Source organism: Indicator indicator, chromosome 14 (genome assembly GCF_027791375.1).
Source record: "Indicator indicator isolate 239-I01 chromosome 14, UM_Iind_1.1, whole genome shotgun sequence".
NCBI lineage: Eukaryota > Metazoa > Chordata > Aves > Piciformes > Indicatoridae > Indicator > Indicator indicator.
In genome coordinates this window covers 8,124,982-8,245,809 of record NC_072023.1, presented here as the reverse complement: position 1 = coordinate 8,245,809, position 120,828 = coordinate 8,124,982, and the positions used below count along the sequence as shown (strand labels likewise).

Below are 120,828 nucleotides of genomic sequence, written 5' to 3'. Positions count from 1 at the left end.
GGAGAAGTGGTATTGGGGGGGAGGGGGGTAGGGAAGGAGGAAGATTTACAGGTACAGTCAAAAATCACAGGCACATCAGTACATTACAGCAGGAGACTCAGGAGAGCAGAGGGACGGTGCCATGAGAGTCACTCCTTCCTCAGCACCCTTGGATTGAGATGGAGGTGGTCCCTCTCACTTGTACATCCTGCTCACCACTCTTCTCAGACTAGTGTTTGGTGAGGCAGGAAAGGAGCCATGGCCAGTCCCTGGCCCCCAGGAACTGTGCCTGTAGGAAGAAACATGGAGGAGGTGGGCTCCTAGAGGGCCCTGACAGCCCTCGTCCCCAGCTGGGCTGGGCCAAGGGGGAGAAGAGAGCTTTCCCATTTCACCCTGCAGGAGGAGAAGAAAGCCAGTTTTGCTCCTCAGGTCCTGCTGAACCCTCCTCCGTTCCTCTGCTACCACAGTGTAAAGTCTCTTGCTGACACCATCTTTGTGGCACACAGGAATGGAGCAGGACTCCTCCAGGAAAGAAATACTGCTGGAACAGCCAGCAGTCATCTGGCTCTTGCCCAAGGAAGCAACCAAGCAGGGAAGGATCCTGCCCTGTGTGGCTGCGCTTCACCTCCTGCTCAGACAAGGAGGAGGTCTTTGTGTGTAGAGAACTGGTTGAAGCCAGACTGAGCTCTCTGAAAACGGTACTTGCCATAGAATATACCTTAGTGCATCTTTTGCAGCGCCTCAGACCCTGGCTGTCTTTAAAGTCTCACCTAGGTGGCAGTAGTGACTCTTAGATGGAGCTCATTTCACAAGCCTCATGAGTTTGCTTTCCACAACTCTGGAAATACACTCTTGATTCCAGGATAGAACCAATGTCTATGTGTCAAGACAGTCCCTAAAGGGAAATAATTCAGCAATAGCCACCTGGACAATTCTCCCCAGCACAGGAATCTCTGAGAGCACAAGAAGCAGGGTATGCCTTGAAGCAATGAGGACCTTCAGCCCTCCAGCAGGCAGCCACCCTGCTCCACACCACACTGGCCCCAGGAGCAGAAATCAGGAGCAGATCCTAAATACATTGGTGCTCCACCTGAGCATCCAGCACCCTTAGGAGTCAGAAGAATGGGGGTCTGGCCTGTGGTTGTTTAGACATCTGATCTGGAGGACACCAAGGTTACCAGTCCTTCTCCTAGTGTGATCCCTCTCCAGCTGCCCCACAGTGATGGAGAAGGGGTAGAAACTATAGAGCTGCAGCCCACAAGAGAAGTGGGGCAGTTGTTCTCTGCTGTATATAGGCACCATTTCTACCTGTCCTACCAGCAGACTTGTGCTGTCAGTGGCTGTCCCATCAATTGTCCTCCTCATGGCTTGCCCCACCTTGCTGGTGGCTAACCTCTGGTAGGACCAGGCACACATTCCTTGCTCTGTGGCTGTGGATGAAAGCAATACTGTAAATAGGAGAGGTATTTTTTGGAGGGAAGCCCCTCAGGCTTCTTTTTCTGTGGGTTCAGCCTAATATTTAGGCTTGGGAGGGGATTACTTTATTGAGAAAGGTTTGTTATGACTGTGGCTATGGGGGGATCTTCCTCCAGGGCAGCACTCCTGCTGGGGAAGAGGCAAGAATGAATGACAAGGTGGAGGAGGAGAAATACTAGTACTCAACCAGACTCATCTGTGTCATCCTTCATGCTTTCGTTTTGGGTGTATGGGGGGGACTAAGAGGAGGAGGAAGCTATAAACAACCAGCACAAAAATATGTTGTATTTTATGGGAGGAACTGCACATCACCTATCTCCTCTCCTTCGTACAGGGATGAGAGACCACCATATGTAGGTGGTCTGCCTGGGACTATGTTTTGGAGTGCAGCACAGGAGCATCTTGCATGCCTCTTCTCCCACCTGAGTTACTATGGATGGCTAAACACCATTTGGGGTTGACTAATGAGCAAGCTTTTCTTTATCCCCTGTGGCTTGCTTCTCTCATGTAAACAGCGGATGGTTTCCAGCAGGCTTGATGTAGCAATGATCCTCTCAGAGCTGCACTGGGGTGTCACAGGGGACACTACAAGAGTAGATACTTGGGCAGCTTCTTGCTCATGGCAGGACACATGTTCTTGGGCTGACATGCTTTCAGGCTTTGAAGTGGAGGGTTGGCGGTGACAAACCTGGGGATGGGACTCTGCTTGTTTGCATGTAGCTCTTTAAGATGCAATTTCCAGTGTCATGTTGCTGCTTCTGCAGCTGATGAGTGATATAGCCGTATTCAAAGGGTTGGTTATCTTATCTTAGGCACTTCTGATAAGGTGCTGCCTATTTCTGGTGGTCAGACCCGAGCAGCTGGCTGGAACCTGTCCCTTTTAGATCCTAAACATGAGTGAGATCAGCCCCTCTAGGGATTAGGAGATCAGAGGGAAGGCTGTATAAGCAAAACGATAAGGCAGCTTTCTTCCCCCTCTGCCGTTTGTCCAGATTACAGAGGATTACACATCCCCTGCTGGGAGCAGTGGCCCCTTAGTGTGTTCTTATCTTATGAAGCCCCCAAGTAAGGGACTGTTTGTGAAGCAGGGGCTGTAAAGGGCAAAGGGGTGATGAAACCTTGCCCCAGTTCTACCTGTGGCTTCAGTCTCCCTGTGTGTCCCCATCCCACTGTTCATCACCTCATCACACACCCTTCCCCTCCACAGTATTCCTGGCAGTTCCCTCAGGGGAGGAGGCATCTTTGTCCCTGTGCCCTTGCAAGCACTTGGGAGGACCTGGGAAGGCAGCCTTGTGGGGTGGTTTTCACAGCTTGGGGCCCCAGAGCAGGTACAAGGCGAGAAGCCTGGCAAGGCCACCTCACGCAGCGAGTCCAAAACCATCCATTCAGACAACTCCCTGCTGCCTGTGCGGCATCTGTAACACCACCTGGGCTGCCCTGCCCCTTCCCCGTGCCGCATTACTGCCTGTGTATAGTATATATATTATATATATATATTTTAAAGGGTGTATAATATAAAGCTATACATATATCCGTATATCCAATGACTCACGGATGGCCTGCCGCACACAGGATCCCCGAGTGGTCTTGTCTCAGCTCGAGTGTCCCTTCACCCCTCCTCCCCCCTCCAGTCCTTCCCCCCCTGTCTGTTCCAAAATCCAACTGCAGCGAACCCCGCCACCTCGGCACCTGTGTTTACAATGTCCTATATATTTGTGGTTAACAAAGTGAAGGTGGTAACTACTGGTGTCTCAATAAAGTTATGACATTCAAAATAACCAAACTATATGGAAAAAAACCAAAGTGGTCTGGATTTTCTTCTTTGGGGAGGGATGGGGTTTTTTTTGTTTGTTTGTTTGTTTTTAAGCTTGGTTTGTTACAACAGTCTCAAGCTGTGCAGGGGGAACTTTAGGCTTGAGCTTAGAAAGAAGTTCTTCACAGAAAGAGAGATTGGCCATTGGAATGGGCTGCCCAGGGAGGTGGTGGGATTGATGTCCCTGGAGGTGTTTAAGAAAAGACTGGATGAGGTCTAGTTGATTAGTTAGGGTTGGGTGATTGGTTGGACTTGATCATCTTGGATGTCTCTTCCAACCTGGTTGATACTGTGTGATTCTGTGAGAGCACAGCTCCTGTGCTCCTGCATGGCTGGGTGGCAAGTTCAGTGACAATTGGTGTGGATGGCATGGAGGAGAGACCTAAAGAACTGCCCTTACAGAGAGGTATTTCAGGGTTGGAAGGGACCTCAGGGATGGGATCATTTAGTTCCAACCCCCCTGCCATGGGCAGGGACACCTCACACTAGATCAGGTTGCCCAGAGCCCCATCCAGCCTGGCTTTCAAAAATTCCCAGGGATGGAGCTTCTACTACCTCCTTGGGCAACCTGTTCCAGTGGCTCACCAGCCTCATGGTGAAGAATTTCTTCCTAACATCCAACCTGAATATACCCACTTCTAGTTTTGCTCCATTCCCCCTATACTTCTCACTACCTGACACCCTAAAAAGTCCCTTACCAGCTTTCTTGTAGGTCCCCTTAAGATACTGGAAGGCCACCATAAGGTCTCCTCAGAGCCTTCTCCTCTCCAGACTGAATAGCCCCAACTCTCACAGTCTGTTTCCAGAGGAGGGGAGCTCCAGCCTCTGGTCATCCTTGTGGCTCTTCTATGGACACGTTCCAGCACATTCATATCCTTCTTGTAGTAGGGGCTCCAGAATAAGATGCTAACCTATAGGAAAACAAACAGCTGTGTTTCCACACCTGGGGAATCAGATCTGTTTATTCCTTTGATGTGTGTGTGCTCAGGTGCCCAGCATGGCACACATCTTCAGATCCTGGGAAACGAGCTCTGAGGGTGCTGCCAGCAATGGGTGTCAGTCATTGGTATCCCACCAATATAAGGGATCTCATTTCAGTGGGGTGGTCTGCAATAAAAGTCAAAATCCCACCTGGTGCTGAAGCTTAGGTAAAGATTCCTTCTTTTTAATAGCTTCCTTTTTTCTTAATCAGCCTGTCACTTGAGTACCTGAGCATCACATTTCCTGACTCGTGCAGTTTGAGGGCAACAGGCAGAAGCACATGATGGCGAACAGGCTCTGTTCAGTCATCCAAACTGTCTCCCCTCTTGGAGACACAACAGAACACTGTCGCTGTAGCTTCACATCAGATGATACACAAAAGTGTTGAGAGACTCATCTGCTTCTTGATTAATCTGTTTGTACAAAAACCCTTCCTACAATACCAGCTTTTGGGGTGGAAGTGTTGTGAAGATACCATGCCCACAGAGAGACAAATGTCTGTGCTCATGACAGGTGGAGTTAAAAACTGGTGAGACAAGATGTTGCCAAAAGCAAACATTTAAGATGAATAAGGCTCCAATATTACTAGTTTGAGTCTTCTGATAATTTGAAATCTCTTTAATTTTGCTTTCTGGTATTTCAAGCTCTTATGAGTCATGTTTTGAGGCTTCTTCGTGCAGCCATGACCTCTAGAAACATAATTCTCTTATAAAGTTGTTGTTGTTTTGTTGTGTTGTTTTTTTTTTTTTTAAGAAGTTCACATAACCCCAGGACTCAAGGAGAAGAGACTATGTTTAGTGTATCAAGGAATTCAATAAAATCATGTTTTGGCACAACTGATACAACCCTCTCAAAAATCCAGCTGGCCTAAAGCTCTCTACGAACTCTCTTTTGCAGTGATATTTGGCTCTGTCTCAGAGGGATCAGCCCTCTCTCACTGTTCCCCCTTCCCCTGGCAGGAGCTCTCCACATTGGGTCTCCAACTTTCTGGAGGGTGCTGAGGGAAGGAAGCTGCTGTTTCCAGCTTTCCTTCCTTATTGCTTCTTCTCCCTGTTGTTTCACCTCTGTTTCTTTGCTGTTTCAGCCTGCCTGGAAACAGTGACCTGCAGGTGAGTGAGGAGCATTATGGCATCTGTGCCTGTGGGAAGCAGCAGGCTGAAGTTGGTAGAGGTAGCTTGGGAGGGTAGAGCTGTGCAAAGCCTTGCAATGTCACCCCCTCCACCATCCTTTTCTGTCATGGTCTGCAGTGGGAGCAGAGAAGTATGGCAAGATGGCTGTGTCACAGAGACCTTTATTTTTTTCCGTATCACTCCCCTGCAAGCCTTGCCAAAAATCATGACTTTCCTTTCTAGCCCCAGGCTCCATTATCATCAAAACAAGGCAGAAAAAAATCTCACACATATCTCACGTGATGGGTAGAGAGAAATGATGTGATGGCTTCTGCCAGTGAGCCTGTATGTGCCTCCCATTTTGTGTGGTTCTGAGGAACTACAAGAGCACTGCTCTATGGTCCCTGCTCCCCACAGCACGTTCAATCCAGCAGTGACCATGCTTCTTCCTTTTCCACAGAGAAAACACTACTGATAACAACAAGGCAGTGATACAGCTTGGCACCAGAAATACCATGTGTATAATCCCTAGCACTGAGGACAGAGAAGCCATGAGGAAAAAAAATTATAAAAAGAGAGGGAGGGAGGGAGAGAGAGGAGGAGGAATGAGAAATCTGGGAGCTTAACATGAGAGAAGGAGCTGTGGATCTGGTAGTCATTGAATCATACAATCCATTTATTGATGCATGGATGATGAGGTTCAGTGGCTGATATCCTGTATTCTTGGGAGATTTTGGCTGCATGAGAATACAGGATGGCAATTTCTGAGAGGATTTACAGAAGGTAAGAAGCATAAACAAAACAAAGGATAAAAGAAGCTTGACCTATGTAGCCAGCAAAAACTCTTGGTGCAGTATTTCATCTTGCAGGTGCTGCATAAAGCTACTGGTCTCAGTGAGGAGATATTTATGAAGCAGCACACCAGTTTCAGTAGCACTTTCCTTTGGAGGACTGTGGAATGCTGGACAGATAAATATACATTTAGCACTGCAAGCAGTCTCATTTGGTAAATTTTATTCTTCACTTTTTGCAGGCCAAGTAGTTTATTGCCTTAGTCAGGGTCAGGGCAGAAGCTCAGTGATGGAATGTCAGGAATATCCAGACAGAATCTCTTGTATATTTTCACCAAGAAATGTTTTGCACCAGATCTGTGTTCCAGCCTGAACAGGCAGGAAAAAAAACCAAACCAGGATGACAAAGATTAGTGACTATGTGCTGACACTAGGCATTTAAATTAGGAACAGGGCACACTTTTATCTGCAAGAGGTGACTAGTCATTGCACAGACAAGGAACGGGGCATCTTTTCTATCTTGTATCTTTAGGAAAGTTGTTTTGCTCTCTCATTAAGATCACATTCAGCCCTCGCACACACAGTCTTTGCTCTTGTCTCAGCACTCACTTACATGTAGAAAAGACAGAAATTACTCCTAAATTCCCAGTCCTGCAGCGTGGTACATGCTGGCAGTCTCTGAGCACAGCCAAAGCCTTGCTGATTTCAGCTCTGAGCAAGGACGGGGTCTGCCTGTGCTCATCAAGGTGCATGACTGCAACCTTGAATGTCATTAAATAATCATAAGCTTCTGCTGCAATGCTGAAAAAGTGACATGGTGTTTTAAAGCAGAGAAACTCGCCTGTTGCTTTTTAATGACACAGACAATGCTGTTCTACACATAGTTCTGCAGCACTAGGAATTCTTCTTGATGCTGGTAAGAAAACAAATCCTTGTCAGTACTTAATCTGTCTGTTTAATTTTAATGCAAACTCAAGAGCTATTCTTATAACTATTTGTACCCACTCACAGATTTACCCACAAGAATACTCCAAATGACATCAGTGAGACCAAGCTTATACAGAGAGCTAAACATGCAGGGGAAAAAAGCCTCTCTGAGTTAGTCCCCAGTATCCCACTGGGGCATCTAGAGAGAATCTAGAGAAGAGGAGGCCCAAGGAAGACCTCATACCAGCCTTTCAATAGCTAAATAGGACCTACAAGAAGCTTTGAGAGGGACTTTTTGCAAGGGCATGTAGTCATAGGGCAAGGCGTGATGGTCTTAAATTGAAAGAGGGACTAGATATAAGGAAAAAAATCTTTACTATGAGGATGATGACACATTGGAAGAGATTTCCCAGACAGGCTATGGATGCTCCATCCCTGAAAGTGTTTAAGGCCACATTGGATAAGGCTTTGAGCAACCTGGTGAAGTGAAAGGTGTCCCTGCCTAAAGCAGAAGGGTTGGAACTAGATGACCTTTAAGGTCCCTTCCAACCTTAACCATTCTATGATTTGTAGACTGAGGCTCTAAATATAGCATTTTCTTCTACCTTTGGCTAATATAACTCGTTAAAAAAGTAATTCTGCCCACGTATGTAAGTCTGCTTGAATACTGAGTATTTGTGAGCCCTGCATGAAGGGGAGGGATCTGTAAACTTTGTGTATTCGGAAGAAAGAGTTGTAGCAAAACAATAGACAAAGGATTTATTGGAAAAGAAGCTGGAATCCTCTGTCAGGATTCCCTGCAGCAAAAATCATCGTTCCATAGAATGAGGTTAATTGACTGACAATTATTTCTGAAGCGCATCTGAATCTAATATATTTGCCACAAAGATGCCATTAAAAGAGTATCAAGAGACTGCTGGAAGTCAAGACTACTTAACAGTCCCACCCTTACCACAACTGCACTGCTACACATGACTGAAACTGCCTGTATCTTATATTGGAGCCTCTTCAGCCTCAATTCACACAGGGAAATGTGCTCGTCCCCAAGCCCTCTGCTGGGGACGAGCTCACTTCAAGATATGCCACTTACACAACCTAGACGGCCCTTCCACCGACATGAGATTAAGGACCACCACTGCTACAAGGACAGGCTGAAGGAGCTGTAGTTATACAGCCTGGAGAAGAAGAGGCTCCGGGGAGACCTGATAGCATCCCCGCAGCAGCCGAAGGAGGCCTACAGGCAGGCTGCGGACGGACTGTTTACAAGCGCCTGCGCTCGAGCGCCCTCCGCCGCCCTGGCCCTCATTGGGCAGGGCGGGGATAGGGGCGTGGTTACCCTGCCAAGTGGGTGGAGCCAATCCCCGCCGCGCTGGGGAGGCAGGCCCCTGGCGAGCGGCCGCTCTGGCTGGCGGACTCGGCTGCTCTGGAGGAGAAGGGCGGGCGGGGAGGGAGGGAGAGGAGGTCGCTCCTGCTTCAAGATGGCGGCGCAGAGGAGGAGTCTGCTGCAGAGTGTGAGTGGCACCTTCTTCCCCTCCGTGCACACGCACCCCCCCAGGTGGGTGCGAGGGGGGTACCCGGGCCTCCTCCTCTCCCGCCTCCCGCAGTGCTGTGTGGGAAGGGGGAGGCCTGGCGAGGGCGGGGAGCTTCACCCCCTCGGTGGGGAGGTGGGCTGCTGCCCTCCCGCCCCCAGGGCCGTCTGAGGGCAGGAGGTCCCAGCTTGCAGGGATGGGAACTACGTCGTCACCAAGCCCTACTCTAGGTTCGCCTGCCGCTTCGCAACGCTGTGGGACACGGCGGGGAGGGCAGGTGGCTGAGGGGGCCGTGCCTGTGCTGCGGGCTTCTGGTCTCTCAGCTGTGTGAGGGCACGGCTGGCGTTTGCAGGCCGTGTGTGTGAACTGGCGGTGTGCGCCAGGGAGATGGTGGCCCCAGGAACGGCCCTCTAGTTGCAGGCAGCAGCCGGGCCCCAGGCCCCTTGTCCTGGGTGAGTGTAGTCCAGTGGGGAGCCGAAGCCATCCCTGTATTCCTGTGCCACCGATGCCTTAGGGTCCGATTCACCAAACGGATAGCTAGGGTAGTGCTGTGGTGTATCGAGTGTAAAACTCGCATGAGGATTTCAGCTCTTGTTAGCAAGAGCCAGAGGTGCAACCAGAGCTCAGATTCAGAGGGAAAAGAATTGGTCGGTGATAGTTTTGCAGCAGGGAATAGGAAGTTATTGGCTGGGATGGTGTGCTACCCTGTAGTGAAGAGAGAAGGGTTGAGAAGAGGGTGCAGATTGACTCCCAAGGGCTTGTAACCTGTGTTCACCAGGACCTGCACTTCAGGTTGCTAGGAATTTATGTTCTCTTTCCTTTTTCTGACTCCTAGGAACAGCAGCCCAGTTGGACAGATGACTTACCATCCTGTCACCTCTCTGGGGTGGGCTCAGCTCCAAACCGTTCCTACAGTGCAGATGGCAAGGGGACAGAGGGTCACCCCTTGGAAGATAACTGGTTAAAATTCAGGTAAGTGGGTTGCACCTGGATACAGACTTCTACAGACACAAGGGCATGTAAAAGTTGTACTTACTTTGTCACACAGGACTCAGAAGAAGAGGGTGGGTTCCAAGCATGCAGGAGGTGTCTGGAGGAACTTGTTACGTATGTCTGTGTGTCACAGACTTCTCTACCTCTTTCTTCTGTACCATCTTTGACAGGAGTGAGAACAACTGCTACCTCTATGGTGTCTTCAATGGCTATGATGGCAACCGAGTCACCAATTTTGTTGGTCAGAGGCTCTCTGCAGAATTGCTGCTAGGGCAGCTCCATGCAGATCACAGTGATGCTGATGTGCGTCGAGTTCTGCTGCAGGTAAAGAAACTTTGGCTGGGAGCAGCTCCTACTTTTCACACTACCCACTTCCTCTTTGCCACTAGGGGAGCAGCATCTGGTTTCTGTGGGGGTTGGAAACATCTGCCAATGGTTGCAATTGCACTCATACTAAGCAGCTTTGTTTCTCTCCCACCTCGTCCCCATCTGTCCCCCTGGCTCTGTCAGCACAGTGCTGAGAGTTCTCCAGGAAGCTGCAGCTAGTCTTCACTGGGCATGTAGGAACAAGTCAGCCTATAAAGGAGATGATAGTGAGTGAAAGGGGGAAGTTAATGTGTGGGGAGATGGATTTGTGACTTCTCTTTATCGAGTGGTAAGCAAGTTCTTACAATCAAGACAGAATCAGATAGGTTTCTGATGTTGCTGTGAATGTCATTTGTATGTTTTTATCTCTTGTTTTGAGTTGGTGCAGATTGTTTTTACAAGATGTTAACTAATTGTGCTGAGATAGTTGCATTTCAGTGTGATGTAGTGATCCTTGAATGTCTTGTATGTATAGTGATCACCCACTCTCAGGAGCCAGTCATGGAGAGGCAGGGGTGGGTAGCCTTAAAGGACTGTAGGCAGTGGATAAGAGCTTGCTTTCTCTTTGTGGTTTTTTTTTTTGTTTGTTTGGTTTTGTTTTTTTTTTTAGGCATTTGATGTGGTAGAAAGAAGTTTTCTGGAGTCCATTGATGATGCCTTGGCAGAGAAGGCCAGCCTGCAGTCCCAGCTACCAGAGGTAATGTAGCCCTATGAACAGAGATTGCTGGAGCTCCCATGTTCCAGATTGCTGGATGAGGTTTGGGCATATTAGTCACCTTGGTTCAAAGGAGGCTGTAATTGACATTTACTTATCTGTGGTTCTCTTCTGTGAGTTGTGTGAAGTGAAATGAGCATCTTGGTCCATTTCCCAGAGTTCCCACTATTCATACTGGCACTACTTAGACCTGTCATTGGTTGTCTTGGGAGGGAATTGAGCATACCATGGAGGGAAGTTCAGCCTGTGTATGTGGCTCTTCCAGGAGAAAGCCATATGATGCTGGTGAGAGGCAGGGCCTCAAATTTGCATGGCGTCTGGGCAGATGCAGATTCTGTAAGTCAGGTGAACTGGACTGTCCTCTCCAGAACCTTATCCAGAGCCATGCCATTTGTTAGGTTTGAACAAACAGCTGTATGTCTTGCACAGTCTTGGTATGAGGCTAAGACATGCCATCATGGGTCCCCTTCCTACAGAATTTTTATCCCAGCTCTGCTTTCTGTGTGGTGAACTGTGTGTTTTAATTTTCTTCCTCGTTTTCGGTTCCAGGGTGTCCCTCATCACCAATTGCCTCCTCAGTACCAGAAGATTGTGGAGAGATTGAAGGTTGTAGAGCAGGAGATCTCTGGAGGAGCCATGGCTATTGTGGCTGTTGTTCTCAACAACAAGCTCTATATCGCCAATGTGGGTGAGTTGGGTTTTGTCAGCAACTTCAGTCTGGGTGTTTATGATTTCTCACTGCTGTTCTAGGAAGTGAAAGGAAGTGGAATGTGGGGAACAGTTTCTTTAGTCTGTGGCCAAGGAGTGATAATCAGGAAGAAATCAGCCTGGCTCTTTATCTCTGCATATATTGGCTGATGCACTGTGTATGACCAAGGAACAGAGAGGAAAATGGGCTGAGAGGCAGTACTGTGGCTTCACTGAGAGCTTTCTTGTGAGGTCCCAGCTCAGGCCTGGCTGAAGAGCTGCCTAGCAGGTCTCTACTATGCTGCTAGCAAGGCTACTTTTTTGGAGATCATGCTGAGACAGTACATGAGCCTTTCTCTTATTTTCTGTCTTTGTTCCCCTGTCCTGTTCCCTTTCCATTTGGATATGTGTTCCCTCTTAATGGCAGAGCTATCTGGTGCCTCATCTCGCTGCTCCCACTGCAGGTACCAATCGGGCACTGTTATGCAAGTCCACGGTGGATGGGCTGCAGGTGACTCAGCTCAACGTGGACCATACGACAGAGAACGAGGATGAACTCTTCCGCTTCTCCCAGCTGGGTGAGTATTGGGTTTCGTGTTCTTACCTGAGAACATCTCATGCCTCCGTTTATCTGGGGCACCAGGAACGACTCAAGCCACTGGAAACAACAAATGACCACAAAAAGAAGCTTACTCTGGTTTCAAATGACAAATTCAGTGCCTTCTTTTTCTGCCATTGAGAGGCTACAGAATTGAGTAAGATGAGCTCACTGAACCAGCAGAAAAACTGCCTTCTTTCCCCCCCTCCCCAAATTTTGAGTGTTAGTTTTGTGTCTGACTGCCAAGCTGACATTGATTTGCCCTCCAGCTGTGTGATTGCTGGAATGGGTAGGAAGGCAGAAGTGGAAATGTGCAGCCAGTGGGTAAGAAGCAGGACAAGACAGTTTGTGATTGCTCCTTTAGAGGCAAACCACAGTTGTGCTGGGTTGGGTTCTCTGTCATGCCACACCCTTGGGATGGTGTGTTTCAATATGCCTCTCTGCAAGCTGCTGCAAAAAAAGCAGCTATGCTTCAGAGAGAGTCAGGCCAAGTACTGGCATCTACTGCTCTCACATCAGTGACTACTGAACTCTAATGCTGACATTTTGCTGCAGGCAGTTTCCCTTTTTTCCTCACTGTGTCTGACATGTTTTCTTCCTTGGTCTAGACCTAGCCCAGACCACTCGTGTAATTGCTAGTGCTGAATTCTTCTCACTGAAATACTCTGTACCTTTGTTTAGGTAGGTCTAACTAGGTTCACCTGGTAGATAGATTCTTCCCTGGTAAGGCTGTTAATGTGGTAATTTGCTGCAGGTGAATCTTGTTTTATTCTATTTCTCTTTCATTTCTTCTTTTACTCGTACTTCTGCAGTAGGAGTATGTGCTACAAGGCAGAAGACTGAATACAAGAATCCGGGGAAATAGATCCTTTTGCTGCCTTTTTGTGGCCAAAACCACAGAATTTAGCTGAAGTCAGCACCGGAAGAGGGATCTGCTAGAAATGCCAACCTTAACTTGATGCAGCAGTGGCTGTCCTGGCAGTACCAGCAGAAAGGGGAGCCTGTGGAACAAGCCAGTATGCACAGGCTGTGTTGGAGGCCCAAAGAAGGTCGTTGCAGGGCTAGGTTGAAACAGTGGCAAGAGGTAGTGGGGACAGGATTTGTCACGATGGAGTCTGGGTCACATCTCTCCAGGAAGAAGGGAGGAAGGGGTCTTAAGCCTTTGTGGCTCTTCAGCTAGCACATTGTAGCTTGTTGAGTGCTCCAAGATAGTTGCTATAGTGTAGACATAGCCCCTCTGGCATGCTGTGAGCCTCCCTGTGTTTGTGTCTGTCAATAGTGTGTATGCCCCTGCCAGGAGCTGGCAAATGAGGCAGGCCATGTTGATGAGTCAGCTTTGGTCTGTAGCAGATGGCAGAGTTGTGTCTTACTGCTGGGGTAGGTGTAGAGCCATCTGTGCAGGGAGTCATGGTTTGACTCAGAGGGAGAGTTTCGCTTGGACCCCTGCCTTCACCTTGTATTGAGGACAGTCATCCCTGAATAAAATCTCAAAATAACATTTTCTGCCTGTTAGTTGCAGGTATAGCCAGGAAAGGGGAATTGCCAGAACAGGCCAAGTAAGTGGCTTGTCTGCTCTGAGTCCAGCCTCAAATAGAGGCCACACCCAGATGGTCCCTGTTAGAACCTTCAGGATAGGATTTGTTCCTTCCTAGCCCCTGCTAGAGGTATATCCCCTTAAATTTATTCAAATAAATATCTGTTTGATCATTGTCTTTATTTTAGGGTTAGTCCACATCAGTTTGAGCACTTGGAACAAATTCAGTGCCTCTTGTAGATCTTTTTTTATTCTCTCTGGAATCAAGTCTATTGTCATGTGGGGTTTAGGAGCAAGGTGGAATCAAAAGCAGAACCCTTCACATAGGGTTTTCCTCCTTCCTGCCTTCTCCTCCCATCACACAGTCCAGGGCTGATAGGGGCAGGTGTTTCCCTGCCTTTCAATTGAATACCTGTGTGCCTAGACCAGCTGCCACCAGTCCAGTGGCTCTGGACCAGGATGTGGGCTTTGTCTTGGGGCCAGCCATTGCATTCAGAGTGTGCCTGCCAGGACTATGTGCATCACTTTCCTTCTCTCTCCTTCCCAGATCACAACTAATGAAAAGGTGTCCCTTAGAACACAGCAAACTGCTTTTCCTTTTCTCCCTGTTGGGTCCTGTTGGTAATTCTTTGGTGCCTTGTTTTACCTTGTAGGTTAGGTAGGTTACAGGAATGCAGTCTGCACCTGCAGGTGTAACCAGAGAACGTTCTGCAAGTTTCCCAGAGTTGGTTGAACTTCTTTGTTTTTCAATCTGACAGGCTTGGATGCAGGGAAAATAAAACAAGTGGGAACTATCCGTGGGCAGGAAAGCACTCGGCGCATTGGGGATTACAAAGTCAAATATGGCTACACTGATATTGAACTGCTCAGGTCAGAAAAGCTCACCTCTGTGGTTTCAAGCCCTCTTTTTCCTTTGTGACCCCTCCATTTTCACCTACTGTGTCACCATTAAATACTAAATAACACTGTCTCTTTCCAGTGCTGCTAAATCTAAGCCCATCATAGCAGAGCCTGAAATCCACGGAGGGCACTCGCTGGACGGGGTGACTGGGTTCTTGGTGCTCATGTCTGAAGGGCTCTACAAAGCACTGGAGGCAGCTCATGGACCTGGGCAGGCCAACCAGGTGAGCCTGCTCACATGGGAAACATTCCTTTGGCTGTTGCCTAACTTTCGTGGTGTCACACAGACCTTCCTCCTCATCTGTCCTGTGGATGCTGGGCCACCCCATTCAAGTCTGTAATAATAGAGGAGCTACTTTGCCAAGCCAGTTCTTCCAGGCAGCTGCCTGTCCCTTAGGAGTAGCCCATTAGAGGGCATGGGATGATTGAAGGCACAAGGGCAGGTATCAGCAGGTGAGACTGGCAGGCATCAGAGTCTGATGAGTTATTGCAAAACTCTTAGATCAGATAGCAGAAAGAGGTTTCCTCTAAAATCTCCTAAGCATCCTTTCTCCTCTTTTTTTTTTTAATTTTTTTACTTCTCTGCTCAGGAAATTGCAGCCATGATTGCCACGGAGTTTGCCAAGCAGACGTCGCTGGATGCCGTGGCACAAGCAGTCGTGGACCGCGTGAAGCGCATCCACTGTGACACTTTTGCCAGTGGTGGGGAGCGGTCCAAGTTCTGTCCCCGGCATGAAGATATGACGCTGCTGGTGAGGAATTTTGGGTACCCGCTGGGGGAGATGAGCCAGCCCACGCTGACACCAACACAAGGTATGTTGGGGGAAGAGTTAAACAAAGCAGAGGGTGGAAGATAACATCTCTTGATCGATTCAGCACTGACCCAACATCAGGAGAGGAGATAGGCTCTGCAGAAGGAATTTTCTTACTAAAGGGATTATTGGCTTCTGAGGTGTAGTGTATGACAGTTTGACAGAATACAGGACAGCATCTGAGAAAGGCAGTTTAATATAAATTCTTGGGTTCTTTTGCCCTTTCTTTGGCCTTTTTTGGCCCTGTGCACCCGCAGTCACTCATGTCTCACCTGCATTTTGCACCTCTTGTTTTCTCCCTTCTCAGGAGGCCGTGTCTACCCAGTCTCTGTGCCATATTCCAGCTCCCAAAGCACAAGCAAGACAAGCGTCACGCTGTCTCTCGTCATGCCTTCCCAAGGCCAGATGGTCAATGGTGCCCACAGCAGCTCAACTCTGGATGAAGCCACCCCCACCCTCACTAAGTAAAAGCCCTGCTTTCTTGCTACCCCCAGTTTTTCCTGTACCTCACACTGTGTAAACTAGTTGAAAGGCAGAGAGACATCTGTCAGTTACCAGTCAGTCATTCCCTTATCTGGCATGTGGCCCTCCTGACTGCAGTGCTGACAGCCAGTGTAAGGTGTTAGCTGAAAGTGATTCTGTGAGGAGTGAGAATGAGTGAAGCAAGCAGCTCTGAAGCCGGCACTGGGAACACCTCTTGGGAGCAGCATCTGCTGCTCTTTGCAGAGGACACTCTGGCAGCAAGCAACCCTTCTCTTTGGGTCTTGTGTGCCAAGCTCATGCTGTGCATAAAAGGAGTGTGGGCGCCTGTCGTTTTGATAAGGAAGAGGGGCTGGAGATGCTATGCTGCATAAGTTGGCTTGCTCGTGGGGCAGAGCCTAGGACAGAAAAAAGTTAGAAGTGGACTCTATTTGGATCCACTTTGCAGGATCATATTAGTGGGTCTGGTTTAGGTTCAACCTTTGGCACAGGGTGGTGTGTGTACACACTGTAAAGTGAAGAAGCTTTTTGGTTATTGTGTGCTTGTAGCTCCAGAAACAATGAGGCTGATGCACTGAAGCTGCTTTGGCTGCAACACGGGTCACACAAGAATAGCTTTCCTTGCTGCCAGGCTCTTCCTGTAAAGCTGTATGGGGAGGCCAGCACAGTGCATGCACTTTTTTTTTCTTTCTTTTTAATTTTTATATATATTTTGTATTCCTTTTTCCTTCCTCTCCTCTGTCCTTCAGATGCCTAGTTGTACTTAAGGCTGTCCAGTTAAATGTGAATCAGATATCTTTTGCCTTCCTCAGTTCCAAGCAGTTCTCCACACTCATGCTCTGACAGAGCAGGAGTCTGTAACGTTTACCTGTTCAACAAGGATAGTTTGAAGAAGCTGGCACTTGTTCAGCTGTTTTTTCTTGTCCAAAGCATCAGATGGGGAAAACTGAAGATGTTTGTGCTCTCTTTCTCTTTTCCTGTCCGCAGCCAAAGCCCAACTGTGACGCTCCAGTCGACTAACACTCACACACAGAGCAGCAGCTCAAGTTCAGACGGGGGTCTTTTCCGCTCCCGACCCACCCACTCACTCCAGCCAGATGAAGATGGGCGTGTGGAGCCCTATGTGGATTTTGCAGAGTTTTACCGGCTTTGGAACATGGACCATGGCGAGCAGGGAGCACTGACTGTGTCCTAACATGGAAATCCATCTCCTCCAGACACCCTGTTCTCAGCTGCATGAGCAAAGACTGAGGCAAGAATGAGAGCACTCCACCGAAGGCTGCGTCCTGCTGAGAGTTGCCTCCTATCCAGGCTGTGCTGAACGCTGGGCTGGGCAGTGTGTGCAGCGCTCTACACACGTGTGGCTTGTGCCATGTGCCCAGTCCTGCTCATCCTGGTTCCCTGTTTATAGGGGAAGGGGTCTTGAATGCAACCCTTGCTGCAGGTTCTTGCAGCTAAAGATGCAGAGAGAGGGCTCCCTCTGGATTATGCAGGAGTAGGGACCTGTACCAAGGCTGTGTGCGCGCGTGTGTAGGTGTACGTGTGTGTGCCTGCGTGTGTGTGTGCTGTCACAATGTTTCCACAACTCAACTCATAATGCTGTGATTCCAGTGTTCAACTCCATAGAAGATACCTCTATTTTGCAGAATAAATAACTTATAGCTACACTCATTGGCACCTCTGTGGCTTAGTCTCTTTACAGTGTCGTGTGTGGGTGTGACAGCTCTTTGGTGAAACCCTCAGATCCTCCAAGAACAGGGGGTTGCACCTTGCAGCAGGCAAGCTTCTGTTGTAAAAGTGTCCCAAGCCCTTGCAGGTGACTAAAAGTGTAAGTTCTTTGTCCCATGCTGGTCTCTTTGCTGAGCTTTGGCACTGGGTTATAGTTTGGAGTTAAACTGTCAGATGGTTGGTTTCCTGAGGCTAAACACACATTGTTCCCTTGGCCATCTGGAAAGCTGCAGAGGGCAGGTGGGGTTTGTAACAGTTTTCCTGCACAGGCTTCTGGTCGTGCACAGCAGGAAGTCACGTGGATAGAACCAGAGGTATGTGGTGATGCAGCTGCCTTGAAGATGCAGAGGTGCACCACTTTGTTGGCACGGAGAGATGGGCAGCTAGGAGAAGGGGGGGTCCTGCTGGTCTGTTGGCTGTGCATCAGGGTCAGCCTGGACTAGCTGGCAGAGATTTCAGGATCATGGCAGCCTTCTTCAGTTCAGGTTTCTGACAGCAGGCGGCAAGCGAGCCCCTTCCCTCCCTGTTCTAGCCTGCCCCCTCAGCTTCCCTCGCTGCCTCCCTGGAGAAGCCTTTCCCCAGCAAACACGGGGAGCCTTTGGGGGTGACCGCTGTGCCTCAGTGCCTCCGTGGGGAGTTGTAATAAGGCACCAGGCAAGCTCGAGAGGACTAGAGGCGATTACAGAAGAAAGGGCAAGCAAGGGAACCAGCATGGGTTCCTTCCCAGATACTTCTTTTTCCAAGCTGGTGATCTTAGGAAGGAGAAGGAGATTGGGAAGGGATGAGGATGGAGTAGGAAAGGATGCTACAGTGAAGGCCAGTGTGTAGTCAGGCCTTGGTGTGTGCTGGTTAAAGGCACTTGTGATGTGTCAGCTTAGAAAGGAACAGAGGGGGATTTATCCCTTTGGATAAATCAAACGGTGCTGAGTGCCCTGAGGCAAGATCTGAGTTCACTGAGAAAGACGTGGGCAGGATCAGAGTGTGAGAAATGCCCCTGCCCTTGGAAGGCAGAGCAGCAATCCCTTGCACGTAGGTGTGTGGCTCTTGGCCATTTCCCTCTTGGGTCCCACTGGTATGACTTTTCCCTGAGGGGTTTTGTGTGAATTGAGTGGGGCTCTCTGCTGCCTCCAGAAGCTGATGTTTCCCTGCCCTCCTGTAGTTCCTAGGAAGGATGGGTGTGTTGAACCTGTCAGCACAGGCACCTACTGTTGAGACCCTTCCAACCCAGCCAGGGAAGTGGAGGGAAAAGGAGCCTGTGAGGTGTGGTGCCTGGTCCCTGAGGCTGAACAAGGCAGGGGCTGGCAGTCCCTCACCCAAGTCCTGTGCCTTGAGAGGAGGAGGAGGAGGGAGTTCGAATACTGAGTCCAGTGTGGCCTTGTCGTCCAGGACCACTCTGAAATGTTTGGCTTGGGGATCCTGTCCTTTCCTCCAGGCTGTTGTGTGGCTCTTTAATAGGATCGTGTGATCTTGGTACAGACTGAAGTGGAGTTGAAGAGGTTTTTTGTCCTATTCTGTGTTCCCTAACCTGGCACGGGTTTCAATAGCTGTATAAACAAGTCTTTCTTGCTTATTCTCCCTCCCATTTATCTATGGTATTTGCTAACTTCTACCAAGAACAGTTCCGGTGGGAACTATTCCAGCATATGGATTCTCCAGATAAAAGTTTCAGAATTGCCAAATGCACTTATATAAAGCAGATCACACAAGCCTAGCTTATCCTTTGGCATAAGTGCCAGTTTATGAAGTACAACAAAATAAAATGGGTAGGTGCAAGTGGCTCACACTAAGCTGTGTCTGTGCAGCCACTGGAAAAGAGACGAGGAAAATGAGATTTTTCTCTCCATACTATGTAAGCCATGGCTTAGGAGTCTGGGTCAAAGAACCAAACTGAACGTCGTGTACAGCGGAAGGAGGCTTGTGAGTGAATGCTGGGGTTTCATACTGTCCTTAGGGAGTGATGGGAAGATGCAGGCTGCAACAACAGTGGAAAAATCCTTTCTCCCCTGCCCCTTTAAAATGGAGTGGATGGAAGAGAACAGAACCAGAGTGATCTGGGGAAACAAGAGCAGGGGCCTTTTTGCAGTGTAGTGAAATTCAAAACCACTAGAAACATGAAGTCCTAGGCAGGAAGAGAGAAAAACAGTGCAGCTATGCACCACAAAACTGCTGGAGAGCTGGCAAATTAAGATCTGAATATGCAGAATAAGTCTGCTGTGAAGGATCTTATTTTTCAGTAGCTGTCCCCTGCAAGACAAAGGTAGAAATGAGAAACCCTGTGTCTGGAACTAGAGCAGTGTGAGCAGTGGGGCTATTCTGCATGTCCCCAAGCCACAGGTGCTGGTTGAGGGCTGTCAGAGGTGCTCAGGCTGTGGCTGGTGAGACAGGCTGGGAGAAGGTCTGGTCCCAGTTCTCATGTGTAGGCAGCTGAGCTGAAGCAGTGTGCTGTGGATGAGGTGAAGACGTTAGATGCTCTTGGGGAGGACTGAAGCCATATGCACCTTGCTACATGGCAGCGGTGTGGAGAAAACCCAGCAAAGACTGGAAAGGGCTTTGCAGGCTCCTTGCTGCCTTTGGGGACCTCCAGAAAGAGCTGATGGAAAGAGGAGGCCATGTTGGGTATGGTTTCAGTACAAAGATGGGGTTTGTGTTGCTCTGCAGTCAACGTGATGCCTCTGTCCTTAGCCATCCCCAAAAGCTTTCTCTTGGCTTGCATTTTCGCTCCTCCCCAAACCACCATTACATCACCAGGTGGAGGTGCCTATGTGGGAGACAGGAGATGTTCCATTGTCCCTCTCATTCCTCATTTTCTGGCCCTCCTTGCTGCTTCTACCCTGAGAAACATTTCCAGCAGCCCAGTGAGGAGCACTCAGCATTGGTGGAAGGGACTTGGCAGGGTGTTGGTGAGACACCCTTGCTGGCAGCTCTCTGCACCACCTGTCCTCCCTGTTCTCACTGTCCCAATACATCTCACTGTCCTAAGACAAGCAGGGGGGCCTCTGCAGTACTGGGAAAGGGTGGATTCCACAAGCTGCTTGGCAGGGTTGTGTCCATTTCAGCATGAGGTGGAAATAAGCCATCAGAGGGAGACACAGAAAGTCTAAGTCTGCCTTGGGGTATGGGGCTCTGCAGTCAAGAGGGGCTCTTTGATGCCACCCAAAACTGAGGTCCTCAACATCTCTGCTGCTGAAGGATCACCAGGGACTTTTTTATTTTAAGCTCTCCATTAGCTAAGCAGTACATCCATTTATAACAAAATCTTTAAATAGCAGAAGAATAGCCAGGCAGGGTCATGGCTGGCAGCACTCAGCTCCGGTCCATGGTCTGTGGGCAAGTCACACAGGGCTTGAGTTTTCTTCAGCAGCCTTGGCATCAGCTGAAACCAACAGAGGCTGGTTTGTTTCCATTCTCCTCTTCACAGTTGGCTGCTTTTGGCACACCTGGACTTTCCAACAGGGAAAAGGCACAGAGTGAATGAGTGTACATGGACTGTGTGAGGGAAATGCAGCATCCTTGAGCAGAGTCTGCTCCCTCAGCTTTCATACTCTGAAAAGGACCCACAGGAAGGTTTTGAGAGAGTCACAGAAATCACAGAAACATTCAGGTTGGAAAAAACCCTCACGATCACCAAGTCAGGTGATACCAGAAGGGTTTGTTGTGCCACTGAAAAAAAAATGCTACAATTGGCAGATAGCTATAGCTCAAGGGTGAAGTTGCCCAAAATATATACTGTTTTGTTTTTTTTTTTAATTTAGTCACTAATAATTGTTTACGTTTAATAGTCTGGTGTTCCCCTTCCCTAGAAATCCTGAGGAAGGGCTTTAGAGTAATCCTGGAGAGCTGCTTACTCAAGTGAGTTGCCTTTCTCTGGTTAAGAGCATTGCTGGCATCCTAAAGCATCTGTGCTGTTAATGTGAATAAACCACTGGGGATGGGTTAGGTATTTTAAATCCTATAGCTCTTTCTGTAAGCATAGGAATGCCGTTTGGAGTATTCTGGCTAAAATTCAGAATGAATACTTCCATTCTGCCAACCCCAATCCCCTCCTGGGAGTTTCAAGTTGAGATGATATTTATCTTCACTTCTCTTCTTAACTATTGTATGTTGTCACTGTGGGTTGCTAAACAACTGCTGCCTCAACGGTGGCCGTGAACAAAGTCAGCCCCATGTGCATATGAACCATGAAGCTATTTGGAGTCCTTGTATAGGAACCCCAAGATACATGTAAGCTCCTAATATTTATTATATGGAGCTGAGAACATCACTGAAGATGGAGGGATTAGAGTAACTGAGTTCAGGCTGTTGAACAGCCAGACAGAATGGAAGAGAAAACAGATGCCCTGGAGGAGTAAAGGCAGAAAGCATGAGGAATTTTCTGCATGCAGGATTAGACTTCAGTGGAGCATGGAAAGAAAAAGCCTGGGAATGCTCCAGAGAGCCAGACTGTAGTAGGATAGATGCAGTGTTACAGCTTCTTGCTTGGAGGTGAATCTTCCTCTCTCCACTTCCCCCAAACAAGCAGCTTAACCATGGACTTGCTGGACTGCAAACTGCAAGAGCCCTTCAAGCTCTCCCCTCAGAGGGAGGCAGGTCAGATGGGATGTTTCCAAGGCACATAAGAAGATGCTTATCTTCTTGGCTGTGCAATGCTTGGGCTTGGCCTTCTCTCTGCTAGGTGTTTTGAGAGTCTTACCTGTTTTCTCTTTTTGCCTCATCTCTCAAGAACAGTGTGACCTAGAAACTCTGCATTTCTTCTGCTGGTTTTGTGTGAGCTGGGCAAGGAGCTTTTCTCTGCCTTACAAAAAACAAGTGGTGGTGGGGAGGAACACCACCCCTTTTCTGTGCAGCAAGATCCTCAGCAAACTAGCTGCTTTGATATCCAAAGGTAGCAAGGAAGGGCAAGACTTAGAGAGCTGGAGGCTCTGGAAAGGCAGCCAACCCTACACCACTCTGCTTGGGAGCTACAGAAATGTTTCTGGACAACCCCCCTCTGGTTACTGTGGCACTAAGGCAGCCAACAGCCACCAAAACTTCTCGGGAAGCCACTGGGGTTAGTTTCCAAAGCAGCCACAGCTCCACTCGTTCAAACCAGGTTCCTAGAGGTAGTTGGGCATTTCCAAACATGCAGCTGGGCAAATGCTGCTGCCTCCAACCTCTGATGAGAGTTGGTTGCTTTGGGAAAATTCAGGACTCCTTTCAAAGCACAGGGATCAAAGCTGAGCTGTTAGTGGTTTCATACATCAGTGATTTGGAAAGTCCCTTGCTCCAGCCAAAGGCAACTGGCAGTTGAAGCAAAAGAGGTAGCCACTCTCATTTGTCTGTGTGCTGTGGGCTCCTCCTGTTCTCCTTGGTGCCTGAGCTACTTGAACGCTGTCCTGGCTGCAAACCCACTCAGTGAAACAGACCAAAAAACCCCATAAAATGGTTCATTCCTCATCTTTGAGGCAGCTGGGAAGGGTTCCTCTCCCACAGCTGGGGGAGGCTGGTTTCACATCACCATCATGCACGTGGTGACTGTATGAGGGAGAGTCCCAGTGCCTTGTCTTGACCAAGTCTCCACCCCAGACCTGCTGTGCAATCCACATACAAGGGGCACCAGCCATCTGTGTCAGGAAAGGGCTGCCTCTGCCTCTAGTTTTAGGCAAAGCAGAGCAAACTGGCCAGGTCCTGCTCTGTTTAGCCTTAGTTCAAGGTTTGCTGTGGGTGCCTGCCCTGGCACAGCTGTAAGGAAGGAAAACTCATCTCTGAATGGGCTCACCAGGTGTGGCCCATCGGTTCAGCATGGAGGCTGGCCCCCACTGGCCCTCCTGTGACCCACAGCATTTTTCACTTGCAACCATGTGCTGTACAAAAAGGGAAGAGGCTCTTCCCTGTTTGAAGCAGGAAATATGCAGAGAAGGAGCTTCAGAGCTCACTCCTAAAACACAGCTCTTAAATGTAAATGAGAGCCAGGCAGCAAGGTGAAAATAGCTTTTGGATATGAATTCTTCATCCAGGTAGTTCAATAATTTACTGAACTCCCTTAATCTCAACACCTTCTGGAGCCAGCTCTGCCTTTCCTTGTTGTTCCTGTCATTAGCTCTTCCAGGAGTTCTCTGTTGCTGCAGTGAGAAATATCCAGAATAACTCCACAAGGGACTTCTCAGAGATCTGAAGCCTTGAAACAACAGGGGAAAAAAAGGCTAGATGGGAAATGGAAAAGGTGAGGAGACAAAACCAACATGCAGTCAATAAAAGCTTTCAGAGAAGAGATAAGAGCAGCAAAATGCAGTATGGCTTGCTGCTTGCTAAAGGTGTGATGGGAATGAAAAGAGCTTTTGCAAATGTCTGGAGGGGGAAAGAAATTAGAAGAGAAGTGTAGCCATTAGTAAATGAGCGTGTGAGTGTATTATTCATGGCTGCAAATATCTCAGCTGCAAAAGTGGGACACTTTTATTTCTATCTGCCTGTAGTGGCAAATTTAAGAATTTTGGATAGCAAGGAAGTAATTAAGACCTAATAAAGCAGCTTGTGCCTGCTGCTGCAAGCGAGGAATGTGGCAGCATCTCTCCCAAACTCCACAGGGCTGTTCACCTGGATGAAGTTACTCTGTGTTTGCAGAACTGCAGTTTGAGTCAGCATGAAAAACCCCAAACAGATACACCAGATACTTTACAGAAATAAGATGCAATATTCTATGACTTAGCAGAGATGATTATCAGCTGGTGCCCTTCACCATGAGAACTTCATTTTCAGTAAGTCACTGAAGTCCTACATCCATTTCACACCAAAGGATGCTCACTGTCATCAACTTGACCCCTGGCAGCACCCCTTGGAGGGGTGCAAGAGGACTATGTTGTGCCTGGAAGCAAGGTGGGCAGCTGAATCACAGGGTGCCTGTGATTTGCAGCTGCCATTGCCGATCCCACCACAAAGTGGCTGTTAATTGTTATGCTTGGCACCTCCAGGCCACCTGGCTTCATCTGCTTGGCTGCCAGCCAAGCCTGCGAGCAAATGCGTAGTTCTGGGGAGACAAAGTTGTGCTAATGGTCCTGTGTGGAGCTTTAAGTAAGCTGGGGACCTGCAGCTCTCTAGGCAGGAGAAACATTTCACTTTACTCTAATTAAACCAGTTTCTCAAACCAGGGCATTGGAGCAGGGCTGCGATTCCTGGAGAAAGAGATGGCTCCATGGGCCATCTGCCAAACCCACCGTGGGTGAGGGAGGGATGTTGTGGTGGGTTGAAATTACCCCCCAAAATAAAACTGCCAGACCAGCTCAGTGGAAGCAAATGAAGCTATATTTACAAGCAGACCAAAATCTAGAAATATGAAATGCAACGAATAGGTACAAAATAAACAGTATTTACATGTATTTATAAACAACACAAGAACCACACCCCTGGACAAAACCAGGGAGTTACCAACAGCTTCCCCCTCTCTGCTACCTTCCCCCTTCCTACCCTGTGCAAGGGAAAAGAGAGAGAAAAGAGCAGGGAGCAGCTTGTTAGTACTTAGCCACAACAAAGAAATGCAGCCAAGGTCAGCAAGCCAGCAGAAGCTACCAGCCAGTATCTGCTAGAGCAAAGAAGCTGAAAAGAGAGAAAGTTACTTAATACAACTAACTTTATGTTAGTTGTCAGACCAATGGGATTATTTAGGCCTTATCAGTATTTTTTTTCTTTTGCATCCAATGGTAATTTATTTACAGTCAACCAGTTTGTACGAAATCCATGGAAAATTTCCTAGGCATCAGCCTAAAAGTGCCCCAGACGTGACTTAGAAGGACGCCCCCTGCAGGGGGGCACACTGCTGCACAGAGCCTTTTGCTGCAGCCTCTCCCACTCCCCATGGCTGGCCATATGCCCATCTGGTGATTCTCAGGGCAGCCAATACCCTGTGACACCAACCAAGACATGGCACATGGGAGAGAAGTGATGTCTCTCACAGAGATGTGTGAGGCAGGCTCTGCATTGGGAAAGCCAGTCCCTGCCAGTAGCAGAGAAATGAGGGAAGTTTCACAGTCTCACAGTGTATCAGAGGTTGGAAGGGATCTCAAGAGATCATCAGGTCCAACCCCCCTGCCAGAGCAGCATCACTTAGGGTAGTCTACAAAGGAACACATCCAGGTGGGTTTTGAAAGTCTCCAGAGAAGGAGACTCCACAACCCCCCTGGGCAGCCTGTTCCAGTGCTTTGTCACCCTCACTGGAAAGAAGTTTCTCCTCATGTTGAGCTGAAATCTTCTATGTTCAAGTTTGAACCCATTGTTCCTTGTCCTATCACTGTGAACCACCAAAAAGAGCCTGGCCCCCTCCTCCTGACACCCACCCCTAAGATATTGATAGACAGTGATCAGATCCCCTCTCAGTCTTCTCTTCTCCAGACCAAACAGCCCCAGGGCTCTCAGTCTCTCTTCACAGGGGAGATGCTCAAGTCCCCTAATCATCCTCATGGCTCTCTGTTGGACTCTCTCCAGCAGGTCTCTGTCTCTCTTGAACTGGGGAGCCCAAAACTGGACACAGTATTGCAGGTGTGGTCTCAGCAGGGCAGAGTAGAGAGGTAGAAGAACTTCCCTAGCCCTGCTGGACACACACCTTTCTTGATACATCCCAGGATCCCATTGGCTCTCTTGGCCACAAGAGCTCATTGGTGTTCCATGGAGAACTTGCTGTCCACCAGCACTCCAAGGTCTTTCTCTGTGGAGCTGCTTTCCAGCAGGGCAGCCCCTACCCTGTACTGGTGCCTGTTGTTATTTCTCCCCAGATGCAGGACCTTGCACTTGTCCTTATTAAACTTCATGAGGTTTCCATAAGAAGAGCTGCCACAGCTGGCAGAGATCAAGGGAGGATGGAAGAATATGTTGTGAAAAACTTATTCTGAGAGGTGGTTGATGTTTATTGAACCACAGGAGCATGGCAGCTTCACTAGGAAATTTCAGCAGATAATACCTCTGCATTTCTGGGGAATAAAAAAAAAAAGGGAAAATTGGCATGGCTATAAATACAACCATATGAAAGTATGCTGTCTGGAGGACCTGGACTGCAATGATAAATGACTGCTGAGTGCTATTAAGGGTACAGAGGCCTAAGGAAGTGCCAGCAAACTAAATGTCTAGTCAAGTCTTGGCATCTTCACTAATGAGTTCAAAGGAGGATGGCAAAGGGAGCTGCTCCATGCTTCCTACTTATCTGGGGCTGGTGAAGTCCCCATGGTGGAAAATAGCTCTGAGAGGCTCAAGCTGCAACAGTGCCACTGCAGAAACTCACCCAGGCAGCAAGGACGGAGTCGTGATGGCCTCATTAGAAGGTATCTTCACTAAGCCACATTAAGCAGGGTAGGGACATGGCCAGGAGGTAGCACAGTAGCAAGCAATGGCATGTAGACTTGGTGAGAACCCACCAAAACATCAGGAAAATATAAAGGGCATTGAAACCAAAAGGGTTTGATGGGACACATCACATTGGACAACCTCTGGTGAGAAAGCCCTGTGGAGTTGGGCTGTTCAAGAATCCTGATCAGCTGAGCACTTGTGGTGGATTTTTCCTTGGCTAGGGGCCAGATGCCCACCAAAGCCACTCTGTCACTCTCCTTCTTAGGTGGACAGGGGAGAGGGAAAATATAACAAGAGGCCAATAGGTCAAGACAGAAGCAGTTTAATAAGGAAAAAGCAAAAGCAAAGGCTGCACGGGGAAGCACAAATCAGCAGACAATGTATGGCTGCATCCCAGGAAGCAGGACTTCAGTGTGCATGGTGGATTCCCTGGAGCACAGACACCATCAACGAGTGCTCCCCACACTTCCTTCCTTCCCTCAGCTTTTGTATCTGAGCTGATGTCATGTGGTATGGAACACACCTTTGGTCACTTTGGGTCAGCTGGCCCAGACATGTCCCCTTCCAAGACCTTGCCCATCCCTCAGACTACTGTAGGGTGAGGAGGAATGTTGGAAAAGCACAGCCTTGCTGTTGTGGGAGCACTGCTCAGCAGCAGCCAAAACACTGGTGTGTTAGAGAGCTGACTCCAGCTCAGCCAAGCCCAACACATCACTCCCTGCCTCTTTCAGTCCCAGTGTTTATTTCTGCTAGCACAATCAAAAACCCAAGTCATGGAATTGTTTTCAAATCAGAATGATTCCCTAGCCAAACACCAACAAAATTCTCACTTTTTTATTCCTGTCTGGTATGCAAACACATTTTGAAGGGCTGAAGCAGTGGAGGGGAAACAATCTGCTCCAAGCAAGCTCCCTGGGCATCAGCCCTTCTGTGGGAAGGGGCTGCTTCTGGTCTGCAAGGATGAAGGGAAGGAAGCAGCTCTGGAGTTTGATGTTTGAACTCACCTTGGACCATTGATCTTGCAGCTTTGTTGTCAGTGGGTTGAACTCTGCAGCAACTCCATTCTCCTACCTGCCCCCAGGCAGCCCTTCGGCTCTTTTGGACGAACCAGAGGAAATCAGGTCGAGGAGCTGAGCTGGATTAAAAAATAACCCAGGGGAAAAAAACAAAAAGAAAAACAACAGGATTTTCCCAGCTGGACTCACATGCAACCAAGCTGCTTGTGGTGTTAGGCTTTGGAGCCATTCCTACCATGTGGGTTGTATTGTGGATAGCAGGCTGGGGAGGTGCAAGAGGGCCTGGGAAACACAAGCTAGGTGCAGCAAACTCTGCTCAGCTTGCAGGAGGAGACAGGGTGAGATACACATCTCTGAGGACTGGAGAAACAAGAGAGAAGCCAGCGCGGGGGATGGCAGGATGGGGATGTGGGTAAAACTGGACTTTGCAACCCTGAGGGTAGGAAGGGGCTGAAGAGAGGAGGGTAGAGAGGCATAATGCAGGTACAGAGAGCAGAGGAAGGCCAAAGTGACTGCCTGTGCTGCTTTCCCCATTTCTGGCCACTTGTGCTGATGGCCAAGTTGCCCAGAGCTCCTTGCCAACAACTGGATCTAAGAGCTGATGCTTGTCTGCAAGCTGCATCTTGAGAAGGCTGTGGTGTGCTAGCAGGGGTTTGGCAGGTCAAGGATTATAAAATGGAATCAGTTCCCTTCTAATAGCCAAGATGTGATGAAAGAGGTGTGCACCATCCTTCCAGTGTCACCCCTGTTCCTGCAGAGCCAAGGACAAGGTTCCTTGGTCTCCTGAGCTCAGCTCACATGCACTGGCTGTGCCTGTTGACAAGCATCTTGCTCAACCCCAGCTCCCACGCTCTCCTCTCAAATCCCTAAATACCTCTAGTTCATCACTCCAGCAGCAGTGGCATTCCCACAAGGGAGCAAGTGCCATTGTTTGCTAACCACGGCATGTCAGAGAGACGCTTTCACTCCCCCTTGCTCCAGCTATGCTGGGCACGTGGGCTGGCTGGAAATGAGAAAGACCAGGGGAGACAGGCACCATGGGGAGTGTATCCTCCCCATGGCATTGGCCTGCATCTCCCAGGGAGGATTTGCAACGGGGACAGAGTCAGTTCTCCATTATCTGCAGCACAGGGAAGGCAGCCGGGGGCTTGCGGGGAGCTGACAGGAAGATGGAGGAGCTGAGGAGATGCAGCAGGGTTTACACTGTGTTTACTAAACGTGTCTAAAACGTAAGGCCAAGCCACTTATTTATGGTCTGGTTGATGTGCAAAATTTTGAGCACGGTGACTGCTGCTAGAGAAAGACCAGATGCCCTCAGAAAGGCTGCCAGCACCAGCCCTCCGCTTGCCATGCTCCTCCTACACTGGTGCCAAAGGGCCCTAAAGCCTTACGGGAGCAGCGCTCGGAACGTGCAAGGATGAGAGCTCCAGCAAAGGGAAACTGTGCTTGGAGAGCTGCTCTCAGCTGCTTCTCAGCAGCCTGAGCCTCCATGCATGTCCTGCCCTGAAACATCATCACTCACTCCCAAACACCTGCAGGAACACCATGCCTGGCCACTGCACCTCGTAGACATCTGAAGGCAGGAGAGGAGGATCTGTGTAAGGGACTATGTGGGTGGAATGAGGTAGCCATAAACCCACCACCAACAACAATATGAATCCTGCTGATTTAACTAAGCCTTTATATTTATTCACTGATCCATAAGGGCTTGATTAGAGATTGGCTAGGAAGACATTTGTTTTAGATTATGTGCAGGGAAAATCTTGTGCTTCTAAGAAGGTTCTGCTGTGTATCACTCCCAGGTGTTCAAACACCATGAATCAGATCCCTTAATAGTCCTGTGTTTGGCTTAAAATAAAAAGAAAATAATACCAGCTCCTTTCCATTCGTGTTCTGTTCTTCCAGCCTCTGAAGGGCTTTGGGTATCTTTTCCAGGCAGTTTTTCAACCTGCATGGCCTGAAGATGAAGTGCAAGGGGCAGAGCAGAGGGTATACAGCCAGGGACATTGCCTCCTCCCCAGTTCACTGGTTTCCCTCATCCCACTGATGCTAAATGCAACTTCACCAGGCCTGAACTTGTTCTGCCCTTGAGGCATCTGTGGTATTTTGGTTACAATATTTACAATGTTTGTGGTATGCACAGTGAGGGTGGGGAGACACTTGAACAGGTTGCTCAGGGAGGTTGTGGATGCCCCCTCCCTGGAGGTGTTCAAGGCCAGGTTGGATGAGGCTTTGAGCAACCTGGTCTAGTGGAAAGTGTTCCTGCCCATGGGATGCGTGTGCGTGTAACTAAATGATCTTTAAGATCCCTTCCAAACCAAACCATTCTACAATTCTATGTTTTTTGAACACATGCATGTTCTTCTCACACCTCAGTTCCTGGGACCCATCTGAGGAGCTGGGGATAGGGTTGCAGTCCTGGCTGGCAGTAGCTCCCACAGCTGCTGCTTGGCCCCAGGTGGGTGAGCACCTCCCCTTGGCACCAGCACATCTGCTTAGCCTCGGCTGCAAGCAACAAGCTTCACACCAGTGATCCAGCAACCCAAGGGGATGTCCCTCTGCCTCCCCGCTAGCCACAACTGGGGAAGCAGGGGCTGGGAAAGACCTTTTTTTTTAAACAGATTTTGCTGATGTGAAGGGAAGGTCTAAACATCTAAAACCTGCCTCCTTTCACCTGCAAGGATTGTTTACTACAGGAAAAACAAGTTTAAATAAGCAAAAAGAAAACTAAAGAGCACTAGAAAGGGAAATAGTTCTGCAAATTGAAACCCAAAGAATCCCGGAGGTATTTGATGCTTGACAGGCTGCAGGAGATGCCATTCTGCAAGGCAAACCACTCGGACTCGGTTATTTATTTAAATTGGCATCGAGACGCGGCTCAAATTTCCTGCCTGCAGCTATCCATCAGCCGGGACCCAGGCGGCTGACAAGGGCATGGCAGGCATGGGGGGGATGAAGTGCTTTCCTCGTTCAGCACCTTCCTCAGGAGGCTTTTCTTCCCCTCAGCAGGCACATCAGTGAGGGTAGGTGGAGCAGGGAATTGCATACCCCCAAAACACGCCCAAACCTCCTCTACTCCAGCCATTATTTCCCAAGCAAATGACATTGCATGGGTGGCTCTGGGGCAATCCACGGGGATGGGACCATCCTTTACTTCCCTGGGCCATGACATGCCTGGTACCACTTCAGATGGTGCTAAAACAGCCCAGCAGCAAGGAGAGCAATAATTCACTGAGTGGTTTGGCCCTTGGCCAACAGTGCATAAGTACACCAGGGAAACCCAGCTCTGGGGCTCCTGTGAGATGGGGCAGCCTGTGGCAAGTTACCCAAATGAATTTGGGAGGGGAAGCTAGCAAAAGGCAGGAGTGGCCTGTCAAACCAGTCTCTCCTAAAGGTCTTACAGCACCAGTAACACCTTAATGTGCCTGGACAAGTTGCTAGCAGGCTCTAGGATGGGATGCAGACCCCGTGCAGTGATGCAGAGCTGAGGCTGGAAAACCCAAACACGCTGCTGTCTCTCTGCAAGGGGTGCACACAATTTACATAACAGCTTTTCCCAGTCTCTGCCAAGCAGGGATGGAGCAGTTTTTGCCCTGGCACAGGACAACATCCAAAGGAAGGATTCAACAGGTCCTCCCAAAATCCTTGTCTCCCAGGCACAAGACTCCTCACTGGGCTGGAGGGTTCCTAACACCAACCTGCAGATGGAAAAGGTGTTGGTTTGGAGGGGTGGGTCCTCCAAATACAGGACCCCAAGAAGGTGTCCCTCAGCCCCTTTCCTGCTCTGTGACCCAAACACAACCACTGCAGCTGGTGGGGACAAGTGGCTGACTGGGCAGAAAGCAGCAGAAAATGGGAATTAATTGCATGAAGTTTCACAGGTCCACATAGGACCAGACCACCCTATTTTTGACCATCACCCTTCTCCTGGCCTCTTGTGAGTCAGGACACATAAAACAGTCTGTGGGTTACTGTAGCCTGTTGGGACTGACCCTTAAAATAACCCCAACAACAAAACAAAACAAAACAAAACAAAACAAAACAAAACAAAACCAAAACCAAAACAAAACGAAACAAAACAAACCCCCACAGCTAGGAAAGCAAGGAGAATTTTGTTTCCTGTCCCCAGCAAGCCCTGAGCTCAGCTGCATTCAGAGGTGAGGTTTGTTGGTTCAAGGTGGAAATAAAGGTGAGCTAAACCCAATGCATGTCTAACCATGTTACACTCCTCTCTCTAGGGCTCTGATGACATTGTATGTTGTTTTCCAGACTAGTGCCAGACATCTTCTGTGGACATATTCCCAATGGCTTGCCAGATGAAGAGCTGTGATAAAAAAACCCCTAACCTGTTATGTTGTAGGGCACTTCCTCTACACCCTCACATAATCCAGGAATGGGGGTTATTTGGGATATTTCCAGCTGTAAATGAACACCACCTGAGTGGCACATCTCACCAAACAAAAAAGGAAAACCCCACAATTAAAATGCAGCTAAAGAAAACATGTGAAACCCGAGATATGGAACAAATCCCAGCTTGAATCGTCTGGTTCCAAGACCTGCATGGAGCCCATTGAGCTTCAGCTAATATCTATTCACAACATGCAAGAAGCAAAGACAAATAGGAATGGCCCAGAGCTAAAGTTACATGGTGCTACATCCGGAGGCGCTCTCAGCCCCCCCTTTTCTGCTCCTGCACCCGCTCAGGGCGCCGGTCCCGCTCCCCCCTGTACGTGCCTCTGTGGTGCTGTCACAGCGCTCTCCTCCAGCCTGAAAGCCCGTCCCCAGGGAGGGCAGGAACACCACCATGCGGTGCTCACAGCCCCCTGCAAACCCGACGGCTTTTTGGCCACTAGACCTCAGGCGTGGGAAGGGCTTTGGTGCACTCCTGGCCCTGTGGCAGCCCAGCAGTGACGGTGCACATCACACCCAGGGGGCCAGCAGTTGCACCGAGCACTTTTTGCTGCCCTCACCACCACCTCATCACCACTAGGGTGTTGGCTGGTGTGCTGGCAGCTCCCAGCCAGGTATCCCTCCCATGGATAGTCTGAGGTGTAACATGCAGCACTCTCCCAGGTGTTGCTCCCATGGAGCTGCCCTCAAACATGCCATTTCATTCCAGTGTTGCATCTTAGGGCACAAGGCAGGAGCCCTGTGTAGCACTTCAGAGCACACACACCTACCAGAAGTCCTTTGCAGCCCTAACTGACCTGCAGGACTGTATCTGTTGACAGCTACGCCTGGACCACTTCTGCCTTCTCCCCTGGCTGGCAAAGTGTTGCTCCTGGCCACCTGCCCCAAGAAAAGCCCTGCCTGCACTAGTGTGAGTGCAGGGTGAGCAAAGGATGGCTGATGAATGGTCACAGTTAACCTGAGTCACTTGAGCAAAATGGGTGATGGAGAGGCTGAGCCAGTAATTTTGAAAGTGCCTAGGAGGAGGCCAAGCCTGCTGGCAGGGAGGCTGGTGGTGACAGCTAGTTGGGCTCCATTACCTTTTAACCCTGCTGAGCTGCAGGAAGCTCAGATGTGATCAGACCTTTAGGTGTCATTTCTGTTCCAGGAATGTATTTTCTTTCAGGGTGTTTTCCTATTTTTCCATTCCTGGGCTACTGGGAATCTGTTCTGGCCTGGAAGTTGAGTAAATCTCCATTGAGGGCTCTGTGCCCACTCGCAGCTCCCCAGCAAAGTGGGTGGGGGTGCAGAGCCCCTGTGCAGGCAGGGACTGTGTGTCTCTACCAGAGCATGCCAGGCTGTGCAGGGTGGGCACCTCACTGCAGCAGCACCACTGTAGCCTTGCAATAAGCTATCACCCCGAGCAGGGTTCAATGGTTTAGTTAGATTAATGAGCATGGGACAGCTGACCTGGTTCATGCCCTAGCCATGTGGTTCAGTCACTGCAGCTAGGGTGAGCATCTCACAGTTAAGAGACTGCAGCCAAATTTTGCCAAATCAGAGGCTGTGGGGTCAGGTCAGTCCTGCTGACAGTAATCCCTCTGGCCTTCCTGCCTGTGCTCATCACCCCTCCCAAGATGGTCTGAATGCTTCTCTCTGGGATGCTTTGATAAGCCTCTGAATCCCAGGGGTACTTCACAAAAGATCAATAAAATGAGGACAGGCACATGAGGGGAAAGCAAATGGTGCACCTGTCGTAGCTGCTGGTTGCCACACATAGATGACAGCCTCCGCTTTGGTGTCCCCTTTGAAGGGACAGGTAGATGTTGTCCTTCCGAGATGTCCCTCTGCTCCATGTCTCCTGGGGTGGAGGAGCCATGAGTGAGTCAATCCAACCCAGGTGCAGTTAGGGATGAGGCAAATAGCTTGCCAGCATGGTGTGGGGCAGGCTGAGGTCCTGACCACTGCCCCAGCCCAGCCACAGGGCTCAGGGCTGCCCTGGCGTCTCACTACTTGCAAGGGATTTTTCAGATGCTGTAAGCATTTGCTGGTACCTGCCTCCAGCTCCCCTCTGCCAGCAGTGAGGGAGCTGTACCTTTGAGACAGCCCTGTCCAACATTGATACCTCCTCTCTGCAATGTTATCAAAGGCCTTATCAACGCATGCAGCTGGCACTGGTTGCAATGAAATTGGTTTCAGGCCTGTTTTCTTTACAATTCCCAGCTGGGCATGCTTGTATCAGTCACAGGGTCCGGGGAAATCAATCCATCCCCAGTCGAAGCACTTTCACTCAGCAGCGTTTTAACTCATTTGGCTGCAAATCCCACCGTGCCTTTGACTGTGTCAGAGGTTGGACAAGGGGAAGCAGGGGCTGCAGGGGCTGCTGTGCTCCCAGGGCAGGCCAGCCACAGTGTGAACCAGCCTCTCCTTGCATGGAGCTGTGCTTACAGGGGGCTACATTGCTACTGACCTTACCCTCATCCCTTCCCAAATCCACTGAACATGACTCTCTATGGCAGGGTGTAGTCCCAAGGAGGCAAGAAAAGATGTTGAAAAAGATGCCTAATTGAGGGAGCCTCAGATTAACATCAAGGTCTAAGAGCAGAGGGCAAAGGAAAGCAGAAGGGGTAGATGGACTGGCACCTCACTTGAGACCACTGAGGTATAGACATGGTTTCAGGGAGGCTGTGGTCAGAACCACACTATGGGGAATACTCAAAGCAAACTCTGGAAAACACAATCCCAGGAGCAGGTGGATGGGGATGACTGTGGCTTAATGTGAGGGGTTTTTTGACTCTTTGATTCATGGAAGGAAAAGTCACAATTCACAGTTGTTGGTGTCATCCTTATGCAACAGGTGGCCAAAGAAAATCCAGCAGCTGAGGAGAGCCCACCTGGTCCTGGTAAACAACCACAACTCCTGCAGAAAATGCTGAGGATCCCTTTCTGGGTGCCCCAGGGCAAATCCCTCTGGCTCTCTGTGTTGCTGGTGAGCACCATGAGGCCCTATAACATGCACTGTAGAGTTAAGTGCTGCTTCACCGTAGCCACACCAAGCTTCCTGTGCTTGCTTGCACTGCTGCCATCCATCCCTTCGCCCCTTTCTCACCCTCCACATCCCTCTGACTGGAGGCTGAGAGTACACCACTTGCTGACTGGCTTTGTGGCTAAATGGCCAAGATGGAGGGGGCCAGCATCAGCAGCACCAATGGCCACTGCAGAAGATGATGGAGGCGAAGATTCATCTAGATTGAATGGCAACAACAAAATGAAAGCCCTCTAGACTGTGGCCACCAGACAAAACACATCCGTGTGCCATTTTCCATCCCTCCCATTCTGGTAAAGTGGCTCTAAGCCATATCTCAGTACATGAAAGCACACAGCTGTGGCTGAGCTGGGTGGGCCTTTGAAAGAAGAAGGTGTTTCTCAGTGTGTTCTTGTTTTGGCTGTGGTTATTGCCTGGGACACTGCTGGGAAGGAATGATGTGCCTGGAGACGCCGTGTCCTGTGAGCAATGTGATACGGAGATGCTGAAACTCAAGTCTGGAAGAGGCCCTAGGCTGAGGATTGAGGCCAACAAGGCTGGGGAAAGCATATGCTGGTCTTGTCTTCCCACTGAGCATCCCCGTGGAAACAGGACTTCTTTCTCTGATGTGTGGGCATGGCTCCATTTGAGGACATTTGGAAACTATACCCAAGTGGCAAATGAGAAACTCCCCTTTGCTGCATTGTGCTGCCCTTGCTTTCCCCAAGGTACTTCTCAGTCCTCCATTAGGAGCTCCCAGCAAGCCAGGACTGCAAGGTGACATGCCAGTGGCACATCTTCCAGCATCTTCCCAGAGTCTTCCCACTCCCTGTTGTCCCATCACTTGTAGAGATGCACTCTTTCTGACTTCTGCTTTATCTTTTTGCCAGTTCTGTACACTAGCTTATTTAGTTTCCAAGGCTGAATGGTGATGACTTGTTGGCTTGCATGTCCATCACTAGGAGAGCTGGCAGGTACTGACCCCCTGCAATCTGGATGCTGTAGGGTAATCTGAGCTCAAGCAGTGAAAAGAGCTAAAGAAACAAAGACAGACAACACTCTCCTTTTCTGTTTGCTGTTACACCTGGGGAAAAGACACTAGAAAGGTCCCAAGCAGGCAGCACTTCTTCTGCAAGAAGGGATTTGCTGTCAGAACAGGTGGTTTGGAGTAAGAGCATCCAATGACACCAGGATTTGGGGCCCTCCACTGCTTACCTGTGATTGCTGTTAGAAGCCTTTTCTGCCTTGCTGCAGAAACTCCTCTGAAGCCACTTGTGCATGTACTTTTCGTTGTCTGCACGGTGTTTCTTTTATCAGCTTTATGCAGGAACACACTCAGTTGCTGCCAGGTCAAATTATTGCTCAACCTTTTCTTCACCTTTCTTCCAACAAGCCACCACTGACTTGCTGTTCTTTCTATTTCAATTGTTGTTGTTAGAGGAAGTGACAGAAGCTCTGATACATCAAATGGTCTAAAGCCACACAGCAGAATATGCTAAAGAGTTTTCAGGCTCAGATCAGAGGCATGACATTAGCAGGTACAAGTGATGTGACCCAGAGCAGTGGGACACTGGCAGCAGCAGATATCCTCAACTCCATGACCACCACCAAGGGGAACTGTGCTACAGCTGCCACCCTCATTTGCCCTCCCAGTTGCAGAAAGATTGGATTGTTCATGCTGCCCAGAGTCGCTCTGTGGTAGGGGATGAGGATGGAACTTGATCAGTGTGCCTTTAAGATTGCAAACTGAAAAAAAACACAAATGCATTTCAGCAAATAATCCAAGGAGCAGGGCTGCCAAAACCCCCCTAAGTGAGAGCAAACATCCTTATCTGGCAAAGTTTTACTTACTTAACAGCAGTGCAAGTTTAAAAGCATTTGTCTCTTTCAGTTACACACAGGGCATCTTTTCTGGGCAGATCCTGTTATTAGGGCTAGTCTCTGAGCATTTGTACTAACACTTGTTCATCTTCCTGATTGCTGAAAGTGGTGATTGCCAGTGACTGTAATTTTTTTTTTTCAGCTCTTAGGCCTCAGAGCACCCAAGAAAGAGATAAATATCATTGTCTTACGCTGTTTGCCTTGTGACCGACAATTGAAAAGTCACTTTGTTGTTTTCCTCCCTGCCACCAGCAGTGCAAAAGGAACAAGGGCATCAGATTTCAGGACTCGTTGGCTCAAAGGAGGACTTTGTTTATGGAATCCCAAAGCGGGGTAAAAGAGGCAGCCTTTTAGTGCTCTGGGGAAAGGGCGACAGCGAAAGTTCAGCTCTCTGATGGTAACTGGGCTCTGTAACTCAGTGTGAAGGAGTTAACCAAATGTCAGATGACTTGCATACAGAGAGCCCAATAACCGCTCATCAACAGTGGCCACACAGTGGAAAAAAAAATGGCATAATAGTGACCGAGCGGAAAGTGTTTCTAATTCCTCTTAGGAAAGGGACTCTTGGAATTAACTCTTTCCATAGGAGCAAACACATAGGCACAGTTGTCTGCATGTGAGTCAGGTTCATCCAGAAGTGATGGAGAGGTGCTTTCAACCCCCTGCCTTTGGCTGGCAGGTCACAGCTACCCAATTCCACTGGGACTGGTAAAGCTCAGCACATGCGTGCAGGCTTCTGTCCATGCCACTCACTTTTGGTGCTGCCCAGGAGGATAAAATAGGGTCATGTCACATATCCTGGCCATCAAAATCTACAAAATCCCCACAGGACAATGTTTTGCTTCAAAGACTTGCACCTTGCAAGGTGGTAGCTCGGGGTGGGGAGGTGAAGCTCAGCACAGGGCTGAGCACATCACCACAGAGTTCACCTTGGTTTCCGCTGCAAGCACAGAAGTGTCTTGGGTAGCAAACAAGCTGAGCCAAGGACTCAGTTGTGGCTGGGTGGTGTTTTATCTTTCTTCTTACATCAGAATTCATCTGCATGCAGAGGTTTGGATTTTTAGACCATTTAAGGCTAACTCATTGCAATATGTTAATCAGCTGCTTTCCAGAGGAGCAGCCGGCAGGGGTTAGGGAGCACTGAGAGAAGAAGTTGCTCTGCCAGCAGCGGGATGAAGAGTCGCAGCCACGTTGGTGCCTGGGGTTGCTGCACACCCAGGGCATCACTGCAGTGTGCTGAGCACCTTCCTGCCTAGCCCCACATCTCATGCCCTGAGCCCAATCCCTCGTTCCCTGGAGAGGGGCAGGAAGCATCACACAGGAGTGGTGGCCAGCTGCCCTACAGCAGGCACACAGGAGCATGCTCTACTTTCTCCCTCTCATCCCTCCCCTATTTCTGCTCATCATGGAGCTCATCCAAATCACTTTGCTGTAAGATCCCTTCCTTGCTGTCGTATCTGGTTGAAATTGGCCGGTGGATTCAAACTGTATCGTGGGTGGCTGATAGACAGGCAGATAGACAATGTGATTGCAAGAGCTTCATTTCTGTAAGAAATCGGGCTAAAAATGACTCCTTATCCCAAGGGAGCTTGTCCAGCATGTCTCAGACTGAAGTATGCAGAGCAGGGAGAATACACTACACAGACAGCAACAGTTAGGGTGCTAATTCCAGATCCACAGTCAAATTTCTCTCCTACCACAGCCTCTCTGTTTGGCCTCCAGCGAATCACATAATTTTTCTAATCCTCTGTTCCTTTTACATAAAACAGAGCCATAGGTTTGGGGTTTTTAGTTTTTGGAAAGGGCATGATGGCTAAGTAAATTAGAAATTATGAGGTGCTTGGATACTACATCTACACCTCAGGATGGTGCCATCAAAGCACATTATACCACTGAAAAACAAACCAAAACAACCTCTGCAGCATGTGCCCACAAAGCCAGAACCACACAGCTGTGGAAAGAAGGTGCCACATGGGTGGAGGTACAGATAAGGCTGTGCTGGGGTGAAGGACATGCCAGCATGCTCTTGCACCTGGTAGCATCCTAGCACACAACAGCCTTCTGCATCACTGTGCACTGGGGTTAACCTGGGGAAGGAGAGCAAAATTTCCTCAGACAAAGACTGAAAGACAAAGCTAAAATCTACCCTACTCCAATCTTAACAGAGCATAACAGAGGGGCAAACACCCCCAGGGAGACTGCAGGAGCCCGTCTCTCTAGTTATGAGTACTCAGTGTGGCAAACGCTGTTTGTCACAGGACAGGGGAGCTGTGGTATTGCAGCTGCCTCTCCAGGCACAGGGCTGTTGTTCTGCCTCTAGATTTATGGTCTGATGTTCCTGAACATTTGCAATCTCCGGGTGAGCCCACAAGCCTTTAGTTTTATCACATTAACATGTAAAAGTGTTAGCTGTCTTCAAACCACTCCAGGGATAATATGTGAAGCATAGGGATAATGTCTTGTGAGCAAAGGAGGTCCAAAATAGCAATGTTTTCTTCCCATTAACGCCAACCAGCCCTTCTGTGATGGGTGTTTGCTGGCTGGGGGAAACGAATTGGTGACTGCTGCCCATCCCTTATAGGTTTTATACTTCCAGAACTGAAATCACCCACACAAGCAAGGGTAATGCTATAACTTGCCAGCCCTCACAAAGGGAAAAAAAAAAAAAAAAAAAAAAAGGCAGTCATGGACCCAAGGACAACTGAATCACAGCTGCCAAATTCCCCTTGGGGGTGCAGGACCTGAGGTCTTCCTTCAAGCCCAGTTTTTCACCCATGTCTGTCCTGCTGAGAATCATCCTGTGGGTGAGTGACTTCATCCCACACCCAGAGAGATGTTGTTTTCTTGCCAGCATTTTCCCACTGGTATGCTATTGCTGTCATGGAGCACCTTTTGGTGTTCTCAAGGGCTTGTGCTAGCACAGTATTGAGTTCTGCCACAAAACAATCTTCCTCATATGTTGAGCACTTCACTTGCTGTATTATTGTCTTCCTCCTCCATCTTCATTCCTTCCCTTCAGTACTTCTGCAGTGGAGGCACTTCTGAATCCAGCTGACCACTGGCTGTCTTTAGTTACCTTTCTAGCTGAGTTTGAAGTGGGGAAAATTCCCCTTCACTCGTGCTCTCTCTTTGCCCGAGTTCTGACACAGTTTCCATCTTGGCCTTAAAACTCAAAATTAGGACAGCCCTTTCCCAAGGAAGCCCTCTCTGACGCTGGCTAGATTAGATGAAGAGAACAGCCGAAAGATCAGTCCGTAGGGCAGACTCATGTGCATCCCCACTGGGTTGCCGCAAGCACCACTCAGCAGCGCAGGCGGCGGCAGATTTAACAGAGCTGCTTCCCCACTTCCCCCCAGCAAGTTGCCCAGCTTGCCCATCTGATAAATGACAGGTTGAAGGGGTGTTGGCACTGATGCTTTGTTTTTAATGCTTTGTTTTTCTAAATTCCCATCAAATCACAAGGAAGGGTGTACTCTAGATTTGCTTCCTTTTGACCTCCCGTTAGCTAGCTCTTGGCTTTAAGGGGTGAGGTCCCACGTTTGCGTTTCAGCATGTACATAGTGGTGCCGTTTGGTGTGTGTAGGGGGTTTGTTTTGGTTCGGCTTTGTTTTCCTTTCCAAAGATGGGCTCTATGAGGAAGAAGGTAGGGAAAAGTTGAATTAAGAAAAATCAGCTTTTGCGGTTGGGGCGCGGGATCGAGAGTCAGCAGACGCAGGTTCTATTTCTGGCACCGCAGCAAAACTTCCTGGATGTCGCTGGGCAAGGCAGCTCTCACATCCATCTCCACCTCGCCTTGCCTCCCTCCCACCGAACAGCGAACGCTTCTGCCCTCCCTCGCCCGCCGGGGCACGGGGAGGGGTGCTCCCCACCGCCGGAGGAGGCCGGCTCTGCCGCAGGGCTGCGGGGCGGCCCCGAGCCTCTGCCCCGACCCGCAGCATCCTTGGAGGGCTCTGTCTGGCCCGGCGCTTGCTACCGCAGCCAGCTCAATAAAGGACCTTCGGCCTGGCCACGGACCGCTGGCCCCATTACCGGGCCCGCCGGGCCGCTTGTACAAGGAGTTCCTTTGTGAGGAGAGGCTTGGGGGGCGGCTGTGCTGTGCCCTGGGGGGGCGGGCGGCGACGGCCCGCGGCGGCGGCGGCGGCGGCCCGGGGGGGTGGGCGGGCGCGCCGGGGGAGGAGACAGGCGGGGAGGGCGGCACAAAAGGGGCTGCTGCAGCCCTGCCCGCCGCTGCCGGTGGGGCTCGGCTCTGCATCGCATCTCATCGCATCCTATCCTTTCCCGCGGCCGGGAGGAGGTGCCGGGCCGCTCCGCGGTGAAGGAGGAGGAAGGCGGCGGGGGGCTGCGGGCTCGCCTCTCCTCGCCGCGGCCGGCGCCGAGCCATGCCGGGGGGCGGCGGGCGGGCCGGGGGCGAGCGGCAGCCTCGCCCCGCCGGGGGCCCGGCGGGCACCGACGCTGCGCCGGTTGGGGGTGAGTGAGCGAGCTAGCGGGCGGGCAGTGGGGTTGGGGGCGGCGAGAGACACCGCACAGCCGCCCTCGCTCTCCGGTCGAGCAGTCTCGGGGTGGCGGGAGCTGCGGGGAGCGGCGGTGGGACCCTCCTCATTCCGTCCCCCACCCACCGCTGCCTCCACCTGCAAGTTGTGCCTTGGCCCCGGGGTGCGGCGTCATCCCCTGCGGGCACCGCGGGAGAGGCTTCCCCCGCCGAGCCCACACCTTCTCGCTCATTATTTATTTATATTAGTCTTATTTTTTTTATTCTCTCCCCCCTCACGTCCCCGTCCTTCTCCCCCTTCCCTCCCCCCAATAATCCCGGCATCCCCTGCTTGGGAGCATCGGCGGTGGGGAGGAGGGAGGCGATGCTGCCAGCCCCCTGCCCGCAGATGCGGGCTCACCGAGGACAGAGGCACCCTCCGGCCGGGGCACTGCAGCGAAGGCCCATCTGCTGCCCATGCTCGGCTTGCGAGGAGGGCACGGGCTGGGGATGTGTGCCAAGCCTGCAGCAAGCGAGAAGGAGTAACAGGAGTGCGTGCGTAGGAGGGAAAACATACATACAAATATGTGTATAATCATCATCAAACGTCCCCCTGCTCCATCTCTGTGTCAGATTGCTACAATCCCCCCGTTGGAGGCTGGCTGCCAAGGGATGTGGGCATCTAAGTGATCCCAGCTAGTGCAGGGCTGGAGGCTGGAAATTGGTGTTTGTCCTGCTTGGAGCGGTACAAGCTAGCGTAGCTCTGCCCTTGTGTGAATTTCGCTCTCTGGGTGAGCCTGACAAGGGTGATGGGGAGCACGGCATCTGCTGCAGCCCTAGACTCCCTCAGAGAGCTCAGCAAGGGAGAGAGCACGGAGCAGAACAGAGAGAGGCTTCTCTCAGTGCCCTTCTGTGGATTTCCACAGGCTGCATTTCTACGAGCCGTGCCTGGGTCACTCGGGAGCCCTGTTTGTTTTCCAGAGCTGAAGCTGGTGTCTCGCACCTCTTCATTCCACCCTAGGGCAGAGCTTGGGTCAGGAGAGAGCCTGCCCTGTTTCCAGCACACAGCGTGGGTGCCGAGAACCTCCCCTCCCAGAGAATGGCCCTCCAGTTAACTCCAAATCCCTCCCCTTGAGTGGGAAGTTCAAGCCCGTGAAAACACACAGTGGCAGCACTGCTAACAAATATGACTCAAGTCACCAGGACCCCCCAGCCCTGTGCAAACAATCTCAAATTCCTGCCTACTCCTGCCCGCCTTCCCCCACCTCAGCAGTTTATGAGTCAGCAGGAACTTTTCAGCCCCCCTCCCCAAAGGGTGGCTCTTATGATCTCTAGATCCTTTATGCAGGAGTGGTGTTTGAGTCTTGCTGGAGTCTGATTTAGGAAGTCCCTGTTGCTGAAGCCTGGTTGCTGACAGCTTCTCTGAAAAGAGGTGAAGTCAATCAGGACCTGCTACTACTTGCCCCTCATGTGGGGGAGAGCCATCTTGGATGGGTGGGCTCTCCATCCTTTAGCACACCTCCTGTTTCCAAAGTCCCCTTAAACACAGCTGCAGCACCTGTGGTGATTTTTCAGCGTCAGTAGTAGTGCTGGGAACACATCCTGCAAACTGGGCTGGGGGAAGAGCAGTCCTGTGAGCCTCCAGCCTCCCTGTAGCGTTAGAAAGCAAGCTTTGAATGAATACCATCGTGGACTGCAGAAGAAGAGTGAAGCTGTGACTGCCACTGCATGTCATAAAAGTCTCTTGAAGATTTATTGCTCCTCTGCACCCTCAGGTGATTTTGCAGTAGTGGTAAGAAATTCACTGTAAAGTATCATGTTCCCTCCATGTGGGTACTCTGTTATACCTGCACAGCTTGTTTATTAATACCCTTTATTAATGGCAATTACATCCTTAGGAGTGAATTTTCTTTCCCCACACCTAATGCAGGGGCCCAGCTGCTGCCTTTTATTTTGTTGGTGCACCTGTGGTCTGAGGTGCTTCTGAGGCTTATCCCCATCAGAGGTGCCCAGAATGTGAGGGAGCATTTCCAAGCTGGATTCAGGGGTTGAGCTGCTACCTACCTGCCTCCCTCCCTGCAAATGCTGATAAGATCAGAAAGAGTTGCCTGTGTGGTGCACAGGGGTTGCCTTGGCAAGGAGGTCTGGGAGAGGAGGTGGAAAACAGCATCTATTTGCAAGGGTATTAGCTCCAGGGGATGCTCACAACTGCAAGCACTTTAGATAGCCAGGGTACTACTTGTTCCCAACACAAGACAGCAATGGAGGATCTGGAGGGTCGCAGAGCCTGCTCAGCCTGGGCCAGGTGCACAGCAGCAAGCACAGATACACTCAGTATGTTTGGGGGGGGGGCAAACCTGTGCTCCTGTGTTTCCCATACACCTTGTGTTTACCTTTCCCCTGCTCCCACACACAACTGGTTGGGTACGGTGTGACTTTGTGGCTTGCCAGGTTGGTGGAACGTGCTTACTGCATGTCTTTAAGGGATGCCTGTGTGTGACAGACGTAGGTGGATGTTTGCTGGGTGCACATAGCAATGCACACAGGTCCTGCTGGCTGCACTTACCCATGGAACACAAGCACTTCTGTAGAGTTTCAGCCCACAAATGTGGTGTGAATAAGCAGCCAAGGGCAGAGCAGTTGTTCAGCACAATGCACGTGGATGGTATTGGGCATGTTGAATGAACAAAGGACACCTTAGGACAGGCAAATTTCTTTCTCTGTCCCTCCCTCGTTCTGACCTGTCAACAAGTCTCATGGCAGGGTTCATAGCTGAGTTTTCAGTTTGATGTGTCTGAACTTTCTCCTGTCTTGAACAGCATCTTTAAGGTGTATCCACTATCACAAACTGGCATCTTATACAGAAACATTGGATCATAAAGGCAGAGGAAGGAAGTGGGGGGATTTGGTTAGTTGCTCTAAAATGAGCCCTTTGTACATTGTTGGAATCTGTGACCCAATCAGTGGGATGTGGCTGGAGGAGGTGGTGCTGACAAAGGCTGGTACAGCTGACAATAACTCTGGCAGAGAGAAAGGCAGAGGGGGCACTGACTGGCACAAGAGATGTCTTCACTTATTTAGGTCAATGTAAGGTGCCTCAAAGGGCTGGTTCATGTTATCAGCCCTGCTTGTAAAAGTAGAGGAGTGTGGCTAGTTGCCCCCACCTGCTTTTCCCTACTGTCATTATCAGTTCTGCAAAAAAATGGTCAGGCTGCATTGCATTTGACCTGATGACAGGATGGCATCTTGTGGTACTACAATGAAGAATTACAGTGGGATCTGAAATTTGGGGAAGGTAGGCACATGGAGCAGTGCAATACAAAGGGACATGGAGGGATGTTTGAGGAATGTCTGCTGTTCTCCATCCTGGGTGATCTTGGAAAAGCAGTGATGTATCTGCAGTGCCCATGGGGACTGTGCTGTCAGGTCAGTGCTGCAGGCTAGCCTTGAGGAGCTTTGGCAGAGCCATATGGGAGGAGAGAGCCTGGGATCAGGGCAGCTCTGTGTCAGGTTTGGGGTGCTTTGATAGAATTGGCTGAGTGGCCTGCTAAGACTGGGCTGTGCAGGTCAGGGCTGTGCCCCAGCAGCAATGCTGTGCAGGGTGCCAGGACCAGGGCAGAGTTGCAATCACACAGCTGCTGAGTTCCCCCTTCTAGAACAGGTGGGAAGAGATGCTGGGAGCAGCAGTGTAGAGCACACAAGAGCACTCCATGCCTGCCTCTCTGTGAAATGGACTCAGGCTGCAGCTCTCAGGAAGGCAGAAACATGATTTCTTTACCTTCATTTTCTGAATTCTTTGAGCTCCCTGCAGTGCAAACCCTCTACTTCCCTCAAGCTCCTCCTGAAGCACAACAGGTACCTACTGTTCTTCAAACCCCTGAACAGGTCGGGTGTATTTTTGTGCTCAGAAACTTGCCTGGTCAAGCTGATGGGTGAAAGGGAGTGCAGCACTGTGCTCTGAGCTTTCATCTGGCAGGCTGAAGGAAGAAGCAGCAGCATGAAGGGAACTGTCTGCCTCACAAAAAAGCAAGGGCTTGTTCTTGAGTCAGGATTTAGGAAGTGATTCTTTCCTGCTTTAGGATTGCAAAAGTTACCTGACCTGCTCACTCTGGGGGCTTTGGCCAATGCATACTGAGAACCTCCCCCTGGCTGAATAGGCAGCTTGATGAGCTCAGTCAACATTCCCTGTTTCCCCAGCTAGAGGACTGCCCAGGCCTGTCTCTCAATAAGCTTAATTTTCAAGAAATCTGCCATAGCTGTGTGATATGACCAAACTGAGCTCTGCCAGCAGTCTTCTTCAGCCTATAATGCACAAGCTGCAAGCAGCACGGCAGGTGGATGAGGGAGTCTGGAGGGAGAGAGGTCATGAGGGCAACTCCTCCTTTTGAGAATTGTCTTGCATTTTATGACAAATTTCTCTCCAAGAGCCTTGAAACAACCCATTAAGATTCTTTTAAGTAGGAAAGCCCCTTACCTGGAGTAGAAAAGCATTTTTTTTTCCCACCCAGGGAAAAAACATGTGGCAGGGCTGTGAATTGCCCAGTGACACACAAGGATTCAGTACTTCCCATACTTGCTTTGTCACCAGTAGTCTCAGAAATCACAGAGAGTGGTCGAAGGAAGATGCTGAGCCAAGGGTTACTGATAACTTTCCAATCACTGCTTGGATCCTGCTGCCCTTTTCATCACAGATACCACCTCTTTCTTGATCTGCTGCCTATAGTCCCAGCTCCTTGCTGCCATTCCCCGGGAGTGCTGTTTTCCTCTCAATGTGTAAAGCCTTACAGCTTGGGCCAGGGCTAGTGAGCAGAATCAAACTCTGTTATCTGTTTAAGGCTTTGGGGTAGCTCTTATCTCAAGATATTGCTGCATGTTGTCTTGCATGATACCAAAGCTGCAGCAAGCAGATTGGAAGCATAGCGAAAGACTAATGCAAATTAGACCTGCTGCATAACGGCTTCAGCAACCGTGAAACCTGTGAGCTAAACACAGGTATCTGCTACGCTGACTTTATCTGCGTTAGGATCCTCTGGTTCTGCATGCAGATACTGAAACTGAACAGAAAGCAAGAGACAGCACAGCAGAGAGACATAAAAGGGTGTCAGTCTCTGAGGTGCTGAGCCCTTTAAGAAAGAAGGGGAAGGTAAGCTTGAGCCCTGAGATTTTAAGCTGGTTGTGCTGAGGCTGGAGAGAAGGCTATGGTAGTGCTTTCCTTCCTCTGGCATAAATGTTTCTATCTGGACAGCAGGGAAAAAGAGGAAGACAGAGGCTTGTGCAGTCTGAGCATGTTGGTCACAGACAGATCTTGGAGGTGGTGGGAGCCAAAGGTAGGGCTTTGGAAGGAGGTTTTGCCTGTGTAGGGACTGTGAGCCAGTGGTGCTTGCTGTGTATGAGGAAGTCTGGGTTTATGGAGCTGGTGGTGTGAGGCTTGGCCCTGAGGCAGAGCAAAGGGCAGGGTAAATGGGGAGAGTGGTGCCTGGAGTGATCAGCGTGAACTGCATGCTGTAATTTAATGACCCCATTGCTGAGGAGAACCTTGGTGGCCCTGGTGGTATTCAGGGAAGCAACATCTCTCAGAATTGAAGGATTAGGGCAGAAAATCAGACAGTGATTCTTCCCTGCTTTCAGATTAGCCTTCCCCAAGCATTATTTGTAGTAGCAAACCTGTTCCTTCTTTACTGCCTGCAGAGTGTTTTCAGTTCCCTTTTCTCCTTCCTACCTGCCCCAGCTGTCCTCCCCTCCTCACCTTGCTGTGCCAGTGCTTTCCAGCTGCAGCTTTCGCCTGCTATCCACGATTGATGGGTGCAAGATGTACCAAGCAGCCTCGCTTGAAGGGGACATGATTGCCTGCTTTTTCACCTGAGGCCATGTGAGGTCTCTGGAGAAGAGGTGGGTTGAAGGAGTTGCTGTTTCCCCATTAGCCCTGAGTCCCCAGATACCGCTTATCATGCTGTACTTTGGTGTGGGCCTGACTGATAGCAGGTAGCTGTTTTGCCCTCAGATCTGTGCACAGAGCCTCTGTGGCCTCAAAAATCCTCCTCTAGCAGCAACTTTTGGAGCAAGGTATGACCGCACCTGCATTCAGCTTGGGCAGAGGGACGATGGGATTGCTTTTGCATAATTTAGTAGTGTCTTGAATTATTTATAGTGCAGTTGTGCTCTGGAACAGAGTCTTCTTGCTTTCCGTGAGTGCTGGGGGGGAGGGAAGGGGAGTTTGTCAGGCATCCAGAGTCTATCACTTAGTGATGAGGAAGTGCTGTGGGTTTCCTTTCTGCCTGTGTTTGTTCTCATATCTTCTGTGCCCTGAAAATCCAGTTCTGTTCCCTGCAGTGCTCCGGTGTGTGGTACTGCAGAGCATCTCTGTGGCTTTGGACTGTGCAAGAGGCTCCTGAGTTTGGAGTCTTGCCTTTGCAGTAAGGAGATGGTGTCAAGCTGGAGACAGCAAATCTGGTGCTTAGATTTGGTCCCTGACTCAATTACAGAGCTGTGTGCTGAATCTGGGGCAGGGATCATGAGGACTGCTCTCTGAAATATTCAGATGCCTTAAGCATTTTTTCTTTTGGAGGCGCATCTTGTCCTGCCAAAGCGTTTTTTAGCTTTAGCGTGACACGGTCCATTGGACTTTACAAGAGATCATCAGGTCCTGAACACTTGAAAGATCAGGTGGTTGAGCAGCAAACTGTGCAGCTGAAATTCCCATCATTTCTCAGTGATTAAACCCTGAAGAACAACCATCTGAGGGCAGAGGGAGGCTGGGGCAGTTCTTTCCAGGCTTTTGCAGCAGAGGAACATCGTGAAGATGCAGGGTGGGCTGAGCTCCCACTTCAGCTGTAGATGAGCTTAATGCCCTTTGGCCCTTTGCCTCACTGTGGCAGGTTGCTGTTCCATGAGGATGGTCTGATCCACCCCTGGGCTGATCCACTCCTGCCCTGCTTGTCCTGGTGACTTCACCGTGACTGTGGCTCCTCCCTCCTCTGCATTGCACATCCTTCTCCTTCACCACCAATTTTCATGGTGTGTTTCACATTGGTTTTGTCTTATTTCTCTCCTTCTTCTCTGACCTGGCTGTGGCAGATGACTTCTCCAAAACAGTTCAGTATAAATGTTTGTGTTACTAAGTATCTGAGAGGGGAGGGAAAGGGCTGAGGATGGAGAGCCAAAGGAGCTTGGTCTGTAATCAAGTGATTGTGGCAGTAAACCTCTCTGTTTACTCTACTGTTGAACAGAAATGCTCAGCTTTCCTGTTTTCATCTGCACAGTGTCAGCTTGTGGCTTTTGCACTTGGGGAAAGGTTGGCCAGACAGTCACCAGCTGTGCTGTCCCACCTGGCTCTGGCCTGGTTGTGGGCTTTTTGGCCCAAAATAAAACCCCATGCTTTCATGGAATAGTTTTACCTTGCCAGGGGTGTTGGCAACTGGTTAAATGCAAAATCCCTTCTTCCCTTTCTGCAGAAAGAAGGCAGTCTAAGGGAGTAATGTGAAGACAAAAGCTCCCAAAACCTATGTGATGTCTAGAAGGGCATATTTGATTTCCCTGATGAAGAGTAGCTCCCTCCTTGTTTCCCCATAGACCTGCTCCCAGTTCCTTCCTCTCTGTTTAATCTGGAGATCAGGGTGCTGCTTTGCTTAGTGAAAGGAGGGAATGTTTGTATGGAAGGAGTAAACATATTGTTGAGACCCAGGCCTGCTGCAATGCCTGTAAACAAGATCCAGCCGTCTGTGGGAGGCAGAAGAGAGATTTATGTGACCCTGAGCTAAGTGCATTAGGAAGCTTTTGATTTCATTCTGGGAAACTGCCCCTTTTCGTGGTGCCATATGCCTGTTACCGGCATGGAGCTGTGACTGAAGATTTGATTCGAGAGGATTGAATCTGAGGGGCTGTGACGCTGCCATCAGAGGGATGCCACAAGCAGGAGGTTGTCTCTGCACTGGAGCCTGAGGTGTTCTTTAGAGCCCCTGAGCCTGTGCCCTTTGTCCACCCCAGAGGTGAGAGTCTGGGCTGATTTACTTCTGCCTTGGGGCAAGGCATTGAAGAGCTCTCTGCCTATCAGCACTTTCTTTCCAAAAATAATAACCAAGTGAAGTGGCAGCAGGGGATCCAGGTGGCACTGTGTTGAGGTCTTGCCTAAGCCTTGAAAGAGGAAATGAAGAACAAAGGCAGAAGAGACAAATAAATAAGGGTCTGTTCTTGGCCAAAGAAACATTCCCATGGGTTTGTGTAGCATTCCCGGGAAGATGCAATACTCCAGCACCAGAGTTAGAGTAATAAAAGGAAAGGGGAAAGGTGAATGAGGAGGGGGGTGCTGGGGATAGTGAGGAGAGGAGGAGGGGGAGAGACACCCTAGAGAAGCCTCTCAGCACGGAGTCAGGTTTCTCTGGCTGTTCCTGGTGAAGAGGGGTTAATGCTCTTTGCGTAGGATTGGCTGGTCACCAGGCATTCAGGGAAGAGGGGGATTCGGGGGCTGCCAAGCAGGACCCCTGTGGCCTGGGAGGAGGGGAAGGAAGAGGCTGGGAATGCTCTTCCAGGCAGTAATAGATTGGCTACTGTGGGAAAGTGAGCACACTGCCAAACCCCAAGTGGTTGGTGATGGATGGGGGAGGAAGGAGGGTGGGGATGGAGGGCCAGCTCTTCTCCATGGCCGCTAGGATGTTGCTGCTGTTCTGTGGCCTCTCTTTATTTATTGTCTTCCTGGGGTTTAATTACTCCCCTCCTCCATCCATCTTGGAGAGCTTTTATCCTGGGGATGCACAAACAACTGCCACCCGCTTCAAAAATAGCTGGAGGCAACGTGGTTTCTGCCTGCCTGCGTGGGTCTGTGCACTCTCCCCATCACCATGGTATCAAGCTCTTCTTGCCTTCTTCCTCCTTTAACTGCCTCTCTGAGCCTACAGGGCACCCACCTCACCTTCCTCTGGGCTGTTCAACCTGCATCTACTAGTTGCTCAGGCTGTTACATGGTTCCCCAGGAACCTTCATGCTTTCCTTTGCACACATGGTCTGTGTGTCTGCCATGTGCTCTTCACCCATGGACCCTCAGCTCTGAGGGTAATCTTGACTGCTCATCTTGGTGCTGTTCTCAGGATTTGTGACTTGTACTCCACTTGCTTGGCATGCATGGACTGCCTGCCAGGATTTGCTTTGAAAGCAGTTACCTCCTACTGCTCCTTCTGAATCCCTCCTTGTGATATGCTCCTTCCCTGATGCTATTGGGAGGAATTAGTGAGCCTCACTGGAGCTTTGGTTAGATGAACAGCACTTTAAAAAGTCCTGTAATGTGTCTGTGGATGTACCTATGTGATACCACAGTTTTGGTGAAAAGAGGAGTAATTTGGAAAGTCTCTGCTGGTCAGCTGCTGGTTTCTATGCCCAGGCACTTTTCTTGAAGCTTATTTTTAACTCTGTTAGATCTTCTGCTGATTTGGCTTTACAAAGCAGACTTTCATACAACTGACAACTTGAATTCATACAACTGACAACTGAGGGGTGGTGAGCTGTGAAGGTGTTGAGTGAGGGGAGAGAACCTATTAAACAACAGCCTGTGTTACTACATGCCTCACTTGAGGTATCTGAAAGCATGATTTTCTTTTATCCTTGGGCAAAGTGGTTTTGTCCTGTCCCCCTCTGTAAGACACTGAGACCAGCTGGGAGTTTTTCTGTACTTCTTTGACTCCATGGCCTGTCTGAGGATGTAAGTCCCTTTTTCTTATCCCTTGTCTCATGGTGGAGCATTTCTTCCCTTTAAGATACTAAGGTCAAGAAACAAAAGAACTAACCAACTCCATTTTGTTCTGCTGTAACCACTGGCACTCTTGAAGCAGTGAGCAGCAGCAGTGCTGTATTGGGCTGGGAGAAAAGCCTTGCATCCTTGGTGTCTGTGTACTGCAGAGTGCAATGAGCAATGCCTTAGCTTGCCCTCTGATGTCCAGAGACTCCTGATTTTGGAGGCAAGTGGTGATGCAATCTCCAGAGCCATCACAGTATTCTTTGTGTAATCAGATGTTTTGGGGAGCCAGTAAGGAGAGTTGAGGAAGAACCCTTCCAGGATATCAGGTGTAGCTGAAGGAGAAAAAATGGATAGGAGAAATGCTGCTTGTCCTTTAGTGGAAAGAGTGCTGAGATTACTGTTGCTAAGAAATTAGAGATGGTTTCTGAGAGCATCTGAAGAATCAGAGTTTGCTTGAGGCATCTCTGGAACCATGCAGATACCTATGGTGAGACTGGGTTTAGCTGGAGAGAGGACATAAGTTACAAGGCAGCCCAGTACAGCTAAAGGATACTGAGAATGTTTGATAGATTCCAGTAGAGGTGGAAATCCAGCCTGAAGTTTTCTTTGGCATGCAATACTGTACCCCCATGATGTCCAAGCACTTCTTGGACAAAATTAAATTGGTGTCTCATAGGCCATTATTGGATTTCAGTAGAGTTTTCTAGACTTCTCTGAGCAGATCTTTCAAACTGGGGGCTGGAGAATTATATAGTTATGCTGCTATGAGTATTATGGCAGTTTCAGCAAGAACAATCAGTTCTGAGTGAAGGGGTTTTACAATGGACTCTGAAGGTGTTCAGATGTTGGTCTGTACTGCTAACTTCTGGAAGATGAGTCTTGAACCCAAATCTTGCCAACAAAGACCACTTGATCTTCTTTTCCCATGTGCTCTGCATGGAGGACTAGGAGCTCCTTTGTCCCAAAGCGTGCAGCTATCTTGCATTGGCCAGACACGTGGCATCTAAAATAACCAAGGCTTAGTCCACCAAAGAGCAGCATGAGACACCTGAGAAAACAGCTGAAACAGTGGAAGTTGATGGAAAATATGGACTCAAAGGGTACTGTGCTTCCAGGAATCAGAGGTGAGCAGCCACAGTACTTAAAGCTGGAGGCTTTGCACTGCATCCATCTTAGCTTCCGTATGCAGTAGATCATAGCTACTGGCATGGAGCACTTGGGTTTCCTACAAGAGCACATAGGAGAGGAGACATCTGGGGGATGTTTTTGACCACTGGTCAGCTGGGCCTAGTAAGGCTTTGCAGACAATGAAGAGGCTTGTGGTTGATGTGCAGGTCATGCTTCTGCCTTCACTGGGAAGGGGAAGGCAATGCCTGTGTTTTTAAGCTGTGTTCTCACCCTTCCCTGCCCAACCTCACTTTAGCCTCTTGTAGATTCTCCCTTTATCTGTCCCTTTTTTGGTTGGCTGGTGGTTTTTTTTGGGGGGGTTGGGTTGGTTTGGTGGTGTTTGGTGTTTTGTTTTTTTTTTTTTTTTTACCTTACATCCAATTTTCTTCCTGCTTGATGACACCCATTAATGGTGTGTGGTTGGCACCTCTGAGGAAAAAAAGGGCCATTATGGTGGCACCCTGTTGAGAGTGCTCACATTATATCTGCTTACTTCCCTGTTGAAAATGAGGGAACATGCTTAGGGCAGAGCCCTAAGCCTCTCCTTAGGCTCTCCCTTGGCCTGACATTTCTTGAAGAGTGGCTGTGCCGGATGGCTTCCTCCAGCTGGTTGTGCTGGCAGCAAGTCAGTGTCACCTGGTGGTCATTTGCCTCGAAGCAGCAAGGGAACTGCGTATCATGTTTTGCATTGGCACTGTGGGCAGCAGCTCTTGGTGAAGGTCATGGAAGAATGCTGTATTCTGCCCTTGAAACTTGAATGGAAGCCGATACGGACCCGATTGTCTTCAAACCACCTTGTCCTGTGCCTCTGCCAGAACTTCCTGCTGATGTCCTTCTAGCTTGCAGTCCCTGAAAACACCATGAGAGAAATGCTGAGCCCCCAACTAGCTTCTGGTAATCTCACTTCTCTCCACTTTCCCTGCTGTCCAGTTTTGCAGGATAATCTTCTCTTCCTGTCCTTAAGCAAAGTACAGTCCTGATGTCCCTGAGCCAGTCACATTTCAGTTGTAGACACAGACTAGATTTTTATAGTTTCTCCTTCTGTGGGTGTTTGCAGGACTAAAGTAATTTGAGATTTTTTGGAATGTTTTGAGGCACTATGACCCTGTTGACTGATTCCTGTGCCCGGTGGATGGCAGGTAGACCTTGTACTTCAGAAGCATGAAGACTCTTCATTTGTCTCTAGCTGGAGCAGAGAGAGAAAGTTTGGCCCTCGCTGGAGTGGAAGATGGAAGTCATGTGGGTTTTAATCTGCTGTGTGAAAATGATTCTAATTTGAATAGTTGCTTTGTGTTGAAGTGTTTGAGCGATGGGAAAATATGTTACTGTATGGGTGTTATGGGATAAAGTTAGGAAGAGGAGAGGAGCATCTCTGTATAAGGGAAAACCAGAAACTTCTGCTCTGATTTGTCCTCCATAGTAGCTTTTCCCCTGTTACTGTGTAAGAGGTCTAAGGAGTCTTGAGTCCTATGCCCTAACAAGATGGAGCGTGGGGTATCATGCATCCAGCAGCCTGCTGCGTGGCCTCTTGCCAGTGTCCTCCAGAAGAGAACATTAGGACTGGTGAGTTGCCAGCTCTTAGTGGTGCATATCTTTCTCTCTGGCTCCTTGAAAAATAAGGATATGATTTCAGGATGGTATAAATCAACTGGTCACTTGATGAAAACACAAAAGTAAAATGGTAACAGGTGCCTGGGGATAACTCATGCATACCACTCTTAGCTTTCCACCTTCTCTGAAAGCCCTGCCCCTGCATGGTAGAGACATAACATCAAGCAAGGAAATATCAAAGGGATCCCTTACAAAAAGAACCTTTCAGCTTGTCTTGCTGAGATTGAATGTTGGTGAAGTGGTTTATAACTGCATGTTCCCCAAAGAGCTTTGTCTTAATGGAGCTGACTGTCCATACTCCTGGCTTTTTCTTCTGCTTTGACATTAAAGCTTTTCTTGCTGTTGTTCTTAACCTGACAGCAACTTGATCACTCTCCCTGAGATCAAGTTGACTTTTTTCTTTCTCCTCCTCACTCAAAATTGTCAAAAGAGAAATATATTTTCTTGCTGTTTTCTGTGTTCCTGATAACTGAAGGCTGATTTGTGATGCAGCAGCTGGGCTCTTTTATGACAAGCTGAGATGTCTCCCCTCCTTTCTCATTTCCACCACATGTAAATGTTCTAGATAGGAAGGGTGGGTAATAACATCTTCCTCCCCTGCTGGCCTTTGTCTCCAATTAGCTACCACTCAGATACATCTTTCACTGCAGCACTGATCAGAGGATATGGGAAGGGAGATATGTGACTGATGGTTTTTTTGGCATCTCAGCCCACCCAAGAGTACATGAGTGCTCTCTACTTCCTAGCAGAGGAGTCCCTGGCATGTGAGAACGGAGGTGGTTCCCAGAGAAGAGGTTTTGAAGACGACACAACTTGCTTTGCTTTCCCTGCTTTTTGAAGAGGATAGGAAATGGTTTCATGTTCCCATTCCTTTACAAAGGCAACTGAGCATCAAAAATTGCCTCCTGGGACATGTCAGCAGTGGAACAGCAGAGGGTACTGCAGGGCCAGCTTGCTTTGGCAGAGCTGCAGGGGCAGGCTGTGCATACCAGCCCAGCTCTCTCTCCCCAGCACAGACTGCAATAGAGGGAGACAATGCAACTGTGCACGGCCTGAGTTTTGCCAGTGAGTGAAGAGCTGCAGAGCCTGACAGATATTGATGTATGCAAATATCAAGTCAGGAAAATACACTCTAGCTCCTATAAAAGCGTGTGTCCTACTATGCTGACACAGCACACCCCACCCCAGAAAGTGAAGCAGTCTGTATGTCAAGAGTTAGAACCTTTTGTCTGGGAATTTACCATGACATGCAGAGCACCACAGCCACCTGGGAAGAACATGGAGCTGTGCCTTGTGTGACTCCATGAGCACCGGCTCTCTGTCCTGGGCTGGTTCGGAGGAAAGTGACTGTCCTGCCTTTGTATGTCCTAGAGGAACTGGAGTAAAACCAGCATTGCCTGACAGCCATTGGGGTTGTCTAGTTGGAGCAAGCCAGCAGTTCACCTTGCTCAGGTTTCAGCATCTAGAGAACAACCTGATGTCTGGAGGTAATGCCTTGGAGAAAGAACAAGACATCTGGCTGGAGAAAGCTGTACTAATTTACCCACAAGGGACACTTTCTCCTGACAGTTGTGGCTAATTTAGTATTTTCAGCTTCCTTGTGCCCTCTTCTTTGTGCTTCAAGAGAGCAAAAACTGGTGATGTGCAAGGAAAAGTCACTGGATATACTTCTACCTTGCAAGTGATCTTGCTGCTTTAGCAAGACCTTAAAGGAGCCTTAGGAAAAAGGAAAAAGAAATATCCTGGATACAAAAAGATGCTCTTGGTGGTTTTTGCAGCCCCTTCATTTGCCCCCATGAAGAAGGCTTGACAGCAAGCTCCAAGATTGTCCTTTATGGCTTTGAACAGGAGAACATCCAACCCCTTCATGGCTGAGCAACCACAAAGACATCCTCCCATCAGAAGGGCTGTGATTAGGCATATGAGGTCAGGCTGTGAGTTGTGGCAGGTGGGTGCAGGGGGTGAGTGCCTGGCCTGGCCATGCCACCCAAGGAAAGTCACAATTCTTCTTCCCCAGCCTGTCTGACAAGACGGCCTCCTGGGCATGCACAAAGCCAGAACCCTGCCCTTCCAGTGACCTGTGTTGTGTCAAAGTAGATAAAAACTACATTAAACATTAACAAATAGGATCTGGCTATCTCTTATTTTTTTTTCCCCCCTTTCCCTCCTCCCATAGCAATATTGCAACTTTTCCACCATTTCTAAGTCTGATGCAGGACTCCTCACCATGCCACCCAAACATGGAGGATGGCATCAGTGGATGGTAGTTCTCACTGAAAAGGTGACAGCAAAGCACCTACAAATGCTTGTTGCTGATCTGTAAGGTGTAATTGTGAACAACCTCTCTATCAAAGTCTGTCAGAGCCATCTGTAGAGCGCCAGATATGTTTTCCTTTGGGCAGTTGCCATCTGTCTAAATGCTTTATGGCTTTTCACTTTAGTATTAGATTCTCTCCAAGTTAATCAGTAAACCTGCTTTGCTGTATTTTACTTAATACCTTCTGAAGCAGTGGGACTGGGCTGGGTGCTTCTTCACTCTGCTCTGACACTGAGACATGTGGGTCATGAGGAGCCCCTGAGGCAGAGGAGCAGGACAGCCCCTGTGTGGGTCCAGTGACTTGGGCAGCTCTGCTGTGCTCCTCAGGAGGGGAGACTGCCTCCTGCAAAGGTGTCACCAATACTGTTGCTGAGTGGAGGTTTTATAAATCATAGCATGGGGTATGTGGTTCCTCAAAGGAACTTTGGCCCTAGAAGAGGAAGGGCATCAGGGCAGAGAGCCACCATAGAGGGGAGTGTATTGTGGACTCTGTGTTGCATGTGTGGGCCTCAGAGCAGATCTCTGCCTCTTTGCCTGCTGCTTCTTAGAGGATTTCATGCTCAAGGGAGGAGAGAACAGCCTCTGCATTACAAAGGACTTTTGGGTGACCTTGCTTGGGTGACCTGCTCAGCTTTGCTCCAACCTTCCTTTCCCTAGACAGCACAAGACGAGCACCTTTTGTCCCTCTTGCCAAAGCACTGGGTGAGCTGAGGTTGGTTTGGATTTGCTTGGTGTTTGTTTTGGTTTTTTTGCTTGTTTGGTTTTGTGTGGATTATTTGGTGGTGTTTGGTTTTGGGTTGTTTATTTTGTTTTGTTTGGTTTTGGTTAGGTGGTTTTGGTTTGGTTGGTCTTGGTGTCCTTTTTCTGAACTGTAGTCTTCAATCACTTCTTTGCTTGGCAGCAGCTCTGTGGGCAATATATCATATGGTTTGAAGGGAAGAGGTAAAAGGGTCCACACTGCTTGCCTCTTGCTGGTCTGACATGAAGCTGTCATGATTGCACAGCATTACCAGTACAGAAGCTAGGCATCTATGTTAGCCACTGGGATCCATATGCAAAAATATCCTCAGCAAGATTCACAGAAAATGATTAGCTAAGGCAAACATTTGGAGACACAGTGAACCTGAGAAGGACAGGAGAAAAGTGACAGAATAATTTTTTTCCTAATTTTTGTTTTTTCATCCTAGTGTGAACTTGGGTAACATTTCCTTGTAACAAAGGTGGGGTTTAGGGTGTGCACTGAGCAAACAGTCAGAACAGTGTTTGCCTGGCTAATAATCTCGGCCCTCTAAAACTGCCTGTCTTACACCAGTCATGTTTCAACTGTGTACGCCCTACTCTGGCTTCTCCATCCTGCTTTCTGTTCTTTGTCTTTCCCCAACCTTCTGGTGTTGTAGGACCTGAGGAGGTTTCTGTTTGTTTTGTTTCTATCCATGAACATGGCAGATTAGCCAAGTGCTATGAGTTCACTAGGTCCTGAATTCCTGTTGTTCCGGATTTCCCACCATTTCACCCTATCACCAGTACTTTTACTGTCTTTGTGAGTTTATAAGCTTGTGAGTGATGTAGAGGAGGTTCAGCTTGGTATAACACAGCTTAGCCAAAAGACCCACTGATAGCAGGGAGTGGAGGAGTAGTTCTTGGATTCAGCTTTTGAAAGATGCGTGCTAAATTTGGACCAGCTTTCTGCTATCCCAACCTGTCTTTCTACCAGGGGTAAACTTTTTGCTTCTCAGTAACTGCTGAATGTGACTTTCCTTTTCCTGGCTTTTCCACAGGATGAAGATGAGACGCCATAAGCTCTTTCTGACTCTCTGCATGGCTGGTCTCTGCCTCATCTCCTTCTTGCACTTCCTCAAGGCCCTTTCCTATGTCACCTTCCCCCGGGAGCTGGCTTCGCTTAGCCCCAACCTCGTCTCCAGCTTCTTCTGGAACAATGCCCCCGTCACCCCTCAGGTCAGCCCTGAGCCAGGGGGTGCAGAGTTCCTCCGCACACCCCTCTACTCCCACTCCCCCTTGCTCCAGCCCCTGCCCCCCAGCAGAGCCAGCGAAGATCTACACAAAGCCGAGTTTGTTCTGCCAGACGACACTGCAGAGTATTTTGTCCGCACCAAAGCTGGTGGCGTTTGCTTTAAACCGGGTACCAAGGTGCTGGAGAAGCCTCCCGCGGGAGGTCGGCCAGAGGAGCGAGCGGATGGCGCAGCCTCCGGGCGGCCGGCTCGCAAGCCGCTGAGCGCCAGCGGGACCAAGCGGCGCAAGTGGGTGGAGTGCGTGTGCCTGCCGGGCTGGCACGGCCCTAGCTGTGGGGTCCCCACCGTAGTCCAATACTCCAACCTGCCCACCAAGGACCGCCTTGTGCCAAGGGAGATCCCCCGGCGGGTCATCAATGCTATCAATGTCAACCACGAGTTCGACCTGCTGGATGTTCGCTTCCACGAGCTGGGAGACGTGGTGGACGCCTTTGTGGTGTGCGAGTCGAACTTCACCGCCTACGGAGAGCCGCGGCCCCTCAAGTTCCGTGAGATGCTCCTCAACGGCTCCTACGACTACATCCGCCACAAGGTGCTCTACGTCTTCCTGGACCACTTCCCCCCCGGGGGCCGCCAGGATGGCTGGATCGCTGATGACTACCTGCGCACCTTTCTCACCCGGGACGGCGTCTCTCGCCTCCGCAACCTGCGCCCGGACGACGTCTTCATCATCGACGACGCCGATGAGATCCCTGCCCGTGACGGTGTGCTCTTCCTCAAGCTCTACGACGGCTGGACGGAGCCCTTCGCCTTTCACATGCGCAAGTCGCTCTACGGCTTCTTCTGGAAGCAGCCAGGCACCTTGGAGGTGGTCTCGGGCTGCACCATGGGGATGCTCCAGGCTGTCTATGCTACCGACGGGATCCGCCTGCGGCGCCGCGAGTACTACACCATGCCTGGCTTTCGGCAGTACGAGAACAGCACGGGACACATCCTGGTGCAATGGTCGCTGGGCAGTCCCCTCCACTTTGCTGGCTGGCACTGCTCCTGGTGTTTCACCCCAGAGGGGATCTACTTCAAACTGGTGTCAGCCCAGAACGGGGATTTCCCCCGCTGGGGTGACTACGAGGACAAACGAGACCTCAATTACATCCGGGAGCTGATCCGGACTGGTGGCTGGTTTGATGGCACTACGCAGGAGTATCCCCCTGCCGACCCCAAAGAGCAGATGTACGCTCCCAAGTACCTGCTCAAGAACTACCAGCGGTTCCGCTACTTGTTGGAGAACCCCTACCAAAAAGCAGAGGGCACTGGGTGAGGCCACTGTGGTTTGTGTAGGAAACTGGAACTTCACAACAAAGGGAAAGAGTTGAGTGTTTTCATCTGTTCTTTTCTTTGGTTTTATTTCTGGGTGGGATGTGCCATTCCTCTGGGGTCTCTGCCCTCCCTCCTTTCCTTCTCTTCTTCCCCTTGTCCCATGGTTACCCTGGGGACACAAATTCCTCAGTCATGTGAAGGGCAGGAAGAGGAGAGATGTCGGGGACCTACTCTGGCAGTAGCATAAAGACTTCCCTGCATCTCCTGGACCCCTCCTGCTGCTAGAGAGAATCTCTGCAGCCAGCTGGCAGATTTTCCTCTGGGGGAGGCTGGGAGGGTCTCCACGGGGAGAGAAGGCAGCTGTTCCTGTCCACTGTGTCCTTTGTGGATCGGAGCGAGCACAGATGCGAGCCTGGGCTGTTCAGTGAGTGTGAGTCAGCAGGCACAAAGTGATGTGAGTGGTCACGTGTGCAGATGTGTGTCACAGGCAGGATTTGGATGAGTGAATGTGCAAAAGCATCTCAGTATGTATTTTTTTTTTAATTTTGTTTTTGGTATACCTCTATATTCAATGAATACTTTGGGGAAGGGAAATCCTTTGCTTCCAAGGTGCTCTCCCCAGGGTGCAGCTTCCTCCTGCATGCTGAACGCATCTGTCCTGGGCTGTATCTTGCCTGGATGTTCTACCAATCCTGGAGCAGACAAATTGGAAACAGAGGAAAAAGCTAATTTATTTATATATATATATATTTTAAAACTCCTTTTTCACCCTTGCCCCCACAACACTGCACTGCCTTGGGCCACAGAAGCTGAAGCATCTTCCCTGCAGTACATGCTTCTTTTGGGGCTGGGATAAGCTGCAGGGGACTTAATCAGATGGTGGGAGTGTATGTTTACAAGTGCATGGTTTCCTATGTGCATGAGTGCTAACATGCATGGTTTGGGTATGCACGTGGGCGTTTGTTACCAGTACTGGGGGGGAAGGGGATGGAGTTGGGCTTGGAACTGTGTGCTTTCAGGAAATGGTGGGATCCAGAAGCTGCAATCCCTGCCTCAGCATGGATGACTTTTTGGGGAATTCATAGGAGAGGGCCAGGAGAGCACTGGCTTTGCATAGCAGTGCTACACATACAGGACTGTTGTGTGTCTCTGGCTGCCTCTGCAGCCCTGTGGGCTGTGAGTGTTGCAGGGTTGCTGCTTTCATGTGCTGGCTATTCCCTCTTTTTGTGGGGGAAGAGGGAGAGGAGATGGGCAAAGTTCTGACTCAGCAATGGGTGTTGTGGGGAAACGAAGTCTATCAAGGCATAGGATTCATCTCTTTGCTCTCAGGGTGTGACGGAGCTTGTGGACAAATGGACCAAGGACAGACTTCCTTTGAGGCCAAGAGACTGTTCTGGGGCCATCAGGCAATCCAGAGAGCATGTGCAGCCCACATGTGTCGCCTGGGCCATGCAGGCAAGACCATGCAGAGGAGAGGGTATCTGGGACTCTAGCTGCAGCATTTTTGTGCCAATGTCTGCTCAGTCTGCTAGTGATGAGTAGCCAGGATCTGGCCTGCCATTGTATTGGATTGATTCAGCTCACTGAGGAGGCAGATCCATGTCTCTACCCTTACCAGTCTCCCTTAGCAAATGGCTTCATAGGGTGCCCAGAGTTTGGGCTGCAGAGGGCAAAAACATGATGAACTTGCTCTGTTAGCCTTGCAGTGGAAAGACCAGCTGTGCTGAGGCAGAAAAATTTCCACTGATGTTAACTTGCTCTATCCCCACCTTTCTACCTCCCTCCTATCTCTGTATCTGTCTTTTTCCCTCATTCCCCTCTTTAGAGAAGTGAACAGCATCAAGATTAACATTTTTTTTTTCTGATCAACCTGAGATGAAGTTCATCTTAGCTCCTTCCACATCTCATGCCACAATGCCTGCTTAGCAGAACTGAAGGATCCTCTTTGGTTTTGGCTTTTTAAAATCAATGTTCTCGCTTCTGCTGTGTCTTTCCCACAAGTAGAAAAGCCCATTTGGGAAATGGGTGGAGGGAGAAGCTTTGGTGGACAGAATTCTCTTTCCCAAAGGGAAGCTGTGGCTGTTCTAAGTCTAGACTTGCTGATGCAGCAGGAGGGAGTCTTGTTATAGTCATGGGGCTCTTGTGCCAAAGAGCTGTGTGAAGGTCTTGGGTGTAGAGAGATTGTAGAGAAATCAGTACCCAGCTGAGAAAGGAGGAGCTTGAGCTGAGCAAGATGAGAGCAGTAGCACTAGGCTGCAGCACAAGGCTGCAGCTTTCCCCAGAGGCAGCTGGAGGAGAGCAGGTACGTTGGCTCCTGGGATTCAGTAGCAGAGAAGTATGGAAGAAGGAAGCATTTCTCATTTTTGCTTTTGGAAGAGATCCCAATATCTGCTCTGAGACCTCTGGCTTTGCCTTATCTCAGTGCCACAGCACAACCTCAGTGCCAGGCCTTGCTGAAGACAGGAGAGAAATATAAGTCAGTCTTTGAATGGGTGCTTTGGCAGCACCAGAGCCCTGTGAAGCAGAGGTCGAGTGCTTGCATGCTGGGGCTGCACCTTCTTATCTTCCAAAGTGAGAGTGGCCTCACCTCTGATACCAGCCCTTCCCATGCCTGGATGGCCTTGGGGACTTTTAGTGCACTGCAAGTCACATTTTCATCACTGAGGTACAGCCTTTGTCTCTTGGGAGTTGCAGATAAGCCTGCAGCTGCAATATCTGTGTTTCCTATTCCTGAAGGAAAGCCCATTGCCTTGTCTCCCCTCTCCTCCATTATTTGCTCCATCATTCTTCACCTCTTCTTCCAAATTGCCTCTCTTTCCACTTCCTTTCCACAGGAGGAGAAGGTCCTGCTGAAAGAGCAGCACTGGGGCTCTTCTGTAGGACTCTGCCTCTGTCCTCCTTCAGGACTTACTCACTTCCTTGTTCTTGGGAAATCAAATTTAAACCAGACTTCTGTTGTGGTGGCTATAGCAGGGGCTATACAGATGAAATGCATTTTCCTTCTTTCTCAAGAAGCATTTAGACATTTTTTGATTTGAATCCAAACCAGTCAGTATTTTTGTCTAATTCATCTGGCTAACCCTGTGTTTATTATCCTTAGGGAGCTGGAGTGCCTGTCATTAAAAATCTTCCTTCTTGTCCCTGGAGGTGATGGGGACTAGCAAGCTGACTTTTACACAGTCGTTTCCCAAGCTGATGGCTTTCCCTTTGTCCAGCCCCCTCAAAGCCTGTGAAAGTGTGGAGTGGTGAGAGAGGCAAAGGAAGAGGCAGTTTTGTATTAGATCCTCATTTCCCAATGCTGAACTTTGAGGTGAGAGTTGAGGAACCTTGATCTTGTCTGCACCAGGTCCTGAGAGTTGAGGAGGGAAGGACTAAAAAAAAGCCCATCCTGCCCTTGGGCTCGAACTGGGATGAGAGCACCAGAGCCTGATGTCTCTTGGTTCTTGTGATCTTCAGCAGCAAAGCCAAGTGCCCACTACTTTTCTGGGAGTGAAGCTGTCCAGTGGAGGGAGAGAAAGCATCACCAGCCTTTCCCTACAGCCTTCTTCAGCTCTTTGCTTTTTTTTCTTCCTCAGAACATTTCCACCTTCAAACTAAATGGTACAAAGGAGAGACAGGTAGTAGGTGAAAGCAGTATGTGGCATCCCCCAAGCCTTGTTCTTCTGCCTCCCCATCTCTGTTCTTGCCTTTCCTTGTGCTTCCCACCTCAAAAAGGGATCGTGTGCCCATGCATGGCTTTACACTGAGCAACTCCTCTTTCTCCTTTGCCCTAAGTAAAGGGAAGACCTGGTGGACCTGCAGTAGGTGACCTTGATGAAGCAGTGGGAATAGGGCAGGTTGGTTGTCTTTGCCCCTCCGAAGGAAATGGGGGTGAGGTTGCACCCAAGTGATGGCCCTAAAAGATGGGGTAGCTTTGTGCCTGTGCAGTTGGAATGAAGGATGTGGACATGTGCAAGCCTGCTCTCACTCTTCCTTCCTCTGAACCCTGTGTCCTGCTGAGGCATTTGCTGTGTGCAGCTCAGGCTAGCTTGCTTTCCATGCCAGTGGCAGGCAAGGTAAGGTACAACTTGGGATGGAGGGAGAGTACCAGAGCAGAATGGGTATTTGTTGCCCTCCACCCACCTTGATGTATCCTTGATGTATCCCCAATGTCCTCTGAGCATTGTCCTTGTCTCCCAGCTCCTGCCAGCAATCTCTGTGGCTGCTATGCCTCTGCACTGTGAAGACACATGTCCAGGGTCACTCCTGGTCCAATTAGTGAACACTGGTGTTGAAAAGGGAAGGGATGGCTCATCCTAGCTTCACTGACCTCAAACCTGGGTGAGAAAGGAGGGAACCAAATGGGAGAACAAGTTCCAAATCCCTCCATTGTTGTGTTCTTCCCACCCCTGTAAAAAACATCCCTTCTGATTTCTAAGACGTTGGACAAACTTGCTCCTTATTATGGTAAGAGAGGAGGAGTTGGAGGTAAGGGAGTGGCAGGAGGAGGGGATTGGATCCAGCCCCAAGAAAGGAGGAATGTTTCTAATGCAATACACTGACATTTAAAGCTTTGGGGACTACAGATAATGGATTAAGAAGGGATCTGAATTACTCAGATGAAGAATTCAAACCACTGTTTTTTTTCTTCCTGTATGGATGATGATGCAGTGTCATCCTGCGGGTGGTCCAGGCAGCACTTCTGAACCTGGTGTCTACCTGGACTTACTGGTTGTGTTGCCCCTGGGGTGGGTCCAGAACACCCTGCTTTGGCAAAAGAATGCGTGGACTTGCAAAAAAAAAAAAAAAAAAAAAAAAGTGTCTGTAAAGCTCCTTTCCACTCTGTAATTTATAAACAGCAAGTAATAATGAAACTTTTTGTAAGGATAAATCAAATGTACATGCTGAAATCATTTTCTCTGTAAATGGTTGGATTTCATTTCACCCTTAAAGGGATGCTTAAAAGGAGGAGATAAAAAATTAAAAAAAAAATTAAAAAAATTTACAAAGTCTGAAAGGAAACCAGGCTCTGTGTGTGTGTCTGTGGGGCAGCTTTTAGTTCTGAAGCCTGGCACGGGAGCCCCTGGAAAACAGAGTGAGGGGAGTTGCTTCCCCTCCTTGGCAGGATGGTGTGATTGAGGGGGAGCCCAGCTGGTTTGGGGAATGATTCCTGATTGTGTGGGCCCAGGTCAGACCTAACCTCCTGCATCTTAGGCAAGTATAAGCACATAAAGGCAGAGGAGGGGGGAATGATGGCTACCAGGCTGCTCTCAGAAGAGCTGATAGGTGTGAGAACCAGCATCACTGCTCGTGAAATGATCTTGTCACCAGCTTCTCTCCCTTGGATACGTTCACTTTTGCAAGTAACGTCATGAGCAGGGGAGGGATGTGCTGTTTCCACAGCCAGGGTGCTTGGAAACAAAGCAGCTGCAGTATAAACTTACAGCACCTTTTAGAAAGCTGGACCGGGCATACCCAGAGCCTGGCTTGCTGGCTGTTTGTTTTTGTTGCTTGGTTACATTTGTTCCCTGGGTGAGGGCACAGCTTCATAAGCTGTTTAGCAGGGACAGTTAAGTTTTAATTATTAGTCCAATTGTATATTATTTTTTCAAAATCCTGCTGCTTTAGTGGTTCAGCTGGCTGTCAGGAGCAGCCAGGGAGAGAGTCACCTCAGCCCTGGAGAGTGTCACCAGCAAGTGGCTTCATGCTCACGTGCCCTCAGCTGCAGGCAGTGGGTGCCCTGCTTTCCAGAGCACTGTGACGGAGAGGATTTGGCTGCAGCTGTGGCAGAAGGGAGGCACATTCCTGCTCCTGGCAGGGGCACGTGTTTCTGTGGCTCACAAGCATGCTCCTTCCCCAGCTGTGTCAAACCTTCACCTTCAAGCAAGCTTCGCAGGGCTTTGCTGTGTTGCTGCAGAACAGCCTCAGAGGAGCCATGCAAAACGTTCCTGTACAGAGAAAGGGTTGCAGGTCACTGAAGTGAGAGGCTGACATGAGTGATATAATCCATGGAGGCTTGGGAGAGGAGCCTGGCTTGGGGCCAGGCTGCTACAAGCTTTGCTTTTGTGTGCTCAGCAGGGACAAGCACATCAGCAATAGACTAAGGGATCAGCCCACTTCAGCTAATGTTTGGGATCACAGAATCAGAGAATGTTGAGGGTTGGAAAGGACCTCCAGAGGCCAACCCCCTTGCCAAAGCACAATCACCTAGGGCAGGCAGCACAGGAAAGCATCCAGGTGGGTTTTGAAGTCTCCGGAGAAGGAGACACCACAACCTCTCTGAGCAGCCTGTTCCAGTGCCCCATCACCCTCAGAATAAAGCAGTGTCTCCTCTTGTTGAGGTGGGAGCTCCTGTGTTCTAGCTTGTACCCATGGCTCCTTGTGCTATCCCTGGGCACTACCAGAAGGAGACTGGCACCTTCATCTTGATTCAGGATGATCCTGTAAGCATCTCTAAGTACCTCAAACACAAACATTTACCTGGAACTAAGGAAAATGTGGCACTCCTGACATTGCCAGTATTTCTTGAGAGGCTCTTTTGTGTTTGTTGTGGGTTTTTTTTAACTTTTATTTTATTTTGTTTTAAGTGAGCTGGGAAACTAGCCCTCACCATCTTTTGAAATACATTACTGCTACATAAGAATACAAATCTTTCAAGGCCATATCTCTCCTCACCCTGCCAAATAAAACTCAGTTGTTTTGCTCTTATGCTTCCTGTGCATTACAGCTTGAGACATGGATTCTCTTGGCTGAAGTCCATCCCAGTAATGGTTTAATTTGGGAACCACACTTCACCTTTCTAAAAATAAAGAAAAATTGAGAAGGAGAGCAACTAAGCTCTAAACTGAATTCTCCAGGATCTTGAATTAAAGAAAATATGTTGCCCAGAGAACGTATGCCATCAAATATCAGCCTGCCTCTATGCTGCAAACTCTTTCCTGGAATTTTAGCCCTGTTCTACACTTTGGACTTTTTCCAAAGAGAGAGAGCAACAAATCAACAGTGATATTTAATTCCATCCCCTCCACTTCAGACACTTACTAAGAACCAGGCACAAACACAAAAATACAAGAACGTAGAAAACATCTACCCACTTCTATTTGGCTCCCAGTGTTTTTAAAGCTCTCTGTAATCCTCTTACCCAGAGTGATGTTAAACTACTCCAAAACCAGACATTTCCCCAAATGGCACAGAAATAAATTTATCTGAGGACCTGTAACTTAATGGGGAAAGATGTGCAATAGGTGCCTTCACCTAGAAAAAGAAGCAGCAATATACAGCAGCTCCACTCTTCTTAGGTTGTAACCTTGTGCATGGGACCAAACCCCCCATGCTGCTGGGAGTCCAGATGCCCCTTACACAAACCCAAATCTCATCTTTATGCTGGGAGGACTTCACTGTTGCATGTAGTGTGTGGGAGAGTACAAAAAGCTTGAGGTCAGCATGTGCAGCGCTGCTCAGAGGGCTGGTGCCACCAGCTGCAAGCTCTCAGCTAGCTCTTCACAGACACTGCTGCTGCAGAAAGCCCAGGAGGCTGTCAGAGTGATGCAAAATTGGCCTGGCTAGCAGTGCTCACAAAAGCAAGGGCTGAGTGGCTCTGGAAACCTGCAGCTGGTGCAAAGTGAAAAATGAAGGAGGGGAATCTTACTAAGCTAGGGAATAAAAACAAAGTCTCCAAGAAACCCAGCACGAGTGGTGCTGACAATGAAGGTGTGCTCAGACCAACTGCAAAAATACTAGGGCAGCATTTTCAATTTGCTAGGCAATAAAACTGGACTTCCTCAGGGACCACCAGTGCAGACTCTTGCAGCAGCAGCAGGAGACAGCTTGCCACTGCCTGCAGCTCCCTAGGCTGCAGGGCTGGAGTTTGGGCAGCTGAAAAGCCCCACTTTAGCAGCAGTGGGGCTGGGAACCTTTCCTTTCTTCTCCCCTGGCAAAAACATAGCCTGTGTGGCTCCCCAGAGTAGCTGTTACTAACATCTGAGTCTTGGCTGTAAATCAAGAACGGCCTTTGAAAGGTGGCTCTGTACCAGTGATCTGCCCTCCTTCAGCACCTACTTTCCTTCCCAAGTGTGCTCAACATCAAAGCTGCTGGGGGTTCATGGAAAAAAGCTACCTGCACCACCTTTGGCCCTCTGCTCCTCCTGGCTCATCTCAGTTGGAGAGCAGGACTCCCAATACCATTATTCCTTGCAACTGCTCTAGAAAAGTGAAGAAGTGGAGCTGAAATGGAAGAGAAGGCTGTTGAACGGAGTTAGACTGCCAAAAGGCCTCTTGCAAAGTCCATTTATCAGAAAATATTAAAGATATTCAGCCCAAGCTCAAATGGCATTGCTTGGTCAGTACCCATCTTCCCTCTTGTGTTTTGGGATTGTTTTCTGGTTCCTGCAAGAGGCCAGCCTTCTGCTTCCAAGCCCTGAGATTTATTCTGCATCCCTCCAAGATGCCATTTGCAGCACTGTAGGTCACTTTCACCTCCATGGGAGTGGCCATGCCCTTGCAAAATGTGTGATGGGAAGCCCTGGGAATGGCATTTGACTACTAGAAGCAGAGACAGCAAGACAGGCTCAGAGGCAGTGCTTTGCTGCTTTTCACAGAGTCACAGAATGATAGGGGTTGGAAGGGACCTCTGGGGAGGTTTGCCTAGATCAGGTTGCACAGGAACGCGCCCAGGCAGGTTTTGAAAGCCTCCAGAGAAGGAGACTCCACAACCTGTCTGGGCAGCCTGTTCCAATGCTCCATCATCCTCACAGTAAAGAATTTTTTTCCTATGTTCAGAAGGAACTTCCTTCTGTTCTAGTTTGTGCCCCTTGTTTGTTGCCCCTTTTCCTATGACTGGGCACCACTGAAGAGTCTGGTACCATTCTCTTGACCCTTTAGATATTTACAAGCATTGATAAGAAACCCTCTCAGTCTTCTCTTCTCCAGGCTAAACAGCCCCAGTGCCTCAGCCTTTCCTTGTCAGAGAGATGCTCCAGTCCCCTAATCACCTTTGTAGCCCTCTGTTGGATTCTCTCCAGCTGTTTCCTGTCTCTCTTGAACTGGGGAGCCCAGAGATGGACATAATACTCTAGATGTATCCTCATCAGAGCAGTGCAGAGTGGTAAGAGAACCTCCCCTGACCCTTTCTTGCAGGGATGCAGGTTAGAGTCATGAGGGGCACCCCATTCCCAGTGGGTCCATTGGCAAAGAAGCCACCAAACAACAGGGCTGTGCAGGCTGGGGACCAGCATCCCATGTGGGCAGCACAAGTTTTGGGGATGCTGGGTGGGTTCCCACAAGAGAGGCTGCAGTGCAGCAGGTCCACAGAGGAGCCAGCCGAGATGGGAAACACTGGGCAGAGAGATGGATGTTGCTTCACTGTCTCAAAGCAGAACTCAAGTTCACAACTCCCAGCATGTCACCAGAGGTCTGGCACTTGCACAGAAGCTGGGATGGCACTGGTCATGTGTTGCTCTGCTGTTGCACTTGCATTGCTCTTTGCAAGACAGAAGGGGCAGGTGGAACACCCACACCTGCACAGTGTGGGCAATGGGGAGCCCACATCAGGCAGTGGGCACAGCCAGTGGCCTCCCTGGAGGGGCCAGGTCAGTTTGCAGGCACACGTCATGGCATGGCCAGAGGAGTTCACAACATACATACACAAGCTGCTGGCAAGGAGCCCAGGAGCTGGAGGCCAGCCCAAGGGGGTAAAAAGCCCAGAGAGAAACACTACAACAGGCACAATTAAAGGGGGCCAGGCTGGGGAAGGGGTGCTTATGGAGGCCTGCAGTCCTTGGCTGCCATGGTAGGAGGGCAGCAAGGAAAACCTCTTGGGTCAGGGGGTTGCTGCAGGTAGCTGTGCAAGTTTCAATCCAGAATTTCAGGGAGTGGGCTCATCAGTGCACCTGCCCAGAGGCTACAGAGCCCTGCAGAGAGCACTGAAGTATTTCTGTGGATCAGCAACCCGAGGAGGAGGCAGGAAGCTGCAAGGAAGATTCAAAGATCGATTTTCATTCTGGCAGAAGGTTAAGGGTAGAGAATACAAATGCTGCCTCCAGGTCCCAGATAGCTCAGTATATGAACTGGTGATCTGGAAACAAAGAAGAGCAGTATACCAAACATTTTTAAGAGATGACTCAAAGTTATTGGCTTTTGAGGACATCAGAAAGGACTCCAAGTAAAATGCAAATAAATGTGGCCAAATGGGCAACACCATGCATTTGTCAAAGTTTAACTGGGCACATGCAAAATCTGAAACAAACAAACAAACAAACAAACAAAACCAACAACAAATTGTGTGGAAGAATGACAAAGCTCCAGACCATCTCTAGCACGTCAGGAAAGGATCTGGATGTCACACAAACTCTGGCTCTGTGAGTAGCTGCAGGTTAAAAAGAAAAGCACGCACAAAATATGAGCATGCAGAATGAAAAAGGGGAGAATAATATGGAAAATATGATAATGCTATTATGTAAATCACCAGCACAGCCTCTCTGGGAATACTGTCTGCAGTTCAAGTAAGCCTTTCTCAGAAAGGGCTGATTAGGGGCATGGCAAATTCGCTCACAAAGAGAGATCAAAACGATTTGGGTTGTTTATCTCAGAAAGGAAATGAACAAGGGGAGATTGGCACAGAGTGAGCCAGTCCAGGGCTTCTGGTTTTCTTCCTGCTCAATTCTATCACTGTCATATCTGGTGTCACTGAGAAGTGCCTGAAGTGATGTGGCTCTCCTCTGTCACACGCAGTTTGTTTTTTCTCTCACCCTTTCCCTCAGGGGAGGCACAGCATATGCAGTTATGTTTTATATTTTGGTAGGATCTGGGGAGGAGGAAAGGGCAAGGAAGCATAATTACAACACAGAATAGGAATACAGTAGAGAAGGTGAGAATAGGGAAAAAAAAGGGATTTGCACCCGGACAGAGAGATGGAAGGTCCTGGCTTCAGGAGGCTCTTTTCCATCTCCACAGGCAGACCCTGGGGAAGCTGCCCACTACTGCCCTTCTACCAGAGACCTTGAGACTTCCAGACCAAGCCCCAAGGTTTCTTGGAGTTAAAGATAAGGAGCTTGAATTTGGTAAGTTATTTTGTAAAAAGTATCAGGGTAGTCAGGGATACCTACAGACACAAAACACGACCCCACTGCTCCCTGCCTAACCTGAAGCACCCAAGCAGTCTTCTCTGTTTATCCCAGCATTAGTCAGGCAGCACGCACAGCCTGAGCCCCTGACAGCTGTGCTGTGCATGGCGACTCACTGCAGCGTGCCCACCTCTCCTCTTTCTCACACATTTGATGGCATTTAGGGCCCTCAAAGTGACGGAACTAAGCACCAATGAGTGGCTCCAGCTGTTCTGGGGCTGTGGGGAGTACACCTGCAGGCACATGGAGCTGCTGAGGCCAACAGCCCAGCCCGTTTGACCAGAGCACACAAAACTCGGGCTGCTAATGACACCTCCCATGGTGGGACGAGTCCTGCGTCCTGAGGTGGGTTCAGCACAGGTGTTTATCCTGGCCTCAAGGGCTGCTGCAAGTTCAAGGAAAAGGAGACAGCCCTGTCTCTGCTGTGGTGACAGCTCAGGCCAAGGTGGGAAGCAGCTGCTTCCCCCTGGATTGTCGAGGCACAGCCTGGGCTCTTCCAGGCCACACCGTGGGAGTCCCACTGGGACCCTGCTCCCCTCAGAGCTTCCCCGAAGCTTCTCAGGGTGTCCCCCGCCCTGCCCCAGAATCTGTCCCAACGCCATCCCCAGCGAGGAAGACGGCCGATCATCGAAGTCGGCAGCCCTTGACGGGTACTGCCTCTTCAAACCAGACCGTCCCCGGCCCCGCCGGCCCCGACCCAGCCTCAACTGAGAGCAACAGCGGTCAGCAGTGACCCTCCCCGCCGGCAGGTGGCAACCTGCCTACGCGGGCGTGCAGCGCGGAGCGTCCCTTCTTGTTTGCCGTGCAGAGGCGGCACCCCGCCAGCAGGGGGAGACAGCGCTACGCCGCCGCCGCCGCCACTCGGGTGCACGCCAACCGGAAGTCCTCCGCCGAAGGGACGGTTCGGGCCCCCGCGAGCAAGTTCTATGATTGGCGGGGCCGAGGTCACGACTCGGAAGCGGATCGGCCATGTTGCCGGGTGACCCCGGGAGCGGTGCCGGGAGGAAGGTGGCGGCGGCCGTTGAAGGGAAACGGCTGCCGTGAGGGATCCGGAGCGCCTCTCTCTTCTTCAGCCCGGTCCTTCCCGGTGAGTGTGATTCGGCCAGTCTCTGCGGGGCCTCCGCGGGCTCCACCCCAGCTTGCGTTCCCGGTAGAAAGCCGGTGCTGAGAGCGACCCTGGGGCCGCCCTCCATGAGAAGGACCAGGCCATGGGGCCCGCCCGTTCCCGGGTAACAGGGGGCTTAGGGCTGCGCCCGTAGAGAGCCCGTTATGCTCGGTATGCCGTTAGCGAGGCTGCCCCATCCCTTCCCGGGCTGCGGAGGATGGCGATCTATGGGGCCAGGCATGGAGTGGGAGGCAGCGGCCGGTCCGTCCCTTGGGGAGGGAAAAGCTAAGTCGGGTACCTCACATCGTCACCTCTCCCTAGGTCGCCCGTCCACGCACTCGTTCCCTCATGGCAGCGTGGTCCCGAGAGGCTGTCCTGACCCTCTATCGGGCTCTGCTGCGCCAGGGCCGTGGGCTGCGCTACACTGACCGGGATTTCTACTTCGCTTTCATCCGCCGAGAGTTCCGCAAGAACCGGGGGCTGCAGCGGCTAGAGGACAAAGAAAGACAGTTAGAGAAGGGACAAGCTTTCCTGCAGAGCAAACTTGGGGGCCTGGTTTAGAGATTCCCCGTAGACCCTTTTGGCTCCACTGCCCTTTTCTTTTCAAAAATCCCTGCGCTAACCAAAAGAGATGTTTAACATTCCCTGCCCACCACTATCTTGAAGAAGTCTGGAAGGTGCTTCGACAGGCACACCAGGAGGGTTCTCCTGTTCTCTTTACAAATGCATTAGGTCACAGGTAGGTCATTTACAATGATATAACCACGGTTTTCATGCTGCTGTTGTAGTTAGCTTTGTGAAAGTACATTTTGTCTCTGCTTCATGATAAAGAGTGACTGGATTTCTGGTTCATCAAGGCAGAAATACTCCTCCTGAAATGTAGCTTTGCCTTCGAAAAACCTAACAGTGGTTTTAAACTACCTGATTCAGGCAGGCACCAAACCTTTGAAATTGACTTGGAACACAAGTCAAGTTGGAAGAGTTTCTCAGTGTACAGTGGCAAAGTGTGTTTTACACGTGTAGTTGGCCAGGGAGACTTTAAATCTCATGACCAGGTTAAATGGGAACTGAAGGAAACAAAGCTACATGCATAAGAAGGTGTTAGTGTTTGTGTTCTACTCAACTTAAAGTCAAACCCAGCAGGCTGGAGGGTGGGAATAAATGTCTAGTGAAAGCAAGATAGCTGTTCTCTTTGTGATATGTTGTTACCTCTTAGGTGTCTCTGAAATATTAGAGAAGAATAGATTAGATTGGATGTTAGGCACAAGTTTTTTCCTGTGAGGGTGGTGGAACACAAGAACAGGTCACCCAGGGAGGTAATTGAGACCAAATCCCTGGAGATACTCAAGGTCAGGCTTGACAAGGCTCGGGGCAACTTGATCTAGTGGAGGATGTCCCTGCTTACTGCAGGGGGTTTGGACTAGTTGACTTTTGGAGGTCCCTTACAACCCAAACTATTCTACAATTCTATCTGGGACCAGCCTTTGTCCAAAAATGAGTTTGGGAGTGCATGTTCTGAGACTGCCTGTCAGCTCTTGGGAAGACTGATTTGTGATGGACAGTAAGTTAACCATCCGTGCACCACCTTGTCTGTGAGGAAAATTACACGTGTTAGATTGAGAATTAGAAAGTAAATTTGCATTTCAAAAGCCATACTTTGGTGAGAAGCACAAATGAAAAGACCTGGTTATAGAGCTTTACATAATATACAGGACCTTATTGCAAAAATTGCTGAAGGAAATCTCCAGTTCTTTTTTGAAAAGCATGGTGTGATTGCACAGTTAAACCTACTTCAATGATTAAAAGTCTCACATCAAATTTGGAGTGTTTTTCTTCAGGTGATAGATGGAACTGGAAGCAAAGAAATGCTGTTGTTGCAGAGCTCGGTCAGTACTCTTCTGGCATGTCTGGAAATAAGCAGCTCCTTGAGGGAAGATAAAGAGGCTGCAGTGTTAGGTGGTCCTTTCCCATGGCTCTGTGCTGAGAGCCATGAGCGTGGGCTGGAGGAGAAGGCAGTGAACTGTTAAGGCTGCGGGTCTTGCCCCATTGGTGTACTGGTCCTGCTCCCTCCAGGTGAGATGGCAGGTGCTGGGCCGCGCAAGGGCAGGAAGGACGACAATGGCATCGGCACAGCCATCGACTTTGTGCTGTCCAACGCCCGGCTGGTGCTGGGCGTGGGTGGAGCAGCTATGCTGGGCATTGCCACGCTGGCCGTCAAACGGGTGAGTGAGCCGGTGGGGCAGTGAGGGGGCGCAGAGAGACCCAGAACCTGGCAGTAGGCTGGGTCAGATGCAGCTGTTGGGCTTTTAACGACTCAAACTCTGCCTGCTCGTGTCGCCTTAGATGTACGACCGGGCAATCAGTGCTCCCAGCAGCCCCACTCGCTTGAGCCAGTCGGGAAAGAGAAGCTGGGAAGAACCGAACTGGCTGGGCTCCTCCTCACGCTTGCTGAGCCATGACATGAGGACTAACCTCAGCCGCTCCCTGCAGACCCTTCCCACCGATCCTTCATCTGCAGATACAGGTAAGGAGCAGGCTAATAGCCCTGCATTACAGAATCATCCAGACCCATAAAGTCTGTATTAACTTAAAGGAGCACAGGAAAAAGAATACTCTTTCTAGGCTGGGATTTTGATGTGGGGCTTTTTTTTCAGCAGGTCTGCTGATGACTTCAAGAATTAGAAGTCAGGTTGGGCGCTAGTGAATAAGCATCATCTATTTGCATTTTTCCTTCCTCTCATGACTTCATAATCTTCAGCTTTATTCTCCCTTAGTCTTTTCTCTTTCAAGCTAAATACTTATCTGTGTGATCTTTCCTGATTAAAAAGCCATTTCATTAATTTCAGGCTCTCAGTTGCCTCTCTTTGGACCATTTCAGTTCATTTGTTTCTTTTTGAGAGGGGAATATTCAAATTGTGACTGTACTAGCAATTCATATTGGTATTTCTTACACTCTACCATTTTCCTAATAATTTCTGTAGTGCTGTGTGCCTATTTAGTGCTGCTTATCACTGAGTTAGTCTTTGTCAGGCTATCAAAAGTCACTTACAGTCTCCCTTCTGAGCAGGGAGTCTGCCTGTGTAAGTTACATGTGTTTGGTTGATTTCTCTCACCAGTTTTACTTTCTGTCCTTCATGCCTTCAGGGATTTACACTTGGAGATTTAAAATAAAAATCAAGATTAAACTTTCAATTTGATTTCCATATTATCCACAAGAAAGTCAGCTTGAGGATAGTAATGGATATTCTGCTGAGGAGGTGTTAAATAACTACACAGCTGTGTTAAATGGGATCTAGATAATTTGATTTGAGGCCCTGAAAGATTTTTTTCAGGATCAGGAATGCAGTTTGATTCCCTGAGGTTTTGTGGTCTATTTCCTTTTCACAAGCTCGAATTTGTCCAGAAGACCCCAATGGGAAAAGAGACAGCAGCTGCTGAGGTTGACGAGGATGGGTCTGGGCACAGCTGGTCAGCCTTTCTGCTTGTGCTGCAAATGCCTGTTGCCAAACAGATGTGCAGCAGCTGATTGCCTTAATGGAGCTACTGACTTCAAGCTTTCTCTTGCACCCATCAAGTACTACAGCCCTTCCAAAGATCTGCTAGGTCTGTAATTCTTCCCTAATGCTCATTGATAAATTCTGAAACTCTGGGTCCGGATTACAGGAAGCATGAAAGACAGGTGGGAAACATTAACTTTTTTCTTTAGGAAATCAATCAGAAAAATGAAATAGAGGCTTAGAGAATCTGCGCGGGTTAGAAGTTATTTAATAAAGCAGACAACAACATAAAACATTGTCTTCTGCCTGAGATTGTGCTCTCTGTTCATTGGCCAGTGGAAGTTTGATGGAGTTTTTCATTTGGACTATGATTACCTGAGCTTTACTGGCCCCAAGTTCCGTCAGCTTGCCATCCTGAGACGTGTAGATCAGACTCCTGACAACCATTTCTTTTCCAGCTGGCGTGATGCTCTCTGATCTCATACCCTAGTCAGGACTGTCTTGCTGAAAATCTGTAAGAACCAGTGTAATGTTAAAACTTACAGAGATTGTGATGGTTGTTCCAAAGTGTTTTATCCACTGGTCTGGCATCATGTTGAAAGCTTCTGAACTGGTTAACTGTGATGAATTTTTGATGAAATTGCCCATGTAGCCGTTAAAATCACTTCCTTATACATGATGTTAGTGTTCTGGCTAAATTCCAAACCTACTGACTTGTTTTCATCTGGTTTGATGCTTGTCGTGGTACCTTTTGAAGTTTCTCAGCACCTCCCTCTTGACCAGTACCTGTGTAAAGCACGCAAAATGTCTGCTGAAAGCTTTTACGATACCCAGGAGGCTGCAGGTTTCCTTCTGCCAATCACTTCTCAGTGAAACCCTGCAGACAATCAAGAGTTTTCCTTCCCTCTTGCAGACTTCTTCCGACCCACGAAGCCCAAGCCATCTGCCAAGAGGAGTCAAGTGGAGCTGAAAAAATCCCGCCTCCGTCTGTCTCTGCAAGAGAAGCTCTTTGCTTACTACCGGCGGAAGGTGGCCATCCCAGCGGAGGAGCAGGCCCGGGCCAAGCAGGCAGCTGTGGATATCTGTGCCGAGCTGCGCAGCTTCCTACGTGCCAAGCTCCCGGACATGCCCCTTCGTGACATGTACCTCAGTGGCAGCCTTTATGATGATCTGCAGGTAATTCCTGGGGCCTCATGATGGGTCATTATTCAGATGGCTGACTAGGCAGGGGCATTTCAGGCTTCCCTTTTGGCAGTGCTGGCTCAGCACAACATTCCTCTGTAATAAGGCTCCTGGTGTTGCCTTTCTCACCATGGAGCCAGGCACTGATTGCTGCAGTAGTGTTGGGACAGGTGTGACCAGGCTGCTCTGTTGTTGTCTGCAAAGCGTTTGCTTTTTCTGGTTCATTTCATGATGTCAGCCCTTCTTTCCTTTCCCTCTGTCTTACCCTTTGCTGCCTTTGCTGTTTCTCTAGTAGATGTGTTTTCTCTCTGTCCTTCCCATCTCCTTCCAAATACATGATATTTCTGTAAAACTCTTGTACATTCATGTAGGTCTTCCCTATGTTTGTTTGTTTGTTTTTGGTGGGTTTTTTTTTTTCTTTTTTAAATGCATGACAGACTTGGATTGGACAGCAGTCCCTGCTGCATATCTCCTTGATGGCAAGATGCCCATGGCTGTAGTGAGTGATTCAGAGGCACACTTTTTCGTTTGAGTCAGAGCTCTGGACTGAAGTGTCAAGTATCCTTAGATACAGGGTCTTAAGCACATTGGTGAAAAGGGATCTTTAAGGACTTTTTTCCAAACAAAGTGATACACCAGGTGAGGGCAGTACCTAGCTGTAGTATGGGATGATTAAACCATGACAACTTAAGCTTGTCTAGAAACCTAAGATTCTATATCCTGTTTTAAATTACCATGTGGTGTTGCTGTGCCCTGGGCCAGCTGCATCTCGCATGCAATAAGTGGACTTCAAGCAATAGGAGACAAAATGATTCATGTGTGTGCAGTCCATGTCAAGTGCTGAAGTTTTGAAATACCTCTAAATAGTACATGCTGTGTAAGCCCTAGCTTAGGTTGTACCTTAGAGTTACCCTACCAATGATGGGAAATAGTCATTCAGAATGTCTTTTGACAAAGGGAGGCTGTGACATCTGCACGGAGAAGAGAGTGAAACAGCTGAATCCTTATTCCAAGTTCCTTTGAACAGAAGGCTATCTAAAGGTGGTGAATGAAACTGAGTGTGGAGAGAGAAAGCTTGTTCTTACCGACTTTTCTCTCTTGTGAAAGGTAGTGACAGCTGATCACATCCAGCTCATTGTGCCTCTGATGCTGGAGCAGAACCTGTGGTCGTGCATCCCCGGTGAGGACACTATCATGAACATTCCTGGCTTCTACTTGGTACGTCGGGAAAACCCAGAGTATTTTCCCCGCGGGAGCAGCTACTGGGACCGCTGTGTGGTGGGAGGTTACCTCTCCCCCAAAGCTGTAGCAGATGCCTTTGAGAAAGTTGTAGCTGGCTCCATTAACTGGCCGGCAATTGGGTCTCTCTTGGATTATGTGATCCGTCCAGCAGCTCCCCCAGCAGATTTGACATTGGAAGTGCAGTATGATCCTGAAAGGCATCTTTTTATTGACTTCCTGCCATCCCTGACCCTGGGGGACATCATACTTGTGGCCAAACCCCATCGGCTGGCCCAGAATGACAATCTGTGGCGACTGAGCCTGCGGCCAGCGGAGACGGCTCGCCTCCGGGCCCTGGACCAGGGCGATTCTGGCTGCCGTTGCTTGTGCCTGAAGATCTTGAAAGCAATATGCAAGTTAAACCCAGCCCTTGGTCACCTCACTGCCAGCCAGCTCACCAATGTCATCCTGCACCTGTCCCAAGAAGAGTCTGACTGGTCCCAGGACATGCTGGCTGATCGCTTCTTGCAGGCGCTGAAGGGGTTGATCCGCTACTTGGAGGCAGGTGTCCTCCCCAGCGCTCTGAGCCCCAAGGTGAACTTGTTTTCAGAACTCACCCCTGAAGAAGTGGATGAGTTGGGCTATACCCTCTACAGCTCTCTGTCAGAGCCAGAGGTCTTGCTGCAGACATAATGGGGCCTTACCTAGGGAAGTCTTGATAGGGCTTAGCCAAGGTGGACTTTGATTACTGCGAAATATGTCTCCTCCACTTCTCTCTCTCTCTTTCTATCTCCTTTTGGCTCATTATTATTTCCTGCTTTGGAGTTGGTGCTCCCACTGAATTTCTTGGTGCTACTGGTCCATTTCCACCATCTCTGCCCCAACAAATATCCATTGGCTAGGGAAAAGAGTCTAAAACTGCAGTTCTAAGATCTTCACATAAATTCTGCTGATGTTCAAGTGTCTGCCAAAAGAGAGAAACCAAACTATGCACTTTTTTTCCCCGTAGTACAGTTACTGCAGTGAGTCTGTTTTCGTCTGAAGAAGGTGGAACTGGGCTGGTAAATCCAGTGATGATTTTAGCAAACTTGCATTGTGGTCCTTTCTTCTAGTCTGACTTTACCTTTTGTTTTTTTTCTTTGCTGTACCACAGCCTCATTTTCATCTTTTTATTTTATTTTCTTGTTTGATCCCTTTGACCCAGTCATGCAGGGCAGACTAAGTGAGATGTTTTGGGTTTTTGTATTCTTCAGGGGAGAACAATTGCACTGGCAGTATTGAGGGTTGCAGGGCTTGGAATAGGAGAAAGCCCATGGTTCCTGCTCCTATGGAGCCTTCTCATCCTTTGCAAGCTGGGTTCAAGGGTAAGGGCTGAGGCCTGCCCAGTCTCCTTCAACACAACTTCCAGTATGAGCAGTTCTCAGTGAAGCTGTGGTAAGGGAGGAGGAAACCTTTCTGGTGTGGCTGTGTGATGAGGCTGAAGGAACAGGGCTTGCTATTCCTGCCTAGCCAGATCTGCTGGATGTTGCTGGTGGGAACGCAGTGCAGGGTGGCTCCTTAGATGTCTCTGGCCTAAAGGAAGAGGCTGATTATGGGGAAGAAGTGAGAGACAAATGGGAACTGGGTTTTGGGTGTTTTGGGCCCTTTTTTTTAAATCTTTTCCCCAAGACCTCATGGCTGTTGTGGCTTACAGGAGGTGGAAGCAAGACTGAGTGCCTCGAAGGGCTTTGTGATAAGTACACATAAACCAGATTCTCACCAGCTGTAAGCCTGTGAAGGTGATAAGATTGAACTGGTGTCATGAGCCAGCTTCTGATCCCTTCAGTCCCATGCACTGGTGCTGGGGTACACATGCAAAGTTAACAAGTAGAGATAGCTTGGCATTTCCATCTGCTCTCAGTGTGTGTTTTAGTCCCCACCCCTACCATCTTGGAACTGAGGCTGTCCATCGCCTTCCTCATTCCCATGCACTGACTTTCCAGTGCTCCCAGTTTACAATTGCTTTGAGGGCACACTTCTTCATTCTTTCTCTTTGGACCTGCTGGTAATGCAATTCTGCCCAGTCCTATTCATGGCTGCAGTCAGGCTGTTCTCCCTTGACTGCTCTCCCATCTGCTGCTGGACTGCAGAATGGGTTTTGTGGGGTAGCTGCTGCACTGTCTTGTCTCCTAAAGCAGCCACATAGGCTCTGTATACTCTGCATTAAGCCTTCTGGTCTCCTGTCTTCATAAGGGAGGAGGGAGAGTGTCTTTCTCAAGAGACTAGCACAGCTATTGTCACAGAAGCATACCTTTTCCAGCTTTTGCACCTTTTTTCCCCTTGCCTTCCAGCCTCCCTAGCCAATGGAGGGGGAACTGCAGCAGCAGAGTTTGTAGGGAGCAAGAATTCTTTTTTCTTTCCATTCTCTCCTCAGGACTTCCTCTGCTTTTGACAGAGAAGTTTCAAGGTGAATTTCCAGAGTGGAACCACGAAGGGGAGTTTTTAGGCCTCGTTTTCTTTTTAGAAGCAGTGCTGGTGAGATGAGGGAGGGAGCATCTTTCTCAGACAATCCGTCCATGTTAGGCAGTGTCTCAGACAGGATTCTGTATACAGTAATAAGGCAACATTGCATTTTAAATTATTTAATCCTTAGGGTACTGGTATTTTCTAGACTGCCAGATGCATACTTTGAAGTTTGTGTGTGTATATAAAGTCTGTAGTCTCTCAAAGGTTAACAGGAACTCCATTTATATGATTTTGTGTTTTGTAAGTTTTGCAGCAGTCAGTGTTGGTCAGCTGTTGATTGCTCTTCGTTCTGCTTCCCAGATTTTTACCACCAACCCCCTGCCTTTCCTTTCCCTGCTTTCCACTGCCTTTCTGATGTCAGCCTTCCTACCCTAAAAGCAGACAGCTGAGACTTGGAGCCAATAGGCTGTTGGGGGAAATTCCCCTTTCTTTTAATTACTTGAAGGTCAACAAAAATATTAAAGTATCTGGGTTGTCAGGAGTTCCCCCATAAGTTCATTTCTTCAGTGTGATGTCACACCTTACTTGCTGCTGACTCCAGTATCATGGTCTTCACACAGAATTGAGCAGCAACATGGTTTGGAATGATCAACACTACAGGTACAAAAAAGGTGAGACAGGAGGACGCCACTGCCTGAGCTGGCTTGAGAACAGTTGCCACATACATATCTGTATATAGAATTTTTTTATGTGAATGCTTTTACTCCTTCCTGGCAACCTAATGAATTAATATTTTGTGGCCATTTCTTGCTGCTATTGAGCTCATCAAATGGAGACTGAAGCTGCCTTTTTGTCTTTTCTGTAGACTTTGCTCCACTTCACTTGAATCACTTCCATCGTTTTTCTCCCTTCAGATTTGCCTTCCTCTGAGCTAGCCACAAACCTATTCTCAGGAGGCAAATGTTCACTTCCTACAGGCAGCCACCACAGTGGGCAACAGCTGCCCTGGCAGTGGCAGCCTTGGCAAAGGCCAAAGATGTAATGGGTCACAGAGACATTGCAACTAGGGAGTATTTCAAGAGCAGGGTCAGGGCAACAGAGGCAGGGAAGAAGGAGTGGGGCAGGTATGCAGGAAACTTACACTAATGCTCTACCCAACCTGTGGGTCAAGCAGACTTGCAGAGTGGCAAACTAAGTGGCACCTTTCAGTATTAAATGCAGTACACGTCTTGATGTATGGCTCGGAGGGCTGTCCTGCCTAGAGTCAGGCTCCTTCCTAGTCAAAGCTGTAGCACAGAGCAGGAGGACCTAAAGCTGAATGTAAAAGGGCAGCTCCTGGCTACTTTCTTGGCAGAGCAGCTCAGAGACAAATTGATTGTAAGATGCCCAGAGTGTGCGTTTGGTTGGTTGCTGCCTGGGCACCAAGAATGCCTCAGTGTGCTCTGCTACAGCTTAGCTCTTGTGAGCTTCCCATGAGATTGTTGTCTTGTTGCCTGTAACCACAGGGTGGGGACCAGCTTGCTCAGCTGTGGGGTTCACTGCTGCTGAGCTCCACTGCTAATCCTTCAAGTCAGATGGCTTTGTTTTCCTGTGTTTAAAAACAAGTATGGAAATAAGAGGGTGCTTTCTGCCTCCTGGTGAGCTGCCATCAGGGCCCTCACTCTTAGCATGTGGGTACTCAGAGTGAGAAGTGAAGAGATGATGATGCCACATCTCTCCCAGGCCTGGAAGCTGTGGATTTGCAAAGGGGAAAATCTTAAGTGCATGGTCTGTGACAGAGTGTGTGAAATTATGAAATAAAAGGACTTTCCACAGTAACTTGGTTGTTTCTGGTGTGTTTATAAACAAAGGAGAGTCTCTCTGCTTTTGTCTTGGCATCACCTTTATGCTGGCATAATTCTGTGCCACACTAGTGCTTGGGGACTGACGTGCTCTTTGCTGCTTCATTTGCTTTCCCATGGCAGCTCTGGGTGTTCAGCGCTCTGCAGCTTGTCTTGAGAGAGCAATCAGCTGGGGACTGCAGCCTACTGTCTCCTGGCAGCCTTTGCACCAGTCACAAGATGTGTAAGTGGTGCTGTGCCTCCCATCCTTTCTCTGGAGCCTGCATGCCTGGGCAGGCGCCTGCTTTTCCTGCAGCTCCCCAGACTGCACAGGCTTCCATGCCTCTTGAAATCAAACTTTCCTGTGCAGACATCCCTGCCCTTGCTCAGACACATGTTGGTTTCTGTGTGCCAATCCTCTCCCCTGCCAAAAGAACTCTCTTATCTAGGCATCAGCCTTGAGGCAGTGAGGAAGCTGTGGTGCCAGGGGCCTGTGTCTGGTGTATTGACTTTCTTTGCAGTAAGACCCAGTTTTATGTGCCTGCTTGGGAAGGTGGGGCAGAAGTGTTTGATGTCAAGTAAAGCATGAAGTGGTGCCACTTTTGATCAGTCCCAGGCTTCTTAACCTGGGAAGGCATGCTATGGTGACAACATTGTCCTGTGAGACTTGTTTTAATGAGGACTCAGCAATTAACATTTGACTGTTTTGGAGGATATAGGATACTAAGGGAGCCTACATTTTTTTTTTCTTGTGTTGTTTTCTTCTGTGCTTTTTTTTTTCCTTTAATCTGTTCTGTGGTAGAAAGAGATCAGATGAGATCAAGCACGCTTCATGTCATACAGGGTCTTATGGGAAGAGCTAAAAGGAGCTGCTTCAGAGAATCTGTGCCAGGTATTGCCTTCTCAAGTTAATGCCCCTGGAAAGCTTAGAGCTTGCAGTACATGTTTAATGTATCCAGTGGGTTGCACCTTTGCATAAAAGCTGTCTGGGCATGAATAAAGAGGAAAGATCAAAAGATAGGGGTTTATTTAATGTAGAGAAAAAGATAATTGAGGGGAGTCACAATAATTAGTTCAAGTATGAAAAAGGTTGCTACAAAGGAGAGCATAAATGGTTCTCCAGGCTGCAAAGACTCAGTATCTCTTTTGTTCTTAGCCTAAGGAACAATCAGCTTAGGAGGAAAGGGAATTTTGGAAAGCAAAATCTTTTGTGTGCTCTGTTGCATAACCACAGCACTGTCCTGGAAATGAATGTAGCCAAGCTTACTTTGTAGCCAAGCTTTTACTTAATTATTTTTGCATCTTTTCATTTTATAAAATAAGTTCCAGCCTGGTTAATCTTAGGCTGGTGGAGAGAGGATGACTGTACTCCAAATTTGAGATTATCATGCTGAAGTGATGAACTGTATGATGAATGTTTGTTTGTTTGTTTTTACCCCAAAATCCTTAATCACCTCTGTTTTTTTAAGGTGTATTTTAATATTCTAAACTCCAGAATAGCCTGAAACAGCTGCTGCTTTTTAAATTCAGTCTATGGGTAAAAAAAAAAAAAAAAAAAAAAAAAGGAACCTGTTCCAAGTGAGGAGTTTCTCTTCCAGGTGAGTTAAAATATGTTGACCAACCTGCACTGGGTGTGATTTAGTGGCTTCAGCATGACTCACTGAATCTGGGTCTGGATCTTGAAATGTCTGGCTTTACTCAGGGATACAGCAAGCAAAATGTGGGAAATTCTCTGTCCTACCAGTGAAACTCAGTATTGACTTCCAACCCTAGGAGAACTGCCACAGTTTAGACAGTTGGGGAACCACCTGAGGTACCTGGATTTTATCTTCTTTATCCTTGTGAGGCCAATCTTTTTATGCTCTGAGGAATTAAAGAAATATTTTCCCCCTCCCTTTTTGCTCTCTTCCCCCCCTCCCTTTTTTTTTTTTTGTTTGTTTGTTTGTTAAGATTCAACACCTTAGAACAGCTGTCCTGCAACAGATGTGTGCCCTGCACAGTGCAAAAATCTGACTGGCATGCTCTGAGGACAGCATCATTCACAAGTCACAGAGTCAGAAACGTGGTGGTGAGCAGGCTAATAACATCTTTATAGTTATGTGACCTTGTGGAATAATCTTGCAAATGGTAAGGGAAAAAGAGGGTGGTCAGACCAGTGGGTAAGGCAGGGAACACCTACAATCATTCTTGTAGGTATTAAGTGTTCCTGTCATCTTACGAACAGCAGGAGAGTGGGAGACAGTTTGGCTCATGGAACACAAACTTTTTATGATTGTAAACTTTCCTAAGTACTCATGCAGAAGTCAGTTCTGAACAAAATCACTTCAAACATACTAAAAGACAAATTGGGGTTTGTTTTGCTGCCTTGGCTCAATTTCCCTGACTCCAGTCAGGGAGTCTCTTACCACTCAGTACTAGGCTTCTCAGGGGATATATACATATCACTTCTAACCACAGTCTTCAGGAAAAGCCTTCTCCATACAAGTAAAGGGCTAAAGTTGCTTGCTTGAGTTTTTGCTTTTCTTCTGGATTTTCCTTTTCTAGGCAACAGTTCCCTCAGTTCAGGGCACACCCACCCCTTTCTTAGCCTTTCACTGTGGTAGAATGGTCACTGTTCCACAAAAACACAGGGTTGCTAGAGACATCCCACCACAATGACTCCAGTTCTGTAAGGCTCTCTTGTCTCATTCTGCTCAGCATTGCAAAGGACAGGGACCTAGCAGGCAACAGACATGAGGGCACAAATGGCAAATGATGAACTGTGTTGGGCTCTTTATCTGTCCCATGACAGACATTGCTTCAAAACTCATCATGCCCTGGCAGGTTTCTTGCCTGCTTTGAAAGGCAAGAGGGAGTCCTTTCTGGAAAAAGTATGGCAGGGAGACCTTTTTTGCCTTCAAATTCTGGGATTTATTTAGCACAGAGGATAGTTACAGCTTTGGACATAACTACTGCCACTTATATAGATAATACAATGTGAATTATGTTCAACTCCTGTTTGTTTATAGCAGGGGTGAGATGTTGTGAGAAGGTCTGAGATGTGCTGAAGCAAAGGTAGTACAAGATGCAGTAATCCCACAGGCCACAGAGCTGCAGCTCCCACGTGGCTTGTTAGAGAGCATGTTGGCAAAGGTCCCAGCTTCCTGCCATTCAAGTAGAGGTTGGGTTTTGCTGAAGCAAGTGGGTGACCAAGGCACAAACCTTCTCTTTTGCAAAATCATTGCCTGTGGCTGAGAGAGAGGCAGTAGAAAGCACCTAGCCCCGTGCCTTTCCTTGAACAATGGGGTAGTGATTCAGATGAGGAAACTTTCTCCTTTTTTTTTTTTCCCCCCAATTCTTATGTAAGAAGGGAAAGTTGTTAAGAAATCCATCAGGACGAGGCCTTAACAAAGACTCACCCTCTGGGTGCTGAAAGAGCAGGCCAGCAGTACCTCCCCAACAGAGGAGGCTGGTCCTCAGGCAGACCTGGTTTTAGTCTCGAACCAGCTCTCTCAGCAGTGAAGCACAAACTCCTCCTCTTGTTAAGAGAACTGCAAACCTCCCACACCAAGCACCACCGTGATACCATTAAGAGGGGCAGCAGATTGAGAAGCCACAGCACCTACTCAATACAATACTTTGACCACAAAGTCGTCTTTAAGAACTGTAATCTAGCTTGCCTGTGCCCAATCCCCTGTAACACATCTGAGGAGGCTCTGCTGAGGCCACCCACAAGCCCATGCAGAAGAAAAGGGAGCAGAGCAGCCTCAAAGTCTTCTGAAAAAATCTTTCTGACATAGTTGGCCAAATGGCCTAGGAGGTGAAATGCCAGTCGTTCAGGAAAAAGCCATAAACTCAGTATCACATCCACGTCAACAGCCAGCAGGATTTCCTCTACCCTCTGTAAATAAATATTTATTAAAGCAGGGCAAAGTCTGTTGGTAAATTCCAGCCATAAAGCAGCTGCTGCCTGCAAGGAGTGGAGAAACACTACTGAATAATGTCTGCAGTGTTCCTCCTCAGGGACCTGGGGAGCTACAGCATCAGCAGCTGATTTATCCTCAAATGAGTTTCAGAGCTTCATCTGAACTCCCTGGTTTGTCAGTGTGCCTGCTGAAGCTGCCTGCCAGCATCAGGGATCTCACACACACATGATGTCCCCAGGATTGTTTCATTAACAGAGTATACCCTGCCACAGACTCTCTTGCTGGCCTTGTCAAGACACTCTGAAGTTAAAGACAATCATAGAATCAGAGAATGATTTGGGTTGGAAGAGGCCTTTAAAAGGTCGTCTAGTCCAATTCCATGCAGTCAGCAAGGACATCCATCTTTAACTGGATGAGGTTGCTCAGAGCTCCACACAACCTGACCTTGAGTCTCCACAAAGATGGGGAGTCTACCACCTCTCTGAGCAGCCTGTGCCAGTGTTTCACCACCCTCATTGTAAAAAAATTTCCTTATATCTAGTCTGAATCTCCCGTTTGGTTTAAAACCATCACCCCTTGTACTATTGCCCTGCTAAAAAGTTTGTCCCCATCTTTCTTATTGGCCCTCTTCAAGTACTGAAAGGCTGCAATAAAATCTCCCCAGAGCCTTCTCTTCTCCAGGATGAACAATCCCAGCTCAGCCTTTCTTTACAGGAGAGGTGCTTCAGCCCTCTGATGATCTTTGTGGCCCTCCTCTGGACCTGCTCTAACAGGTTCATGTCCTTGTGTTGAGGGCCCCAGAGCTGGACACAGTACTTCAGGTGAGGTCTCACCAGAGCAGAGCAGAGCAGCAGAATCACCTCTCTCAATCTGACCATGCTGCTTTTGATGCAGCCCAGGACACAACTGGCCTTCTGGGCTGGGAGTGCACACTGAAGGCTCATGTCCATCTTTCCATATGCAGATGGAGTGCACAGGACATAGTCTGGCATTATCAGCCTTACATTGTGCATCCCCCCTCACTGAACAGAGAAGCTGAAATAACTCAATCTTGAAACAGCTTTTCCACCTTCTTCTGACAAAGCTGCCAGTTCAGGAGAGCACCGTAATTGCTGCTGGGCTGGTACAGCAAGGACAAGTTTAAACGGCACAGAGACAGTCAAAGAGAAATCCACTGAAGTGTTGGCCAGCTGCTACCTCACCCACCAGTGTCTGTGGCTGTCTGAGATGCTGCAGTCTCATAATCTGTACCTGTTTATCAGGCCACAGCTCTTCCTAGCTTTACACTGCTGGTAAAAGAAGGAATGCATGCTGCCATTCTCATCTGCATCTTTTTGCACAGGAAGGCACAAGTGTAACTCCAGCAGATTCTGACAGTGCACAGGTACATCCCTTTTGATAGGAACAGAACAAAGTCTGCAGTGGGGTCCACCTTAACTACAGCTCCATGAGAAACAACAGTTGCCACAAGATATGTTTCTGTTCTTCTGTTGCTTGGACAGATGGAAGGCTTTGTTTGTGTGCTAAACTGCTCCCACGTGTGCTAATACACAAGGGATTATTTTTGACCCCCTCAAGTCTTTTTATTACCATAGAATCACAGAATCATTCTGGTTGGAAAAGACCTTTAAGATCATCATCTCCAACCAATCATAAACCAAGGCTGGATGATGAGAAAACAAATAAAAATCCCCTGATAGCCTGAACAAAAGTCTGCACCACCACCACCACCACCACCACCACCTCCCTTCACACATATTTTTTGCTAAACATCACTTTCAACCAGTTGTAGCTTTGCTCAGAACATTCATGCTTGGGCAGGTTACAAGTTAAAACTCACCTCCCTCTTTCCAGATCTGCACAATGTTTTTTGCTGTGGCATCTGGCCACAGCCTGGCTGATTCTGAGTAACTAAGCCCCTGGAGAGCCCTATGTTGTGAGCTGTCAGCATGTGCTTGGCATGTCCATGTTTGTTCAGTAAGAAAAATGTAGGTGGACAGCCAGGATTGTTTCCATATCTGTCTAAGATAATTGAACTGTAAGTTGCAAATGTAAATTTCAGATTTAATCCCCCCCCCCCTTTTTTTATTTTTTTTGTTAATAAGTCTCATTTTAAATGTCAGTGGTATTTAGATGACAGAATGGAAACAGAAAACAGTGAGGGGATGGGTAAGCAATGAATGATTTATTAGAGAAGCCATTTGGTGTACTAGTCCAAAACAAATGAGGCAGAGCATATGGCTAACGTTTTCTGTTTGTATGCAATAGAAGATGGACACCAATACCTCCCAGCCTGTTCTTTAATTACATATATTTTCCTTCCAATCTAGTTTTAAAATTGAACATCTGTAAAGGAATCCCTAAAGAGCTTATGATGAGAATCTGGCAGAGATCAGCTTTTGGCTATCTGTTGGGGCCACATGAGGAGAGAACAAACTGAAAACTGTGAATTAGCCTGTGCCATAAAAGCTGTAGGTAATTCTCCCCCTAAATTGCTCACACTGTCTAGCTACTTTGCCTCCTTCCTTTGTTGTGTTTCCCTAGCCACTCTTGTCCGCAGGAAGAATTCTTGCTGGTCTCTGAAAATGCTTTACTCATTGAAGTGCAGGGTAAGGCTTCCTGTCGTTTCTGATGGCAGGGTCAAAGGACAGAAATTACCACAAAGCCAGCTCAGGGGGCTCGTCCTCACTCCTGCGAAGCAGGCAATGCCTCTGCCACCCTAGGGCCCAGGGCTAGCTGAAAGTGAGGTACTGAGGCTCAGCTGTGGCCCAGAGCCTGATGCCCAATGTCCTTCTGATGCAGTCTGTCCACCCTTCTCCCTGGGTGCAGCTTTCCCAACACTCCAGGAAAGAATCTCCATCTCTGTTACTCTTCCTAGTCCCCTTCCTGGCCCCAGCAATCCATACTCCCCACTCCCCGACTCCTCACCCCCTCACTCCCCTGCTACAGAGGCCCACAGAGGTGTGTGTTCCTCCTCCCCCCAGCACTGACAGTCGCTGAGAGCATCCTGTACACAGTCTAGACTGTGGGAGGAGATGTTACTATGGAAACATTTGCATCCTCCCTGTCTTTTGTGTACTTAATAGCTCAGCATTCAGCGTGTTTATCTCCTGTCAACCTGATGGTGCAAGAAGAAAACCTCTTTTCCTTTGCAATGTTGGCTTAAAAAAAACAAACAAACAACAAAAACAACAGCAAATGAGAAATAAAGCTCATATACTGATCTTCCATCTTAATGACAGAGGAAGGTGAATGAAGCATAAGTTTTCCACCTCCCTGTGCTGCTGTTTGGCTGGAGGTGGCTTTCTGCAGTGCTGTGTTTACCAGGGCAGTTCATTCCAGCAAGGTCACTTTGGCCTCTGTCCTGCAGCAAGCTCTGCAGGAGCTGCTCCTTTTGCTTGCAAGCTGGTCCTTCACTTGTGGGTCAGGATGGATCTTACTCGTCACAGGAGCTGTCTTTGCCTTGGTATGGTACCCAGGGCAGGCAAATAACATCCACGGTGCTGAAGCTGTTAATGTGTCAGCAGCAGTTCATTGTTCATGCACACCATTTAATTTTTAGAAGCCACATTTTCGTGTGTGTGCTGTTTTCTTCAGAGCTGACAGGCTTCTCTCAATCTCTGAGCCACAAATATATACAAAGGAATTATTTTTAGACCCTTCTGAGTCAGTAAGTAGTTCTCTGCTTAGAAAATTCTTGTAAATTTTTTGGTACAAAAACTCCCAAGGAATTGTTCCTTCCTCAGTCAGGAGCTCTAGCCACAAAGGAGAAATTTCTGACATAATCTGTACAAATTTAGACAGACGATTTATAAAGGAATTGAGGATGTAGCTCATGAAATTCTCTACCACCAGTGTTTCTGCAGTCCTTCAGGAAAAAGGAAAATATGCTGTTCACTAAATGGTTGCTTCCTGGTTACGTGATGTCATTTTATGGATTGGGGCTTTTTATAAAATATCTGTCTTGTGACAGACAAATTTCTACCTAAGATTACACACAAAATGGAAACCAGGCAGCTAGGAAACAGGCAGATCTGGGTTAAGTTCCTCATTGCATATTTCATTTTTGCCTCCCTAATTCTTGCTCACACATACCCAGAGTCCTTTCAAAGAAATCTATAATTATCTTTTTGAGATGAAGGATTGGGTGTGTATGGCATTTCTGTTCATTTAACTAGGATTAGGGCTGTACAATCACCCTTTTTGCTTAAAAGAGGGGCAAGCAGGCACAGCAGGGGATGAGACCTTTCCCTTAGCCAGTGAGGACATGGAGATACTGTTCACCCAACCATCCAGCCAATCATCCACTTGGTTTCTTTAAATGCTGCTGCACCCTCCAAATTTTGCTTTGAAGCTAGACCTGCCTGCTTCATGGTGTATTTATCAGAGCAGTCATCTTAGATTGCCTAGTTGTTACTATGGTGTTTTCAGGCATTGGACGACATTTTTCTCTGCCTCCTCCATTTTAATGAGTCACTCTAAAACCTGTGCTTGCTTCTAGAAGGAAACCAACCAACCAACCAACCAAAACCCCAAAGAAACCAACAAACAAACACAAAAAAAACCCAAAACAAAACAACAACAAACTTAACTTGGAGGTAAAATTGCCTTTTTCATGCAGCAGCTAATGTTCAGTCAACAGATGTGGAGTGACATTAGCTGCTTCGTAGTGATGATGGTAACACCAGTATGTTAAAAGCAGAAACTGGGTCATGCCTGTCCTTGTAAATGATCAGTCGCTTAGTAGGTTTCAGGCAGTACACCTGAGCAAACTCAGTGAAGGCTGTGGAGGCTTTACACAAACACTACTAACTGGAAAATGGTAGAACCTTTAACAGATGCAGCCAAGAGCAGTTTGACCAGCAGGATGCTGATGTTTGAACAAGCAAGGACTCACTGCACCTCTCAGCTGATGGCATACTGTGATGTTAGCAACATGGGAAAGTGTTTGAAGCTGGCTAACTCTGACACAGTGAGGAAGTACACAGGTACCAATCCTCCCAGCTCACCAGAACTGGATGACACTTGTCTGACCTGAGCAGAATGATGAAGGGACTGAAAGCAGCAGCAATCTGTTGACCTACATGAGTGTCCTGCTGAATTAGCTGACTGAGATGGCTCACAGACAGACAGACTCACTGGTGGAACCGTATAGCCAGGAACAGGGTGGGGGAAGAAGGCTACTTTCTTTCCTAGGAGTAAGTAGATTTAGATCAAGCAAAATATGTGAAACTGTGCTTTCAATTTCCAAGGTGACTCTGTCCTTTACAGCTGTGAGGCTATGTGTAGGTGATCTATTAATACATCAATCTGACTAATGTCTGCACAGCAAAGGAACTGTATTAGCATGCAACATCGTGGCAGAAAAGGCTGAGCTGGAGAAAAATTAACTTCGTGTTCAACTCCTGCATAGGTTGAAGGCAATAGTTAAGACTCGTGCTCTCAGATGCTCAGCAGTAGTAAAGCTCTGCAAGAACTACTCCAGGTCGGTACCGCACCATAGCTGCTGCAGGGCCAACAGGCTCCAGTCACTGACGCAGGCACCCTCACACTCTCACGTACACACAACCCATGCCCCATAGCAGCCATAATCTGAGGTCTCCACGTGTAGGACAGTTAGGGAGGGAACGTGACGCTGCCCTGGGCCGACGCATTATCTGCGGGAGCAGGAGGCCATGGCAGCCAGCCGCCTCAGCACTCCAGGGGAGTCAAGCGGGAGTCTCGCTCCCACCAGCAGCTGCCAACTGGGCTTGACCTCAGCACGGCTTTGCGCGGAAAACAAAAGGGGACGTTGAAAATCAAAGGAAAAGGAGCACATTCTGCTTTAAAAGGTACCGCTCGGCGGCAAGTGCTGCCTCCTGCCGTACCCGAACACCATTTCCCCTCCCTGCTCTTCTCCTCACCCCCCAACCTCGGCCTCAGCATCGCTCCGCTTCGGGCCCTGGCCAATGGCAGCTCACAGGGCATGTGAACAGCCAGTCTCTAGCCAATGAGAGCTCCCCCCCCACGTGGCGAGCTGCGTGATGCTTCCTGTGCGCGCGCCCCGTCTTGCCGGCGGTTAAGCATCCCTCCAACAGCGTGCGCCAGCACTCCCCGCGGGTGGGGAGGGAGCAGCGTCCTCAGCTGCACCGGTCACATGACGCAGCCTCTCCGTCGGGGGAGGGGGCCGCGGATGTAGACCATATAGTTCCCGCGACGCCCGTCTGTTTTGGAGCAGTTTTTTTTTTTTTGTTGGCGGCTCCTGTGTTTAACCCGTAGCAAAACTACAGGAGAGAAGCGCAGAAAGAAGGCTACAATCCACTGGCCGCTGGCGAGAGGCAGGTGACGCTTGGCGGAAGGACACATCAGAACCGGATCTTGTTTTTCTTGAGGCGGTTCACATATAAAGGCAGAGCGGGGGTGGTGCCACCTCATTGTGTGTGCTTTTCTGAGGGCTGTGTTAGTATCTGAGCGCGCAGCCCCTTCCCGCGCAGCGCGGACCGGAGCAGCCTCCTCTCCCCTAGCCGCCATGGCTCTTTGAGGGCGGCAGGGCCAGCGGCGGCATCGGCCAGTGCAGCAGGCGCAGCAGCAGCGGCGGCGGCCTCAGCACACCCCCGGCATCTGCAACCATGGCGTGAGTATTGTGTGTGAGGGACGGGTATTCGCTGTCCTGTGTTTTGCTTCTGTCCTTGTAAGTGGGCTTCGCAGGCAAATTTATCACCTGGATGGTAATGGATAATATTTTCTGGGGGGAAAAAAATTGGGGTTATAAGATGGGGGAAAAGAGGACATCCGTCGGGGGTTAAGCTTCCCTGGGGCGGCAGGTCCCAGCAATAGCAGGAAATGACATTTAGGAAGGAACTATGAGAAATTTCTGCCGTCCATCGCCCAAACCCCCTGAATTCTCAGAAGTCTTAAGATTCCCTGAGGTTTTCGTGACAGCAAAAGTAACGCTTCTCGAGAGGGTTTGTTTCCTGTGGGTGGGGGAGTGCAGTTGTAGCCGGGGTGGAATGGAGCGTTGAAGGCATAGGGGTGGTGAGAGTATTAAGTACCATGCGTTTTACCTCCCCGAGTAGAGAAATGGGGCTTGTTGATGAGCGGCCAGCAGGACGGTAGTGGCTTAATACCGTAGCGTTAAGCGTGCCCTGATAGCTGGTGAGGTTTCGTAACCCTGCGGAAGCTCCAGTAATAGGTGGTGTGTGTGACCCTCGGTTCAGTTTCTCTCTCAAACGCCTTGTTTTAAAGTCAGATTGATTTGAGAGGGGCTTGTTGCCTTTTTTCCCCTCGTCTCTTAACGCTGCATTTGTCTGCTTAGCACGTCTCGGTTCTAACGCCTAGGTGGCAGCTTGAGGCGCCCGGTGCTGGAGCCCTGGTGGAAACGTGGCAAGATACAAAATGGCGGCCGCTAGCGGGGTGGGGAGAGGGAGGTGGCAGGATCACGAAATGGCCGCGGCTGCTGGCGTGGGCGTGAGTCACGGCGGTGGCGGGGGAGGAAGTGGGGGTGGGGTTAGCGACAGCCGGGCTGCCCATACTTGGGCATGAGGAAGCCAGGCAGCCCTCGGTGGGAGATCAGCACCTGGAGCCCGCACCCGGCTTTAGCAAGAAATAAAAATCATGGTTGCAGCAAACAGCAGTCTGGAAAATGGAGAAATCTTGCAAGTTCAAGAGTAATACCTTACTTGCTGAAATGATACTGCTTTTAAAAAGCTACTGTGCTGGTCGAACAAGTACTGATGAATTACGGTTTTATTTGCAGGTTTTTCAAGGCACCGCACAGCAGCATTGCTGTAGTTGACAAAAAGACCCTCTACTTGCCTACATCTTTCGACGTCAAAGCATTAAAAACCAACGAAGATGAGCCTCTTGAACAACGAGATGCTGTTGGGGGATTCCTTATCCCCCTTCAGCCAGCCGTGTTCGGTGGCTGAGGAGAGTCTGGGACTCCTAGATGACTACCTGGAGGTGGCCGAGCCCCTCGGTTCGCATGGGTTCTCCAGCGACAAGGCTAAGGCAGTCTCCTCCAATTGGCTTGCTGTGGACAGTTTAGGCAACACCATAGATAGCAGCCAGGGTAAGGAATTACTTCTTCCATATAGTACATCAATTATAGTGGCACCATAATATGTTGAGTAACATAATAATTTTGCTATATTTATATAAATTTAATGGCAACTTCATGCTTCTGCTTGGAACTGCTCTGCTTACACAAACCAGAATTTCTGGCTATGGTGAAGTGACACCTTGATTGTCCTTTTAATAACATGCCAGCAGTTACTGTACTACTTCTTGACAGAGATCGCAAGAAACAAGCATGGCTGTATGTTTCAAATGGCCCTGAATTCTTGGGTGTTGGAGTAAGAGGGATGGAATGTCAGAACAGCTGATTGCTGGGGAGATTTTTTTCTGATGATCTTTATTACCAATGTAAGAGAGAGGGAAGATGTTAAAATATGAGTTTACAGATTATTTTCAGAAGCTTGAGTTTCACTGGTTGCTGGTTTACTGAAATAGAAGTTTTTCTTTTTGTGCAGAGGATGCCTTCTCTGGCATGGAGTGGATGGTGGAGAAGATGGATCTGAAGGAATTTGATTTTGATGCTCTGTTAGGTAATCTGGAAGCCACCGTCTCACCAGACGAGCTGATGGCCACGTTGGAAGACACGTGTGATCTTCTATTTAACCCTACCATCCAGGAATTCCACAACAAAGAACCTCCACTGATAACCGACCTAATAACTCATCTCCCCGAATCTCCAATTGCAGCAGATCCAATGGCCCCATTGAATTCCCTCTGGTCTTTCCCCCTCTCCCCAGGGTCTCTGACTTGCACTCCAGACCATTCATTTAGTTTAGAACTAGGTAGTGAAGTGGATGTTCTGGAAGGAGAAAGGAAACAGGAGGGCCCCACCTTTGTGGTAGTGATTGCCAAGTCTGAGAAGGAGGAAGAAAACCATTCTGATGATAGTGGAATATGCATGAGCCCAGACTCCTATCTGGGAACACCCCAACATAGTCCTACCAATTCAGTTGGCTCCCACAATGACAGCCAGTTCCCTACAGATGCTGGCTGTGGCTCTGTGCGGTCCAAACCTTACGATCATCCTGCAGAGAAGGTAGTGTCAGCAAAGTTGAAAGGAGAAAAGAAAATAGATAAGAAATTGAAAAAGATGGAGCAGAATAAGACAGCTGCCACACGTTACCGGCAGAAGAAGAGGGCAGAACAGGAGGCACTGTCTGGGGAGTGCAGAGAGTTGGAGCAGAAGAATCAGGCCCTGAAGGAGAAAGCAGACTCCCTTAGTAAGGAAATTCAGTACTTAAAAGATCTGATTGAAGAGGTCCGCAAGGCCAAGGGCAAAAGAGAGAGAGTCCCTGAATAGGGTAGTCAGCAGTGGTTATGTGCATGTATATAAGCTTGCTGCTAAAGCTGTGTATTGCTGTCTAATAAATTATTTTATAGTAAACTTGCAGTTCTGCTCTGAGATCACTGTCTCCCTGCAAAACAAGTGTAGCTTGGATTTCACCTATGGGTAAACATAAACACAATCACCTCTGGGAGGGAGGGGGTAATAAACACAAGGGGTGCCCCAGCCTGATCCTGCTGAGGTGTTCAGTAGCAGAAGTGTAGTTCCCTGTTTCAAATAATTACGGAAGAGTGGTCAAGGACTGTTGGGAGGAGGGTCTGGTTGGTGGACTCTTCCTGAAGAAAGGAATGGTCACAGGTATACAACATAAACTGGATTGTGGGCATAAATTCAGTAAATTGGTAGCTTGCTAGGAAACCAGGGCAAGTAATGGCAGCGTTAAAGTGGCACTGAGTTTATTCTGACAGTCCCAAAGATGTCTAAAATGTGAGCTAGAGGTGTGTTTGCTGGCCTAAGCTGGTGGGGTTGTAGCATCTGCCTTCATGCTTGGGTATGTGAGCTGGGCCACATGGGTGCGTTTAGTCTTCATTATCTTAAGGATCACAGATACTGGTGTACCAAAGTGAAGGACCTGGGTGCTTCAGAAGCTGACAGGAGAATCAAATTTTAAGGTTTAAACACAAATTTGACTGACTTTATTCTACCAGGGGAGTGGATGGGTTGGTTGGTGGACAAAGCTAGCTCAGCTTTACTCCTGAGGCAGCTGTGCAGGTGGTGCAGAGAAGGTGCTGTTGTGCTAGGGAGATGGGTGGGGGTTGTTGACAGCTGCAGCCTGGCTCCTGAGGTTTGTGTTGCTCAGTGGTGCTGTGGTAGAGCCAATGCTCTGGTGCTGGAGCATGGCAACAGAGAAGATGCGGGGGGGGAACGCAGCCCTGCGGTGGTGGTGTCAGTTACACACTGCAGAGAACTTGACAGACAGGAGCCTGTGTAGCAGGGTGGGTTTTGCCTGTGGTTATTCTCTTAACATGCGAGTTTAGGCACTCGATGCAAGGATTTTTTTTGTGTGTGGTTGGTTTCTAGTTCCATGAGGTTCTGAATGCCAGTGAAGCTCCATGTCCAGCATGGCTGTACCCTGCTAATGGAAGCCTCAGGATCTGGGACGTGCCAGTTTTAATTGTTTCATGTGGAGTGTTTTGTTGTTTTTTTTTCATGGTGGTTTTTGTTTGTTCGTTTGTTTTTTCCCCACTGATACCCAGATTTAGCAACACCTAATCCCTGCCCAGCCTTCTGGAGCCACCTTTGGTGTGTGGACCCACACATCCTTCCTTGAAGAGTTAAGATTCCTTCTCACTTGCACTGACATGACCCAGTAAGCTGCCCACCTCATACCACATCCCAGCCTGGGTCTCAGTGCAGTGGCTTCAGGACCATCCTTAGCCAGTGCTGGGCTTCAGAGAGTGCTGGAGCAGGGAGGAAAAAGCTCCATCAGGGAATGGTGTTAGAAAATTGTCCAGTTGTAGCCTTGTGGGGTTTCTGGTTTCTGACACCCAGCTGATACCATTCTTTGCTGCTTGGGGAGTAGCTCTGGAAACTGCTTTTTGAAGGCTCCTCCAGCAGGCAGGTCAAATAGGTAACTACTGGCAACAGGCAGCTGCTTGTAGGCAGGGAGGACTGAGCAGGCCAGGTCCTCAGTGGTGACTTGACCAGTCTATGCTTACAAGCTGGTGCCAGAGTGCCATGGATGCTACTTAAATTACAGCAAAAAGACTCCCTGCCAGGAGTTAGGGCTATACTGCTCTCAAAGTGGTGTAGGTAACTAAGACTCTCCCCTTTGGGTCCATGAGACAGCAAGTTCCCTTTTGTCTGAGTAGTCTCAGACTTCCTCCTCACCTTCATAGGAGTATCTGCCCCATGTCTGTCCCCCTGAGCAAGCACTGTGACTTCTGTGCACTCTGTAAATACGACACACTGCAAACCAGCAGGCACATCGAGGTCCTGCTTTAAGTGCTGCTTTGTTCTTCAGAACTCACTGGTGACTGTATGCTCTGGGAAGCAGAGCAACCTAATAGGTTTCGTCTAGATCACCGGGACCTACCAGGCTGGGGATGGGGATAATTAGAGGCAGAGAAGTCCAGTAAGCACGACTGGCTCTTGATATGTCAAATCTGCACCTGTGGTGACAATATGCTTGGTCTCAGCTGAGCTGCAGAAAACATGGTAACTGGTATGAGTGTATCAGCAAGTGACTTCTCTGTGCAGAGCAAAACACTCCTTTCCAAAATTATCCTCCTTTCCAATCATGGGGCAACTCCCATTGGAGTCACAGCATCTTATGCTTAAACCTCGCAGCAGCCTGGGCTGTGGGGTGGGTGTCCTTTGGGGGGTTGGTTTTTTTTTTTTGTTTTTTTTTTTTTTACCTAAACCTGATTGCTTTGCAGGCAGACGAGGCAGTGCCTGTGATGAATCCTGGTTTCTACAGCCCTCCAGAGAGTCTGCAGCTTCAGTTACCAAATCACACTCACTCCAGGGAAAGAAGATCAGAGCTGGAATAGGAGAGGAGGAATGTGTGATGCACCCAATGCTGCTTTGCTCTCTGCCCTGTATCCATGTGCACACTTCATAGGATCCTGCAGGAGAAGCAGAAACCTGCCCCTGCAGAGTGCTTGGTGTCGTCACTGTTGCTGGGGCTTTGAGCTTGCAGCTTTGCAGAGGCAACCAATATGGCAACCTTATGCAACGCCCGCTGAAATGACGCCGTGTTTCCATTCTTAGCAACTTAGTTAAGATTTTATACTGGCTAGAGATTAGGGCTGACTCTTCCTGTGTGCTTTTCTTTTAGATTCTTTTTTCCTCCAGGCTTGTGTAAGGCACAGCCAGCATGACATCAATTGATTCTGCAGTCCAGCAGTTTGTCCAGCCTGCCAAAGGAACACTGAGGACAACATCATGTTACAGACCCTAGCCCATGGGAGAAAGGGTCTGATAGCCTCCTGCCTGGTGACTGATTTTACATTTTGCAAACTGCAGGAGCTGTTGTATTTTTGTCACAGCCTCTCAGAACCATGTGTTTCAATCAAATCCTCGTGGCTTGCATACAAGGCTGAGACTGTGTCCAGGTTTTGGTGCATGAAATGCAGGCTTTACCTACCTCTTCATCTACATACTTGGAAACAGCAGAATTCCTTCAGTCCTTGTGATATAAAAGCTATTTGAATTTGAAGTTGGCATGGCTGGTGGGATTTCTGCCTCAGCTGTTTTTCCTCTGAATTCAGGGCAGTGAAGTGAACTTCACACGCACAGCCTGCATGACACTCAGGCTGCTGATCCCTTAGCTGACTCTGTGCTCCGTGGTAAACAGGAGTCCAGTATTTGCATACATAACCCCTGGTGGTTCACTGCCCACAGAGCTTCTCTGACAACATATGGCCCTTCCTCGCAAGCCTGTTTCTGCTCTTATCACAGTATTTTTAACTACCTTCCTCTTCACCCTGCCTTTGCAAATGAAAAGAGGAAACCACCACCGCTGACAACTTCTTCACATGCCTGCGTGAAGGACCAGATGCACCTTTGCGGCACGCTCATAAAAATAAATCCCCAGCTGCAGCTTTGGAGAAAGAAGAAAGGATGATGGTAAAATCTTCCAAATAGCTTTTGCCCTGGCAGAAAGCCCAGAAATAGCTGCAAGGACAGACTGTCCTTTGGGTGATGAATGCTCCTGAGCTGTACTGGTAGAAAGAAAATGTGGGTTGTTCTGAGTGAAACCGTTTCACACAGTGGTAGTCCAGTCTTTCCCAGCCCCAAAGCCATCTTTTCTCCAGAAAGAAGTCACTTGCCTCTTGAAAACAAAGTACATTCCTTGTCTTGCTTGCCTTTCCCACAACCTCATTAGGTATTGTCTCTCCTGTTACTTCAGGTATATTTCAGCTCCTGCTCTTGGAATATCCATGTACCTTCTCTGTTGTGACATGGTGCTTGCTTTCTCACCCCTCACTGCTGTGTAGCCACCCCTACATTTACCCCTTGTGAATGTGTTTCTAATTCATAAAGCCTTTATTTTGGGGTGGGAAAGATGTACATTTTTGGCCAGAATAAAGGCAGTTTTCTTTGTTTTTCCATAGGCCTGGGCCTTCAGAAACATCAGGGTCTATATTTTCCTTACTATGGACATAGTTTCCATCTTATGCACACTTATTTTTTTCTTGATATGGCTCAAGTAGCTTCTGGAGACAGCCTACTTTCTTCAGTCCTGCTGTATTCACAGCTCTGCTATGCAGTCCAGCACATATACTCCTGTTACACTTAATTTCCAGTGCAAAGACACTCTTGGGGCTTTACCAGTAAGTCCCTTGCTGGGACAAAAAAAGCTCGTCTTTGCTGACTTTCCCATTGAAATGCTTCAGGCCCAGAAGTTGGGACTTGTGAATTAACAGATGAGTTTGGTTCCTGACCTAGGCAATACTTTTTTTTTTTTTTTTTTTTTTGGCTGCAGAGGTATCCCAGGAATGCTGTCTTTGCATTATTTTCAGTGCACTCATGCAGTGTCACAAGCCACTGAACAAAGCTAGCTCTACCCACAAGCTCCCATTTCCTTATTACCTGGGTGCCTATTCTCCAAGCAATGGCTCTCTGACTCTCATCTCTCCTTCAGCTGCTCTTTTCCTCTTTTACACATGAACAACCTTTAAAAAAATGGCATGGAGTGAGTTCCAAGTGCAGCAAATGTGTCAGCTTTACTTATACAGGGCAAAGAACTTCCTAGTTCTTAAAGTCCTCTGCATCTCCATTGCAGCACATGGACAGTTGGGGAGAGCGACTTAGTCTTTGCCTCCCATTAAAGGAGATAAATGATCTTGCTGGCACTCAAACAGTGCAGCTCAGGACAGGCCATCTTGGCTACAATACTGGCTGGCCCTGCCAACAGCTAGTTCGTTCAGAAAAACGTGCATGTAACCCTGTAGGCAGCTGCAGAGCAACCTTCATGATTTTTTTCTCCCTTGCACCAACCACTTAGTTACTGGCACTGTTAATCCTATTTTATGTAACTATGGATAGCCATGAAAAACCTTTAATCCATCTCAAACCTACTAACCCTTCAGCCTGCCTTGGCTGGAGTTCCACATTTTGAGCTGTAAGCAGGCATGAGGCAGCCTGCCTTGTTTTGGACTCCTCATTTTTAGTTGCATTGATGTGTCTTTTTGTCTGAAAACGAGAAAATTCCTTTAGCCCTAACTTTTCTGAGTATTCAGGGGGCTACTGCTGGGCAACACTTTTACAATAATTAGTCCTTTACCCAAGGTGCTCAGGAGCCCATCAGTGTGTGAGTGCTGATGCTGTGTTTGTTGTCAACAAGATTGAAATGGAAGTCAGTCATGACAAAGAAACAAGAGGCTGAGATTCCCAGCGGATTTTAGGACCCTTCCCTGCTGGCTTCCCCTCACAGGTTTTTCAGCATTTCAAGTCTTGTTTGGCTGAGCAACATTTACAAAGTTTTACAGTCTGCCTTTGTTCATTGTCAGGCAGACCTGATACTGCTTTGTTGTTTCAGAGACAAGAAGTTGTGTCTTAGTGATTGCTTAGTGTCCTGAGCAATCAGAGTTTCTTGGTTTACATTTGCAGGTCCCTCCCCTCTCCCAGTGGACATATCAGGTTATTGTTGCTTTCTATACTAAGGAAGTAAAAACTTGCTGAGACAGCAGAGTCTGTATGTATCAGCTTTCATTAGGTTGTACCCATTCAAATAAATTTTCTTATGTGCTTTCCATTCACATAACAGAGAGGGCAATATATCATTAACAGGCTTGATGAATCTTGCCCACAACAGGCTAGCTCAACACTCACCATCTGGCAAGTATTCTGCCTCCTCTGAACTGCTTCTCTGGAAAGATTCTACCACATTACTAACACTCCAGAGCTTTTATTTGCATTTATATTAAAGCTGCTGCTGCCATCACCTCCCATTCCAACCCCTTGCTGCATGTGGGTGGGAATGCACTGTAAGGTCGCACCCTCCTCCTTCTTCTCTGGCTCAGCTACATCCTTCTTCTGCTGCAGGATGCTCAGCTGGTGTCGCAGAGCTGGGAAGAGAGCCAGCAGCCCGATGAGCTCAGCCTGCAGGCAGCCCTTGCCCTGCAGCAGCAGATTGCCACCCTGTGATGCATCCCTGTGATGCCTCCCTGTGATGCCTCCCTGCACTGTTGCTTGCAGCTGCAAGGCAGAGAAATGCTGTCCAGCAGGTCTGAGGCTTGCAGGCTGCAATGGGTTAGCTTCCAGCATGGGAAGCAGAGGCTGGAGGCCAACTAAGAATAGCAGCTATGGCAGCTTCTCCTTTGCTTAACCCCCTCTTCTCTCTTACATGGGGTAAAAAATCTTAGCTGCAAGGAACAGGGATGGCACAGGTTGCTCTGAGGTAGCCAGCTCCTGGGTCCTGGCACAGCTGTGGAGCTGACATGCTCTAGGAATGACTAGGCCATAAAATATAGACAAGTGGGAGTATGAGAAGGTGCTTAGCTTTAGCTTACCATCAGACACATGCAACAGGCTGCTCCCTATTCTCACCACTGTCTTGAAGACATTCCCCTCACAGACTACCTCCTGGCCTTATTTACCCAGCACATGGGTGGCACTGCAGTTCTTTCATAAGAGCTGCTGCTCTGCTATAGAGGGGGAAAATCAAGGCTAGAACAAGTCAGATCTTTGTCTTTGCAGAAGATGGTACATCTAGAGCCACATATGTACTTCTGATTGCTTTGTCTTCCTTCCACAACATCAAGTTTAATTTATTTAAGGATACTGTTGGCTGTACAACTGAGTTTGACTTCAGCTGGCAAAATCCAGCCTGTCAGGTAGCCACAAGAAGTATGCTGATTACCTGTGTTTGCCCTAATAATCTTTTCAGCCAGTAAAGAGAGCTGACACCTAACTTTAAAACTCCACAAGTCTGGGTGCTATTATCCTTGGGGAAAACTGCTCTGGGCCTCACATTAAAGTTCCTCATTAACTGTGAAAGAGAAGCTTTCCTGTTTGCTTACATTTGCAAGCAAACAAGCTAGGGTTTGTACAAAGAGAGTGAACCACATTACCCTAGCACTCCTTTCTGGAGCAACAAAGGCTGCTTTTGCTTTCCTCAGCCTGCAGAAGAAAGGCTGAACAACAACAGAAATAAGGGGGCATAGGAGAAACTGATAGAGGAAGTGCAGATGGTGCACATGAAGTAATCCCAGTTCCTGGAGGTAAGAGAGAAAGAAAGTCTGGAGAATGGAAATCTTTCCTGTGGTCGATGAGGACTGGGTTAGAGATGGTTTGGGCAAATCCACACCCACAAATCCACGGGCCCATGAATGCTGAAGGAGTTGGCTGATGTCGTTGCTGTGCCACTCTCTGTCAGTTTTGAAAGCTCACGGAGAGTGGGAGAGGTCCCTGAGGACTGGAAGAAAGCCTCCAATCTTCAAAAAACCAGGAGGATCCAGGAAACTACAGGCCAGTCAGCCTCACCTCCATCCCTGGAAAGGTGACACAGCAGTTCATTCTGGAGGTCATCTGTAAGCACATGGAAGAAAAGAAATCAGGAGTAGTCAGCATGGATTCACCAAGGGGAAATCATGCTTGACTAATCTGACAGCCTTCTCTGATGGGGAGACTGGCTGGGTAGATGAAAGAAGAGCAGTGGATGTCATGTACCTTGACTTCAGCAAGGTTTTTGACACTGTCTCCCATAACATCCTCATAGGTAAGCTCAGCAAGTGTGGGTTAGATGAGCAGACTGTGAGATGGGTTGAGAACTGGCTAAACAACAGAGCTCAGAGGGTTGTGATTAGGAGTGCAGAGTCCACTCGGAGGCCTGTAGCTAGTGGTGCTCCCCAGGGTCAGTACTGAGTCCAGTCTTGTTCAGTACCTTCATCAATGACTTCAATTAGGGAAAGAAGTACTCTTGGCAAATTTGCTGATGATACTACCCTGGGAGGAGTGGCTGACACCAGAAGGCTGTGTTGCCATCCAGTGAGACAGACTGGAGAGTTGGGTGGAGAGGAACTTAGTGAAATTCAACAAGACAAATGGAGAGTCCTGCACCTGGGCAAGTATAACCCCATGCACCAGCACAGTTTGGGGGCTGACCTGTTGGAAAGCAGCTCAGCAGAAAAGGACCTGGGAGTCCTCGTGGACAGTAACTTAACCACGAGAGAACAACATGCCCCTGTGGCCAAAAAGGCCAATGGTGTCTTGGGGTGCATTGAGAGATGAGTGTGACCAGGGGTCAAGGGAGGCCCTCCTGCCCCTCTACTCTGCCCTGGTGAGGCCTCATCTGGAGTATTGTGTCCAGTTCTGGGCTCCCCAATTAAAGAGAGACAGGGGACTACTGGAAAGAGTCCAATGGAGGGCCACGAGGGTGATTAAGGGACTGGAACATCTCTCTTATGAGGAAAGACTGAGACCTGGGGCTGTTTAGCCTGGAGAAAAAACCTGAGAAGGGATGTGATCAATGTTTACAAATACCTTAAGGTGGGTGTCAAGAAGATGGAGCCAGTCTCTTTTCACTGGTGCCCAGTGATAGGACAAGAGGCAATGGATAGAAGCTGGAACACAGAAGTTTCCACCTCAGCATGAGGGAAAATTTCTTTACTGTGAGGGCAACAGAGCACTGGAACAGGCTGCCCAGAGAAGTTGTGGAGTCTTGGAGGCTTTCAAAACCTGTCTGGAAGTGTTCCTGTATGGCCTGCCCCAGGTGAGCCTGCTTTGGCAGGAGGGTCAGACTCAATGATCTCCAGAGAACCCCCTTCCAACCCCTGCCATTCTGTGATTCTCTAACCCCTGTAAGGTCAAAGGAACTGCCAAATACTGAAGTTGAAGGTTTGAAGAAAGTGACACCTCAGGACACAATCAAAACTTGTGGCACAGGCAGCATTTTCACACTGTTAACATTCTGCATGACAGCTCCAGGTGTTAGACAGCTCCCTTACACTGCAGCAGGCACAAAGTGCAGAGGTTTTCAGGAGACAGGTGCTGCACAAACATTTTGCTCAACTGTTTTTTTCAAATATCAGAAGCAAACAGTCATTGTTTTTTGGTTTTTTTTTTTTTCCCACATTTAATTTTTGGAGCAAGAACCAACTGAAAAAGGCAGCTGGATTTTGAACTGTTCTATATTTACCACTTTTGGCTGCAGGTAGTTGAACTTGATCCTAGTACCAGAAATCCTCCCCACGTGCTATTACACCACTTCCAGTACACACACTTCAGCTGTGACCACTACCTTCCCAGCCTGGACCTTGTACATTTGGGTGACCTTCCCTCCTGTGCAGACAAGGGGCAAAGAACACAGCAGACAAGCCACAAACTTATGAGGCTGGCACCAGGAATTACAGAGGGCAAGAAAATTCCCACCAGTGCTGTCATCTAAGCAGCTGCTGCTCTGGTCTGCCAAGTTCCTTGTAATCAACTCCTGAGTCTAACCAAAGCTTGGCATTAGTCCTTCTCCTTACCTCTTTTTTCCAAAGGAAATACACACTCCCCACCTTCTTAGGTGCGGGGCAGGAAAGGGCAGTGTCAGGAGCTCCCCAGGACATTAAGAGTGGTTTAGGGAGGAAGTGTCTGGAACTACAGCCCCAGTCAGGAGCTCCCCAGGCCACCGAGTGGTTTAGTGAGGAAGTGACTGCAACTACACTTCCACCTGCTGGGCCTCCTATTCGTTGCAGCCGGCAATTCAGCTGCTGCTCAATTGTCCGATAGAAAAAAAACAATCTTCCCTTCAACCCGGCTCAGAAGTTTTTAACTTCATGATGAGCTTAACATCTGGGTTACAACCCCTCCTGGCTACAGGAGCTGGCAGCAGGGCCCTCCCAGCATGACAGAACCTCAGCCTGGGAGGCTCAGGTGTATCCACCCAAAAGACTTTCTCCACCTAAGAGCTCTTCCCTGGAGAGGGGAGACTGTGATTAAGCAAAGTAGAGGAGTCATCTCCATTCCAGCCTGCACTTTTCTAAGGCTTGAGAATGTCAGAGAGGAGATTAAGTACAGCATGAATCAGAGAGGCCATTTACACAGCTGAGTCGTTCTAAAGAGAGGGGTGCTTGGATTAGAACAAACCCTTGGATTAGGATTTGTTTTCATCAGGGGTAGCCTGGCGTGATAATCACAGTTACAAAGGCAAAGAGAGGCAGTGTCTGCAACAATTATTTAATCAAACAATACATAAAAAACTTTTTTGCAAATATTGAAAAACCTGACAGAGGTTGTAATAAAAACCTGTAGGGCTACTCAGGTTTGAGAGTCTTTGAAGCATCCTTCCCTTTCATTAATTCATTACTGCTAGTACAAAACATTCCTCCATTCAGATGCAGTACTTTCAATGCTCCCTGCCAAATAACACAAGCAGCAGAAGCCTTACAATCTGAGAATGGAGAACAAGGTTTATATGTGGCTTGGTCCACCCTTATACATTAAGGATGCAAGATGTTGGCTGGAGGGAGGTAATTATAACACATCTAGGTGCCCAGAGAACCTCCATGACTCCAGCTGGCCTGTAACAAGTTCTGCACAGACGTAGAGCTGCTCTGCAAGTGTGATGTCAAAGCACGTCCTGACAGAGGCACATCTCCAAGGTTCTGTCTCAAACACACTGAGGAAATGGCCAGTCCAGCTGCAGAAAGACTGGAGCTGCAAGAATCCCTGTCATCTTGTCTATGGCCTCCCAAAGTATTCTCTCTCAAATTTACGGAAATCTTCCTCAGTAAAGACAGTGCCCTCAGGCTTCTTCTTTGATGCCTTCTTTGGAGGCTGATCTTTGGACTTCCTGCCTCTGCTTTGTGCAAGAACCTTCAGATAATAAGAAGAAGAAAAAAAAAAAGTCATTGTTACTCAGGTCAAACCACAAAATGGTGATTTGCGAGCCCATCTGCAGCATCCCTGGTATTCTACTAGTACCCTGGTATACCCTGGAATGCCTCCAAAGAAACGTGAGAGGCAGTCACCCATGTTAAGCAAAGCAGGTCACTGGGACAACAGCAATTACCAACTTAGCATTTGGAGTCAAATATCAAAACTGCTCTGGTAACTGTCAGAGAGACAGAAACACTGGTTTCAAATCAGAGCTTTCTGAAACTGTGACCTTCTTTTATTTAGCCCTTCCATGAGATAACCTGAAAACCCAACATATTGGTGGATTTCCACCAGCATTTTCTACTACACTGTCACCCCCCTTCACGATCTCCACCCTGAGAAACACTGGTCTAAACCACTTGATTTGTTTAACTTAGCAGCCTATATCTCATAAAAATAGCCCAAGATTCTAGCAATGGCAGCCATTCTTCTCTGCAAATCCTGGCATGGGACTACCTTTTGGGGAAGACCACTGGTTAAATTCCCAGGTTATGAGAAACATCATTTAAGATGCTATGAAATTTCTATTACATGAGCCAGCAGCACACCTGATTGCTTGCTAAACAGGTACAGAGAAGGCCAAGCTTGAGCAACACTAAAGAGGTCTGAATCAGAGCTCCTTTGCCAGCTGAAACTATGAAATACCTTTGGTAATTAAGAAATGCCAGAAGGTGTCAGTATATTTTAACTAGTATCAGAGAACATCATAAGGGACAACAGCAAGAGTTAAGCCTTAGTTATTTTGACAGTCCACACAGAAATTTCTCAAGGACACCTGCACAAAGAATTTTAACTTGACTGCTTTGTACGGGATCTATACTTCAACATCTGGGGACGATTCCCATTCATCTGTGTTCCTCAGCTGAAGCTGACCCCCAGAGAAAGAAATTACAATCTTACTTGTTCTGTAATGGCTCTGTTTGCAACAATTCGTCCTTTTAACATGTACTTCAGGTTTTCTCTCATGTGATCCACAGCCTTCTTCTTATGATACTCCTCTAAGCCAAAGCAGAGGGAGACACAATATGTCAGCTGCTCATCAAGGCAGCACACAAAGAGACTCAGGAGGATCAGCAGGGCCCCGCCACAGCTCAGGAATTCGGGTGCATCCACATACCGGCTGTATTTAAGCAAGAGACACCAGAAGGGAATCCAGGAGAATGGGAAAGGATGGATACATGCGACCGGGAGGGTGGCTGCGGGTCACCACATGGGGACTGAGCGAGAGGGCTATGGACACCAGCATAGGCTCAAGACTCACCTATAGCCGACTTCACGACTCTGCCCTTGATCGTGGCTTTGCTCCTCGTGGGTTCCCGACCCCTCTTCTTCCGCCTCGCAGCGCCCAACGCCCTGGGACCGTCCCGGTCCCGCTGGACTCCCGGCAGCGCCTTTCCCCGGCCTGCCGCGGGAAGAAAGGCGGAGTTACTCAACACGTACACCGTATATAAACCCTTCCCCTCACCATCCTGCCCTGGATCCCTGCTGCCTCACCTGGCGCCTCTAGCAGCTCCAGCCCCCGCCGCAATAGGGAGGCCGACATGACCCCGACGCGCAACCACCACCCCGCCCCACAAACACCGCCGCCGGCACCAACTTCCGGCTCGTCGCCACGCTTCCTCCCGTGAGTGACATCACTTCCGCCTCCGCGCGGCGCGTCTCACATGTATAGGGGGGGGAGGCGGCGGACGCTGTGAGAAGGGAGCTGTGCGGCCATCTTGTGCCGCCATCTTTTGTGGGCATTACCTCAGACTCGTCTAGAGCTTGCATGCCCCGCAGCGGGTGGATTGGGTTCTTGCTGGTGACCCTTCCTTATCCTGCCTCTGTTGCACCGCCCGGCATCCGGCCCGCGTTTCACTCTTGTGAACCTCTCTTGTGAGCCAAGGCTCTTTGAGGGGCCCACAGTGTCTCAGAGATGGCAATCATAAAAGGTCAGGAAGAAAGGACACTGCAGCAGTGTTGTCAAATTTTGTCGTGGCGAACCCCCAAATCCGGATTTAACTCTGACGGGCTCCTCAGGCACAGAGTTTTACTCGCCATGAATTTCATCTATTATTTAACATTATTTATTTAAAGCTTTCTTCCCCCGTTTTCACCCTTCTAGAGACTTGATGCTAATCTCGGCTAAATTTAGCCATCATCTGAATAAAGCTTATTCAATTATAGGCAGCGCTGGCAATAGCAAGCTGACACTGGAAGAAAAAAATTTGCTCTCAGACACGTCTTGCAGAGAGAAAGCGATACAAGTGACTCTCATTGTTTCTCACAGTAATGATCTCTAGCAAGGACTGATAACAGTTAAGCCTCGGCTCATTAGAAGACATTCATTCTCTGGAAATTGTTCTCCAGCCTCTGCAGATGTCACCTCAGTGCCTGTCTTTGTATTGTTCATTCTCTTCTGAACCCCTCCCTGGATAGATCCTGGCAGCCTGTGTCAGTATCTGCTGGTCCGATGGTGCTAATTCGCTTTTCTGGACAGGGCTTACTTGGTGCTCATTCTTGGCTTTGGGGCTGGTGAAAGTTAACCATGCGCTGCCTGTTTCGCATGTCACTTCTCACTCTTAATTTTCCTTTTATAGTAATCTGAACCGTTTTTTGATTGATTTGGAGGGACAGTCACTGGGTGTGTAATGAAGAGCACTTCTCCATGTTCTTGTTTTCCGTGGTAATGAGTGGAATATAGAGCTTGGCTAGCTCTCGGTGCCCTGCCGTGTTTATTCCCCCAGTCATGTGAAAGCTAATGAAGTTATGAGGAGATTATTGTAGTTTTGCAAAGGATAAGCTGAACATGCAATGGGTTAATAGCCTACTGCTGAAATTAGAATGCTCTCTAGTGCTCCTTTCAGTCAGCAGAAGATTTCTTATTGCACGTGTTACTTAGATTATCTTTTGTCAGAGTGAGACAAATGCTAGCTGCCAGTGATCTTACCACTGGGAAAGTGTTTTCAAAGAAACCTCATCAGTCAAATGCTCTCTTTTAGCTTCTAAAAGACAACTTCCTTGTAAGCTATTTATGGTTACATATTGCATACTGTATGCAAGGTATCTTACTCCTCTGGTTAAACACTACTTTTGCATAATTTAGCTTTATTAGGAACACCTAATACCTTGTTACAGACACTTAGTGTCAGACTGCTGTAACCTTATAAATGCCTTTATGAGGGCAACTGATGCAGAAGAAAATTTTCCTTACCAACACCATTAAACATGTTTAATAAATTAGGGTGGTAGAAGCAGTACTGGTGTTTTATCCTATTGAAAACGTGTGCTCTTTTCTACCTTGAAAGCAAACCATTATCAATACTCTCCTATTTCTGTTGAGCCAATTAACAAAACTTTCAGTTAGGTTGGTCTCTCAGAAAAATCTGACTCCCTTCTTGTTAAACACCTTCAGTAGCAAGAAACCATAATACAGGCAATGCCTCCTTTGACCAGCAAGGTTGAGTGCAGACTTGCTATGATTTTAGTCAGCAGTTACCTGCAGAATAAAATTTAATGAGTGCACAGGGTCACTTTGAGAAGAGGGAAGGCAAAGTACTTTCTTTAACTGCGTTTGCAATCTCCTGCCTCAGAGTCTGGTCAGGTTCTTGGACCTAGTTAGTGCACTAAGAAGTTAAATGGATGCCTGCTTTATGGTATAATGCATTCCCTAGATGTGGATCTGTTGCCAAAGATCACAGTCCAACACGGGCTGTGGATTTTTAACGCTTTATGAAATCATGTACCTATTATTAATACATTATACTTCCTCAACTCCTTGTAACAGGACCTGGCAGCTTTTCTCAGGCCATGATTATTCGTGTTTCTTCTAACTGTGTTCTGGCTTTAGCTGTGCTTGGTCTTGCCAGACACGGTGATAATAGCGTCTGTCATATCTTTGGCTGGGTGACTTTGGTACAACTAATAGGTGTCATGCTCCTGCAGACACAGGTGCAGAGTCTTCCCTTGCTCTTCGACTTCAATAGAGAATTATGCTTACATCTTTTCCCTGCAGTGCTAAACAAGGTCAGTTTATTAAATTACATTAGGAAGGTGTGATTGTCTCTTACTGTGAACTGGATTTTTCCTCTGTATTAAGTTACTTTAAATTAGTATACATGTAGAATTTAGGCTTTTGGATCACATAATCTCTTCTCTGACATGCCATAAACTGTAAAATATGCTCTGCTGACTTTGGATTAAGTCAACTAACCTGTCTTTGATAAATCTGCTTTATGCTGAGCACAGCGTATAAAATGCTGTATTTCTCTTTGCAGGAGCTTCCATGGCTTTATCACTCTTGCAGCCTCATTTCATCACGGTATATACATTTAACTATCACTTTCTTTTATCTGAGTCAGTGTTGGAAGCAGCTGAGCAGATCCTACAAATAGTTTTTTCCAGACTAGTGTGTACTCTAAAAAATTGCACGTTGGGAGGCTTTGTGTCTATGTCAGTAAAAAAAAAAAATAAAAAATTTACCGGTATTTCATTGTACTGTTTTAAGGCCTCTGCTCATATTAAAAATTCAATCAAGGAAACTTCATCACTTTGTAATCTCTCAAAAATCAGTGCAGTTAGCTCTTGGAAGTGCTTTGGGGACAGAATGAATGTCAAACGGTGTTCATTTAAATGTATAGCATCCAAATAAATTGCTGTCTTAGAGCATTAATAATCTAACTTTGAATGGCAAAAACCACAGGTACTGCATTGCAGATTGAGAATGCCTTTGTTTCAGAGAGTTAAGCTGTCTTGGAAAGCTTTTTGAGGCTAATGTTCATGTTTTATAGCTTCTTTAAATCTCATGCCTCGCTGGGTGCCCATGAGCTAGCTGGCTTTTCAGTTACAAATAACCCAGCATACAGATCAGTTTAAGGTTTAAGTAACTTCCATATGTGAATATTATCAGTCTGCTTTCTGCTTGCTTTCTTATAGCATTGAAAAACAGCAATTTTCCCTGTTCATCTCAGAGTGACTGTTCTGCTCCCTATTATTCTGGGCTTTGAAAGATGTCTAAGGTTATTGCACATTTGGTGTGTCCCACCTTATTATTCTGTACTACAGGCTAACAAAGATGTTATTGGTATTCATGGTTAATCACATTGCTGTCTGTCACAGTTCATAATAGCTGTTTGTTTGCTCTTACTTTATGTTCCAGCTTACAGATCCTGGGAGTTATGTAGGAGGTCTGAAGGAATATTGTGAAGAATGTTAGAAAACAGAAGCTGAGGGCAGCCTTAGAAGTAAAATACAACAATCACAAGCATTGATTTAGATTAAGGCTTTTTAAAAACAGTCTTATGATTTGGGGAAATGGCATCCTGATGTTTGAGCACTTGGTGTTACCCACACTGTGTTTTCTCTGCCAAAATGAATCAGAGCAGTTTTCAAGGTCATTTATAACAGATTTTCACTTCTGCATTTTTCTTTGTGTGTGGATTATGGAATGTGCTTTGCTTTAGACAGCTGTCTGCTTTCACCACATCCCCCATTCTGTATTTTCTCTTAAACAGCAGCATTCAAAGCTGCTGTCATTAATATTTAGCTGTGTTTGCCAACTTGAAGCAGTTTTTGTTGTGGTCACCATTCCTACAAAAAACGTGGATCACTGCCTGCCCTGTACCTCAAGTACATAGGAACCTTTGTCCTTTAACTGTGTGACAGGACTTTGAAAAGTGATTTGACTTTCTGGCCTTCTGAATTTGAACAAGGGCTGAACAATGCTTTGATTCATACACTTGCATGCATAAATGTCTAGCCTGACAAAGCTTTTTATTCTGATTTTTCTAATTGTGTGGTTGGATTTTTTAAATATTTTTTTCTTTTTCTTCAGTCCAATGTGGATACCTATGTCTTTCATGTACTTTTCAGCCTGTTCCAGGCTGGCTCTTCTTCACATAACTCTTACAGATAATGTTGGTGCAAGTTAAGATTAAATCAGTTTCCCACCCATAAATCACCTTCCCAGCTGCAGTAAGAAATGAACTCTGCCTCTGAACAAGAGTTACTATCCTCCTATGCAGGTGAGATATGGATGCACAAAGGTTAAGCAACCCTCAGAGTAGCTGAGACAGGATGAATGCCTAAACTAGATCTTCTGAACGATAAAATGGAGGCTCAGCCCAAAACATATCCTTGTTCTTCACCTGCTGTTTTTTGGCTCCAGATAGGAAGACAGCAAGCATCAGTAGCTTTGCTCAAGCTGTAGGAACCCACTTGGTAGAGAGAGGCTGTTACCTGCTGACTTTATTTTTTTCCCCATTCCTTCTGGATTTCAGCCTATCTTTTCTTTTTCCTTTCATGATTCTAGAATTGGTCTTGCTCGTTTTCAACCATGTGCTGCCCTTCCTGGCTTGACACTTGACCTTCTTTTGTTTCACCTTTGGCTTTCAACTTACCCTTTATTCCTCCTTTACATTATTTGATTTGCTCTTTGTAGCTTTATTTTGTGTTTGAGTCAGTAGTACAGATACTCCTTTCAGAATAAAAATATTCCCTCACTGAATAAACAGAAGACAGAAACTGAAACAAGATTTTGAGACAAGGTTCTGAATATAGCATTCTTTAACTAGAGGGGTTTGTGGAAAGGCAGTGGTGGTTCTCAGTTCTGGAAATATTGTGGCCTTTGAAATAAAGTCTCATTTCTTCCAGTAAGGCTGTATTTTGTCCTGATTATGGTGGAAATAATAATTGCTCACATAGCTTGGAAATGCTCTGAGAAGAGTCTGTAATGGAGCTGAGAGCTCCTCATGCTGTGCCCATATGAAACTGGGGAATGTCAGTTGTTGTTGACTGTGGCTGCTCTCAAAGCTTTGACAAAAAGGTGGAAGGCTCTGTTTTGTTCCCAGCCTCTCTGCTCTAGGGCCTTAAAATGTTTACAAGCCCCAGAGCTGGCTGGGGATGCAGCAAAGTTTAGCTAGTTATGGTTGTCACCAGCCATTAAGGGTTTGGAGACAGACAGGAGAGGGGCTGGGGCTGTCACAGGCTTTTGCTGCCTTAGGCAGGCCTTGTTAGTGAATGTCTCTGCTGCTTGGTGCTGAGCAGAGCTGGTGAAGTTGGGGCCAGCATTGCCTGCTGCTGCAGTTCCTGCCTACTCCATCCTTTGCTGGCACCAGTTGGGTCTTCAGGTGGCCACTGCACACACTTTGTGGTTTCCTAATTTGTTGGATTTTTTCCCCCAAATTGCTCAGGATCACACAGAGTAGCATGTGAGGTTTGCCTGGGTCAAGGAGATGTTCCATCCTGTGGCTGGCACGCTTCATTTGTCACTGTGGTGTCAGACCTCTCCCTGCACTCTTGTTATTGTCATTTTTGCCCCCCCCCCTTTTTTCTTTCCTTCCTTTGCTCTTTCTCTAATCATTGTATTTTGTCTTTCCTTGTCTTATCCCCTGTTTCATGAGCTTCTGTCTCCCTTTGTAGCCCATGGATCTCCAACCAGGATCTGCAATTTCTGAGGCTGTGGGAGAGTGACAGTTCAACCTGACCTTTTACCATGTGTTCCTGACTACCAGCAGTTGAATCCTTCTGAAATATAAATCTCCTCTCCATTTCCTTTCTCTGCCTTTCCACCTGTCTCTCCTCAGCACAGTGAAGAAACCATTCTTTTAGAAAACACTGAAAATCCACTGACATGTGCTTGGGGGACCCCTACTCTCTTGGGGTGCAAGGGCAGCCCTGGAGGTGCTGTCTACCAGGCACCCATATGCTCCTTGAGTGAGTCCCCCACAAGCCAGGCTGCCTTTTCTCCCAGGGCTGCATCTCCTGTTCTGTCTCTTTCTTCTGAGGTCTGGGGAAAAAGTGGGAGAGGAGGCCAGGCTGCCGTTTCCAGTGCTGGTGTATGGTGCCACAAGGGCTCTCCTCACTAGATGTCACTGTGAGGCTGGGTTTTACCTGCCATGAGCATGCCAGCCAGAAGAGATGGGTGCTGGGATGGGTGCTGGGCTTTAGGAAAGCTCTGATAGGGGTAGTGGGAGGGTGCAGAATTGTCCCACAGGACAAGCACAGAGCTGTTGTAGGTTTTACCCAGCTCTGGCAAGTTTTGGGCACAGAACCAGCAATACACAGGACGGTGCTCAGGTGCAACTCCATGCCACCACCTTTGAACACCTCAGCCTGTATCTGGTAGTCATCAGGATCTTGACCTCCATAAGTTTGGTTTGAGTAGTGCTCGTCTCCTGCTAGTCCTGATACCGGTTTGGCACCATGTCCCTTGCTAATGCTCAGCCCTGGATCACTCTTCACTGTCCCCATCTGCCATCACCCATCTGTAGCGCTGGCTGCAGCACACCTCCTTACGGTACGTGGGCATATTGCTGCCTCCCTGTTAGGGCTGTGGCAGAGAGGAGGCACAGTAGTAGCCTCCAAAGCCAAGGTGGGAGCTGTGATGGGTGCCGTAGGGAGGTTTGCCAAAGGCTGGCATTTTCTCCCACCACGGAAGTCAAGTGCAAGCCAGCCACATGGTTCCTGTTACTGAAGACGTGGGAGATGACTGCAGGGTGGGAGCCAGCAGACCCAAGTGCTTGTGAGGAGTCTGGCTCACATGAAGCTTCCCTGTGCAGTGAGCAAGGAGACCTCCTGTCCCACAGTGGGCATGCATGTTTCTCAACATGGTGGCAGATGCTTTTATAATTTCTTGCTTTGTTTTTTTTCCTTTCCTTCTTTCATTTTTTTTCTTTTCTTTCTTCACTTTCTCTTTTGATAGCTGTCTTTTGACTTCTGCTTCCTATTTCCCTCTCTCCTTGTTGTCTTTCTTCTCTTACCCTTGCTTTTCCAACCAGGGTCAGCAATTTCTGGGAGGATAACAGTTCAGTCTGACCTTTAATCTCCTGATCTTGACTCCCAGCACTTTAATTCCTCTGAGTTATAAGGTCAGATATTTTCTTCTCTCTTATCTTCCTCTCTTACTCCACTGTTCCTAAAATTTTGTGTTGTGAACTGGGCCTTGTGGTCATGATGTCTCCATCCTCTGAGGGAGTCCCTGCTGTGCAAAACTTGTAAGCTGTATCCTATGGAAAGGACCTGGCTAATAACTGCCCCATGAACCACCTTGTCTCTGGCATAGTTAGCTTTTAGGAGAATTATGTAGTTTTAACTTAATCAGCTGCAAGCCAGCAGCCAGGGAACAGGGGTTATGTGGAAAGCTGTCATCTCCAGGCAAGTGTTTTGGTTTGGTTGTGTGTGGATGTGCAGCCACCTCTGTTATTGGGTACACCATGATTTACCTTGGTACAAGGGCACACCCTGCATACATGCTAGCATCTACCTGAGCTTCACCTGGGTGTACTTAACATTAATGGAGGAAATGCCATGGGATGCCCAGTATGCAGCTACCTGAAAGGACCTTGTAGAGAGCCTGCTGCTGGTCTCTTCTCACAGGTAATTAGTGATAGAACAAGAGGGAATGGCCTCAACCTATGACTTGGTAGGTTTAGACTGGATATTAGGAAAAAATTTTTCACAGAGTGGTCAGGCACTGGAATGAGCTGCCCAAGGAGAGGGTTGAGTCACCAACTCTGGATGTGTCTAAAGGTCATTTGGATGTGGTGCTTGGGGGTATGGTTTAGGGGTGAACTTTGTAGAGTAGGGTTATCATTTGGATTTGGTGATCCTGAGGGGCTTTTCCAACCTAAATGTTTCTGTGATTCAGTATGTGGGTTCCTCAGCTGCATCTGTGCTGATTCTGTAGAGCTGATTCACTGCGTGGGATTTGGATGTCTCTAGGTAAATGTGTGTGTGATGTGCGCCCTGGGTATGTGCATTTACACCTGCATGTGCCTTAGTGCTAAAGAGGATGAGAAAGAGATTGGGTGCTGAACCCCTGGATGTGCAGCTCTGGGGGCTGGCCAAAGCACTGGTGAGTCCTAGAGACCTGTGCTGGCCTCAGCTTGCTGTGCTCTTCCGGCTGCCTGCGGTGCTGGAGGCTGAATCCAGCTCCGCTGCTCATGTGCTGAGGCACATTAACGTTCACTCCATCACACAGCAGCCCAATTAATATTTGATTCTGGCAAATGAAGGAGGGCAGAGAGATTAAGTGGGGTTGCCAGCTGGGGTGGTGGGAGTGGCAAAGGGGAGGCATGCTCTTTTTTTGTGCAGCCCAGAGGAGTAGGACTAAAAGAGTTTCCTGGAGGATGAATCAAGATTTCTCCTCTGCAAGTAGCTTTGAACCATCTGCCCTGGTCCTTTTTGGACATGAAACTCTGCTGAGACCAGACAGCTTTAGGGTTTCACCACTGGGTTTCTGATGACCTCTGGGCCTACTGCTGGATGTGGTCTTAGGGGAGGAGGTTGCAGGTTGCCTCAACCCTCTGATGCCTAATGACACAAATCTAATGAAGTGGGAATGGCTTGTTAGTCAGTGCTCATAGGAAACTGCAGCACTTGAAGGAGACCCCTTGGAAAGCTTTCTGCAGGAATAAAAGTGCAAATCCACGCCATGGAGGTCCTGAGGAGTAACTTCTATGTTGTTTACTCAGTGTATTGGCAGATAGTAGATCAGTTGGTGATTCCTTGTCAGTGCTGCTCAGCAGGATTTGTGTCTTTGCTTCCACATCCCAGACAGGTGGGGTGAGGCAGGCTGAGGTGGATCCTGTGTCCTGCCCTTTGCAGAGCTGCTTGCAGTTCCCTAGAGGTTGGGAGACCCAGTGAGGTTCAGTGGGACTCTGGGAATCTGCTTTAAGCCTCTCCCAGATGTGATTGCCCCTGCCCAAGTAGGCATCATGTCACTTCCCAATTGAAAAGCCAGATGAGGTTTCTAAGAGGTTTGCAGCTTATATGATTAACTTGTTTGATTTTCTCCCCTTCTCTTCCTTTTTTATTTTTAAATGTATTTTTCCCCTTTATCTCTTCTGTCTCTGTTCACTCCTGCCAGCTCCCTGCTTTGAATTTAGTTTGTATCAAGGACAGGAGAAATTAATTTTCTGCTTTCCCATATGGTCAGAATGGGTTTTCCCCTCTCCCTTTCTTTTGCCTGCCTGTTGCCAAAATAAAGAGAGATGTCTTTGGAAACATTTTCTTTTTACAATGTCCTTCTGCCCTCTCATAACTACTTGGCCTCTCTGCTGACAGTGTGGGACAGGTGCTAACACAGTACTCCTTTCTTGATCCAAGAGCTGGAGAATAAACTCTTGGGCATATTGCATATAATCCAAGAGCTGGAGAATAAACTCTTGGGCATATTGCAGATAACTGAGCAAGAGCACATCTCACTACAAAGCTAACCACAAAACAGAAGGAAAATAAATATTAGGACAGTTGGAGAGTGACAGGTTTTTCATCTTCAGCAGGAAGTCATCCCTGCTGCTGAGCCCCTGAGAGCTGCCAGCATACAGAGCAGGACCTGGGAGGGGAAGCATGGCATGGCAGGATAGTGGCCAGGAGGTGATATGGTCAGTTTGCAGCAGATAAAAATCGGTTGTTTTAATCTGAAAGTTGTGTTTTTGTGCTGTGGATATAAAAATTCCCAATTAGGCCTCAAGGAACTGAAAGCAACTTCCCAGCTGCCACAGCCCAGTGCTGTTGTTGGAACACCAATGTGCTCTTGTGGACAAGAGAGCCAATGGGATCCTGGGATGTATCAAGAAAGGTGTGTCCAGCAGGTCTAGGGAAATTCTTCTACTTCTCTACTCTGCCCTGCTGAGACCACACCTGCAATACTGTGTCCAGTTTTGGGCTCCCCAGTTCAAGAGAGACAGAGACCTGCTGGAGAGAGTCCAACAGAGAGCCAGGAGGATGCTTAGGGGACTTGAGCATCTCCCCTGTGAAGAGAGACTGAGAGCCCTGGGGCTGTTTGGTCTGGAGAAGAGAAGACTGAGAGGGGATCTGATCAATGTCTATAAATATCTGAGGGGTGGGTGTCAAGTGGAGGGGGCCAGGCTCTTTTCGGTGGTTCACAGTGATAAGACAAGGAGCAATGGGTTCAAACCTGACCACAGAAGATTTCAGCTCAACATGAGGAGAAACTTCTTTCCAGTGAGGGTGACAGAGCACTGGAACAGGCTGCCCAGGGGGGTTGTGGAGTCTCCTTCTCTGGAGACTTTCCAAACCCACCTGGATGCATTCCTGTGCAGACTACCCTAAGTGATCCTGCTCTGGCAGGGGGGTTGGACCTGATGATCTCTTGAGGTCCCTTCCAACCTCTGATATACTGTGATACTGTGAAACTCTGCAGGCTCTGTGTGTGCAGTGCTTGCTGGCAGAGCACATTTGTGAGCTGTGGCATTGATATTACCTTTTAGTGAGCAAGAATCGTTTATCTCAGCGTTCTAATTATGTTTCATTAAAATGCAAATTTGAGTTTATGCATTGAAATTGTCAGTACTGTTGCCATGGCAACTGGAGCTTGAGGGTGGGGAATTGGAATGGGTGGGACTATGCATCTCTCTCTGAATCCCTTTCAGATACTTCCAGGCAATTGAAATCACCATGCCCTTACCCAGGAATCATGGCACTTTCCCACCGGTGAATTTCAGGCATCACTGAAGTTTTCCTTGGAGTTGTTGTAAGGGGGAGGCCACCACTGTGTGTAGGTCATGGAGTAACTCCTTACAAACTGGTTAGGTTGGACATTCAGAATTTTTTTTTTTTTTTTCACTGAAAGGGTAGATAGACAGAATGCCCAGGGAGGTGATTGAGTCACCATCCCCAGATGTGTTTAAAAGCTGTGTGGATGTGGTGCTTCGGGATATGGCTTAGTGGTGGACTTGGCAGAGTAGGTCAATGGTTGGACTCAATGATCTTGAAGGTCTTTTCAAATGAAATGATTCTGTGAGTCTGTGCTTCTTGTGAGGTGTCTGGCTGGGAAAGATGAAGAACAGAATCCCTAATTACTTCAGAAAGTCCCACCTGGAAGCCCTTAGATGCTGCCACACTTAATGAAAGATCTAAGTGCCATCTGCTTTTAAAACCACTTGCCTCCAGTTAAACAAGCTGGTTGCACTGGCAGTGCCCTGCAGCAGTGAGTTCCCCTGGCCAGTCATCCCTGGCACAGAATGAGCAGAGTCTTTCCCATACCACCTTCCATGGGCCCTGCTCCTTTCTCTGTTTTGCATGGCAAGATGGCATAACTCCTCCCTGTGACTCCCAGCTATGACTCCTGGAGCTTGTCTCCCTTTTGAGAATCAAGTGAAAGGATTTTAGGATGCTGGGTGGAAGTGAATGCTGATTTGGATATAGCTGAGTACATTTTGCAGGGGGAAAAAATGTGCCTCTCTGTTTTGGCTCTTGACTGATAAATAAAGCATGATGAGTTAATTCCCAAACCACACTGACAGCTGGGCAGGGAAGACAGGACTAAGTCTGTTTTCTGGTTGCCCACCCCCGTTAAGAGGTTCACAAAATTATCTGGTTCCTCATCCTGGTGTTGCCAGGGGATTGTTTTTTTTCCACTGGACTGGAAATATGATATGCTGATGGTAAAATTTTGATGCAATCTTATGGACCTGATCACCCAAACTGCAGTTTCTGTTGAGTATAATTGACTTGGATAGCCTGAAGGCTTTTAACCATCCATTTTTTCAGTGAAATAAAGAGGAAACATTCAGAGCAGGTTTTAGTTCAGCCTTGGGAGGTCCTAAGCAAGGAGAGGCAGAGTTAGGCAATGCCCCCTGCCACAGTACAAGACAGGGAGTGGCAAACTGTACTGAGTTTAGTGGAGAACCATGAAGATGGTCAGGGAGCTGGGGCATGTAACATGAGGAGATATTGAGGGCACTGGATTTGATTAGCCTGGAGGAGAGCACTTTAACTGGAATCTGACTGGTAGGGTAATGTGTATGTGGACTGTGGAGAAAATTGAGCTACTCTTCCCAGAGGTGTGCACCTCTGGGCACAATAGGCAGCAGAGACAAGTTGCAGTGAGGCAATTTCCAATTCCATTTTAAGAAAAAAAAAAAAAATCATGAGGATGGGGCAGATGGGAAATGGTGACCCAGAGGTATTCTGGAGTCTGCATCCTTTCAGATACTCAAAACTCGAGCAGAGGAGGCAATGATCAGCCTGCTCTGGCTTTGAAGCTGGCACTGCTTTGAGCAGGGATTTGGACTGGAGGCCTCCAGAGATACCTTTCAGCACCAGATATTCTGTGGGCTCCCACTGCGGGCAGGTTCTGTGACGCACAGCGAGATGGGGAGCCCACACTCTTCTCCCCACTAGGATGAATCACAGCACGAGGGATCTGTGGGCTTCTTTTGCTGGAAAATGCAGGACCACAAAATGGACCCTCAGCTTTGGGGGAGTTACATCGGTGCTGAGAATGGGGGCTGGGCAGAGATGTAGATCCCATGAAGGCAAGGATCATGTCACTTGCTACGTCCACACTGGGCAAGCCACTAACTTGAGAAGATTGGGGCCCCTAGGAGTGACATCTGACTGGGAATGAGGGATGGGACTAAAATAGGCCATTTTCCATCTCAGGCTTTCTGAAGGAGCAGATGACAAACATATGATAGAGAATGTCCTTCCCTTGCAAGTGGAGAAGATGTGGGGGATAAAAAAAAGGTGGTATCTGTTTTTCTGTGTTTGGTATGACAAGGAAAGCCGTGGAAGTGGCTGGTGCCTGAAAGCATAGCAATGAAGAACTGGCTTGGGTGGAAAAGAAGCCATCTCACCATGTTCAATGTTACCATCATTAAGATGATCAGCTGCACCAGCAAGGAAGATCCTGAGAATGAAAGAGCAAATGTGGTAAGGGAAGTAGAGGAACACACTTTCAAAATAGCTGTGTTCTGGAGAAAACTTGCCAATAAGTGCTTACAGAGG

General features: G+C 48.4%; 6 protein-coding genes across 7 annotated transcripts; 5 read left to right on the top strand and 1 right to left on the bottom strand.

The window, feature by feature from the left end:
* The first annotated feature begins 8,554 nt into the window (after positions 1-8,554).
* Positions 8,555-16,961, top strand: TAB1 (TGF-beta activated kinase 1 (MAP3K7) binding protein 1). Of its 2 annotated transcripts, none has more exons than XM_054386418.1 (11): positions 8,555-8,587; positions 9,441-9,577; positions 9,769-9,922; positions 10,575-10,661; positions 11,229-11,367; positions 11,831-11,944; positions 14,257-14,368; positions 14,478-14,622; positions 14,989-15,203; positions 15,504-15,674; positions 16,678-16,961. In XM_054386418.1, the coding sequence occupies exons 1-11, from the start codon at positions 8,555-8,557 to the stop codon at positions 16,883-16,885; spliced, it is 1,515 nt and encodes a 504-aa protein (XP_054242393.1). In that variant the 3' UTR covers positions 16,886-16,961. The 2 variants fall into 2 exon arrangements, with proteins under 2 accessions (XP_054242393.1, XP_054242392.1); XM_054386417.1 differs by having other exon boundaries at positions 14,989-15,211; positions 15,518-15,674.
* Positions 16,962-58,101: 41,140 nt separating this feature from the next.
* On the top strand, positions 58,102-59,610 carry MGAT3 (beta-1,4-mannosyl-glycoprotein 4-beta-N-acetylglucosaminyltransferase). Its single transcript, XM_054386940.1, has one exon. It carries the CDS (start codon positions 58,102-58,104, stop codon positions 59,608-59,610), a length of 1,509 nt encoding a protein of 502 aa, XP_054242915.1.
* Positions 59,611-72,161: 12,551 nt separating this feature from the next.
* On the top strand, positions 72,162-72,374 carry LOC128971486 (MIEF1 upstream open reading frame protein-like). The gene has a single exon (XM_054387059.1). It carries the CDS (start codon positions 72,162-72,164, stop codon positions 72,372-72,374), a length of 213 nt encoding a protein of 70 aa, XP_054243034.1.
* Positions 72,375-72,415: 41 nt separating this feature from the next.
* MIEF1 (mitochondrial elongation factor 1) lies at positions 72,416-78,690 on the top strand. Its single transcript, XM_054386722.1, has 5 exons — positions 72,416-72,552; positions 73,887-74,035; positions 74,157-74,337; positions 76,224-76,486; positions 77,600-78,690. Exons 2-5 carry the CDS (start codon positions 73,892-73,894, stop codon positions 78,404-78,406), a joined length of 1,395 nt encoding a protein of 464 aa, XP_054242697.1. The 5' UTR covers positions 72,416-72,552; positions 73,887-73,891; the 3' UTR covers positions 78,407-78,690.
* A 13,730-nt stretch (positions 78,691-92,420) lies between these two features.
* ATF4 (activating transcription factor 4) lies at positions 92,421-95,317 on the top strand. The gene is made up of 3 exons (XM_054386611.1): positions 92,421-92,496; positions 93,619-93,933; positions 94,394-95,317. Exons 2-3 carry the CDS (start codon positions 93,717-93,719, stop codon positions 95,236-95,238), a joined length of 1,062 nt encoding a protein of 353 aa, XP_054242586.1. The 5' UTR covers positions 92,421-92,496; positions 93,619-93,716; the 3' UTR covers positions 95,239-95,317.
* A 10,104-nt stretch (positions 95,318-105,421) lies between these two features.
* Positions 105,422-107,638, bottom strand: RPS19BP1 (ribosomal protein S19 binding protein 1). Its single transcript, XM_054386883.1, has 4 exons — positions 107,590-107,638; positions 107,357-107,497; positions 106,996-107,093; positions 105,422-106,032 (listed from the first exon to the last, which is right to left on the bottom strand). Exons 1-4 carry the CDS (start codon positions 107,636-107,638, stop codon positions 105,898-105,900), a joined length of 423 nt encoding a protein of 140 aa, XP_054242858.1. The 3' UTR covers positions 105,422-105,897.
* Between the last annotated feature and the right edge of the window lie 13,190 nt (positions 107,639-120,828).

What these genes read in the sequence shown, in the direction of transcription:
- LOC128971486 (XM_054387059.1), top strand. Translation starts at nt 72,162, where the DNA reads ATGGCAGCGTGGTCCCGAGAGGCTGTCCTGACCCTCTATCGGGCTCTG.
- ATF4 (XM_054386611.1), top strand. Translation starts at nt 93,717, where the DNA reads ATGAGCCTCTTGAACAACGAGATGCTGTTGGGGGATTCCTTATCCCCC. An exon ending in CACCATAGATAGCAGCCAGG is followed by an intron (nt 93,934 to 94,393) that starts GTAAGGAATTAC and finishes CTTTTTGTGCAG; the next exon opens with AGGATGCCTTCTCTGGCATG.
- MGAT3 (XM_054386940.1), top strand. Translation starts at nt 58,102, where the DNA reads ATGAAGATGAGACGCCATAAGCTCTTTCTGACTCTCTGCATGGCTGGT.
- MIEF1 (XM_054386722.1), top strand. Translation starts at nt 73,892, where the DNA reads ATGGCAGGTGCTGGGCCGCGCAAGGGCAGGAAGGACGACAATGGCATC. An exon ending in CCACGCTGGCCGTCAAACGG is followed by an intron (nt 74,036 to 74,156) that starts GTGAGTGAGCCG and finishes GTGTCGCCTTAG; the next exon opens with ATGTACGACCGGGCAATCAG. An exon ending in GCCTTTATGATGATCTGCAG is followed by an intron (nt 76,487 to 77,599) that starts GTAATTCCTGGG and finishes CTCTTGTGAAAG; the next exon opens with GTAGTGACAGCTGATCACAT.
- RPS19BP1 (XM_054386883.1), bottom strand. Translation starts at nt 107,638, where the DNA reads ATGTCGGCCTCCCTATTGCGGCGGGGGCTGGAGCTGCTAGAGGCGCCA. An exon ending in GGAGCTGCTAGAGGCGCCAG is followed by an intron (nt 107,498 to 107,589) that starts GTGAGGCAGCAG and finishes TTCCCGCGGCAG; the next exon opens with GCCGGGGAAAGGCGCTGCCG. An exon ending in ACAGAGCCATTACAGAACAA is followed by an intron (nt 106,033 to 106,995) that starts GTAAGATTGTAA and finishes TATTATCTGAAG; the next exon opens with GTTCTTGCACAAAGCAGAGG.
- TAB1 (XM_054386418.1), top strand. Translation starts at nt 8,555, where the DNA reads ATGGCGGCGCAGAGGAGGAGTCTGCTGCAGAGT. An exon ending in GCTCTATATCGCCAATGTGG is followed by an intron (nt 11,368 to 11,830) that starts GTGAGTTGGGTT and finishes CTCCCACTGCAG; the next exon opens with GTACCAATCGGGCACTGTTA. An exon ending in GACCTGGGCAGGCCAACCAG is followed by an intron (nt 14,623 to 14,988) that starts GTGAGCCTGCTC and finishes TTCTCTGCTCAG; the next exon opens with GAAATTGCAGCCATGATTGC.